The sequence below is a fragment of the Lates calcarifer genome, linkage group LG3 (assembly GCF_001640805.2).
Source record: "Lates calcarifer isolate ASB-BC8 linkage group LG3, TLL_Latcal_v3, whole genome shotgun sequence".
In the NCBI taxonomy this organism is placed as follows: Eukaryota; Metazoa; Chordata; class Actinopteri; family Centropomidae; genus Lates; species Lates calcarifer.
This window is the reverse complement of record NC_066835.1, coordinates 2,991,869-3,136,047: the sequence shown is the minus strand read 5'-3', so window position 1 is coordinate 3,136,047 and position 144,179 is coordinate 2,991,869. Positions and strand designations below refer to the sequence as shown.

The 144,179-nt window shown below is 40.2% G+C and overlaps 4 protein-coding genes across 9 annotated transcripts in view; 1 reads left to right on the top strand and 3 right to left on the bottom strand.

Moving 5' to 3' along the window:
• oprd1a (opioid receptor, delta 1a) overlaps nucleotides 1–11,002 on the top strand; it is a 16,331-nt gene extending 5,329 nt beyond the window's left edge. Inside the window, exons 2-3 of the mRNA XM_018701296.2 lie at nucleotides 4,612–4,967; nucleotides 6,408–11,002. Coding sequence (XP_018556812.1) covers nucleotides 4,612–4,967; nucleotides 6,408–6,937 — 886 coding nt within the window. The 3' untranslated portion in view covers nucleotides 6,938–11,002. The remainder of the gene's footprint in view (nucleotides 1–4,611; nucleotides 4,968–6,407) is intronic.
• Nucleotides 11,003–43,218: 32,216 nt separating this feature from the next.
• Nucleotides 43,219–73,889, bottom strand: phactr4a (phosphatase and actin regulator 4a). 6 transcript variants are annotated; one of them, XM_018701259.2, is made up of 16 exons: nucleotides 73,591–73,889; nucleotides 69,618–69,752; nucleotides 66,542–66,586; nucleotides 59,034–59,204; nucleotides 58,859–58,939; nucleotides 57,497–58,762; nucleotides 55,098–55,472; nucleotides 51,903–52,034; nucleotides 50,807–51,383; nucleotides 49,425–49,660; nucleotides 47,591–47,762; nucleotides 47,256–47,311; nucleotides 45,506–45,567; nucleotides 45,254–45,391; nucleotides 44,677–44,753; nucleotides 43,219–44,502 (listed from the first exon to the last, which is right to left on the bottom strand). In XM_018701259.2, exons 3-16 carry the CDS (start codon nucleotides 66,552–66,554, stop codon nucleotides 44,487–44,489), a joined length of 3,372 nt encoding a protein of 1,123 aa, XP_018556775.1. In that variant the 5' UTR covers nucleotides 66,555–66,586; nucleotides 69,618–69,752; nucleotides 73,591–73,889; the 3' UTR covers nucleotides 43,219–44,486. The 6 variants fall into 6 exon arrangements, with proteins under 6 accessions (XP_018556775.1, XP_018556777.1, XP_018556774.1 ...); XM_018701261.2 differs by having other exon boundaries at nucleotides 69,618–69,699; XM_018701258.2 differs by lacking the exon at nucleotides 69,618–69,752.
• A 19,452-nt stretch (nucleotides 73,890–93,341) lies between these two features.
• LOC108900259 (endothelin-2) lies at nucleotides 93,342–96,895 on the bottom strand. Its single transcript, XM_018701229.2, has 5 exons — nucleotides 96,687–96,895; nucleotides 95,873–96,026; nucleotides 95,614–95,727; nucleotides 94,880–94,963; nucleotides 93,342–94,764 (listed from the first exon to the last, which is right to left on the bottom strand). The coding sequence occupies exons 1-5, from the start codon at nucleotides 96,751–96,753 to the stop codon at nucleotides 94,665–94,667; spliced, it is 519 nt and encodes a 172-aa protein (XP_018556745.1). The 5' UTR covers nucleotides 96,754–96,895; the 3' UTR covers nucleotides 93,342–94,664.
• A 7,557-nt stretch (nucleotides 96,896–104,452) lies between these two features.
• Nucleotides 104,453–114,422, bottom strand: LOC127143749 (transcription factor HIVEP3). The gene is made up of 6 exons (XM_051078944.1): nucleotides 113,453–114,422; nucleotides 112,780–112,952; nucleotides 110,254–110,396; nucleotides 110,097–110,171; nucleotides 108,091–108,704; nucleotides 104,453–105,796 (listed from the first exon to the last, which is right to left on the bottom strand). The coding sequence occupies exons 1-6, from the start codon at nucleotides 114,278–114,280 to the stop codon at nucleotides 105,308–105,310; spliced, it is 2,322 nt and encodes a 773-aa protein (XP_050934901.1). The 5' UTR covers nucleotides 114,281–114,422; the 3' UTR covers nucleotides 104,453–105,307.
• Nucleotides 114,423–144,179: the final 29,757 nt, after the last annotated feature.

Below are 144,179 nucleotides of genomic sequence, written 5' to 3'. Positions count from 1 at the left end.
AAAATAATAAAATAAAATAATACTTACTTATGTTTACCCTCTTTGATGCACTCATTTTGTTTTTAAGATTCCCTTTTTGGCACATACTTATCAAAGTTGCTTGCTGACTGACAGAATCTTTGAAAACTATGAATTAGTTTTAGCCAGCTAAAGTCCATGTGAAGCAGTGATACTAATGGCATTCAGAGTTAGTCACACCACGGAAAAATATGCGACTAACCACTCAGCTACATTTGAATAATAGGTTAAAAAAAAAACAGCAAATATATAAAATTAGGTTTCGAAATCATGAAAAAATAAGGAACCCTCTCTGCTCTGAGACACAGGGGGCGTCTGCTGCAGACGCTGAAACCACGCCCACTCGGTGCAGCACAGTGACAGTTAGCATCCTTAGCACCCTGCTAGCATCCTGGTTCGATTCAGCCTTATTCATCCTATTATCAGTGAATTCCCATTGTCTCTGATGAAAATTTTTTAAACTAACCAGAGTGAAACAGTTCCTGCAGAGATGGGTGTTGGTGGTGTTCCTCAGCTCCAGCTCCTGTTAATGCCTTTGAAAATTTAAATAAGGCTGTTCTGTAAACTCTGGCATACTGTACCTTGGCTTACCTATTATTTACTGACATATAGCAATATGTTGACCCATCTGATACCTTCTTTTTGCTGTCTTTTGTCAGTTTCAGTACCCCATAGCTTTGCTATATAGTGCACCAGTACATTGTGCCGAGGTGGCAGCTTTTGATTTTTGATTTTGAATTGCAAGCTGAATGATAAACCAGTACCAATGGATTCTGATCAATGACACTCAACAGGCAGAAATCGTTCACACATTCTTACTCTACAGAGACCAGAGGTCAGGATGGTCAATACTTTCCTCCACCAGTGAAGGCTGTACATCACTGTTTGTTAAGAGATTAAGGCCAGGGAGCCCTTTGTCATTTGCTGGTTTTGGGCTTTTGAGGGCCACTCAAGGAGCGAGGAAGTGATCGTTTTGCTGCATAGTGGGATACACTGTGTCCGGGCCTGTCTTTTCAGCTTGGATTAGGCAGAAGGAATAGCAGTTTCTCACATTTCAGTTATGAAAGTGACTCTGACATAATCCTCTCCCCACGTCAAAAGCTAAGCTAAGCTTTAGGTTATGAATCAAAGACCTCAAACAGAGATTGAGATACAAAACTAAACAGAGCATTTTTGTTCACAGAATTAGACTATAAAAGAGGTCTGATTTTCCTCATAACATGGCTGTGATCCAGAACTCCATCCTGATCTTTTTCCTATCTCTGACTGATGCCATTTTACATACAAGCCTCTCTTTTCTCTAGCAAGGTGTTTTTTTAATGTGTTTTCCAAGGGTACAAAGCATCACATTAATATTATGCCTGCTACAGCCCTTATGTAACTATCAAAAGCTCACTGCTGTCATTTACTGTATGTGGAACCAACTACAGGCATCGGATTAGGATGATCAAACATTGAAGGGAATGTTCACAACCAGCCATCTGCTGATGACTTCGCTGTTTCACTGAAAAATGAAAAAAATAAATAAAAATAAAAACAAGGCTGAATTTCACAGAGATGAGGCGTCATGGAGCTATGTTGCAACTCCCCACTGACAGGACATTAGACCTACAAGCCTCCCCAGGGAGGCATGGGAAAACTGAAGGCAGAGGCATAACTCGCAAACATGAAACACACTGATATCATTCAGTGTGCTTTACACTTCCTGAGGATATCATTTATCTGATGGCCATAGGTACATTGTAAACATATTTTCATTTATTTTATTAAAATTTGGTGATCACATTCATTCACAAATAGGTCTGTACCTATAAGATTAAAAAAGAATGACTCTCCCTCAGCTGAGCAGAAGAGACACACACAGTACTGAGTATGTCAGAGACTAATGCTGGAGCTGACAGTGAATAATGGAATAACTGATGGGACTCTTTGACAGCAGATATTCTAATTACATTTTCTGATTCAGCGAAGCCTTCGCATCAAACTGATTTATTATATCAAACAAAATTTTTATCAGCCCACATGGTTTAGTCACTAATATATTATCAATGCACCAACTCTGGAAAGTGTCATCTGATTAGATTAACAATTCAAGTCTTGGGGATCTTAGATACTGACCTTATGTATAAACTAAACAGTTTCCGAACAGGAAAACAGAATGGAGGACTCAGTCGTATAAGCAGAGAGAGTCCTGAAAATCCACAATGTGTCTAAGCCTCACAAGGTCACACCATCAATCTATTGAAGTGAATGAGGCACTCAAACTGTTATGAATTGAATTTGGTGTGAAGGTTTTCCATAAAATGGTCATTTTGCAGCACCTCACAAAGTGTGTTTCCATCCACTTGTTTTTATGTGCATTTTCAAAATATCACAAGAGTTTTCAGGAGTGGCTGACATGGAAAGTTGGTGTAACAAAGTGCAATGGAAACTTATTTAGCCCACACCTACATGGAGCATGTGACTTAAATGTCACTGAAGAGACAGAAAAACAGAAACCATCGCCACTGAAACAATCAGATCAATGAAGAAATGAGAGGACTGTAATCTTCCTCAGATGAATACATGAAACAGAGCTGCCATATTTCCATCATGTAGTCATTGTTTAAGGTTTGACTGGTGTTTTAATTATACCACCTAATTGCTTCCTCTTCCTATTCAATGATTTAATAGCATCAGAACTGGAGAATTAGCACCACCAGCTGTTTATGCCCACAACTCCCATTCAGATAAACAGTGGTGCATGAAAATGCTGTATAATATAATTAGCATTTTCTTTTGCCGCATCTTCTGGAATTCAGAAAAAAAGCTAGCTAACAGGACACTGGCAGGAGACCGTGACAGCAGGGTTAAGCACAAATTACCGAAGAAAGCTGAGTCATTATCGAAGAGTGCTAATAGGGATATAAGGAACAGGTGTAGATTCTATCTGAAAACTGTCAGGGCGCAAAACAGAACATGGGTGACTTAATGGATACTTGGTTGAGTCCTGAACGGAATTCAACCATGAAGGTATGGTGGAGAAAATTACATTTCTGGCATATCCACAACTCCACTGCCCAAAGCCAAAAATGTGCTCATTACTGTGTCTTTGCCTGCCCTGAACAGCCCCTGCTCCTGAAATGAAGTCCAAATCCTGTGGTTTGAATTTTCACAAGATAAAAGAGAAATGGGCTTTTATCACTGCACAGGATGAACAGTGAAGGTGTGACGTGGTAAAACAAACTGGTTGGTCATCAGAGATGCATGTAAATGGATTTACCCATCTATGCTCAGTGTCAATAGAACATGCCTCTTCCTATTGATCATTCCTTGATGTAGTCATTTGTTGGATAATTTACTTTTACAACTGTCCCAGTTGGAGCAGATAGTTGGAGTTTAAGACATGGTGCTTATTTAACAGAAACCACACAAACCAGGTTTCCTTTATTGCGTACACATACTAAATCTTTAATCAGTTTAATGATTACTTGTGACTCAGTGGAGCCTGTGTTGTGCATGTGTGTTGGGTTTAGTTCCAACTGAAACCCTTTGCTGCAAAAATGCAACCCCCCCCACACACACACCTACACACACACACACACACACACATACACACATTACCTTCACAACCTATAACTTATTGCCTATACAGCCCCTGTGAAAAATGACTAGGAGAAAAATCAATACAAATATCCATTTAGACATTGGGGTGGGGTGTATTCTGATGGAACAAAACGATAAAGATTGACCCGCTAATATGAACTTGTTATTTTTTCTATTTTTCCCATTAAAATGTCAGATACATGTTGTCATTGTGCAATCTATTATCCATATTATACAGCAAATTCTTTCAGCATTATATATTCAATATATTCATTGTAATATGTATTATCTTAATGAAATTTTGTACCTCCTGGTCCCTATTGCTTTCCATTTATTCCTATGGGCGGTCTGCAGTGCATGTGAGTTGGATTGTATTTGGTTGTAATGATTTATCTCCTAGAAAACTAAGACGAGATTTACGTGTGCATACAGTATGAATATAGCTTGCAAGGTTTCTCATGAGAGATGCCTGTATGAAAATAAGCCTGTATAGCCCAGAGGAGAATTTTTGACCCCAATAAGCTGAAAATGTACTACATAAAATGAGCTGAATACCATAATTTTTTTCTGCCAATATGTCAGAGAAAAATATCTTCATCTCACACCCACAAAGAAAAAATGCATAGTCCCAGGCTAAAAGCAGAATCCAGCACATACAATATATATGAACCTCAATTCAATGGCAGTAGTTTTTTTTTTTTTCACAGCTCTCTGGTGCTTTCCTACCGCTTGATCAGAGGCCAAGAAGGCAATTGTAACCATTATCTCAAATCACTCATTTAAAAAAATATATCTAAGCTGTAAGGAATTAGCATTAATTGTTCACATCTCTTCACTGCACATCTATAGTATGAGGAAATTAACTTTTCATCTAAGCCATAAAACACTGCACAGTGAGTATCACTTTCTAATCCCCATATCCCATATCAGAGACTTCCATGCCCAGCTGCTCTCATTACTGCTGCTGCTTATTGCAAACCCTTTTCTCTGCTCTGTGATCGCAACCAGATACACCAAGATGAAGACGGCCACAAACATCTACATCTTCAACTTGGCTCTTGCCGATGCCTTGGCAACCAGCACTCTCCCTTTCCAGAGTGCCAAATACCTCATGAACACCTGGCCATTTGGGGAAGTCCTGTGCAAGCTTATTATTGCCATTGATTACTACAACATGTTCACAAGCATCTTCACCCTCACCATGATGAGCGTGGACCGCTACATTGCCGTGTGCCACCCGGTCAGAGCACTGGAGTTTCGGACGCCAGTCAAAGCTAAGCTGATCAACGTGCTCATCTGGGTGCTCTCCTCAGCGATTGGGGTGCCAATTATGATCATGGCTGTGACCAAAGTGGCAGATAATGGTGAGACTTTTCTTCCATTGTTTTGTTCATTTGGTGGTCATTTTTATTAAACAACTTAACATTTGGTACAACAGTTAAACGATCTTCCATACAAGGGTATGAGTTGAATCTGAATGGCTCACCCAAAGTGCTGGAGAACAAACATAATTAACACTGGAAAAGATCCTTAAGACGTTTATAAGAGCTTCCATGACACATAAAAGAAAAGCAAAAGTAATGGTTATTATGAATCCAGTTCTATCCATGACCGTCAAATGATCCACTGTGGATCCATGGGTTCATTGCAGACAAATCACACGATTTACATCTAGTGCCAGTGCTGGAAGCAGCGTGCCCTTTATGTAGCAAAGTGTGAAGTAACTACCAGTTCACACATATGAGCACTAGAGATCTGACAGGCTGTGATTTATAGTGAATGGAACCTCCAAATAACATCCAGGAACTCCTTACTATGCACGACCTGGAGAAGTTATGGTGCCAGAAATGTGGGAGGGACAACTTAGAGACAATCCATTCTTGTTTTGTTCCTGACAAGAAACAGGAGCATATTTCCTTTCTACTTCAACCTCACCATGTAAATGTACTTGAAAGGGATTACGACTTGATGAGGAAACCACTTTGTTGTGTACCAGTGTAGTTGCAGCAGGAGAAATAACTGTTCACTAGGAGCTGAGTATGCAAATCATGTGCTTAACAGTTACCATAACTGCAAGTTTGTTACTTTGAGATTGTCTATGTGAACAGGGGATAAGGATGAGTCAATTTGGTGGATGGACGTGTAGTACAGTCAACTGTCATCTCTAAATCAGAGTTTGCGCCCCACAGACTCGGAACAAGTGTTCATTTTCTTTTTAGACGTAAGCATGATCTCTTCCTAACCTTAACCAGTGGCTTAATTGTCCTCAAAGGGGTCAGGAGACGCCAATAAAAGTGCTTGTCAAAAAGGTCAGGCAGCTTAGGAAACCCCCTGCTCCCAAACCTTATTGACAATGGAGTTTGGGGACTTGATTAAGTTTCAGAAACCGACAACATGGCATTCACACCATCCCTACACAGCGATTGCTTGGGTGTGCCAAGATTGGAAAGTTAGTGGTGTTTGAATTAATCCCTTAAGCCCTTTTTTCATTCTTACACAACTATTTGCTCACTCTCACTCTTTGTTTGAACAGTTGAGTGCCATACTATGATGGATTCCAGGAGAGACTGAAAAGACATATTGTACAAACTAATTACTTTCTATAATTGCACAGCCTTAACCATGTACAATAGCCATAGTTTTGTTACATTAAGCGTACCATTTTGTAGAAATAAGTTATTTTGAAAATGCTGGCCTTGGAAATTGAAAAATATCAAGCCTATAAACCTGTATCTAAACCTTTCTTGGTACCAAAGCCCTATATTAGCTAATTCTGTCTAACACTACTTACCCTCTTTTTCCAGGTAAAACCATGTGTATGCTGAAGTTTCCTGACCCTGACTGGTACTGGGACACAGTGACGAAGATCTGTGTCTTCATCTTTGCTTTTGTGGTCCCTGTAATGGTCATCACCATATGCTATGGCCTGATGATCCTTCGTCTTAGGAGCGTTCGTCTGCTCTCAGGCTCCAAGGAGAAAGACCGCAACATGCGCCGCATCACCCGCATGGTACTGGTGGTGGTGGCTGCCTTCATCATCTGCTGGACCCCCATTCACATCTTCATCATTGTGAAGACCATGGTGGAGATTGATACCAGAAACCCCTTTGTGATAGCCAGCTGGCACCTGTGCATTGCCTTGGGCTACACCAACAGCAGCCTCAACCCTGTCCTCTATGCATTTTTGGATGAAAATTTTAAGCGATGCTTCAGAGATTTCTGCCTCCCCTGTCGGACCAACGTGGAGCAGAATAGTCTGACCAGAGGCCGCAACACCACCAGGGAGCCTGTGTCCGTCTGCGCTCCATCAGAAGCAGGGAAGAAGCCGGCATGACTAGGCATGGACTGGGTCCCCCACAGCTCTCGCTCGAGGAGGATCCAACAAGATCTGCAATCAGAGGTCACTCAGATCTCCACAACAGAGTTTTAAGGTATCTTTAAAAGAAAAGCTAGTCTAAATCTACAGTTATGCCACTTATTCTCTCCAGTTTGGCTGACATACTGGAAATTCAAAGGAATAGAAAATAAGTTTCACTCTGATCTTACTTCTTCTATTAAAGTTCTGATAACAAAGTGGAGTCTTTTTTCACATTGGAAATGTGATGCCTTACAAAGGCAATGACAATAGATGAAAGTGGCAGCCCAAAGAGTAAATTGATAAAACAAGGTTTACAAAACAGAAAATCCCCAGTTCGTGATTTGTCTGCCTAAAGGGTCAGAGTGCAAGAGTATAGGACTTTTTGATGATGCAAAAAGGACAAAGAAAACACCTGCAGGTTTCTGTCTTGTCAAGCAAAGAATGCTTCGTTCAGACACAGCCCATCAGAGAGCATTGTAATGAAACAGACGGTCTCTGTCAGGATGAATAACATGCAACGTCAAGTATGAAACAATGGCCTTTTCAAGTCAAACTTTTCTTTAAAAGAACACTTGCCCATACATTCAAGAAACAAATGAAATTTTGGTGATGGAGTATTTTTAAGGAGAAAATGCAGCATGCAGCTTGAAAACAATTTCATCTGTATGTTTAAAATCAGCACAAAGCAGATGAGCCTTACAGAGCAGAATCATACCATTGATACCCACCGACAGCTGGATGATGGATGATAGCATAGTTTGTTGCACAACAAGGTCACCCACTCTCTACATGGAGAGGTGGGGAAATCTTGTTTGGTATTCTGTGTGATTCAGCCAACTTTTTAAATTATTTATTTATTTATTCTTTACAGCAAAAAGACTCTTGCCTTTTGGTTTTTCTCTTCAGACTGATGTAAAGGTCTGCCACCAATAACTGTGTTAGAGAGACATCTGGGGCTGTGTGTTCCATGGATGACAGAAAAGGCATGAAATCATAATCAAGCCTACTTTATCGGGTTTTGTGCTCAGATGGAAACATCCACAATAGCATCAAACTACTGATGCTTGGATTTCTATGGACTTCTTTTCTGTTCACCTACTTGACTTTCATATAGGAGGTGTCAAGCTCACAGAGAGCCTCAGAGCAGAATCACTGCAGAATGATAAACCTGCCACTGAGGAGCCCTGTTGGCAGCCGCAACACTTCACTCACCTCATTGGTATTGTTTAAAACAAATATAAAGTCAAAGAACATGCCTCAGCGTGGACTGAGAGCAGCTCCGTCACAGTGTAGATAAAGATGCCTGTCCTGAAGTCAACAAACAAACTGCTTCAAGGAGATTATTGATCTGAATTTTAAGTGGGTAAAAAGTCTGTCATCTGTCACGTTGAATATCTGTAGCACATTTAAGACATACTGAGTGGTATTAGCAAGAGCGGTAAATTATTCTGGGTAATTTATTTACTCCAACAGATCTTGACACCAATCAAATTGAATACATCAATCAGTGGGTGCTGAGAAGTTAATGACCATTTCAACTTTGCATACCAGATGAGGTATGTGAGCAGAAATAATGCAGAGTTGAACTGACTTGTTCCAATGCGGAACTGTTTCAAGGTTAAATATGCGTCGACATGTAAACATGTCAAAATTTATCACAGTTCTGATTAATGTCTGAATGTAACATTGACATTCTAAGAAAGGTGGAACAGATAAACACATCCACGTGGAATATAAATCTAAGAAGAACAATAAAATGGGAAAAGTTAATGAATGTGAATTTGTAGATAATGTACGGCTTTTTATTTATTACATTTGGCTTCAGCCACAGTTACAATGACTATAAGGTGTACCTGTAATTTTGTGTGCTTTCTCTACACTGTTGATTTCAGTATTTCACCACAGTGCTTTTGGCTTATGTGGCTCAGATGAGACAGAAAGAAAAGGGAAAAAGAAATAAGGTGAGGAAAGACAACAGTAAAATGCTTGGAAATGGATTTCTGCTCTGTTTACAGATTCAGCAATTTGCTTGTGGGCTGACTGAGACCCACAGAGACAGGGACAGAGACAATAAATATTGACTTCTCTGTGTGCAGTAGGAAATTGAAATTTTTTGCAGTGTGACACACGCCTGAATATTTTCTTACAATGACAGTGGTGATTTAAAGTGTGCTGTACTGTACATACCCGCTCTCTACTTAGCTTTGACCAAGTGCTGTATCTGTCAGGTGTGCAGAATATCTCTCATTATTTTTGCACAATCAAATTATATAAGGGCAGAATGTATAGAATTAGTTTTTCAGAAAAAAAAAATCATAGGTTATTATAATTTGGGAAATCATCAAAAGGTAATTTCTTCAAATAAACTGATGGATTAAAAATAAGTAATAAACCATGTGCATTCATTTGATCAAAGTGTGTGGGTTGGTGTGTATGGATTTTTGTTTAATTATCACATGGGGGCGACTAATTAAAAATGTAATTTTCATCACACTGTAAAAGCAGAATTTGCTTTATTGTTGATACCTTTGTTGATTATTGAAAGTACTCACTGTTGATATGTTGTCATTCTTTAAGAAATTGTTTCAGTTGTTGGATACAATTAGTTTCATAAAACATGTTGTCGTTGCTGGAAATTTCTCTTCGTGGTTGAACTCAAAAGAAGCAATCAGTAATATTTTCCCAGGCTGCCAAACAAAGTGACAATAACAAAGCAGTAAGGGTACTCAAGTGTCTCTCATCAGTGATGGATATCTAATACTGGTTTAATGACTGCAGATATTTCAAGCAGTCTGTTCCACACATTCCAAGGAAGTTCAATAATAATAAACAATAATAATAAACCCCACCTCCTGGAGCCTTCATGCCCTCTGACCTTCGCTATCATGAAATACGGAGCAAACAGCAACCAAATAAGCTGTAATGTGAGCTGTAAGTGTTTCCCAAAGTATTCCCCTCAAAACACATATTCCCAGGCAGCTCTACATCACGGTTTCACACACTGGAACAAAATGACAAAATAAATGACATTCATGAAGCAGGCAGCACTCAATCAAAAACAGTTACTCAAATTCTCTTTGTAATTAACTGCAATAGTTACACTCTACAGCAAAGTCACCTCAGTCACAAAAATCTTCACCTGAGCTGTTTTCTATGCAGGTCTTAAAGGTCCTTTAACTAGCAACACAATATCTAAAAGAAAATATTTCACAAGTGAAGAAACCTGGAGGTATCTGATCACTAACCTTATTTTTTATATTTATAATTAAAAAGCATTAATTGCTACATCTACCACTCTATAAAGGGCACACTACTTTATGCAGTGGCACTGAGCGTTATTGTACATAAACTGTTCTGTAAATTGATGTTCAAAGGGATGTGGTGCTGAGATGTAAAGGCTTTGTTTTTGATTAAAAAAAAAGGTACCTTTTTCTCACATTCTTTGCCGTGATTCTCCATAGTACCAAACCATTTTAAGGCAGTGGTCATCTTCCATTGATTAATTGTATCTTATTCAGTGAATTTGGTTATTTAGTTACACTGTGTAAAACAGTGTAATAATAAGGTGTGTGGCAGAGATAGGAGGAAAGGAAAGAGCTGAGGCTGGTGTTCAGAATTCCTACTGATTACAATCAATGTTACTCAAGAGTTTATATTACTGATTGCTCCTTTAATCTGTCTCCTTTGTTCAGCTCTCATATGCTTGTTTTTGTAGCTTTGTAATTTACCTTGCATAAATATGGTCTTTTTGTCATTTGTTTCTATTTGATATACAGTTGCTTTACACTTTCATCTGAATACTAAAAAGCCTATGTGAATATAAATAACTACATTTGTGTAAGATGCTAATTTGTTGTATAACTACTGACTGCAGTACAGTGTGTAGGGCAAATGCGCTGTTAATACTTGACACTATACTCGTACTTTTGCAGTGTTAACACATTACTTCTTAGCTTCTTCTTGTGCGTCTGTTGTAGAAAACATTTCTGATGCAGATTGTTGGCAAAAATCAATAAAATAAATAAAGCTGAGAGAAAATTGCATGAGCTCTTTTGCTGAAAAGCCTGTGTTTTGGTTTCCTGGAAACAAGAATAAATGGAGTAGCATAATATTTTCTTGAAAATTATGGGGCTCATAATGGTATAATCCATCTTGCATGACCATGATTCAATTTTAAAGTGGAGAGTGCTTCAGAATAGTCCGTCATGACATTGGATTGCAAAGTGCATTTCCACTGGTGCTCAGATAAACACACAAGAGATGGCCCAAGGCTGCTCTGTGTCCCCGAGTGTGCTATCCACCACTATCAGAAAATTAAACATCCAACTCTGCATCTCCTCTGCAAATTCAGAGCCAGCATCTTGCAGTTGCCATGGAGACCAGCAGCACCACAGCCATAGAGTTCTCCGGAGAAAGAGCTTAAGAGTTTCGATTTAATTATGGAGGTTTCCTTCACAAGCAGCCACTTATCAATTATCCTGATTGCCCTATCCACAACAGCAGAGAAGCCTCCCTGCAGATTAACCAAGGGCTGGCCACTTTAACAACTGAGGGGAAGGCTCATATCCCTGATGTGATATTCAACAGTTGTTCAATTTATGTATCCTATATGAATATACTGTGGTGTTGTCCCCCTACAAATTACACTTCTACAGAGAAATGTGATGCTGCCTGAACTACATTTTTTTAATCAATTAGGAAACTTTTTAATGAGGGTATGGTTCAACATATGGTTTAGTTAAGATAGGGAAAGGTCCTTGTCTTTGTTGATAGTGAACAAGAGTAGGAGCATTACACTCATGGTAGTTCGCTGTGCACTGTACTTGTGAACGGCAGTGCTTTGAGCTAAATGCTAACAATTAGTGCTTAATTAGCACTGATCACAAAGTACAACTGAAGCTGATGAGAATGACATTAGGTTTGTATAAACCTATTGTTTTGGAAAACCTGAAATTTTAAGCTAATAATGGAGCCAGATGAAAAGTCAGAGGATCAGCACAGTTGTTACATTTCATCCTGAGAGGGACACGAATATCTGAACCACATTTAATAGCAATCCATCCAATGTCAAGACATTTCACGCAAAACCACAAATGTTAACCCTGTGGTCGTGCTAGAAGAAAGGTCAGGGGATTAACAAAGTCACCACCCTGTATTTGTTGAGATATTTCAGTCTGAACTAAAATCATGAACCATATGATTTTCCATCTCAGGAGCCACAGCACTAGGATTTATTTATGTGTAATTTGAACCAAAATTGTTCCCTAGATTAGATTAGATAGATACTTTATTAATGCGCACAGGAAATTCACAGTTCCAGGAGCATCAACGTAAGATAAAAATATATCAGTATTGCCCAAATGTAACTAAACATTCCAGTGCCCGGTCCTGTTCTTTGTGCACCCACCAATCACCCTTACTGTTTCCAATACAAAACCATAGCACTTTCAGCACTTCGAAAAATGTTGACACTGAACAAGCAGTATTTTCCCCTAAAAACACATCGACATGGGTTTTGTGACGATAACTCAGACATCATGACATTTGGCTTTAAATCTGTAAAAGTCTTGATTTTCAAATCACTGTCATATTAAATGCACTACTCTCCAGATTCCAAAGTGGACATTGAGTGCTTTTCTCTCATAACGTAGCTTGAGCTGAGCGAAATAACCATGAGGCAGCACATGCGGATGTTGTTATTTGAAAGTGGCCGATCAGTTCAAAAATGTGCAGAGAACACGCTAATGGAAATGGATGAAAAGAGGGTCCTTGAGTCTAAGTGCTTTTCAGAGACATTCATTAGCTGCAGGTATGCACCTGTGATCATCAGCGAAAATACTGCAGATCAGAACTTGTGAACAAGCAGTGAGTAACATGCGGTACGGATGTCGAGATTATAAAGAATGGCTGCAGAGGGAAGAAAGAGTGCAGTATTAGCAAAAAAAAAAAGTAGTGTTAGGGGATTAGAGAGGGCAAGAAGTGATGCATAATGTATATCCAGTGTCTGTGTGGAGAATAAGAATACAGTCAAAAATATACAAAGGGATTTAGGCAGGGTTTCCAGCAGTCCTCTCTTTTCTTGGCTACTTCCCATTGTATTTTAACTTATGCATATGCATTAATTAACATGATGTAACTGGATGTAGAAATTAACAAATACAACACAACAGCAGCAGTAAATAATCAGGACAGCAAGGAGATCTACACTGAGATAAATAAAAAGTATGGAGAATTGGTGGAGCTGGTGTATGCCCACCAAGGTTGGTGAAGGTTGGTGTTTGTATTTTCTGTTGTCCCCATCATACTGTTTATCACAACCATTGGCATGGCCCATTAATCTCAGCTGCACTCCCAAGGTTACTGGACTGCTCACATACTTTCGACTCCTCCTGCATCTGAACTAGCTGCCCTGACGATGGATTTGCTAAATCCCGGGGTTAGGGATTTGGTCTCACTTTACAATTCATGTTCTTCAGTTTTGACCACAAACTTTTATTCCACCAAGCCAGTATTTCTCAGTCCACAGAGTTGATTGAACAAGTTTATATTGCTGCTCCACAGAGCCTACTCGGTTAAACCAGCATAACAATCAGTACTTGTCTACAGTGAAATTGCAACAAAATAATCTATACTTAAACTTGGAACATTTAGTTCAGTCTTGGTCTCAACTTAGGTGTTAATTGTATGGGATCCTGGCTGAATTTGATTCAGTTCACTCTGGTGAGTGGCCATACTTCTGTGAGAGGCAGAGAAAGGAAAGTTTAATTAGCTGGAAACCACAGGATGCTTGTGCTCCACTGTTCCTCTGTATGATGTATTTTGATAAGTAAAATGACTTCACTGTGGATATGAAGGTAACTTGAATACCGTAATGAGAAGATATTATTTTTATTGATTTCTGTTATCACCTCTGTCACAAAGGAAGAGATGGAGATGAAGAACGGCAAGTAAGTTAGATAAGAACTTTAAGTCTCCTCAAATTGATTTTCAAATTTAAAGTTTATGTATTTTATGATTAAATGGAAAAACAGAGGTTCTTGAGAGACACATCAGAAATGCTCCTTTAGTGGTTTGGTGTATATTTTTGAATGACAAGTGAGGCAACACACAGACATCGAAACACTATCTCGAGCTGGCTGTTAACTAAATATTACAAGCTAAGGATAGACAGTGTTGTATTAGTGGTATAGAAAGCCAAGGTCATGATGTCTCGTCCAGGCAAGCTTCTGTTCCACTGGCTTCTATAACTCAACACAATCTCTCATTCAGTGTTTCTTTAATCAGGCTTTAATCAAAAAAAAAAAAATGAGGCATGTTCAAAGATAAATAAGCATCTACAACACATGCTTTCAGAAATTGAAACCTTTAGGATTTTGAGAGCAGAGAAAAAAACATCATGCTATTGTTGCTTAGTTTAGCCATGCAGTTTAATTTCCATAGGATTTAAACATTTATGGATTATGCAAAGATGTCCCAAACACTAAATGTATGTAAATCTATACAGGATTCATATCCAGTACAGATTCAGGTGCTTTGGGAAAATGCTGTCAAGTGCTTCTACATACTGTATCTAAACTTTAAAATTGCTGCACATCATTATCCATATTTTAGCTCTGTCATTGGCTCAGCTGAAGTTGTCATGACTACAGAAAGCTCTATTATTCCAAAACCAATGCGGACCGTTGCCATCTGAATGTGACTGCTGGACTGTAGATTGCTTTAATCCGGAGCTAACCTCCGTGAGGGACTGAAATCAGAAGCACATAGGCCTCATCGTTTACAGTAGACTGCATGTGGACATAATGACAGGGCTTTACCCCCACAGCTTACATTTAGCTGCCTACCTTATCAGACTCATACAGGGTTTTACTCCAGCCTGTGTGTGGCTGTTGGTGCTGATAGGCGGCTTTGATGGGTTTCCATGAGTAGCCCTATAGGTGCTGAGACAAAGACGAGCTGACCACTGGCCTACCAGTCAGCAATGCAGCCCTTCATTTAAAAGAGGCAAAACCACAACACTATGGCAGACAATGTGTGTTTTCCTCATATGTCTTCTTTCCACACCTCAGGTCGCCCTGGTCAACTGGTGAAAGTCAGCAGGGTGAGAGAGGAATTATTCATTGGAATGATCTATTTCCTCATCACACACATTTTCTATATTGTTGATTAATATTGAAGACATCAAAACTATGGAACACATATGGAATTACAGTATGTAGTAAACAAAAAAAGACAAGAAAAAGACAAAAAAAGACAAAAAAACAAACAAACCATGTTTTACATTTTAGATTCTTCAAAGTAACACCTTTGTTTGATGACAGCTTCGCACACTTCTGGCATTCTCTCAGTCAGATTCATGAGGTAGTCAGTTCTTTCATAGTTCTGATGTCTTCAGTATTAATCTACAGAGCAGAAAGTAATAAACTAAGAAAAACACTGAATGAGAAGGTGTGTTTTGACTGGTACAATGATCCATGGGGTCCTCTTGGGGTTTGATCTGGTACCAACCTGTTCCTCTGTTTGCTCTGCAGGTAGCTGATTAGTGTGATCTGGAACACCTGTGGTGCCCTGTGTGTTCTAGGTTACATAAGTCCTTACTGCAGACTAACTGTTCTTTCTCTCTCTCTCTGCTCTTTTCTACAGGCACAGGACACCGTGGTTTGGTTATGTTGTCTTAAATTATCTTTACATTTTATCTTGCACCTTACAACACCCACATTTGTCACTTGTATGTGCACATATCATGTATATGTCTATATCCACCCAAGTATTAGTTTCTATCATAGTTTGTTGTTCACAAATGCATTACATTAGCATTATAAGTAATAGGTAATGCAGGGTTGTTACTCAATGAAAACCAGTCCACAACTGTTTTAAAATTGCATACATCCAAAATAAAGCATTAAGAGTCTTGAAGTAATGAAGTTTCAAACATAAATGGCATTCACAACATGAATGCATTATACATATTAACCAGTGTGCCTATCAGCCTATCATGTGCTGATGATGCGTCATATCCACCCACAGCTAAAGATTAGATCTCAATAAGGAACAAACAGACAGATGAACATCAAACCCTATTTAAAATCATTTTTAGTTTCCTAAGGCCATACATAGGCCCACCTAATACATTCAGATAAATAGTGCTATATTTACATCATTACAACAAAGAGCATTGTAAATAACTTCATTTATTTTTGACTGATGTTCAGGTCTAGTAACCTTTTAAGACAAGATTAACTTAACAGAAAATGTAGTTTTAAGAAATTTAGTTTATATTTTGCTCACATACATGTTTCTAAATACAGTTCAGTTTTACCAAATCACTTCAAAGTATCTGACATAATATGACTCCGGTAGGGTCCCAATGGCCCCCACCAGAGAAAAAAAAATCCATAGAGATTTTTAACACTACCCCTGTCATATGATATTTGACAAAGAGGTAAAAAAAATAAGAGAGGAGTAAAATTTCCTTAGAATGATGATCTACAGGTCACCTTCTACCACTGAGCTTATATTCTCCAGCAATAGTCTTCTCATTTGTATTCACTTCTAGAAAATGGAAAATGAATGAATGTGAAAAGAGTATAGAAATGTGATAACAGCTCATATGAATATTGTAATCGGGTGTTATCATATAGAGAAAATGGGGAATAAAATAACACATCTGTGAAAGATAGAATACGTGCCCAACAGTCTATATTCTACAAATCAGGTTGCTATTTAATCTCTGGGCAGCCATCCACAGTGAATATAACACCATCCCATCAGAAACTACAAGCTCTTATTCACACATTTGGAAGTGACAACCATCAGCTAAAGGATGGTTTGGAAAGAAATCCATTTAGCTTGTCTGCAGCTTCCATCAGAGAACATGAAATAAACCCCCCTCTGGAACCAGTGGATTCACCCATCATGGCCTGACTCACCTCATCTCACAGCTCAAAGATTCACCCCAATGATCAGGACACTCTTACTAATGAGTCTGAGTATGTGGCACAGACTCAACATTCATATCACATGTGAAATCATTAGACACGAAATGAAAAGGGAATGTCGAGAGGTGAGCTGCATTTTGTCTCAAATGCCATTGTCCATTTGTGTCGCTGCAGCTGAATGTGTGGGGTGGGAGAGGGCACAGCTGCATTTCCACCAGAAAAGGTGTAGAAGGAGGTTAAAGAAAACACACTGAAAAGGAGTAAATGGTGTCTGTATCAGTGACATTTAGATCTTATATTCTTAGTACTGGTCCATTAAAAACCTCCATTAACCTTGTTAAGTTATAGTGTTTGGTTGTGTAGGTAATGAAGTGAAGCTGCTAATGCCAGCTATACAATGAATATAAAAACTGAAGGGTTGTCCAGCACAGTAAAAAGAGGTATAAACCTTTCAAAGCTTTACATCCTTCATTGTACATGTTCTGTTCATGCAGTGGGAACCGGATCATCAAAACTAGACAGTTAAAGACTGGAAAAACGCAGCCTGGTCTGATGGATCTCCAGAATTAGGTATCAACAGCATGAATTCATGGACCCAACCTGTCTTGTGTCAACAGTCTAGGAGGTGGTATGATGGTGTGAGAGATGCTTTCTAATCACAGCCTATCTGCATATTGTTGATGGCCATGTCCATCCCTTTATGGCCAAAATTGCTACTTCAGTTCAGGGTACTCGACTACTACTCCTCATTGAGGTGGAACACCTTTGGGATGTGGTAGAACAGGAGATTGGCAGCATGAATGTGCAGCTGACGAATCTGCAGATATTACATGACGTGGTACCATGGACCAGAATCTCAGAGGAATGTTTACAACACCTTGTGCAGTCCATACTACAAAGCATTGAAACTGTATCTATAGAGCATAGGGAGGCCTTACCCAGTATAATAATAAAGTGCTTATTGAGTGTAGCCTTGTTGATCAAGGTGGACCTAATTGTAATTTTTAGACTACTTCTGAGTAATTTCATCTATAAAAGTGTATCACATTTTATAAAATCTTCATATATAATTTAACAAATAACCAACCCACCTCCCATCACATAACATCACCACACCACTGGTTTACATTATCCATTAATAGGTGATTGAATGATACACTCAAAAGGTCTTCAGTGATCAGCTATTCGCTGCTTGAAGTGCCTGATCAAATCATGGCATAAATGTATATAAAGTGCATGAAGTCAGCAAAACGGACACACTCACACGCACACACACACACCCTTGTACAATTAGGTCCTGTCATTGACATAATGCATCTAGCTAACCCTTAACCTCCAAACAGCCATTTAAACATTTTGGATCCAGCATTTTGGTCCCCACAAAGCTGTTGGACCCTACAAGTATACTGCGAGTATAGTGCGCACACACACACACACACACTATAAAAAGCATCAACCAATTTGCAGCACTCACTGCTACATGTCACATAGCCGTATTTCATCTGGCACCCTTACAGCTTTTTTTCTGATGACACAGACTCTGATGACACAATGTCATGACAAAGACATTTCTTGCACATCCAGAGACTAAAGGTGGAAGCTTCACAGTAATGAAGCACACACAAAAATGTACCTTTGCTGTGTTGATTTACACATGCGTGCAGCTTTCTTTTATTGCTACAGTATATTTGAATTTTACCATCTGTGCACTTTCACATGATGTTGCATTAGCAGAGAGTGGGTAGAATGTATAATATATTTGGTGGATCATTGATTTCTTGACTGATATTTTAAAAATCTGCATTCAGAGTCAACCCTAACCTGTTAGTAATCATTAGAGGCCAGTGGATGTCACATATGTTGCTGCTCCTGCTAACTGCCAGTCATGTGTGCAGGGGCTCAGGGTGACTGCATTTTCCATTTCACATTCTTCTACAAGGGGACTTCGTGCTTCGCTTCTATTAATCCCTCTCCCAGTTAAAATTAAGTGTTGGAGCATTTTTTTTTATTCACCAAGGAGAAGATAGCATCAGACTTCATCTCCTCTCCTGCCCAAGACCCATCTGGGATAATTGCAATATGTGACTGTTTTAAACTTTTTAAAACCTGACATATAAAACTTTTTTCCCCATCATTTTTTAAAAGACTGTCATAAAAAGTGATGCACTCCTACCACATTTGTCTAATGTCTCTAAAAGTGTCACTATATCAACTATAGACTGCTCTAACCTCTGCAGCTTTAGGCCCTCAATTACTATAAAGTCATCCCTAAATTGCTATAATAATATTTTATTTATATATGTTGGCTCAGTATCACCTCACAGCCAGAGTTTTAAATTTGAGCCTGAGTCTTTTCTGTGTGCAGTTTTCATGCGCTCCCTTGAGCTCATTTAGGTTTTTTCTGGCTTTTCCAGTCACCTTCTATATGTCAAAACAGGAAAGCACAGTATCTTCCAACTTGATGCAACATGATTGGCTGAGATGTTCAGACTATCCATGTGCTTCCTTTATTCAAGGTCAAATTCAGGTTTGTCATTCCAGCTGTAACTGGTGAAATTAAAATTTCCTCTAAAAGCCAATAAAACATTTGAGAAAATAAGTTGAATTGAACCAAACATTTTTCGACTTTGTTTGTATTGAGAACTTTGAAGCTTCACAGACCTTGTTAGCGCTTAGTTATATATCTAAGCTTTGAAGCTATGACTGGACAATTGCTTTTCAGGGGAGGAATTTATTTTTATTCAAAAGGCCAAAGCAAACTTTCTATTTCTAAACGCTTCTGAAGGGTTTTCTCAGCTTGGTGTCAAAAGGTAGACAAACCGCATTTCTAGCACTTCATACTTGCATGCAGAGGGGAAAGCATATGGTGATGTGGCTACTGAAGTATCAGGTCAGGAATGTCATGTGGGGTGATAATTTCACCTTGGCCAGAGAAAACACTGCCTGTGATGTTGATGATGTTCTGTGTCCTGACAATATGCATCCGTTATTTCATCGTCTTTGATGCAGATGGCTCCTGTTTTATAGTGTGAGGGTAAAACACTCTGTGGCTGTGGCTCCAATTTTTCCTTTTGTTTCTCTGTTGTCTCGCTGTCTCCCCCTGCTTCTCCTCCCATGTCAGGGGCATGGCTTACTTCACCTGCCACCTGGTTCATCTCCACACCTGCCTACAATCTACTCATCAGCTCCCAGTACAAGAACCCTAGCTCCAGCATAGTGTTCCTGTATTTCCTATTGAGCGCCATGTCAACCTAATTTTCTCCTGTGTCTCAGAGCTCCTGTTCCAGTCACACTTTGAGTGTTCTTTGGCAATGAATTCACCAGCTGGTGGTGCTGTGTGGATTAGTGTTTGGAAAGTTTAGAGAAAATAAACTCTCAGCAGAAACTTAAAATGGTGGATAATGCAACTTTTCCCAGTAGATGGATGATAATGTCACCATCTTAACAGTAAAGCTTTTAGAAAAAATATTTTAATTAGCTAATTCACCCCTTGCCACCCTGCCTAAGGCACGGTCATCTGTGCCGGTGATTATGGGTCTTGGCAGTGATTAGGCTGATATGGCAGTATATCTCTGTTCCTGTTGTGGAATGTACTTAACAAAAGGCTTTTTATCCTTCTGTGGATTTGGTTGAGGTTATCCATTCTTTTTTTATGTTCTCATTTGGATTACTGTGACTCCTTTTACACAAGCCTTAGTCAAATCCCTTAATTCTTGTTCAGAACATGAGAATCGTGCAGAATGAACAAACCACTTCTTTACTCTGACTGCCAATTTTAAGAACTTATATGATGAATTATCTTTCATTTCAAAAGCTCCTCTGAAAGCTGACATCTGCTCATCTCATGTGTATTCATGCAGTACAAAGAGAGTGCACTGTAGAAGTAAAATACAGGTGGTCTAACACAGGGATGATGACAGGAGGTGAGGGGGGTGGGGTGGGGGCACCATCTTTACATGGAACCACTAATCAAAACACTGCTCTACACTGCCACTGGTGGTCAAAAATTATGTCTTCCACATACCGTTATTGCACAGTGCAGAGGTCTTTATTAGCAGTAGTGGAACAAAGTAGTGGCTGTACACGTTTACATCATCAGTGTCAGTGTATAGTGTAGATTTTAGTGTAGTCAGTGACACAAAAAAACTTCATGTTCGATATTAAGTCCCACTCTACAATACTCTGCCATAGTTAGAGCACCACCTACTGGCAACAGGAAATGTTATGTTTAATATCTTAATGTACTCCTCCCAGCAGGTCAACCAGATCCACCTCAAATGTGGTCACACAAGCATCAAGACCTTGGACATGCTTTGTTTTGAAGATTGTGAGTCTTCATTTGACAGCCTTGCTGTGGCGAAATTTGATGCCATTCAACATGAAGTAGTTGTAACTCACAATCCACCTTAAACTTCACGTTTGATAAAAGTTTTGGCCTGTACACATCTACATGACAATGGTGTCTGGTCTTCAGTTGATAAAGCTGCTGCATGTTTTAAGGCTGCATAGTGGACACAGGAGCTGATACAACATGTGCAATACATCATGTTTGCCATGTTGCCGGCTGTGACGATCGATGCATGAAGGTGCGACGGTCCAGTCAGTGCTGCTTGCATTTAATTTGAACATTAGAACTACACATCAGTCAGTATATATGGATTTATTTGCTTACATACTATCACATACGTATATACTGTATTAATACCTGTACATGTTGATATGCCAGCCTGAATTATCTAATGCAATTCATCACGATCACACATTCTTCCGTTAACATGTCTGAAATTGACAGTATAATACCACCTCATCTATCATGTGTTGTCAGACAGGGTTGAAGTACCATGGGAAAAATGTATAGTATGTAAACAGTGGATTAATCAGTCCATACAGTCAAATGAACTGTAACACAGCTATCCTGCAGGATGATGGAGCATAAAATGATGACAAACGCTGAAGCTACACACTCTGTCACTGATCCAAAATTCTAGTGATAGGAAATATTTTTTAGCCAACAAACCAGTCAGTGGAAGCTTCTGCAGTTGCTGTTGTTGAGGCACATTTTACTCCTCCATTGTGAGGAAAAATCTCACAACAGAGGAGAAAAAACAGAACCTGAGTGGGTGTAGTAACAACTTACACAACAACTTCAACTTTAATTCTCTTGTTCCAAAGGACAAATTTGTCTTGCTAGCTCTTGTCTATAAAATAAAACAGAAATCTTGAACAGTGAACACTGAACTTGAACAAAAGATGCACAAAAAATGATAAAGTAAAACGATTTGTTTTTCCCCAAACCACTATTGTATTGCCACCCTGTGATCATTAACCTTCAAAGACTGAGAAGACATTTTGAAGCTTGCTTGGGGTTTACTGCTCTCTGCCATCTCAGCTCATGGATAATAAAGTAATACTTTAGCCAAAAGGGAGAACACTTAAGTAATTATAGTACATAACTATAGTAGGATAAGCAACTAGCTCCCACCACTGCTAGCCTGGAACATCTGTCAATCAAGACTACAGACATAACCTCCTTCCTGAGAGTCTGAGTGCTGGTTAAAACATCAGTAAACGTTTTTTGTTTTGTTTTTTTTTCCCCCCCCCCACTACGCTGTACTAATGGAGTGAATTTGGGTTTGTTCAGATTTATACACCTGTTATTGCTTATTCACTGATTTCAGACAATTTTGGGACAAATATAGTTTGATAAAAAGTTTGCTGCAAAGCAAATGTTTACCCTTTAAGATTTAAATCAAACACACACAAACAGAATATTCCCCAACTAACACAAATTAGACCCCTGAAACACAATGTAAATAATACCATCGGGGCTGGACAAAATATATAATTACCTCACCAACATAGAAATTACCTCAGAAAATATACTTCCTCACTTATCTTCACACAACTTTGTCTCGAAATACCGAATTCCTAAAATGTCTGCAACATTACCCTTCTGTCATATCATTTAAGTACAGTACTCAATAAGCGGCACTGGTAACACTATTTACACTAACGTGGGCCCGCACACGCACACTCACGGTAAAAGAAAACCACGTTGCAGATCCGTACGCTGCTGGGATGCGGTGCGGCCGACAGGAATCCTCTCCTTCCACGAAGCAAAACAAACACGGCAGGTTCACAGTACAGCTGAACAATTCCGTCCTCCATGCGGAACAGGCAGGAAGTCCACCCACAGCTCAGCCGACGAAATCCTCTGCTCCACACCAAAACGCAGCCGGGCAAACTAACAGTTCATCTGGAGAAATCCTCGGCGGCGTTCCCGACGAAAGCCTGGCGAACGCGGCGCCGACTTCGTCGTCCTCCAACTTGGCCTCACATAAACACCCGCACCAACAGTTGCCCCAAAAAAACTCAGTCAGTGAGGAATCGTGTGGTAGAGTTTAACAACGTATCTTGTAGCTACTAAACATGCGCTCGGTTTGTAATTGTAATACTGCGCTCTTCTTTGCTGCGTTAGCTGCGGCCTAGTGCTGTGTCACTTCATGTCACCCCACTTCCGCCTTTTTCTCCTTCAACCAATCAACATAACAAAATTTACATGAATCTCGTAAAGGTACTTTCGTGACATTCACATATTTACCTTTTTTTTCTCTAAACTAATCTAAGTGTTACTAAAACAACTTTAGTTTCAGAATCAGAATCACACTTTATTGGCAAGTAAGTTTGCACACACAAGGAATCAAGGAATTTGTCTTGGTATATCGATGCTAAAGAACAGTGATAGGGAACAAAGACAGATATAGAGAAGTAAAAGTAAGGCTAAGGAGTAGAAAAAGCAAAAAGCAAGAACTATATTTACAAGGTACATAAATATACACAATTCAAATGTAAAAGTGTAGAATGCAAATGTTTGTGTTTGGGGGGGGGGGGCACACATGTTGAGAAGCCCAGTTGCAGAGGGGAAGAAAGACAGTTTAGTTAAAGGCTAGGCTGGCTAAAGCCCAGTAACACACTGAAAGATTGTTAAAATCTTAACCAATTCAGAAAACGTGAGACAATAAAGTCTGGACTCTTCAAAATTTGCACAGTCAAACATAACTAACAAACATGGCAGATGATGGAGTCCCAGGCACAAGAGGCAACGGTACAAGAGCACAAGGAAATACACAAGAGGATTACCTGTAGGGGCACAAACTACTGAGGAGCTGAGAGTCCAGAGACCACTGCGGAAGATGAACAATATGACCACAAGTGGAAGCCAGGGCCAGGGTTCTTGAAATGTGGCTTGATGAGATGATTACAAGCAGCTGTGGAGTTGAGCCATGAGCCAGGTGAGTCAAGCTGTGGCCATAACACACACCACTCACACACTCACACACACACACACACTGAGAGAGAGAAGAGAGGAGGAGACATGGGAAGAAAAAACAGTCACAGCTGAGCTGTGACAGCAGCTCCAGAAACCAACCAGTACTCCTACGCTGAAACACTACCTGGCATCACATTGGCCCTGTGTCAATTTCATTTGTTGGAATGTCATTCAACTGAGTTTATTTAGGAATATGCGATCATGTGAGCCCACATTAGATAAAGATCATCGCCTTAAGCTCCAGCAAATCACCACAACCCAGCTGATGCACATTAATGTGGGGCTGTCAGGGCCTGTGGAGGTCTGGGTCACATCCATCCTCCAGACTCGATGAGGGTACATTTCCATGCTGCTCATGGTACGACTACCCTCATCAAAAAGAACTATTTCATGATGAGATCTAATCACTAATGGCTTTACCTATCCAGCTTTTCCTATATTGTGTAGCTTATATGCAATATATATTAATTTCAGTAATAAGTCTCCATGGTCCTTTTCTAATCAGTCTGTCCTGATTGAAACATGATCATGTACTGTAAAACTGAAACCACTGATTGCCATTACTTTGTACTAATATATCATATATTCAAAGCCAGACAAGAAGAATTCATAAAAAAGGGATTGTTGCACCTGCAGCAGTCTCACCTATCAGGTTCATAAAAGAAGAACCATGACAACAAATACAAAAAGGTGAAAAGCTCTTGTACACAGTCTGCACTGCACACTGTCTCATGACTGAAAGGCTGGATTAAAGTTGCTGTTAAAGTTACTTTGGAGGTGCATATAGTCTGCAAAAGTTTTCTTTTTTTTTTTTTTTTAGTTCTCTCCTCATTTTTATTTGGAAAACCTTGGAAAATAAGAAGTAAGTTTTGGCAATTAAACTGAATGTCTGCAAGAAGTCTGGATCACAGTCAGTTTGAATAAACACCCATAAATCATTAATGAAATAAATCAATACATATAAACCTCAACAGTGCCATAGCTGCAGAATTTGCTGCCTACAGTACGTAGCCATAAAAGTTCTGATACAACCTATAAACCAAAATCTTAAAAAGGTACAAAAACATCATCAGTGAATTATATTTAAGTACCAAACTTTGATACTTAAGTATCAAAAGTACTAAATATGCTGAAAAATGATGGCACTCATGAGAACATTATATAAGCAGATAAACGAGGACTGACAGCTTTTCTGTGAGAGTCTGAGAGCTGTGGAGAGCACAGCGGTGCAGTGATTGATCATCAGCCATGATGGCACTCAGCTGTGAGGAGACGAGTAGTAACACCAATCTTGTGTCTAGTTGCATCAGTCTCCTGCCTCTCCTCTCCCACGCTGCCTAATAACAGTCGGTCTCTGTCTGGATTCTCCAACTACAACGGCTGCACACTTCAGACACAACCAGACAAAGAGGAATGGCCCACGGAAATAAATGTTATATTTATGAGTAACTGAATAAGAATTATTGGCTGCTTCAGGATTGCACTGGGGATGGGGATAGTATATTTTACACTACCTGGCATCTGCTGTCTTTGAATTTAGCTTAGAAGAAATCAAATAAAGGACGTTGGTAGTGAATAGATCTAAAAAGTTTTGGGCAGAGCAGCCAGATGTAAGTTTGAAATTCATAGGGAACACTTAGACAACATGCTGCCCACCAGTTCACTCCATCCTTACTCCATCCTTACTGTGTGGAGGTTGTGGTTTCTCCCCATGTCTGCTGTGGTGTCCTGTATAAGTGTAAATGTGAGTGTGAATGGTGGTCTCTCTCTATGTGTTAAGGTGTCAGTATGCTTCAGCTGAGGTGCTTTGGTGCCCCAGGTCCTGCAAAAGCACATGGATATGGTTATGAAAAAAAAAAACAAACTGTCTCTGTGCTTCAAGTCAGACTTTTTCAGTACCTAACCATAGCTGCCATCACGATGACGTGTAATTCCAAGGGAAATAATGTGAGGTTTGTCATTGCATGTATAATCTTTATATAACAAGGTTGCAAGGTAATTATCTTTACATTTTATTTATGTTTCATATGTTTCATCATCATGGCATAGCTCTGTTTCCCATGGTCAAGGACGTGGAAGAGGGAGAGCAGCTGGCAGACGAAGGGACAGAGGCAGAGGTCGGAGTGCAGCTGGTAGCAGCCTGAACCATGGCGACCTGCAGTGTGTGCAGATGCTACAGGCTCTAATACTTACAGCTGAGCAAGTAAGCTGCCTTGCTCACTTCATTTAGTTCACCTGTTCTCTACATAACTAAGACCTGTATTACATCAATAAGGTGCTATCATCTCTAGACTGACATTGGGACCACATGTAATGTGAAAACAACTGTAGCCAGTTATAATGAATTTCAGTGTTGGACCTCAACTCAACTCAACTCAACTCAACTCATCAACTCCTGCAGCACTATCTTACACAGTACCCAAGCATGATGTTCAACCTCCTGTCATCACTTTAGGACCCTACAGTGACACCACACCCTGTCCAGGGTCAGCCAGTCTGATGTGTCTGCCAGAGATGCAGGGAGATGCCCTCAGATATTGAGAGGAAGTGCTATAGCCAAGCTTTCAACACGTTAACTTTACATTCTGGAGGAAGGGGTTCCTTAAACTGGTATGAGTATGGAGCACTTGGGCCACAAAGTCGTGATACCAAACTTATCCTTGACCATTACCCAGATCACCAGGGCCAGTACACTGGCAGATGTAGGCAGTGGAACAATATTTTCATACTTATATTTGTATTTAATATTGTGCTTCATTTTTATTTACAGTATGGTTATTTGTGGAAAAAATACTTATTATAAATACTTGACATGAATTATGGTAGTAATTCTCCACTCTATAGGCTCAATAGAAAATGGCATGATAATGATGTTATGTGTTTATTACTTTCATTTGTTTACTGCAAGACTATTCATAGCACACAACAGAGCAGGATTTGACAATTACATCATGCTAGACTACAGTTTTAAAAAGTTAGTTTTGTGCTCTTAGACTGACACTGAAATAGGCCTGAAATGTGATCTTTTGATTTAGTCATGTGAATACCCAGTATGATTTGTGTGAGTGTGTTAAGAGACGATAAGGCAAATTAAATAATTGATGAAAATACAATGATGGCTTACTGGAGGGATTAATATACTGGCCTATACTGGTAAATATAATTATTTTATTTTCAAAATCTTGGGGGCAGTTTTTCTCCTCTACCACAGTTTTCAGGGGTTTTCTGTGATTTCTGATAAAATTTACTGTGTTTCCTCACAGGGGACTGCATCACCTGCTACTTCCATGCCATTCTAACAGTAAGCTGACATTAACAAAAACCAACAATAGAGTATACCAAACTCAATCTCCCGTTTGTACAGCGGCCCCATCTCTTACCCCAGCCAGGAAACAAGATGCTTTATCTATAACAGCACAGAACATCAGGTCAAAGACTCAGAAAGTCAGGTGTTGGAGATGCAGTAGCCTGGGCCACAAAGCAAGAGACTGCAAGATCTCTGCTCAGTGCAGCCTGTGCAGAGAAGGAGGGCATTCATATATTCAGTGCCCACACTTCTACAACAACAAGGCACAAGCCCAGAGGAAGTCCAGGGGTTGAGGGACAAGCAGCTTTGACGCAGCCTTGAAGAGGCACTTGGAGGAACCCGGCAGCAGTGCCAGCATCCACAAGCAGAGAACATCAGAGAGCCAGTGTCCACAGGCCAACAGCAGCAGCTGCAACAGTATCAAGTGGTGGACAGAGAGCTGGATGTCTAACTGGCTGCGGACGTCTGTCTGTCCTCCTCTTCCTCCTCTCATCCCTCAAAGGAGAAGAGGAGGGACTGCAGGGGGATCCAGATGAAGATGAGGAGTACAGTTCAGCAAGGGACAATGGATTTCCAGGCTTACAACAGTGAGGTGGACTCAAACAGAGGGGAGGACCTCCCTGGTCCAGCCAGAGATGAAGCTGGAGTGGGTGAGTGAGAAACACCAAAGAAAACTGTCACCTCTGACTTTTAGTGTTTCTGATGAGAAAAAGTCCAGGTCTAGACTACCTCATTGTGTTGTATTTATCTGTATTTTATTCTATTTTATTTCTATTTTATTTTGTATTTAGAATTTTGCCTATTTCTGTCTTTTTATCTCATGCTGTCAACCTTCAAGCTGCTAAATGGTCTTTTGTTGTTGTTTTTTTTTTTTCAAACACTGACTATAAAGATCTATTGTATTCTGTTCTATTGGTTGTGACAAGGCTGACAGTGTTGACTTTTTTTTTTTTTTTTTTTTTTTACAACAAAGCTGAAATTGTAAGTACAAAAAATATTATATTTGGTTGTTTATATGTAATTATAAAAATGAGAATTACCAATGAGTACACACATCCTCAGACTGCAGTGAAAGTTAGTTGTGGACTATCTGTCCCGTGTGGAGATTTTAATGATATCTGATCGAATCCCCTTACAGCCCCTCAAGTCTACCGGAGAAGGAAGAGCACATGCGTGAAGTGTTCAGGGTGTTACCACATACATGTCACAGAAGGTGTTATATCCCTGTGGATTATAGAACAAATGTACATGTGGGACACCATGACAGAGAGATTAAGGCACTTCTTTAATTATAATTTAAATAAAAAATTTGAGTCAGCTATGAAATGATAAATATAAAGCGCTAATGTTAAACTATGAGAATACTACAAGAAAATAAAAGATGAATAAAGTGTGGGTAACAACCTTGATAACAGGTGACCAGGGACGTGATGGTCACTCTGGCAGAGCTCCTATGTGAAGATAAGAGGCCACTGTGCTCTTGGGAACCCTCAATGCAGCAGAAAGTTTTGTACAATTCAATCAAGCTTATTAAAAAAGTGAAGATCACCATTGCAGCAGGGGTCTTTCCTCCAGAGCAGGAAGCTGTTAATCCTGCTAAGAGGAAGCGTGAGTCGGAATGGCTCACGTTCCTTAAGGAGACGCAGAAGAGAGAGGAGGAGAGGGAAGAGCGAGCAGGAGAAAAAGAGAGAGAGAGAGGGGCTCTTAGAGAGAAGAGAGAAGAGGGAGAGAGAAAGGAGAGAAGGCATGGGGGGGGGGTGAAGAGAATGGATAGACAGAGTGAGGGAGCAGCGAGTGGACAGAGAGAGGAAAAGAGGAGCCAGAGAGGACAGACTCATGAGCATGTTACAGGTGTTTTTACAAAAGAAATAAAAGAAAAACATGGTTAGAATAAAGAGCTAGGTATGTACACATTACATCATTAATTAGTGTCCCACATAAAACAAACTTCAAGGACTTCTTTTAATATTTATCAAAATCAGGCACATCCTGTCTCCTGAGGATGCAGAAAAACAACTCCATGCATTTGTTACCTCTAGACTGGACTATTGCAATTCATTATTACCAGGCTGCCCCAGCAACTCTCTAAAGACTCTCCAATTGATCTAAAACGCTGCAATGCGATTACTGGCAGGAGCCGGGAAAAGAGATATATGTTTGTGTTAGCTTCTCTCTGTAAAATTCAGAATATTGTTTAAATCCTCCCCTCACCAACAAAGGCCTTAATGATCAGGCACCATCATATTTGAAAGAACCGGGTCTTACTTGAACCATCCCCTAGTTATAATGCTATAGCCTCCTGCCCCCATGATCCTGCTCAACACACACAACTACTATGACTGTTGTTGTTGTTGTTGGGTCTCAATCTCTCTCTCTCTCTTGCCTAGTGTTTGCTCTCTGTCATCAAGTTCTTGCTCATGGTGTTGTGTTGCTGTAAATAGTTTTATAAAGAGTATGGTTTAGACCTGCTCTGTATGAAAAGTGCCCTGAGATAACCTCTATTGTGAACTGGCACCATATAAACATTTTTTACTTGACTAGTGTAGTCTGATGCCTGCATTGTGCGAACATTTCTCCCTCTACTCATCCTGAATCACTGGATCTGAAGGGAGCTATATACTACAGACCCCTTTGTCCTATTAGTGCTAGTGTTAGTAACACAATTATTAGAACATAGTGTAAATGCATATTAAGAGTTAGGTTGATAATATTTGAAAAAAAAAAATTGTTGATTTAAAAGGGTTCATGAAAAATTAAGAAGACAGTAGTCAGAGTCAGAAACAGGTTTATTGCCAAGTAGGTTTAATTTGTTTTGATCTGATGATACATAACAACAAACAGTGTGATGACAAAAATAAGTACTGCAAAATATGAGACACATAAGTGACAGTGACAATAGAAGATATGAAAAAGTACTATAAGAACAAGTTTGATATGTCTTTTTTACCACACAGCTGTAAAATCCATCCATTATCTATACCACTTATCTGTAAGGGTCACAGGGCATCAAGTGTGTTTGATACAGGAGGATGGAATAATTTATTAGAAATATATAAGAAAGGATACTAGTTGTATACTGCAGTGCAAACAGTCAGTTTGGAAATACTTATTTGTTCATTTAGTAGGTAGTACACAGTACATACTCATTGAGTATGTAGTAGGCAGTTTGTTTCTGAATCCTTATCACAAAGTCAGGACACCCACCACCTCCTTCTTAGAAGTGACTTCCTTTCTGACCTTCCTGTTGTGTATGTATCTGTAAACAAATAAAATCGTGTCTCAATGCATGAGAAGAAACTTATTATTAAAACTTCTGCAAGGTGTCAGCATATTACTCAATTTGCTGAAACAGCCTTGTTAATTTCAAGACTTAGAAACAAGCTCAGAGGCTGAGAAAAGATTATTGTAGTTTTAATGACTATGAGGGGGCAATGAACACAGGGCAGCGGGCCAGCGGGCAGGGGAGGGCGAGATGGTGGGAACTGGCTGTCAGTTTGGAGTGAATGGATTCCAGGGAGCAGCATGCAGGACTGGAGTGTGGGTGAATGGTGAAGCAGCGACACAGAGACTGGATACACACTGTGGCACAGGAGAGACAAGGTTAGTAAAGCACAAGAGGTTCTGCCAGGACACAAACAACATCTGCAAGCCACCTGAAGTGCTATGTTCCATCCTCCACCTACAGCCTCAGCTTCCACTCTGGGAGGTCCACAGGGTACATGTCCTGCAGGTTCCACAGCTTGGACTTGATTAGTACCTGAAACAGAAACAGTTTGATAATGTCATCTTAATGATAAAAAAGAAGTAAATAAAGGACCGGAGATATCTCATTATTCCACTTACATACAGTTTCTATCCTCTCTGCCAGTTTGTCCAAAGCTGAAGAGGAAAAAAAAAAAGGAATTAAGTTTGGGAAAAATAAAGACGTGATAGTCTTTAGTATATTGCAACTAGGTAAGCCTGGCATATGGTACGGTTTTTGTAGAGACTAGGCAGAAGGTGGAGCTGCATATGGTTGTCATCTTTTTGAAGTCTGCAGGAAGAGGCAAAGGCTGTAGTTGAAGCATGGGGATGAATCTAACTGTCAGAGGCAGATGGAGGATTGGGCTAAAGCTGTCTGCCATAATCTGCAGGTGGTTGGGGAAGTACTTCAGCCCAACCCCCTTTGTGGAGGATTCCAGGTTGCAGCTATCTGTATGCATCAAGATGTAGGCAGATGATATAACAGCTACACAGCTACACAGGTGGATGTGCAGCTGTGGGTGGAGGTCCAGGCCTTAGCTGTCTGCAGGTGGAGAAAGACGCAGGATACTGGCAGAGAGGTGCTGGAGGTGGAGGATTTCAGTTGCAACAATCCATAGGACTGAATAGATGGAGGTTGCAGTTGAAGTTTCTGGCAGAGGATATAGGTGGAGAGTTTGGCCTTAGCTGTCTTCCACAATTGTCAGCTGGATGAGGCTGCAGGTGTCTGGAGGAGGGATATAGCTGTCTGCCAGAAGTGGTGGTGGTGAAATCAGGTTTCAGTCATCTGCTAAAAACTACATGTGGAGGTCTCATTGCATGTTGCTGGCAGAGGGTGTTGGTGGAGAGCTGTTTGCCAGAACTATAGGTGGAGGAAGCTGCAGGTTTTTTTGCAAGGGCCATTGATGGTAGATTCCACATTGCAGCTGTCTGTAAGCATCTGCAGGTGGAGGCTCCAGAGGATGCGGCTGGAAGTTCAGGCTTCAGTTGTCTGCCTGAATCCCCAAGTGGAGGAAGCTGCAGGATGGTGGCAGAGGCTGGAGGTGGAGGAATGATTGTTACAGCTACCTCAAAGACTGTGTAGGTGGAGTGGTGGTTTCTGACAGAGATGTAGGTGGAGGTTTGGCCTTAGCTGTCTTCCACAATCTGCATGTGGAGGAGGCTGCTGGTTGCTGGAGGTAGAAGCTTGGGCTAAAGCTGTCTGCCAGAATTTGATGGTGGAGGTGGTGTTACAAGACTTTTGCAAAGACTGTAGGAGGTGGTGGTGGAATCAAGTTTCAGCCATCTGCTTAAAACTGCAGGTAGGAGGTGGAGATGAATGCTGCCTGCAGAGAATGCTGTGACATGTTGTCTGGGGGTGGAGGAAGGTGCAGATTCCTTTCAGAGGTTATAGCTGCCTGCTAAAATCTGAAGATGGAGGCAGAATTGCAAGTTTCTGGCAGAGGCCATAGATGGAGGAGTCAGGTTGCTGCAACATCTGCAGAAGGAAACAGCAGTGGATGTTGCTGGCAAGGGTAGATGTAGAAGGGTGGAAGCAGAGGTTGGCAAAGGTGGTCATAATTGGTTGTAGTAGAGCATGTGTTCTCTGATGTCTGCGGGTGGAGGCTAGAGCAGCAGGTGGCTGCTGTAGTAACAAGGCAGAGTTTAAATCCAACGGTGGCTGGTTGGTAGATGGTGGAGCCGAGGTGACAAAGCTCCGCAGATAACATCCTGGAAGAGGGAGGGTTAAAATACCCCCCACCCCCACCCCACCCAGCAATGCAGAGCTTTTTATTTTTGTGACACAGGGCTGTTTTCAATCAGAACACCTGGTAAAATTAGTAAAAGTAGAAGCATTAAAGCAGCATACATGCTTCTGCACATTTATACTCTGAATACAGTACTGTGAGGGCTTTCTTATTCAAGAGCTGAGTAAAATTACATTAATCACTGTGCAGCAAGGAACAGGCATTTTTCTGGGGAGCTTTTCTCAAAGGTAATTGGTAAATCTGCGAGCCTCTTTCTCTTAATGCCTGAGTGCTCATAAATGGTGATTTTTTTTTTTCCCCTCACCTGGTACAGTTTTACATAAAACACCCACATAATACACACTCGCTTTTTAACTAAAAACTACCGGGGAAGATAGAAAGCACACAACTCAGGACACATGAAGACAACTGCTGTGAGTTCAATTGAATTTAAATGTAATGTAACAAATATTATAGCTAACTTTTATACATTACTTGACTAAGTTCAAATGTTGCATTTCGTCACATCATATCATGTCATGTTGTTGTGAGAAGTGAGTGAGACTCACCTTAAGTCTTACATACAGGCTGAGGCAACCAAGATAACCAGTGGGTGCTCCATGGGTTCCCCTCCATCACACGGAAACATCAGTGCGCCTTCCTGATGGGAACAGCCCAAGCCCCTCCTGCCAGACTGACTGGCATTTTGCCCTGGTTTAGGTTACACCAAGCTCCCAAAGCCACCAACAAATACCTCCTCTATTCCTGGGTAGTGTTGCCTCATGGTATTCCCAAATTTCAGGTATTTGTTGGTCCCTCTGGCACGGTGTCCATTGGTGCTGGTGACTATGAGAGGTTGGTCTCTTTCTGATCTCTTTGGTTCAATTACAGTATTATCATGAAATACAGTGTGAACTGACAAACAGTCATGTCCAGACACTATGGGAAAATATGTTCCTGTATGAGATAAAAAAAAAAAACACTCTTCCACCACTGGAATTTTTAGATTGTATCTCTCACTTACACAAATAATGTAGGCACAAACTGAAATTGCTGTGTGCTATCAGTACGATTCCAGGTGAAGTGTGTGAGGCTGCTGAATGTTAACAGGCTCTTTGAAAATTACTTCATTGATAATTTGGCAAGCTGTTTTAAAGATGTGGGTGAAATTCAGAGTGAAAGTAATAACACAGCTAATGGTATAAAATATGAGATAAGCTACTGAGTGAAATATGTGCTTCAGGCATTTTATCTATATAGACTGGACTGGAGAAACAGGCAGCCATGGGTATGTATTATGGAGAGGACAGACACATTCACAGAAGCTTTAAAGCTTTCTGCTGAAGATGTGAAGCAGAATTCATAAGACGAAAGGAAACTAAGATCAACAGACTGTTAGATAAATACTTTCAGCTAAATGCTGATGCTTATAAAGTATTATGTTTTTATAAGTTTATAAGTTTGCTGGTATTAGAAAATTTGACCTGATTATGGTGCAGGTAAAGTCTGACTTATTTTACTGAAACAGTGAATATTTTCCTGCTGATGGTCCTTGATGATAAGGCAAGGGAATACTAAAATAATTGGGATTGATCCTCTGGGATAATTAATATCTGTCCTACATTTCAATCCATCCAACAGGTATTGATATATTTTGGACCTACCAACCACAGAGCCATACCACTCATAAAAAAAAGGTTTAAAAAAAAAACAACAACAAAAAAAAAACAACATTACCAATAAAAACTGTGTTATCATCCACCATCAAACACTGTGCATCGTCTGCTCTTAGAAGAAAATGTAAAACTGTGATATCTCCTTTTTCTGCTAAAATGATAAAAATTAAAATTATATCTGTCTTAGGCAAAAGGAGATAAGGAAGGGCTCACTGAAGCTCTGTAATGCTTAAAGCATTCCAAAGCATTCTTAAGAGACAATGCACTTAGATTTTTGAAAGGTCAGAAAAGGCCACCTAAAGGTGTCTGAAATCTGCCCGGGGCCAAAATCATAGACTGCAGAATTCATGATTCTCACCATCAGAGCTTGACTCTTAGGGATCACGATGTGAAAGCAAGAACAGTGGCTCACTCTAAACTAGCCATTGTAAAACAGCATGTAAGTGGAGCTAACATCTTTTTGCCTCAGGAAATAGTCCTGTTTTATCCTCAGAAACACACGATGATTCCTCTTTATCATGATTTTATCATTGTTTTTTATCAGCCCTGGACTCTTCTGTCATATCACAGTTTGGAAACCCGTGTAAAGCAGAGAGTCTGTACTCCTCACTGATAAAAAGGCATGTTACTGCAAGTCTGTCATTACAGCAAAATGAGCTGTGACCAGGTGATCAGGTTCACATCAGGGTTTAGCTTGCCTTGATGGGCTTGGAATTTAAGTATAACACAATTACTTAGCAAATAAATTAACAATACAATATCTAATGTAGATTAAGAGTTATTTTAATAGATGACTTACTAAGGACTGAGGTGTAATAAGATTTAACTCACACAATGTTAATAGTATATAAAATCAGTAATGTTTAAGCCAAGCCAATACTGCACAAATTGAACACCAGGTATAAAAACCATGGATGGGAACACACTTAATGTCACTGTTTGTTATCTTTTGCTCTGACACCATGCTGTGTTATATTCCACCATGTCACATCACGTTACATCACAGCCCCATATTGTATTACACTACTGTGGTATGTTTTGCTTCACTTATGTTGACTTATGTGACATAATGTTGCAGTATGTATTGCAGATACAAAACTGAAGTTCTCCTTTGGTGCACAGTGCAGTGTTATTTCAGCCTCCACCTCTCCAGAGGAAACATCCAATCTCAGTCACAGATAGTGAATCAACCATATTTATACATCTGTTTGCCCCTCAGTGACTTTAGCATATTTTTTGTTTGTTTCATGTGGGGCCCTTGCGGATTGAGAGCTCAGCAAAGCTTTGCTAATTAGCCTAGATTGCAAGGCATGCAGTGGCATTCCTCTAATTACACCACAGTTACCATCACGCCTGCTGGAGCGGAGCTCAGCTACTTGGTGCAGCTCTTGGGCATTTTAAAGTGGGGATGGGGGGACCCCATTAACAATGCTAAAATGCAGGTGGTTAAAACATACAGGGTCTCATGGGCAAAGATTTTTGAAAAGAAAGGTAATCAAAAAAAAAATGAGCGGAAAATTGGAGGCTGCGTAGTGGAAAAACTCGGCTAGAATGAGGCAGATGAAATGAATTGCTTTTTGCACTTCTGTGAAATGTATTCAATTTGTGCTGCAGGGCAACAAAGTGTTCCCTGCCTAATAGCAGAGCTGATAGGATGTCACTCTAGATCCATTTTGTTTGGCTGTAGCACACTCCTTATGGAGCAAGGGTCTATATAAATACACTTTCAGTGCTTCAGCCTACATTTCACTCATTCATTTCTGTCTTAGCCCATGCTATATTCCTTCTCTCTGACCCCCATTGCTTTTTCTTTCTCTGTGCAGCTTCCATTCCATTTATAAAACAGTCATTTTTCACAAGGGCTCTTAGTGCAAAGGGCTCTGATTCAGCCTGATGCAGAATGGACGCAAGGTTCCAGATGAAAGTTGTGGCAAATGGAAGCACGCATCATAGAGGGTATGGATTCAGACTGGCTGCATAGAAAATAAAAAGATCCACTGACAGGTCTGATTTACAGCCTTGGGTAATTTCATTTTTTATTTAAAGCAAAGGATATTTTTGCCAGAATCATTTTGACTAATCTGTAATGTGGCGTGTGGCTGTGAGCAGAATTAAGAGAAGAGATCAATGACTGAGATAGAAAAATGTTATTGAAGTGGGAAACCTCAATATTCATGACCCATTCTGCATGACATGACTCACTTATACACTGTGTAATTAATTCACCACATTTCAAACTGATACCGACGTGGGTCAACGAACCACTCAGTAACAACACTCATGTAATAATAATAATATTTTTTATTATTTATTTATATAGCACTTTGTAAAGTAAAAGGCAAACATAAATGCTAATGTATATAATGGGTTTTGCAGCTCTTTAAAACAAACCAGATTCAGCAGACCTGATAGAGAGGGGAAGGCTGCTCCAAAGTCCCAGAGCTATAGCCTCAAAAGCACAGTCACCTCTGGGTTTAAAATAGGAACAGAGAACAGGTAAAAGGCCTTGTTCAGGTGAGGCCTATCAAGCACACAGCAATGCAGGACTCAGAAACAATCACAGTTCAGGTTCTTTATTACGAGCAAAAGTCCGGTACGCTAGTAGGCAGTCCGATCAGGCAACAGGATCAAAAGGCAACAGGCAAAATCCAAAATCAGGTACTCAGGCAACGGTCAGAAACACAAAGAGTCAAAACTGGAAATAAGGCTGGAAAGCTGACATGAGGGACAAGACAATCTGGCAACTGACAACTGACAAGTGGAAGAGAGACTGACTAAATACACCTAGACGAGGAGATAACGAGACACAGGTGAAACACATTAGGGCGGGGACAGTAATCAAGACAAGGAAGTAAAGACAACTGGAATAACCAAGGAACAGGAAACAGGAAGACAAGACAAAATACCAAAATAAAACAGGAAAACATTCAAACCCTGACAAGGCCCACCGCTACAATAAGAGCTCAGCATCTTCACTATATAAACAGGAGCCAGGACAACATGGAGCCAATTCCAGCTGTCACTGGGCGAGAGGCAGGGTACACCTCGTACAGATCGCCGGTCCATCACAGGGCCAACACATACAGACAAACAACCATTCACATTCACACCTACGGCCAGTTTAGAGTCACCAATTAACGTAACGTTTGATCACATTTGAACACAACATGAGATGAAAGCAGATCTGAGAATTCATGTGAAAAATGTGTGCAAGGTCTACAGGGTCAGTAGATCACCTGATGATGAGGTCATAACGTATGATATATACTGTTACTAATCAGCCCTGCGATGGACTGGTGATCTGTTCAGGGTGTACCCCACCTTTCACCCAGTGTCACCTGCGATAGGCTCCAGCCCCCTGCAGCCCTTAACAGATAAGCGGTATAGTTAATGGATGGATGGATGTTACAAAGTCCAGGCCAGCATTATATGAAGTAGACTGCCCCACATGATGCCCCAAGTGATGCATCATGTTCTCATGATGCATCAATTATAAAACATACTAAAACATAACACTGTCAGATTACTTTTATTTATTTTTTATACTTTAAAAAATAAAGTTAAAAAAAAATAATACTTGTAAAAAAATGGCTGGTGGCATAGTTGTCTCCTCTGTTTTCACCATATAGAAATGAGTGTGAATTACCATTCAGGAAATGTAAAGAATATGCAATGTGCAAATTTGTGCTGCAAGTGCAATACACTCCATCACAGTACGTACTATTCTGAACTGAATTACATATTTAAAAAAAAAAAAAAAACATTTGTTCATCCTGAGAAAAGACTCTGGAAAATAGAATCTCTATAAACAGTACATATACAGCACAATGTATACCTGCACTCAGAGTAACCACCTGAGAGATAAGAGTACTTATCACACTGTAAGAGTGAGTGATGCTCAATGGGCTTTTAAATCTTTATAGTAGCTCTTCACACCAGTAGCTGTGGTGAGTGTGCGCTGTATGGGAGAATGGTAGTGTACACATCAGAATGCAATGCATCTGTACATTAAGTCTGGCTTGACGCGCCAGCAATGCTTTCACATTATCTTTTCACCACTATCACCAATATGACTATCAAGTCAGAGGGGGGTACACTTTACTGATATTGTCTCCTGGTTTCTGGGTAATAAAGTCATTTGACCTTTCAAATGAACAGATAACAGTCACATCAACCAACCACCGTGGTCTCTTTGTTTGGTCTTAAAGGCAGAAACCTCAGAACCTGATGGAGCTGTTGAGTCAGATCTTATTGGTAATAATCAACAACCCTGTCATACACCACAGATCAATTTGGGTAATTTGGGCTTTTGAACCTTGTTAACTGAAGATAATCAGTGCAGTTAGATCACAGAGGAAGCTGTGATGGTGCCATGAAGGATCCAGTGAAATTCTCTCATCCCACACAATGCAAATTACATTCCAGGCAGGACCACACAGCCTACCTGGGAAACACTGAACTCTCTGCCGGAGAGGACGTGTTTTAAATTGATGTGTTTGAAGTTCGCTCTCAGTGTTCCACTCCCTGTCTTACTCCATGTGCCTCCACCACAAAGCACCTCATCATCTGGCAGAACACATTCTCCTGATCCAAGGCCACGCAGCACCCTCTTCCACGAGCGCCAATCGTGGGCGACGAGGCATCCCCCAGCTCCCTGCTGCAGGGTCGGAGACTGGCAGCAGGCTTTGTTATATTCACAAAATGTAATTACAGTCTTACATCCACAACCCCACCCCCCACCCCAAGTCTTCCCCCTGAGGAGCCACTGTTTGGAGACTCCCAGGGTTCTCTAATGATTCAGTGATGCCCCTCCACCCCCTCTGCCCCTCTTTTACAATCCATCTCATGCTTCTTCAAAAACAGCTTTCCTTCAGGCTACTGTCTTTACAGCAATGCCCTCATTTGTGCTTTGTTAGCAGCATCAGAAGGTGGTCAGGGTGATTTGATCATTATTGTAATCCTTAAACTGGGACGTGACTATTACATGAAAGGTATTTAATTTGTCTCCTGTTTAAAATCCCAAATCTCACCATCATGACTGGATGGTAGAGGTGTTATTGTGATGTGATGCTGTGGTTAGATTATGATTTGTCACTAATAGAGGTTTGTTATCTAAATGTAACAGCCCGCCACAAAAACTCAATGCACTGATTAATCTCTAGGAAGACAAATTGGACATAAAATTTTCATTGCTCTAGTGCAGTCATAAATATTAAATGCTCATATCCAAGATGAAGTTCAGCTTTTTTTTCCCCCTACATGAACATAATAACTCAACAGTATACACAGTTGCTGTCAACATTTGGGATTCATTGCTAATTATACATTCACGCAGAGCTGGTTTCTGAGAACAGAAGCACTTGCTGATTTTGGTGCAGATAGAAGTAAAATTATTCTGCTTTTATTTTGGGGCAAATTACTTTGATATTTTGTGAAAATAATTTGCAAATTTTAAGGTTGACTTCTCTTCGTGATGTAAAATTAAGGAAATAAATCATATTCCTGTCAAAAGCAAGGTTACTGATTTATAAATTACTAAGACTTGTAATTTCCGTGTGTTTACGAGAAGGGAGAGAGTAAGCTTCTCCAACTGATTTTTGCTTTTATTTGTGGCTGCTTGTCTAGTTTTCCCACAGAGTCTGTTCCACAACAAGACAAACAAAAGAACATAAGAGTTTATCATCTGAGCTTAGAGTATTAGCATGTTAATGTTTGCTAATTAGCACTAAGCACGAAGTACAGCTGAGCTGATGGGAATCTAATTTGTTTTGCAGGTATTTGGTGATAAACCAAAGCATTGGACAAAAATATTTAGACCAAATGATGGTGCCTATGAAAAGTTGAGTTATTAGTATTCATCATCAGGTTAACCATATGCCTACAAAATACTGTGCCAATCTTCAGCAGATGTTGAGATATTTCACTCTGGAACTGTTTCTTTTGGGCCAATATATGCAGGGGTTCTTGCCTCAGTCTGGCCTGTAGTCAGACGCTACCTCCACACCTGGGCCCATTCTGGCTGTCATCCACCAGTGTCCTCTGACAGCTGGCATGCTTTTCTGAGTTTGTGCTAAAGCTGGCCCAGATGTAGTGTCTGACCGTCAATCATCAGAATTCACCATTTGCTATCTGGGGAAATAGTGGAGCGATCCTTACCAACCATCCACAGAGCCATGCTACAAGCATGGCTAACCATGCTCTGTGAGAGCTCTGGTCAGTTGAGCTTAATGCTAACATCAGAAAGCCAACATGCTGACAAAGGCAATGTTAAAGTAATGTTCTATACACTCTATATATTATTAGCATGCTAACATCTGCTAATTAGCACTAAGAACAAAGTGCAGTGTCAATGAGTAATCAACTGACGCTGGCAGGAATGTCATTCGTTTTGCAGGTATTTGGTCATAAAGCAAAGTGAACAGTCATAAGATTACCAGAGTCATTCAGATTCATCCTGTGGGGACCATGAATATCTGTACCAAAATGTAATGGTAATTCATCCAGTGGTTTGTCAAGACATTCCAGTCTGGACTAAAATGGTGCTGTGACCAACAAACTCACTGATGTTCCATCCCATGCTGCCAGCAGGGATAAAAACAAGATAAAGCAGTATACAAGAATACTGCTGTTCTCTGGCTGCATTTAGGCCATGGCCAAGATGTCAGCAGCTCTAATTAGTTCCACACATGTTCCTCTGTGCAAACACCTTGACGGTGTGATAACTAGTGAGCCAATTTAAAGATGAAGTCTTGAGACAATCTGTTGATAAGGACCCACATACAGAGAGTTAATGTAATTATAGGATTCATTTAAACCGGCCTGTGAATGGTCTGAGACACCTTATCAAACCCACAGGTTGACCTGGTATGGCTCGCTCTAAATCAGGACACATGGACACACCTAGTCACTGATTTTGAAGCACTTGAAACAATACTCACATGTCTGTATGTACATTGAGAAAGTGTTTTGTATTTGCTTGCTGTAATCATTTCTCTTAAAAGATCTCATATGGCCTCTATCCACAGTCCTCATTCTGTGCAAAAATACATCCCAGTTTATCTGAAGTTAAAATGAGGCCATGGCATTCTCAAATCCTGTAATCATGTTCCAAAATTGAGGACTGTGGATTTTGTCCCCCCTACACTTTATACCTCTGGCAGAACAATAAGGAATACATCTCTTCAATGACTAGAAAAAACAGGAGGAATGAACACAGAAGGCATAAACTATCCCAGTGTTCATATGACTTGAAAAGCTGTGCACCTGTCCTTTAAGTCCTCAAGTCTCATCAGTTCCTCTAAGCACTCAGTTCTAACAATTCTCTACTGTCATAGTGTCAAAAACCATTGTTGTACTTTTTTTTTCAAGGTATGCACACAGCAGGTAACAGGTCTTCTCCTGTTTTGTCATTGATACCGCAAATGAACACAGACAGAAGGATGAAGTTAGTTTACTGTCAGAGGGACATGATGGATTTCAGCAGGGTTCCTGTAGCTGCTGAAGATACGGTAACCTTGAATATGTGATTAATTAGTGTGCCACTTCATACGGCCTAACAACAGACAACTCTTATATATAGGGCTGTATGTATGTATCTAAATCTATATAATCACTGTATATATTTATCTATGAACTTCATACATAGTGCTTTAAGAAAAAAAATAAATCAATATTTGGTGTGTCTCAGCGTCCTCTGTCTCTTGATGGAATCCCAGACTGACTCCATGATGTTAAGATCAGGGCTCTGCTGTAGGACTCCTTGTTCTTCTTGTTTTGAAATATAGTTCTTTAGACTCTAGGCTGTATGTTTAAGGGTCATTGTCATGCTGCAGAACTAATGAGGCAGTGACCTGACAGCTTCCTTGATGGTACTGCATGATGGGTAACAATCTAAACATGTTATGTTTCCTCTTTAGTGTCAGTGTGTGTTACAGACTTTTGATATTTCTCTAAAAATATTCACCATTCATTACTGGTCATTATAAACCAATTACACACATTTTGTACCTGAGAACATGCTGCGGATACTAAAATAATTAAAGGTTTAGTCCTCTCATGACTTCACTTTGATCATTGTTTAACATTCAGTTACCATCTGTAGGCTGAGCAGAGGAGAGCTGCATGGCTGTTGACTGAGTCCATGTCGATTAACTGCTAATTAGCGTCGCAGGGGAGGATAAAGGAACTAACATGTTTGTTGAGAGAAATGTCAGTTGCACTTAACTGAAGCAAGCTACTCTTCAATTAAGGACAGTAAACCACACAGGTCCAGGTGTCTGTGAGGGAAAAAATGACTTTAATCATGAGTTTCTTTATCTTAGACCACATTATTGGATTTAGGCACTGAGATGGTGGTGACTGGTTTGTCAATTTATGGAACACTGCCCCCATCTGGTCATTTGAAAAGTCCATATGCTTAATGTATCATTCACTCCAAACCACCCTTACATATTCAGTCTCGCTCCCCAGCAGACAGAAGTATCAAAATAATGAATATTGAGCAGACTAGCTGTTAGAGACTGGAATAATCACACTATGTTGAAATGAAAATCACAGATTCTTTTAATTTCAGAGTGGATTGTTCCTTTATACAGTGTGGTTGCAAAAAGTTTAAAGATCTCTGTATCAAAAGAAAGGAAAAGAAAAAAGAAATTTTGTACCGTTACTACTCGGAAATAACATTTGAGAAATACTTTACAATTAAAACATGTCAGCATTACTGTAGATATACAATATAAAGTTAATCAAATCTACATATTGATCTATACAATTGCAGCCATCTATTGACCTGCATATATAAAGTACCATAAAACAGGCAGGAAAATAAAAATATGTACATTTTCCTGCTTGAATAATTCAATTCAATTATAAACAAAAAATTTGAGGTTCAAAACTTTAAATTTTCTATACACCCAATTAAGGAACATAAGGTGCCTTATTAGAAGATAATTTAGTGATATGTGCTCCATGAGTTTAATCATTTAAATGATCAAGACAATACAGTAAAATGCACACATTGGGAGAGTAGGTTGGAGTCAGTGCTCTGAGGGTCTACACACAGAGCTGAGCTGTTGATTCAGATGGAGCAAAGACTGAGGTTTAAATAAGAAACACGCTGCTGTACCAACATCTTTCACATGTTGTTTACATTTGTCTACATTTTAAATTACTTGTGTGTTAGATCACATGAGGAGTAAGGCTGGTGCTGAGTGGCACCTATGGACAGACACCTGTAGTACCAAATATGCACATATAAACAGTGTTTAGACAGACCAGGTTCATTCAGTGGTAACACCATCAGTGCTAACAGTAACTATATCTCTTTATGTGCACAGTCCTCCTGTTGTGCAAGGAAGGGAGAAATCATATCATGAAGGCAGGTAAAGGCATGGTGAGAATGGTTTCTCCTGAGGGAGACATGATAACCCTCCAGGAGTTACCCTTTCAGTTCAATCTGACTCTGTTTGAGTCCCCAGCAGTGGGATAGAGGAGCGACTCCTCACTCTTTTAGTGTTGGCACCGGGCGCCAAACAAACTCCTCCTGTCCTGAATTCCACAGTCTTAAGAACCAGAGTATGTTTGAGAACCAGCTGTGGTTGAACTGATTGTGGCTTCTTCCGCTTTGGTTCCAGTTTGTCAGTGAACAGTGGCATTTTCAGCTGGAGCAGGTTAGCAGGCAGTCAGTTAAAAAAAAAAAAAAAAAAAGAACGAACCAAGTGGACCACATGTTCAGTTCTTAGTGGGGAGAGGGCCTTGTGCTGTCTCTCTACTCCTGGTCTAAGTGCTTTACTGGTCAGCACGGACAGCTAAGGCCGATGGAACCTGGAGGATAGAGAGGGAAAGGGTCAGGGGGTCATTCTAGATGTTTCAGTGCTGCAAAAAACAGTAAATCTTCAAAAGAGAAAACTGAAATAATGAAATATTGATGAGTCTGAATAAACTTAGAAAAAAACAGTTGAGGTGAATTATTGATGTGGTGCTGTTCACAAGCCTGACCTGGTATAGATCCTGCTTTCTTCATGCACCTCCATCTCTGAACTCTTGAATTCATTGAGCTCCTTGCGGATGGCAGCCTGAGAGGAGACATGAAAGAAACAGCACTTCAGCGGGAATGGCTTTATCCGTTTATGGCGAGGCACAAAGGAAGAAAGGAAATGTGTGATCAAAGCTCTGTTTCCCAGATCATATTTCTCTGTTGGTATACCAGACAAACTCAAAATGGCGGCTTGTTTTACCTTCTAAAGCAAATTCAACACTACTTGAAAATATACATTTATTTCTGTCCCTGCATATTTTTCATGCTTCACTGGACCAGGTAATTCACTTGGTAAAACTCAACCCAGTCATTAAACAGCATCTGTATTGCATTCCTGGGATTCCTCCTTAATACTGAATCTGCTTGGAATGCAAATCCTCTCCGAGTTGACAAAAGTAAAAAAACATCGCTGTTAAAAATGCACAGGGCTTAGGCTCCCTCTTGCTAAGGAGCTCTAAGCTACAAGAGCCCAGTAAAGAGGGGTGTAGAGTGTGTGTGTGTGTCTTATGTTGTAGGTGAGGATGTGTTGAGTCTTACCTTGTCAGCAGGAGTGAGCTTAGTCCACGGTTTATCAGCTCGTCGGTCATAGTCGTGGGCGTGGGTGCACTCGACGTATTCATGGAAACGCAGGATCTTCCTCGCCTGGAGTTCGGCCACTGTGGGTCTCTGAGACAGCTGATGGCAGAAGGAACAGGAGTATTTAAGTCAGGTTTCTCGTTCATAATAGTAATGATGACAACCCAGATATATTGTCAAATGTATGATACAGTTACTGAGCTGCATCCTGACCTTTCTGGTGAGCCTCCGTTTGATCTCACATCTCTCTAACCGTCGATCGGCTTCGTTCTTGGCTGCAGGAGGAAAAGACATTCCATGAGCGAGGGGAAACACTGCGGCCAGTCAGTTACATTTCATCTGAGCTGCTGTCGGCACGCTGCGGTAACGGGAATCTTTAATCACTGCCCCGCTCGGCACAAGGCGCTGCATTGTTTTAGTGCAAGTGCAAAGCGCCGTCTTGGCCCAGTCATTTGAGGACAAGCGAGACACAGTGTGATGGTATGAATCCTGGATCAAAACGTGTTGACAGATTCTGAGAAGTATTATGTTCATACCTGGTTATGGGATCCAAGTTGACTGAGTTTTACTACACTCAGTCTGCTGGTACACTGCTAAAAATCTTCATGTCTTGTATGTATATTGTTGCTTTTTACAAAGTGGTCTGATTCATTTTCACAGGCTTTTTACAAATGAACTCAGAGGAGTAAACAAGAAGTTATCCTGCATCCACTGACAGCAGCTCATGCAGCACTAATGCTTCCCTAGTGAAAGTAAATAGCATTATTAATAGTATTAGATCATATGTTACAAAGACTGACAAAAAAAAGAATAGAGACAGGAAGTGGAAGCTTTTGTACAACAATAAAACTGTGGGATCACAATGTCACATACTTGGACTTAACAGGCTGCCAAACTACCTGAAGTACACAGACATAATATACGACAGGTTCAACAGCTTTTAGCTGTCACATCAAAGAAAATCCCTGCACTCACATGCTTGTGTGGATACCTGTTACCATAGTTACTAAATGATTTACTGAGTCGAATCGGTGGCGTCCTTACACAGCCATCGTGGCACTTGGCCAATCCTGACAGCTGCACTTTTCTCAGCACATATTGGTCATTAACTCATTAATCACACATATGATCACTGGCGGTGATACTTTATCTCAATCACTGTCATCAATGTCAGGGAGGTGTTCAATAGTTTAGTTTATAGCACCAATATAAAACACAGGGAAAGTGGTTGTAGCTAAATCTGGTACAATGCATCTTTGCCCTTGTATGAGGCTAATGCGCCTCAGGAAAAAAGGATAAACGACAAGATCATACACGCAGGGAAGTGATGAAAGGAGAGAACATGGCAAATGCATAATAAATAAAAAACAATAATACATCTCATCATACAAGAGTCATTAAAATGAGATTACAATGTGTATTTGACCATAATTTAACTGTTAGACTGGACTGAAAATCTGAAATCATACACAGTCTAATAGAATATTAGATGGCTATTTTCCCATGTGCACTTTACCATATCACATACATTTTACATGAAACATGAATTACATGTATGTCTCCTCTGAAGTAAGCATGAGGTACGCACGTTCTGACTGCACATTCTTCTTTATAAATACAATTTAATGTGTGGGTGTGTATGGTTTGTCATGTCCACACGGTTTATATATCTGATCCCTGAGTTTCTCTATTATTCTAAATCAGACACAATATCTTAATAACCTGACCTCAGCACCAACATTGTACAAACTGCTGTGTGTTCAGTGACTATCAATGTGCATGAGGCAACGAAGGGAAAAAAACCCACATATTAGCCAGTGGACGAATGACTAACAGAATATAGAGCTCAGCAAAGATGAGAAAAATGAAAAGTGTGCTTTTTGACCTTGTGGAGCTGAGGAATCGAACACTAATAAACCCACCTGGATAAAGACATGAATAATAGATAGAAGGAGAGTCTTACCTTGAAGAATGTTCCTCTGCTCCAGCTCTTCTGCTGTCGGTCTCTGACTCAGCCGCCTGTAGATGGACAACACTATTGATTAACCATTTTAAAGGCTGATATGGATCATTCTGAGAAAGACATGCTTTCTCTTGAGAAGTTCAGTTGACAAATTAAAGGTATGAGTGTGTTATCATTGGGGGGATGGAGAGCCTGTCAAACTGCATGAATTACAGTATAAATAATGGTTGTAATCAGTCTAGCTGTATGACAGCCATTATATCAGATGGATGATACTGACGTGCCACATACAGTATCATGTACACTGGTCAGCTGATAGATGGAAGTGCTTTTACCGTGTCAGTGTGGTGCTGATCTTGTTCCTCACTGCCACCCACTGCTCCCTGTTCTGCCAACTCATGTTGTCGTGGTTCTCCTGAGCGTCCCTCTCCTCTCTCTCTTGTCTCTCCTGTCTCTCCAACTTCAGGGCTAAAGTGTCCTTCCTCTTCACACGACTCGCCAGCCCACCTGTTACACACATAACACATATATTTACACATACAGGCTTGCTAGAGCATGGTGGACATGCTTTTAGTGTTGCTACATTAGAGGGAAAATCCATACTTTCTCTAATGTATTGCTATTAGTGTACTTGCTTATACTGTGTTAGTGTTTCTATGATGTTAAATCAGATCCAGTGTGCCGTTTTAAGTGTTCACTACTCTGTTGAGAGCTTCTTAACTTCAGCTGCCTGTGGTGCTGAAGATGACACTGAATACAGTGCAGCTTTAATAATCAGCTCATCTTCAATAATCACATTAAAATACATGAATCACAAACAACATAAAGGAATGTTTTATACTTGGACTTTCAGTATGAAAACATAGTACAGTATGTGCAGTGCAGTAAACAGTCCAGAACTGACCCTGTGTAATTTAACAAAAAACAATAAATGTTTATTGATTTAGCTGCTGCTGGAGGCAGACATTACTCTTCAGCTTATATTAAACCTAAAATCCAGCAGTGACAGTCATCCAAATTATGGACATCATCTACTATGAATGTCAAGTACGTCATAATTTCTGTATTAGACCAATAAGTATTTGGCAAGCAATATACCAGTGGTGGGAGAAGAATTCAGATCTTTAGATCTCAAAGCCCTGCTTAAGTAAACATATGGAAGTATTACCTGCAAAATCTACCTACAGTATAAAAGTAAAAGTACTCATTATGGGCTCTGTCAGTGTATATTTTATAAGTTACTCTACTGGATTTTTATTATTATTCATGCATAAACATGCAAACAGCATTTAAATTAAACTGTGGTAGAGCTAATTCATCTTACCATAAATTTAATCTCCTACAAGTGAGCAGCAGATTCTCATTAATCTACCATTACTTGTATCAGTGTCTTCAGTTACAGAGCTTTTGGGAAACACCTGCCTCAGAGAAATTTAATAAGCCTCAACTAATTATTATTCTTATGAAAATATATGAAATATATGCATCACAAATCCTCAGAGCCCAGTCCTCAAGAGTTTATTTGGCCTGACCAACAGTCCATAACCCAAAGTTACTTACATTTGTTTTTATAATGACTAAGTGAAGCAGTACTTAAAAACACTGCACTCCACACAGACCTGAGAAGATCTTCTTACAGAACATGAATGTGGAAAACAAAGAGACACTCCCAAGTATAAGAATATGCAATACAGTATATTCAAAGCTTTATTCTTTAATTAACTCTGAAAAAAGGGTCAAACCTGGAAGGTTCTTTTTGACAATAACCATGCATGTTAAATGTAATTTTTATACATTCTTTTTGTTTAGTATTCTCTTTTGTATCTTGCTCTACTTAATAGAGCCTGGACAGCCTTTTTATTCCCTGTGACCAATTTTGCCATCTTCAAGAGCACCATAAAGCCTCACCAGTCTGACTCAAATGAGCTTTGATGAAACACAGAGGATCTAAAGCTTGTAAAGTTGTAAAGTTTAAAGCTTACATTTTTAAGAGTAGGGATAAAATGTAATTTAGCTGGTTTCATGTGAAATAGACACTTATTTTCTCCACTTGTTTGAAGGCATTTCCTTATTGGTTGGTTAAGAGGTAGTTTTAACCACAGCAGCTATACCAACCGTCTCCTGTACTACCTTAATGTAGCAGTATAAGAAAACCGATACGATACGTACTTGGAGGGCCTTCCTCGTCATCGTCGTCATCATCGTCGTCTCTGTACAGGATGGGGCCATCAGAGTCAGACTCCTCCTCACTGTCCCCAGGGCCTCCGCCCTCATGGATGACGCTCACCCTGGGGTCTCCAACCAAACCCCTCCTGCTGCGTGGCTCCAGGTCAGGCTGGCGGGAAGGTCTCTGTGAGTGAAGCTTCCGCATCTCCTCCTCCATGTCAAAGTCATCGTCCTCTGGCCTGAACAGAAACACAGCAGCTGTTACAGTGCTGAAGAAGCTCAGAGCCTCAGATTCAGTTATTTTTCCATTATGTCTAAGGACAAGAACAAACTGTAACCACTTTGTGCCCTGATGTTCTTATCTGCTATGCAGCCAAGTACTATTAGGCACAGCTGATGGAAATTTTCAACTCTTCTATTCTCTCAGGGATTAAAGTTAAATAGTTTACTTAAGAGATTAACAGGGTACAGTTTTATAGACTCTGATGTGGCTGACTGAAGAATGCTGCTCTGCTGCTCGTAGCCTTGGAGCAACACTGTCTTTAAGTCAGCCACACAGGAGACAATGGACTGATGTTTTTTTTTTCCTTAAATATAAAAATGCATACTCTGGCCATTTAGTATTGCAATTCCATGATGGGAACTAGTGAGAGACAGATAAAAGAAAAGAATGGTCAAATTGTAGCAGCAGAGCCCTAAAATTTTACCAGTGACTTAAACACAGCAAGTCTAGTCTCTTAGATTCAGTTACAAATCTTACTACCAAAAGTAAACAGTCAAAAAGGTCTACACTCTGATTTACTCAAGAAACACATGCTCTAAAGCAGACGTGCAGGAGATTGCAAATTTAACAAATCATAACTTGAAGCTTTTCTACCTCCAGTAACAAGGGAGTGTACTGAATTACAATCGTGCTTTGTCCACTGCTAGAGCAGCATATTTCTCTTGCTGAGTCAGTGACAATAAACACAAGCCTAGATTCTTTTTGGCACTGTAGCCAGTCTTACTGAAAAGCAGCTGTCTCGTTACTGCTCACTCTTTACAGATTGTGATATCTTAGACCTTTTCTACAGTAATATAGAGGAGATTAGACAAAATCAGTTCCCCATCTTCAGGCTCTTCTGTAGAATCAGTTTAGACATATCGCTGTCTGGTGTTGGCCTCTAAACCTACTTAATGCTTCCTTTACCTGCTACCAGCTAAGCTGAAATATCTCTGGTCAGGTCTGGGACCTACAGTGCTGAATATTGTCAATTAATCACAATATTCACTTAAAACTGACAACCAAAAAAAGGCAAACTAAAGAGCTACTCCCAGTTATCAACTCTCAAAGCAGTGATGTTTTGTTAAGTAAGCATGTAATGCACAGTATATGGAACACTTACAGCCTGAGAGGTTCGATGGTGACCGGGAGAGAATGCCTTGAGTTACCCCCCGCCTCGACAAGGAAATCTGGAGGGGATTCAAACAGTAATGAGTGGGCCCTCTGGGAGCCGTCAGGGTTGGGCTGAGTTGGGCCGGGGCTGGCAAGAGCCCTCTGGATGAGGATGTGCAGGGGGATGGCTGGAGGCTGGCTGGGAGGCTCAGTGGTCGGGCTGGGAGGATCCGTTTGCACAGTGGGCACAGGTCCAGAGGAGGTGGCGCTGGGCGGCTGGAGCGACTGAACCCTGGGAGGAGATGGAGGTATGTGGGACGGCGGTGAAAGCAAAGGGTCAGCGGAGGTCTGAGGAGCCGTTGCATTTGTTTTGTCCTCACTGCTTTCTCCTCTGAGGACAGCAGGGGGCGCAGATACAGGGGCAGGAGCTGGGTCAGTGGCAGCAGACTCTGGGACCTGACTCGGAGGGGAAGGATCCACAGAGTGGCGCTTGGTTACGGGGGTCATTCTTTTTGGTGGGGTCGGTGGAGAGCGCTTAGCAGGTGCTGGCACTACGATGATACCGCTGCCAGGCTGAGAAAGCTCCGCTGTGAATAAACCAGCCAACAACAATAATCAGTACTTGTCACATAGAATGATGGTCACAAACATAACCTGTGATCAAAATGTGAAGATGACATTCACTCTGTAAAAGGGTGGAGTTAGTTTTGTTAACAAAAATAAGCACAAATGTGAATATGTCAACAAGACACAGAGAATAACATGGTCCTGTTGCTACTGAACTCAGTCAGTAAAAGGCAACACACACATTAACAGACAACCATATCAGCCAAACAGTCTTTAATGAACATCCACTGGGGTCAACAAACACATTCAATCATTCCAGCACACTAGATGTCCATCCAGTTTCCATGCAGTGTTTTCTTGGCAGAATTTAGAGTAAGTTAGTTGAGCTGAAAACATCTCCAATGGCTGCAATTCACATGCAATGAGGTACTGGTGTTAAAATGGAAGTGAGGTGTCCCATATGCTTTGAAGCTGGTGGATCTATACCACCACTCAGCAGGCTTTACAGATGGATTGAGATCCGGTGCCCTGCCGGGTACCTGAGCAGGTCCCTGCAGCCCTGTGCCGCAGGTACACAGGCAGAGAGAGGTAGAGGCCGAGCTCACTCTGACGTCTCCAGCTGGTCCAGTAACAAGGCTGCCTGGCCCTAGAGCCCCTGTTCAATGAGGAAGCTGGCAAAAATGAGTGGAGATGTCAGGGATGGAGCTGGGTTTATATTCCAAGCTGGGAGATAAATACAAGAGGGTGGTTTTGGATACTATCTGTCTTGGCTTTACACTGTCCAGAGGCAGAGTATACATCCATCCTTGGATGATAAACAACTGCTGTGAAGAAATAAGCTCTGAGCACAAGATAAGAAATACTTTTGTGAATTCCCTTGATTACACAAAGTCACACTGTAGTGCGGTACTTCCCACTGACACATAGTTTCATTAGAATCTTCAAAACTGATTACAGGGGAAGCCCACTTTAAGTTTTATTTAGCTGATTCCTCCCTATTAGGCTGATATTAGCTTATTGCAGATATACTATGGGATCCATATCAGGATTGTGTGTGTGCGCATACTAAAAAACTTACTATCAACCGATGTATCATCTGATATTTTAAATCTCAATCAGGCTATAATGTGTGTTTTGTATTTAGCAGAGCCTTAACAACCACTCATGAGAAAACATGTATATACATGCACAAAAAATTTCCACAGTCTAATACACTGCAACAGAGAGTCTCTGCTCACAGTTCATTACCAAAATAATTTAATAATGTAGTACATATAGACACTTCACCTAAGAAATGGTAGTGGAATTTGTTACTGCCACAGACAGTGTTCCGCATAGACAGTGGTACGATATGCTGTAAACAAGAGCAGCTGTGGCATGCTACGACAAAGGATATGAAACACCAAATGCCAGAGCCAAAGCCAAATGCTAAGGGAATCAGTTTCTATCTACCTTCCAGAGAAGTGCTGGTATTGCATAAATTGTGCAAAGACAAGCCAGTGCGTGTTCCCTCCCCACAGACTGGTGGCTGTACACACAAAGTGCACACTAGCAACCTGTTGGAAAACACCTACACAGCAACGAACCACACAATCACAGAGGTAATCACCTCATGCTTAGATTGCAGTCAATACCTAACAGCCTTGAAAATGTGCCATGTGGATGTTCTGTTTTTATTTCAGAAATATAAAGCTGGTGGAAAAGCAGCAGCACACTGACCACGTTTACTTGAACAGAAAATAAATTGTAGCAGTGTATAACTGTTACTGCACAGAATATTTTATCAGTAGCAGGAACATGAGGGTATTATTCTTCATTCTCAGTTAGTTATCAAACACACTGTGTAATGGTAATGCACTGTAACATCTAAAAAGCTATCTGAGCAGTGCAGGGAGTAAACTGACTGAACTGAATTTGTTGAAAAGCATCAACACAAAGCACGTATGAGATGCATCAGCACATCTGCATTTTGGTTTGTTTTTTAGACAAACTGTACTAAAATCTTGCTCCACCACCTACAGTATGTCTCACATCTTTAAGCCACACATCAACCACAGATGATTAAGTCTGTCAAAAAAACAAATCACTACGGCCACGTCACAATAAACAATAAGTAACATCGGCATCTTTTAATAGGTGTGGGCACTAACCTGCACACCCAACATACCATGTTAATCCCAGCCTTAACTGACACCTCACAACAGTAGTTGTTTGAATAAAAGAGCCTTTGATCTACAGGAATATTTCAGTCTGGAAAAATGACCTTCATGAAGTGAGGCTACAAATATGCTGCTGTCATGCACCTGCATCCTGTTGTACCAACTCAGTGTAAGTTTGATCTTGGCAGAGTAAACCCTGTGTGCTATGTTGTAACTCATTAGTTTTACACTTAATTAACAACTGGTCAGTTGCAAAGCCTTTGCTACAACTTAACAAAGTCAACTGTAATAAAAACATGTTTCATTCAGTCCAGCATTCATGAAAAAGGGATTAAAAAAACAGTTCATAACGACAGAGGAAGTCACTACCTCATGCTTTGTGGAACTGTTCTGTGATATAACTTTTATGGAAAAAATATCAAGTTATCAAGAATCAAATACACACATTATGTTTGAGTCTTATGTCAGTCCTTAGGTTGGCCCTTAGAGAATGGAGTTGTGCTATTATTTAAAAGATAATTAGATTCATTAATTGGAGCAACATCATATCAGATGTTGTACTTAAAAAGAAGCATATGTAACAAATGTATGTTATCTTTATAGTCAAGTCAGTTAGGTTTGTGTTGGCCTTTGGATTGCATAGATGTGGACAAATGGATTGTACTGTGGGTTACTGAATTGTAATCTGGGTACATTATAGAAAAACTGAGCAACATCTCCATAATGGCATAATTTAAAATAGAGAGAATGAAAAGAAATGTTATTCCTTATGTGCATTTGTTTGTTTTGAATCACTTCACACACATTTTATGCGATTGTAATTTGTTATCTTGGCGCTGTATTTAAATAACAGAAATAATAATTCAACAACAATTTATTGATTGCTTCTGGTTGTACTTTGATGTTTTTACTGATGTGAAGAGGACTGTATTAAATAAATGAATATGCTCATGAATGATAAAAAAAAATATCTAAGCTTCTCCTACAAACAGGTGGTGTTGTTGGCAGATATTCACAACATAAAGTCACACTCTGCCCTCTTCTATTCCAACCTGTACAGCACAATACTGAGCGTACATATCCATGTCCTCATAATTATAAAGAGATGTAGTATTACACAGGCAATGAGTTCCCTGTTAAAACATTGAAGAAAAACTTTTATCATTAGTCCCTCCAATCCTTCTCACAGTGACAACAGGTACTAGACGGTGTGAATTTTAAGTTCTATTTTGACAATGTTTTAACCAACTTGTGTGGTGCAACCTGTTTTCAATTATAGTCTAAGCTAAACATATAACAAAAGGCTGCTATCTCTCAAGTGTCAGAGTCAGAGCATGCAATACATTTACACAGCTTATGCAAAACACTATAACAGCATTTTTTGCTTGACAGCAGAATGGCAAGGGGTCTGTGGCTCTCTGTGGGGATGACTGTTGAAGTACAGTATTTGATATGCAATGTGGTTCAGCACAGTGTTTCCAGTCCTGTCCTATAGCCTGATTTACTAACAGTACAAAAAAAATAAAAAGGCTCATTTTATGAGTGCAATTAAACTGCAGATGCTAACAAACTCACCGAGCAGTGCAGGGTTGCTGTTGCGGTTGGTGGGCTTGGGTGGAGGGACAGGAGGCTGCTTGGCATGGGGAGGGACAGGTGGTGGCGTGTCAGAGTCGGCTGAGGAGGGAGCAGTGATGGAGGGTCGAGATGTGTCGTCAACTATTAAGGAGACAGTCCTTGGCGGCCTGGCCACAGCTATGGGAGCAGAGGACGAAGAGGAGGAGGAAGAAGAGGAGGAGGATGAAGATGAGGAGGGGGTTGGACTCCTGCCGGACTCATTGGAAAGAGCAGTGAGGAATTTTGGGGGAAGCAGAGCTTGTTTGGGTGGGGGAGGATCCTGCTGTGACTCTTGAGTTGGATGAGGGTCAGGGGCGAAGCGGACACCAGCAGACTCTACAGAGGGGCACACACACAAACATTAAAGAGAGGTCACAACAACGGTTCTACTGTTATTCTAAGGGTAACTACCTAGAAAGGACACTCGAAAGAGTCATCACATACAGGAAAACACTGAGGAAGAACTGACATGAATCTTAAAAAATAAGCAGATCTTTCAGAGTTCACCCGAGGGCAACTCTGATCAAGGCTCTGTAGTTATTAGAGGATGAGAAGCAACATGAATAACACGATCTTAACTTCACACACAGCTGACATGGAGGAAGATCAAAGAACCTCAGGGGGGTCCTAATGATTTGTTCTTCCCTCTTTTCTTGTTCACCTAAACCCATGTCTCAAAGCCTGATATTTACAGTTTCAGCTTCTTAACTCCTTCTTAACTCAGAGTTACAGTTCAATCATTTACCAAAATGCCTTTACAGCACCATTATGAGTGTTGGTATTTCATCATAGCAAAACACTCACTGTCTATTTACTCAAAAAATGTTTTGAATAAGAGACAGGATGTATGTGTGTCAGCTCACATGTCAGCCTAACACAACAAACATAAGAACAAACAGAGAAAGAACAAACTTAAATGCTTTACCTGCTGACACTAATGAATAATGAATGCTGTGTAATAAACGACATGAATCTCAACTCTGAGGCAAAGGACAGCAGTTTATTTTGGCTAATGCCATCATCATCAACAAGTATTGTGTATTTAAAAGTGGCCCAAGAAGGAGCTTTTGACAACAAATAATGCTGTGTTCTGAACTGAACTCAATTAATCTGTTGTCATTTCTGCTAGTCAAGTACAAATGTCACAACTTCTTTGTATAGTATATTTTACTGACTGACTCAAACTTGAAATGTTGCTTAATATTTTAACATTACCACACTTGATTATCATCACTACACACATCAAAATCAGAAAGACAGGCTAAGCAAGTACTTCAGCTCTGTCTCCCTGTTAGGAAAGCAGATTAGATTCACTCTGAGATTGTCAGCATCAGCACTATACTAAATGAGTCAAACATGAGAATGACACACTGCATATTTATTATAACCACAGTAAGCGTGCTTGCATTCCTTCATTTACTTTGTGAGACATGGAGACAGTGAGGAGGTTAACTCTGGAAATGACTTTGCTACCTAGATCATAAAGCTCCTGGAAGGAAAAAGATTACTGCTCAAATAACACATTTATACCTGAATTAATCCAGTTTGCATTATCTTACTGACTATGATAGAAAGCAGGATTGCTATGTTTGTTCTGAAAATGGATTTGCTATCTCACAAACTATAAATGTGCATTCAGAGGAGAAGAAACTCATAGAAACTTTATTTATTTTGTTTCAAGTTTTCAATACTATCCACAATCGGCACCAGCATCTAAAATATAGAGGAAAACATTATCATACTTTCTGTCTGCCCATGGTTTGTACTGAACTTCCATATCCTCGACATGCATTTACATTTTTGTGGACGTGCACCTGGGCTCTGCTGGTACTTCCAGTGTCTCCATACCATGATCTAGCAGTGTAAATTTGGCTTTGCTGCCTTGAGTCCAGTTTGCACTCCTGATAAATGTCTAATTTTACCAAACGGGAGGGCTTGTATGGTCACATTTTATTGAGAAAAATGACTTCAGATCTCCAATAAATAGGCTTGGAACTGTTGATAAACTTCAGACTTTTTCAGGAGAAACAGAAACACTGATTGTCCTGGGCAAATTTGTTATTCTCTACTAAGTTGGGTCTGCATGATGAGAACAGGAAAAAAACAAGGCCTGATCTGTGTGTCTAATCCAGTTCTCATCTGTGTACACTGCATCACTGTGTCAGAAGGTGTGCCAAGATATTGTGATAACTGTTCTTTATTTCCTTTGATAAACCTGTGATTCATATTCTGATGAACCATCAATTTTCTTACAAGTAATTTCTCAATTATCCCTGCAGCAGCATCACTGGCAGGTTCTAAAGTAGAAAAAACACAGCCAAGAGCACCTCGTATAATGAAACTTAAGGTGGAGATCTTACCTGAGCGCTCTCTGAACTCTGTAGCTGGGGTGTATCTGGGCAGTGTACTCCTCTGGTCAATCTCTGAGGCAGGGCGAGCTTTCCTGTTTTCCTCTGAGGAGCTCTTCTGCAGAGGAGGCCGTAAGTCCATCTCAGAGACAGGCCTGACTATCGGCTTTGAGTCATCTGGCTTTTCTCTCCTCTCCTTGTCCTCCCTCCTCTCCCGCTCATCTCGCCGCTCTCTTTCATTTCTTTTGGCCCAGTCATCCCATTTGTCCCTATCCTCTTTCCTCTCTCTGTCTTCTCGTCGGTCTCGGTCATCTCTTCTATTTCTATCATCTCTTTCTGCACGCATGTCTTTCCTATCTCTGTCCTCTCTGTCATCTCTTCTGTCATCTCTGTTCTCTCTCCTGTCCCTCTCAGCCCGCCGATCCCTGTCGTCTCTCCTGTCTCTGGGGTCCCTCCTGTCTCTGTCATCCAGATCCCTCCTTTCTCTCTCATCCCGATCTCTCCTTTGTCTCTCCTCACGATCTCTGCGCTCCCTCTCATCCCGATCTCTCCTTTCTCTCTCCTCACGATCTCTGCGCTCCCTCTCGTCCCGATCCCTCCTTTCCCTCTCTTCCCGATCCCTCCGTTCCCTGTCGTCCCGATCCCTCCGTTCTCTCTCATCCCGATCCCTCCGTTCCCTCTCGTCCCGATCCCTCCGTTCTCTCTCATCCCGATCCCTCTGTTCTCTCTCCTCACGATCTTTCCTTTCCCTATTGTCTGTCCTGTCATCTCTCCTCTCTCTGTCATCTCTGCATTCTCGCCTGTCTCTGGGGTCTCGATCTGCCCTCCGGTCAACTCCCCCATCCTTTTCCCTTTCCCTTTCCTCTCGCCAGTCCCTTCTGTCCATGTCTTCCCTGTCCTTCCTCCCTCTGTCTTCCCTGTCATCTTTTCCATCTCTCCTCTCCTCTCTCCTCTGGTATCTATCATCTTGAGGAGGCCCTCGGGGTAAAGATCCTCCTCTCTTGTCAACATCTGACGGCAGACGGCTTCGTCTGTCCACATCCACAGAAAGCCGCGCATGAGAGTCCACATCCAGAGGTGCTCGGTTGCTTCGGGAGGCATCAGACGGCACCCTGCTTCGCCGTTCATCTCCCTGAGGCAGCCTGGGGGGATTCACCTTCATGTCAGACTCCCCTCGAGACACTCGCACCCCAAGTTCTGACACCCTGTCCACATCCATTGGCACAGGGTGCCCATTTTTCACTGGTGGAGCTTTAGAGTGGTTCACATCATTGCTCTCTGTCAATGAAAGCACAATCAGAGAAATAAAGATTACAGATAGAGCCAATTCATAAATAGAATACTTTTTGACAAAAACAACTGAGCTCTGCATACCGTTCTCTGGGATGTCCTTTAGAACACCTCTTGCAATCAGCTCTTGGCGACTTTTTCTAACTGAAATCTTTCTTTCCAAAGCTGGAAAAAGTAAAAAAAAAAAATGCATATAGAAACCAAGCATAGAGTAAGGAATACAACAGGTGGAAATAATGACCCCTTGTACCCAGCATACCTATAGATGTTTCGGTGAACTTCTCACTTGGCTTCTTCTTTCTCCATTTCCAGGGTTTGAAGATCCTCCCCATTTTGGAGAACTTGCCTTTGCGTTTGGTTGGAGGTGTTCCCCCACCGGAGTTTCCTTCTTCACCCCCTGTCGTGCTGTGTTGCAGGTCGACCTCATCGTCTGCATGAACATGACATAGTGGCAAATGAGATAATTCATGAACATGGTTTTTGATTGGCAACAGTATTGCAAACAATCAAAAACTACAAACTAGTAGCTGTCTTCAGAATTGGGTCTTTGGGACATCAAGTCTTGGCACCCAAACCTAGTTTGACAGTAGCATAACAGCAACATTCATGCTGAATTTCCAGTCCTTGTAAAATATTACTTAGCAGAAAACTAAAAAATTTTTTTAAGCCTTATTTTGTCAAGCCATTTTTATCTCCATTTGTCCAGAAGGCCAACATAATCTCCAACAATGTGACACAAATAGTTCAACACACACTCTCCAACACATCAGATAAAAATGTTTAAAAAGCTGTGGTTGAACAACAACATTTCAATAATAGTGTCCTTCAGCATTTGTTGCACTGTTCAGTTCACATACTTGATACATCTAGTTTTATAGCACAGTACAGTTCATTGTGTTCATGTGAACACAACTGATAAATCCCTGCTACATTGTATTGACAACCTCACATATTCCTCAGGCTTATCACAGAGCTCTTGGCCAGTCTCTTTTACAAATTGGGCACAGTGGAATGTAATCAGCAGTAGCCTGTGACTATATCCAATAATACAGTTCAGGAATCTTCTGTTTCAGTGCAGGCATAGGGACAAAGTCTTACAATATATACAACAACACTCCATCTTTTCTGGCTGCAACAGTCAGCCTCCTGATCAGGTGAGGATGTACATGCGTAGGGCAGGATTTCAAACTCTAAGCTGCTGCTTAATCAATCTGTCATAATAAAATGGATCAAACCTCCAAACAAGGCTGGTCCAAATTCTACTCTTACCGTCTGCTTAGCTGTCTCAGCTGCCAGACAATGAAAAATGGGCACAGGCTCTACTGGTATTATTTACAGGGTGGTGTGAATTAATGTGATTTTTGCCATGGTAATGATAGGTACAGGATCTTGTAACATTCTTTGCATTTGCCATGTTTACCATCATTTATATAAAACTGAAGAAAAAAAAAAGACAAAACTGACAAATGTGACAGAAACCATGAGTCAAAATTCCCAAGTCTTATGCTACTGAAAATCTGAAGACAACAGTAACTGGGTGTGAAACCACTATTATAATTCTTCAGCGATGAGTTGTATGGCAGCAGTTACACAACATTGTGCAACATAGCAGCAAACATCGAGCCATGCAGAAGACCTGCGGTTTAAGTTCGGGCAGAAGGGAGGGGGACTTAACCACTGTTTCACAGTTAAATGTACAGGAAGGCAGGTGAGCTCATTTTCTCATTAGAGCAGGTACACTCAGCATTGTATGAAACAACGTGTCCATATGCTCATATTCAAGATCTTATGACAAGATTCAAGATCAATTCCCAACAAGGTGAAAAGATGGGAGCCATGCTTTCCTTTCACAAACACCAAAACAACACCTACTGAACAACATTTGACAGAACAGGGGTTTGTCACACAAGTGTTGCGCTGAGGGATTTAAAGTGGATTGTTTCCTTTTTCTTATCGCTGTGAAACGCATGTCCTGAGGATGAGTTTTTCAAGGTCACTGATGAATGTAGCTAAGATTAGAAGTCAGAGAGGAAAGCTCAGGAGCTCGGGCTCTTTGGGAAAAAACAAATCTTTTTGTATGAATGTGTTAATGATTAATGCATGATCTATTAATCACCTACTAGAATTTGATCATTCAGGAATATGAGAGCTGACAGATCTCCAGACACTAGCTCTGTCCAGGATTTTTTTCAGCAGCTGCCATCCAATTTCCATATAGTTGAGATAAATGTGCCATTTGTGCAGTGGACAACCACAATCAGTCCACATGCCAGACACAATATGAGTTTTCCATATGTCAGATAGGACAGAGTTCACTCAGATTGCAGTAAGCCTCTGTCCCGCAGCTCTTATCAAACCAGTCCAAATTTTAGGAACATGGAGTTACAATTCACACCTAAACACTAAGATTATGTTCTTAATGATAAAAAACAGAAAGATTTCAGTCTGTTGTCAGAAGAATGTGGCAGCCGATTTTGGTTTTCAAAAAGGGCTGTGATGTGTGATCCTTTGAGGGCTACGGCACTGCTCATTCTACATGTTCTTCATGTTTAGTCCAATCTAATCTAAATACTCAGCTAAAGGCCTGTTTCTGTCTACAGTGCACCACTGGTATCTTACTAGCTGGGCTGGGTATTCCCTACTTTTCCTGGCCATATTCGTATTTGTATTATGTATGTGTGTCATTTGATTACAAGAAATCATGAATTGCAAATTTTAAGATTTATAATCTAGCAAGTAATGCCAGCTATAACTTACACAACACTTTCACAACAAGAACAGAGCTGCATCATTTACTTAATTACAAGAAAAAAGATCATTTCACCTTGTGCCAAGTTTTCTTTTTATTGATCAACAAAATAATTGGCAGATTAACTGATAATGGAAATAACCGTTAACTGTGGCCCTGGTATTTATTTCGAAAGCCTTTGAAATAACCAGTTTCAAACTAACATCGGGCTGCATCAGTCTAAAGAGATTTTATCACTATCATATAACAAAGAAAAAACAACAAATCCTCATGTTTAAGAGGCTTGAAACTGAGAATGTTGGCTTCTATGCTTTAAAGTGACTGGAATTAATTAATCTATTATCAAAATAGTCTCTGATTATTTTTTGCTGATAAACTATTTTCATAATTTAATAGTCAGTGTAAACATGTTCAGTTTGACTCAGAATCACTAGAGATCACAACAAATGAATCAAATGGTGGATTATTTACAACTTTTACAAATGACTGCGATGCTACACTGTGTTATGTATCACATGACAGGACAGAAACATGTGTCCTCTTCAGCCTTGACCTTTAAAGTGACTCTTTGTCTTCATACTTGGTTTCATTTATCTCTACTAAGACCAGACAAAAACACTTTACAAAGGCAGGTCAGAATGGGCTTTATGTCTGTAAGCATATATCACATTATCGTGTCCACACAGTTTGTATGTTTGGCATACATGTATGTTGAGACAGTTGACTGTTCAGCCACACATATTAGCAGTTTTAATCTGCAACTATTTTGACCGCTGATTTCATGTTTTAATCATTTCGTTTAAAAAAGTGCCAAACATTTCCTGTTTTCCATTTTCTCAAATGAGATCATTTAGACTTTCACTAATTGAGCCAGAAAATAATCATTGGTTGCAGCCCAAGCACTAATAATCTGCTAAAACACACGTGTTTAAGTGATGGTTAATTGGCATAATGCGTCCATCCTGAGTTGACAACAATTGCATCAGATTAATACAAAAGTCTCTCCATAAAATGTTTACATTATTTGTCTACCACTGTGTGAGGTAAGGCAGGCTGCTGGAAGTATGTGTGAAATCCCTTGTTGAAATGCAGGCCTACAGAGGTCAGTGATCTCTATGCAATCCAGTGGCCCTCACAGCTATTCCTGACACATAACCCAGACACCAGTGGGTGTTAAACTAGGAGGGGTGAGGTGGCAGTGAACTGGGATAACACTGATGTGGCTTGGTTGGAACCAAATCAAAGTGTGGTGTGGTGAACTTGTGTTACAGTGGAGCATGACAATCTGAGATGGCTGATCGTCACAGAACAACTGCAGAATTAAGCCAACCCCTAACAGATGAGGTGAAAGACAGTCAAGAGGAAAAAAATCTTGCAATGTTCAGACTAACACTATCACAACAGCTGCAGGTCTGTATTTATAAACTGACTCCAAACAGGGAAGGTGAGACACTAGTACCAACACAGACTTCTGGAAATGTTCAGCCATTCAAACTCCAAGAACTAACAAAGGCATGAAAGTTGCACTAACCAGCCAGCACTAATGCAATGCCCTGCACTCCTCTGGTCAAGCTGCCCATATGACTCATGCCAATCACATGATATGTTGACACCAGCTACACAAAATAGCACACCAGGGGCAAAAATACATCTTGCATAGAGAGCAAATATTTAATAAGAAGGATGTCCTTATGTTACTTGTTCTATGTAGGAAAGAGTAAAATATACAGTAAAATATAAAGCAAATATTGATCCAACTAATTGCAAGTGAATGAGTCATTGGCTCAGTTTAACAAACAAAAAGCCATGACAAAATTAAAGTGGTACTATGCAACAAAGAGGTGACAGACAAGTCAGTGGCCTGCATTACACAGATGTTGGATTCCAATAGCTGCAAGCTGTATTATTAAGAGGAACTGCCTGTGTGCAAACAGAGAGGATCCGTCTTTTGACAGCAAAAACAGGTTCTGAATGTTTGAACTGTTATTAGCTTAACCAGAGAGTCAGCGACTTGGTTCACTGTACACGTGTAGACTACAATGTGACTCAAGAAGTCAAGTCATTTAAGTGAAAACACAGCTCCACACATGGAAAGCTGGTGTCAGTTGGTACCTTGTACCCTCAAATCTTGTTTTTCAGAAAGGCTTCCACAGGGCAATGGAGTGCTACATGCAGACAGAGAGAAGTTTGTGTGGTTTGTATATTTCACAATCACCACATTCCATCTGCATGCATTCTTCTACACCTGTCTGTGCCTGCCTCCTTCCAGTTTCTCTCTGGATTAAAAACACCTGCTCATATACACTATCTCTTTGTTGGCTTTCCATTCTACACAAATGCAAACATCCTCACCAAGTTGTTTCCACATCTTAAGTCAGTCATTTATGTTCATGGGAACCATTTAGTACTGAGCCTCTGGCCTCGAACTCACCCGTGTTGTGTTGGGCTGGTTGCTGGGCCACTGTCTCACTGCTAGCACTTTGTCCCATGCTACAGCTCCTGTCCCCACTGGCCTGCCGGGCCCTGCCTCTCCTGAGGCCCGCGGCAGGAGAGGAAAACCTAAAGCCACCCCGCTCTTCTCCAACCAGACATAGTGCTCTTGTAACTCAAGACTGTCTTGACTGCGTTTAGTCTCTCTTGTCGCTATAGTCTTGCCCTCCCCCTCCCTTCAGCCTGTGTTATTTGGTCTCTCCCTCTGTTCCTCCCTCCTCCTTTTGCTTTAAAACACAAGCACACTCACTCACTCAGCTCTTAGGTCCCTCCCTTCTTGGAGCTCTGACTTCATAAATAAGGTACGCTAATAAGGTAATCCAGCAGTCTTAGATGCCTTTCATTCCTGAGAGCAGATTTTTCAGGGGCAAAGTTCACAGTAGGCAAGCTTTGAGGAGTTGGCCAGTCCAGCCAGCAAGCCTTGAGGGATTTGCGATGCTGTGGGGCCCCCTGCTAGCACCATTTCACAGACTGACAAAACACTACTCCCTGAAGGGCAAGGGGCGGGCTCTGCAGGGTGAGGTAACTGGAGAAGTGGAAGGTGAGCTGGGCCAAGGTGGAGCTCAGTGCCAGAGAAGAGGAAGTGACACAGCGAAGGTGTCCAGTGACTCAAAGGGGATTGTCCTTTTAAACTATGAAACGCATGTGAAAACTGATAAGACCTGTATTACATATTAGCTACTGTTTTACAGTTATAACTGACACAATTCCTTGACCATACATCTCTTAGTTTGGGAGCAAATTTACAACCCTAACCCTAAAACTAAGTTAACAGTTATGTTTAGTTTTCCATAATTTTATCAAATTATCACATACTGAAGTGTCAAATGCACAACACCTGAGCAGGCACAAGGTCAAAACGTGTTTCTAGGCCTTAATCTCAGAAACATCCCTATGCTGAACAGAAACAAGGCAGCCAGGCAGTCTGCCTGTACATTTCTATTAGAGCACTGTGTGATTTGGTTACATTTAATCAGTGTCTGGGAGTTAGACAAGCTTATCCTTGCTTCTTCGAGATAAAATTAGAAAATGGTAGAAAGGATGTTAACCACCCTCTCCACTGCTAATCAGACAGAATTTGGTTTATACAAAATTTTTCTTATCTGCTCAAGGACAAAACAGTGCAGCGTAACAACATGTTTATAATGGAATTTCTCTACAGATGAGGGAATGGGGAGATAAAATCAATATCAAAATTAATAATTTTAGAAACTTAAACTTTAAAAGTAAATAAAGGGAAGTTTGGTAAGAAGAGAGAGGCCAATCTATCCCTGTGTTTTCAGACATTCAATACATCACAAGAAACTTACTTAATAATGTGCCACATAACTGTTGCTCCCTTTACAGTCCAATTAAAGCTACAGCACAGAGGAATAATTCTGACACAGGAATGTGTGGAATGCAAGACCATCAGCCGTCCTTTTTTTTACAAGGATGATAATTAGGACAATAACCCTTGAAATCAATGGTAAATGAACAGAGATGACAACAGCTAACATCCTCTAATTTATGACTCATCGCAGCATTTAAATCTTTTTTTCACTCTTTCCAAAGAGAAGCAGCAGATGGAGACAAACACATTTTTTCAGGCTTTTAAACAAGCCTGAGAACATGAGGATCAGCTGAATAAAAACAACAACTTGATGACTCAGAAAAACACAACTATACTATACAATATAACATAACACAAGCCCACACTTTATTATTATTATTTTGCCCTTTCAGATCAAAATACAAGGACATACGAAACATTCCAGCTGTGTAATAGCCATGCCTTCATGTTAGAAACACATCACTTTTAGGACAGAGACAAGGAGGAAGTCCAGTTTATTTTTACTGCTTGGCCAGAGGAACAGGCAGCGATGAGTAGATCAAGCTTCCTTAATCTGTTCCTGCCATGGCCCAGTTGTCTATAAAGTGCTCATGAAGCCATGCCTTGTTGGCCCTGACTAAAGCAATAACTGATCATTTGCTTACAATACTGCCATTTTAAACTGAACTTGAACTGAACCTTAAATATTCCAAATACAACATCCAACAACAGACAGAAAGCAGGTTTACTCACAAATATATTCAGACTGCACAGCCATCCCAGGTATTTCCCACAGATACAAATACACGACAACAGTTAAGCCTAGGAATACAATGATCCTCTGAGCAACTCGAGTGTATACGTGATACGCTGAGGTCGTCAAATGATCGAGGTCAGTGGTGAAATAGACACAAGGCCATGCGTGGCTGTGAGAGAAACCGGCAACTACAGGTGTGTCCTCTGGGTGAGGGCCAATCAGATAGCCACAGTGTCAACAGCACCATGCGTCACAGGGCCAACCCCTTAATGGACAGCTTCATACCAAAGCACAGTGTTTGTTGACTCACCACTTTCTGTCATCATGATACTACAGTTGCGATAACATTAGTCTCACTACAGTCAATTCAGGATTTTTTTATATTTTTGTGTTGTCTTTGTATGAAAGCTTGTTAACAAATGTTAAATTGCAGTATCAATAAAAAAGAGTTTTTATTACCAGGATTTTCCATCACAGTGTCCGAAGCTCAGCAGTCAGCAGCTCCTGAAACAGAGGAACATGTAGAATCATTATGAAATATATACATTTAAGAGAATGTCAATAATGTAGCACAATACAACACATCTGAGTGCATCTAATTACAAAAGTTCTTTAAGAAGAGACAAGGTAAACACTTGTTTTACTTCATTAAATCTTCCCATTTGTCATTTTGAAAATCATCTAGTCTAATTTACCGCTAATACAAAACATTTCAGTGAAATGAAACATAATTTCATCAAAGGGTTGGGTGCAGAATGCCAAAGCACCTGATACTGAAGTTAGACTTTACACAAACTAACAAGAGCTATTCAAATCACTTACGACCTAGTTTTCCATTATTACTCAGTAAATCAATGAATGACTTCAGGGTACTTCAATAGATTAGATGTTCTCTGCAGCTAATGGGGAGCAGACTGAGGCCGAACAAAAGCTTGGGCATGTTAGTGAAAACAAAATAGTGCATTAATTAGCTCACACAATAAATAAAAATCCATTCTGACTAAAAGCCAAAGCTATATGTCTATTTCGCGATGGCTTTTAAAGAGACATGAAAATGTCTGTCATGATTAATAAATTATCAGCCAACAGCAGTGTCCAAGAGAATGGGATTTTCCATTTACATTTTCCATGGGAACTGAGGAGCAAAAGGTAAAGAATGAAATGCACACTGACTTTTAAACAATTAAGCCTCTCAGTCTCTCAATCAGACTAGATGGTCTGGTAAATATGAGCATGCTGTGTGTGGTTTAGTTTTATAAAAGTAACTCAATGATGAGGCGAAATGGTTAACTGTACTTGAGCTATACCTGGAAGACTGAAAAACAAAACACTCAGTTTTACACCATAAAACATACATACAACCACAGAAAAACTTGGAAACATGCAGTTAGTAATAACTGATAATGTGTGATAGAATGAGACATCCAGTAAAGGAGTAAATTTTCTCATCAGACAGAAGAGCAGACATATCTGTTAATTTAATAGGGACTCTGGGCTTGTTTGGTGCCTTTCAAATTACACTCATATCAGTTTATTGTGTACACGTGGCTGTTGAATTGTACTGCAGAATATCAAGAGGTGTTGCTGTTGTTTAGCCTTTTCTCACCAATAAAAATTGTGCAGACAAAACAATAGAAATATCTGCATAACACAATACTGTTCAACAGCCACAGCCTCCACAGTGAGAATGCAGGTGAGTCAACACCTCTGTAAAACAGTTTCAGCACAAAGTGAAAATTATAACCTTCATGAGAAAGGATTCATTTTACATCTGTTGTATTAGAATGCATTCATTTTAGCTAGATGTACCGAATAAACCAGCAACTGAGTGTACATTTTAGGACTGTTTTCAGATTGTTTTGTGACTTGAGACAAATAAACGAACTATAGAAAATAATATTATACAGTGTAGATAATCAAAACAACCACATCTGTCCTCTGGTAATTCTGACCATCTGTGTTCTTTGTTCCACATGAACTGTGGACTCCTGAGTAGTAACATTTAAAAATTGTCAACAGCAACCAAGTGCTTTATTTGAAAGCATCAAACCATCATAGTTGTAATCATCCTGGATATTTCCAGAAGCAATACAGCTAAGTGGTGTCTGTGTAGGTATAACTGTCCATGTTAGAGCTACAGGAGACTTGATCTTGAATGATCATGGTTATGTTATACAGTACAATGTAATACAATACAATATTGGTATGTGTGTGATGTTCTGTGCAAAACACTTGAAATTAAAGGAAAATAAATTTAACAACTGCTACAATATACTTAAATTCAGCAACACTAAAATCAGACATTGCTTCTTGAAGTCCAAACACCAGGGTGGTTGGGGTGTTTCTATCATATGCAAATTAAACAGGAAGTCTGTGAAATAATGCAAACATTTTCAAGATGTCACATAACAACAGCATACAGCAGCAACAGAGTGTGTGAGTGTGTGTGTGTGTGTGTGTGTGTGTGTGTGTGCGCGCATGTGTGTGTGCGTGTGTGTGGCAGAGACTGATCTGCAAATTTTGTTATGCCAGCATCTGCCCAATGACAGTAAAATGTGTAGGTAATAAGGACTAGTGCTAGTTTACAGTTAATGTGGAAAGCTCATTTGTGGGGAGAACTCTGTTCTCATAAAGGAGGAATATATAAATCTGATCTAAGTTACCATGCAAACTTAACTGTGCCTGGTGTCTCAAGTCTTTGTTTCAAAGTCATAAACAAGAACCTCTTAAACCAAACTTGACTAATTCTGACCTCATTAACTCAGAGTTGGCTTTATGAAACAGCTCAATCCTGGTTCAATTTGTTGGGTTAATTTAAGACAAGCCTTTCGTTTATCAAGCCCACCTGGTTTCTTTGAGTCCATACTCAAACACACACTTGATATAAACCATTTTTTTTTAGTTTTTCAAAAATCAGTCAGGTTTCTCCTGTAGTAGCTATCATATTGTTCAGCAGTAGTCAATAAGGCATAACTGGGGGCAAGAAACTATTAAATTACTTTCTAGGAATTGATGGCAACACTATTTAGCTACAAATTCACAATTTTGAAAGTCCTGTTGCTTTAAGACACAGCAGCTAGGCGGGGGGGGGACTGAGCAGAGTGTCAACATCCGGATCATGAGGACAGATAAGCAGCTAAAATTGACAAACATACATACAATCTGTGTTCTCTCTCCCTGTGAGCTTCATAGTAGCTATTCAAATCATGGCCCTGCCTGTAATTGGTCAAAATCAGTAGGTAGCTGTATCATGACGCTGACAAGGGAGGATCCAAACAGCAGTATCAGGCTGCACTTTGGAATGTCAAAAGTCCCTTGACAACAAACTGGTAAAACCCAACCTGTGTGACTAAACAGGCTGCACAATGTGTACACTGCGGAATAAAAGAGAGAGTGTAGCCTAGCAGGCCAGTACTTGACCTTCTTATCAGATGGACTTCTACTCCTTATGGTGGTTTCATCAAGTTCTCTGTGGCTCTCTGTGAATTCAGCTTTCAAAAGTAATCATGATAAAAGGAAGGTCATCTTAACTTACTTCTACTGAAGATCACTGATCTTGGATCTTCAAAAATGCTGTCCCTGCAGTTTGGCTGTGACTTCTGGTTCCAGCAGGACAACTAAACAGCAAAGTGATAATGACACTCCTTTTGCCAAGACACAGTCATCACCACTGACAAAAATACCAACAAAATGTTATTCTACTAAATTGAGTCTATTACCTCACATGCAAACTACAGAACCAACTCTTTCTTCAACTTTTAAATCAGCTGGTACTAGCTTTTTTAAACAGTGACAAACCTTCTGCCCGGTCAGCTTTGGTTAAGTTGAACTGGTTCGACAAGTCTTGGCATATAATGTACACACAGCAAATGCTCAACAGCTACAGGCAGGATTACATGTCTATACTGTACACCACTTCAAATGATCCATTATCAAACAATGTCCAAAAGAATCTTCACGTGCAGGCTAGATGATTCAGAGGTGCCTACGAGACTTAAAAAGCTCCAAGATTGATAAAATGCAGTTAAATCCTTACAGTGACTTATATCAGGAAACTCCTGGCATAATAAAAAGGTTAGCTTACATTGCAGGTTAATTTACTGTGGTGGCACAGAGCTGCCAAGATGGCAAACTTTGCTATAGAGCAATGCCCAGAGAGAAAAAAGCAAAAAAAACATAAATAAACAACAAAAAAATTGCATTGCTCAACGCAGTCACTGCTATTTGTTGACAAAATAGTTATGCACAAAATATGTATAATATCTGAGCTAATTAACAATAATAGCCCTATTTGATTTAGGTTCTTTCTTTGCTATTAAAAAAATGCCTCAATCCATTTATTATTCATTGTTTCCAACCTGTCCATAAAGACAGAGAGGAGTTGATATGGACTTGAACTCACAAATAATTTACTAGATAAAGTTCAGCACCACTGCAACCCAATTCTGTTCTCAGATATCCTCCCGGTGCACTGGGCCCAGACAAGCTCCAGCTCTGAAGGGCAATGATTAGCTGGTGCAGGCTGGCAGCAAAGCAAACACAGAGGTGAGTTAATGTGCACCGCTTTATGAGCATACAAGCTGGGAAACTACAGCAGAGCCAGTCCCCATATTGTAATGCTGAAGCCCTGAGGACACCACATGAACATGTACAAACAGAAACAGGTTCACACCTAGTCCTGTCATTATCTTACAGAGCATGTAAAGGTTGAAGAATTAACAGCCTGGTCCGTAAGTTAGCTTATGTCCAGTTTTGAGTTAGTGCTTCTATTTCTTTGTGTAACTGACCATATGGAATTGACAGCAGTAGGCAAAATGGAAGCCAGATTTTCAGGTTTAGTAACAAGATCCAACTGTGGTATTTCAGCACTTTCACACGAGTGCAAGTGTACACCATGTTTGTATTTCTTATGGAGGTGAGGCTTCAAACCTGTTTACACAATAAGGTTGAGTAATGTATGAACTACTTAGAGCACACTATGGCTGACATTTCAGTGCAAATAATTCTGAAAAGATGTCAATATGTTACGATACGTCAAATGGTCATCATTATGGCAGAACGATCAAAAGAGAAGTAAATCGGATTATAAATGAACAAGAGGCAAACAATTATGTTTTGCATGTTTGCACAACTTGGGTGTTGCACAATTATAATAACAATCAGTGCAGATGGTGTGTTATTAATATTTTATGTGTCTGATTGCCATGTTTCCTCTTAAAAATCATTTTGAACTGTTTTCTGTCAATATCTTAGCACTGTCTTCAGACAGAAAAATCTCTCTCACAGATTCTTTGACAATAACATGATTTTCACTTTGACCACCTTTTTTCGTACTTTCCACAATAATTGATCTAGATTTTCAATTATGAGTGTGTATTGTATTGACTAATGCCTTGAAAATCAAATCACTAGTAACTAGGCCATGGTAACCAGACTGTAATTTGCTCTCATAAACCAAAGCACATTCTAGAAAGCCACAGAAAAGATTGTAAACCACCTGTGTCAACCAGCATCATGCTAACTGGATAGGCTTACTGCAAGGCTTGCTGCTTGTCATCAAAGTAAAACACAAAAAATGCATCTCACCTAAGACTGCAAGACCTAAAGGCTGTGTTTATTCACACAAATTTTATGCCTGTCTGAGACACTTTCCTTTGTAGTAATGTTAGTAATCCAAACTGTAAACCTTGTTAATGTACATTCTACTCAGTTCTGATGGAACTGATGGGCTGTTTTATGATAATAGCTCATACTGCCTCAGCAAAGCAATAACATCTCCTGAGACTGCTGTATAGTGAATGATATATTTTAAGAAATGTTAGAGGTTCTTCATACTCTCACTGACATTCTTAACAGATATTATTCCTTAAAAAAAAAATCAGCTGTGGTCTGTTTGCACTGCACGGTACTTCATAAATTTTACACAATGCTGTTTGTTCAGTGTAAGCTCCCAATTAGCTCATTAAGAACTCCCAGTTCATCGGATAAAAGGGGCAGAGCTCTGCAAAGCTGAGAGGAGTACAATCAGCCATTGTGCCAAGTTTCATTCTGCAGAGTTAGCAATCACTAAATAAAGAGCCATGCTGGAGTTTGTTTGGGAGTGAGCTACATGGATCTCAATGAGCCACTGTCAATGGCTAGCTGATAATGGCACAAACATTTGATTATATAAGACTAATACAGACCCACTAACGCTCAAGCAACTTCATATGAACATCTCTGTTTTCTATTTATTTCTATACTACAAACCATAGCCTGTTTGATCAAAATGCAGTCTTAGAGATATTTTATCACCATCTAAACTGAGATAAAATGTGCCTGACTTCCCAACAATATCCAATTTAAACATTTTAAACTTTTGACAAATACCAGTAACTATCAGCCAAATTGGAACGTAAACAATACCTCTTTGAGAACAAAATTACCCCCAGACAAATAGTTTGTTATCTGCCAGGGAAGGTACTACCGTAAACAAGATTACAAGCCATGGTGGGTGTCCATTTCCCACCATGTGAATCCTCTGAAAATCAATGCCAGTCTCCTGCAACATGCCCCATCACTGTCAATCCCTCAACCTCATTACATATTACTACAAACCTTTTTGTATTTAGATTAAGATGACCATCTCTTTCACTCAATAAGTGAGCTGTAATACTTGAGAGATGCAACAGTCCACGACGATCTGTATACAAAGCATAATAACACGAATGACCTGATTACAATGCTGCCTATCTAGAACAAATACAATAAGCTGCAGCTCCTTTTGTCTTCTCTCTTCTGACAGTCTGTGTTGTCCTATAGGGCGTATTACTGCATTCAGTCAGTACTAAAAGTACTGGGTGCTTGTTGGAACAAGCAGACGGGCCTGTGAATGGAATGCAGTGGAATGCTTCACCGAGAGGGAAGTAGCTTCAAATAATTAACACCTGAAGCCTCCCTTCAGTCATTGTAATATAATGATACAAAAGCCATGCAAAAAAAATGCAAATGTACTGAGTTAGAAGAATTATAAAAACAAAAACTGCATATAATTCTAAAAAGGTTTAAGGTTTTAACATTCTCGTTGTGGTTAGTGTCCTGAAAACCACAGATAATAAGTCATGAGGAGGGTTTATTTTAGCTCTTCTGCATCGTCCTATTGCTAACAAGACATGGACACTAACTAGCCAATATCAGGCAGGTACAGGCAGCGCATACCTGAGGCCAACTGTTGAAAGTTAGGCATACTGTAACAGAGTACCATTCTTTACACTGCTTTTCGGTCTCCTTGTACTCCCTTTTTAGTTTGACCGAACAAAAGTAGGTTTGTGAGCTAAAGATAGTAACGCATTACAAACAGTGCTGGCATAATGCTAATCCTTGGCTGTTGCTAGCTAAAGTAGAGTCAGCAACAGGTGGCTACTGTCCCTGTACTGTAGCATTAGCTTTGTCAGCTAACGCGAATTAGTGCACACTTGTCGTTCTAGCTCTAAAAGACCTACGTGTTATGGTGAACGAAGGCTACTCACCTTTTCTGGTAACCGTTTAACTTGTGTTGAAATGTATCCAAAAAGCAGGAGACCTGTTTTCCCTGTATCTTGTTGACCCTTGATTACTTTTGACACTTGTCGCTGCTGTCCATCACAGGGAGAAAGCAAGGCGGAACTAGCTTTTGAGCCTTTTGACCCAAAAAAAGTCATAAAAGTAACTTTCTGAGCCGGGCGAATTAAAAAAAGCGTACACGCACCTTCTGAACTTCACACGAAATGCCAAAAGACAAGTTAAACGTTGTATTTAAAACTTCTGTCTAAACATTTTACTGTCCAAAGGTGTTGCAGGTTAACTCACTGGGAAGATTAAATACTGTGGCGCATGCGCACTTGTTGGCAGGGTGGCTGCTCCCCCCACAAGTAAAAAATCTGAACACACACCACAGACAAACCTCAGGAACCACGTGACCATATGAGTTGTTTCGGTGGCACATTAGCAAAGCCATTTCTTGGTTAAGGTTGGGTAAATTTTGTGGTCATCGCATAGAACTGTATGGTTAATGTATTTTACAAGTTTTCGAGAGTAAAACACTTTGCTCAAAGATAAGGAAAGACTGTACCCATGGTTACGGTAAGTCCCTCCCACTCCCCCACCTGTTTTATCACTATTAGAAACTATTGCAGAAGTTTTGAGGAAAATGTATAGCCTTGAATAGAGGTTTTCAATGCCTATGTAAATATATATTTATAAAATTATAATAAATTATCTTTATAGATAGCAGCCATTTCAAATAAAGAAAAAAACAGTAAAGTAGGTTAAAATGAACAAAACTTAATAAAATATAGAAATTAATGGGATTAAATAAAAAAAAAAATACAAAACAGACTAAATATAGAACCATATAAACAATACTAGGCCTATGTGGTATACACTGTACAGTGACAATAATATACTATAATTCACTGTACATTGCCCATGGATGTTAAACAGGGTATATTTGTTGAACAACTTTTGAATACAGATAGATGATCATCCATTCACATATATTTGTTCATATCATTGTTCATATATCTCTGTTACATTAAATTTATTTCACTGTTTACTGCTCACTGTTTAAAACTCAGTAACTGTTGAGTTCCATTTTAAATGCATTTCACTGAAGCAAATCCTGACAGGATGTGGAAATTATTAAGGAAAATACCTGGACGTATATTATCAATATAACCATTCCTCTGTATGGATTTTAATTGAAAAGTGAAAAATATTATTGCTGCTATTGCTGCTGCTAAGATGTTTTTTTTTTTTTTTTACATTTTATACCAAATATATCCAGTGAAACATAAGCCAGGTAGATTTAAGACAGACTTTATATATTCTTATGATTTCTGTGCATTATAAACAGAGACAATTCATCATCTTTTCTTTGCATGGTACATGCACAAAAATACTTTAGATTGAGACTGGGCAAACAATGCATCTGCAGATTGAGATATTTTTCTTTTATAAATGCTGATATGTACAATATGAGTTGGACCCAATCTGCTCTCTTTGAAACATGTTAAATTCGTTGTCTACTGAAGGTACATAGTGCAAAAGTTTGAAGACTGTGATCTCTTCTGGTCATTTGCTGAACTACATGTCATGAGTGCAGTACATGTTTTTGTAGACTGTATGCCACAGATCAGTGGCATAGATGTGTCTGCCACCTACTGGGCTGGTAAACACCCTGTCGCTGAGAGCATATGCAAAGTAGTTTGATGACTCTGGAAACAAAGCCTCAATCCAAAAATTATTAAAATGTCCTTCATCTAATTACAGCCAAGTAATTACTTTTTTTTTCCATGATGTACCTGTATGTGCATGTTAAATTGACATCTCTTAATCAAATTTGAACAAACAGGAAAGAAAGACAGACAAAAACAGAGACATTCCCAATAATGTTTGCAGTAATCTAAGAACAAGGCATTGATGCCAGAACTGATAGTGGTGCAGTTCAATTCATGTAACTCTGATAAAAATTTATGTGCCCTTTGTTTGCCTTGTATTAGGAAATAAACACACCATACAGCACTGCCTGCTGTGAGAATAGCAGCCACAGCCATTCCCAGTCTAGAGTTGTTTTTTCTGCTGAGCAGCTCTCCACGTGAGGAACTGTCGGGTATGACGGAAAAGTCAGACAAAAGCAAGCCTTCTGGTGACCTTTAGGTGGACCCAGTCTAGTCTTACTGCCCCAGACAGGGCTACCCACCCTCCCACCACTGTATTTAATTATAGTGCTGTTTTATGATTGGATTCTTTAGTGTATTTGTTGGGGTCAGTGGTTAAGGCCTATGGAGGTTTACGGCACTGGGATGGAGCTTTTATTGTCAAAGTGCTGGAACAAAAAGATTCAAAGGAAAGAAAACATGATATAATTCTAGCTGAGCAACATGCAACATGTAGTAGTCAGTATTTATATATTGTTAGACCTGTATACCCTCATATCAACATAGACACATTACATCCAACATAACATAACATGGCTAGATCATTAGAAGCAAACAAGACAAGGAAAGGAATTCAGTTCAATGGCATCATTTTGTGGAAAACTCACTCCAACTGCAAATATAACTCATGTATTGTACACAGTGTTAATTAAATGTACACTTTCTATCAACTTTACACATTCACATGCTGGTCAAAAACACACACACACAGACCCCATTAAATCCCACATAAACTGCAACAGCACACATGTTGTCTACATGCTGAGATGTCTCTGTGGTGTGCTTTATCTTGGACAAACTAAAAGGGCTTTGAAGATTGGCATATCTGAACAAAAAACTGCAATACTCACACAAAGCATGGATTATGCTATTGCTTGGCGTTTTGCACAGGTTAGCTGTGGGCCAGCAGCATCATTAAAGTTTTGGGGAATAGAAAAAATGCAAATGGTGTGACATAGTCATCTCACTATTATACAGACAGGTACATATAATACATAATAATTTCATTCATACTGTTAACACAGTTGAGACTGCTGGTCTAGATGAAGAACTGACTTTATTATGTTTCCTTAATTACACTTAATGGATGCGGTGCAGTTGTATTTCATATAGACTACTCTATCTTTGTAACTATTGGATATATCTATGTTCTTTTGTTTCTTATATGGCAACTCTCAGCCTTAGATCCACTATCTAGTAGAGTTCAGTGTTCAACCAATTAACCAATGCCATTTGTAGACCTATTCTAGGTTGACTATATATTTGTATGTCTTATGGCTTTGTCCATTTTGATTCAGATAAAGACAGTGTTTTTCCCCCTTAGAACTTATCAACCATCAGCAACTTTTTAGAAACATTTTAAGTTGACTTCAACCCACCAAGCACGTAGCAAAGTGACTAATAGTACAATTTGTTTCTGTAACATCAACCGTGGCTGATAACACAAGCCTAATAATCAGACTGAATTGCCATTGTGTTTGCACCTCTTTATTTTTCATCACATCACAATCACTGGAAAAATAAAATTGAAAAAATCTGCAGAAAGGCTGTGAAAAAATATCTTCCCTGAAAAGACTTTAAATTAATAATTGAAGTATTATGATCATAGGCCCAGTACTCAACCCTTCTGGTTGACCTAACAGTAAAATCCCCAGTAGATATTGTAGTAAAAGAAACATGCTGTTCTTGAACATATTGTACATGTTCTCCTCTGTCTAGTGATTTTCCACATGGCAGATTCAGTTTCATCACGTATAAGTGGGTACATTTCCTCATCAAGGATTCATTTTCCAATCAGCATTGTGATCTTAAATGGAACTCCCTCATATTAAACTTAGAAACAGTGAACAAACAGAGGAAACCTGCTTCTCTGAACCCTGAAAAGGCTAACTATAAATATGCTAGATAGTCTGACTATTTCATGGTGAATAGAATCTGCACAATGCATGTGCTGTTTGATTAGCTTCACCCACATCTTCAAATCTATATTTAGTCAACTGGATTATATTTCAGTCTTTGTTGTGTCTCTTTTTTAGACATTCATTTCCTGTGACAAATTTTGGACAATCCAAACCATAAATTGTATGGATGAATAGAGGGGAAAGGCGTTGATTCATATCTCCTCAACTCACTCAACTACCTGTCAGATTTTGTCCCCATACAAAACTAAATTTTAATGTTCATGATCAAGTTTGTATGTTCTCTTCTACGTCTACATGCCTCTCTCTTTCTACAGTCAAAAAACAATATCAGTGAACTGAAGACTCGCTTCTCACACATGCACATGTGAATCTGCCTGAATGTGTCAGCCCTATCATAAGTATGTTTCCCTGCCTTTAGCCCCTGTGTATGCTGGGATATGTTCCTGTCTCCTCAGATCATATCAAAAGGTACATGCAGGTGTGGAAAAATAAATGTAGTAAATACATAGTCAGCAGTGGCAGTATTGCTTTGATGAACTGATTAAAGTCAGTCAACAAAACAGCAGTTTTGCCTGGTAGCTAGCACTAATACATTTTTTTTTTTTTTTTTACGCTAGGCTGTGTTATGTAACAAGCAAAAGTCTAACATACAAAACTGTATTTAATAAAAGTCCAAAGTACATTATTACATTGTTATGTATGTTATTGAATTATTATAAGGATACCGATGAATGAATATGTTGTAACTGGTAAAGATGGAGCAAATTTAAAATACTTCATATGCTGCTCAGCAATTTAATCTAAAACAGTGCTTTATATTTCACTATTTGATCAAATATTTTTGATGTAAAATCTTAAGCTCAATCTTAAAATGTATGGAGTAAATGTATAATATTCTTTTACAACATGTAATGGACTAGTTGTGCAAAGTAGCATAAAATTAAAATACTCACATAAGGTACAAGGTACAAGAAATATGCTTAAGTGCAGTAATAAAGTAAAAGCACCTGTAAAAATACATTTAATTTGCTTTTTCATGGGCTTGTTCATTGTCACGGGGTTCTTTCTTAAACCTCCCCAAAATCCAAAAATGGTGGAGGTAAGGGAAAGAAAAAAAGAAAAATCCCGGGAAAAACTCACAGGCGTAGTCAGAAGATAATATGGTGCTCTTATATGCTTTATTTTGCCGGGCCCCCCCCCCAAAGTGCAAGTAGTGATAATTTTTTTACAGTGCGAAAATTAGTACCAACCAAAGAAACAATGCAAAAAAAAAAAAAAAATCAAGAAAAAGTTAAGCTGAATAGAGTTCTACGGTAACTCAGTAAGCATGAGAGGAGGTTGTTACCTCCTCTGTAACCAAACCAGCACTCCCTTCCCTGGGCCACAGCAGCCCCTTATAAACCCATAGCCCCTCCTTCCAGGCTCCAGAATTAATAGGAAAACACATTTTTTCCTCTAACAATGCCTCTAAAGGCTCCACAACACAAATATAAATTAAACAAAAATTAACTGTGTTTTTATAAATGCAGTTCCTTTCATCCACAATGCAGGACTGGAAAATTTCAGAGAAAATAAACGAAGACCAGAAATACATATATCAGCTTGGTCACATGACCCCGAAACCCCGCGAGAACATGGCATATAATAGCGGCAAATGCTATGCCCCCGTTTTGCCGCCTCATGCTCCGCAACCGGAACGACTGATATGCCGCCGGTGAGTAACATGTGTAAATGTATGTTTGAAGAGACATAGAACTACCAAGTGTGCACCCCTGGTCGCTCTACTTCAACAAGAATGGGAACATGACTGACTGATTGGAAAGTTCGTTAACTAGGGAAAACGGGATGGATCAGAAGTTTTATGTGTGTGCGTGTATGTATGCCGGTACATGTGTGTGCGCTCCCCGCCGTCAGCGACGGAGCCGCTCCGTCACATTCATGCTCAGTTATACCATTTTCATAAATAATAATTAGATATTTTAGTGTAGTCTTGTTATTCCTGCTTTCACATGTTTAGTCAGGCAGTGAGTAAGTGATTAAAAAAAAACAAAAAACTCCCCCTACTGCCACAGTGAAGAACTGTCTGTAGATGGATTCAGATGTAAACATTTTCACCTGATGGACCTGTTATACAATGTTAACATGCAGAACAGTATGAAGTATATTAAATTTGGGAGTTAATTACAGCCAAAAGGTTTTGTTTGTTTGTTTTTCCTTTTGTTGTTTTTTTGTTATTTTTATATATGATAATATGTAATATATATCATAATTGTGTGATACGTGAATTACATTCCTGCATGCCACAGAAGACCTAGTTTGGACATGTTTTCTGTAGGAATTAGTTTCCACTTATAACCTTAATATAAACTTGGAAAAAGTGAAACAGCAAAAACACAAATGTGGGTTATATTTGGTTGCACGGGTGAAACCACTGACCTAATAATAGAGCCACCTACGTTTCCCTTGTGTCATTCTGCAGGAAAGAGACAGGAAAACAATAAGCTCATCACTGTGGACACAGAGGCTGATTATAAACCGCCCTATCACAGTTTCATTCAAACATTAGATAAGCCAATGCCAAGCTATCCTGAAAAACAGATTATTGTGACTCATGATTGTAACCCTTATTACTGACCTTTAACAACCTGCATGGCAACATCAGTCCATTACAGACTGCAGTGACAATGAACACCATTTCAATATCAATCAAGTTAATTACGAGCTGTGCTGTGCAACATTTAAACACCCTCTGAAATAAACTGGTATGTTGCAATGTTGTTATCCACTAGAGCAACTTGCAAATCTGTTGATTATTTCAGTGCAAATTAGGCCACTGTATACCACTATTGATGTTACTGCCTGAATGGGATGTTAGAATTCAGTACATCAGCAAGTGTTGTGACAAGTCAAGTGGAAACTAATAAGATTAGAAAGCCTTTAACACTCCCTAAAGGATAATTGGGTTGTTAATGCAGAAAAACAGACAAAATGATACATCAGAGCATAATGTACACATGAATGTATTGGAGGAATGCAATAACTACATTTACTCAAGTACTTAAGTACAAAATTGATGCACTTGTACTTTACTTTAAACCACTTTATATTTCTACTCGGCAACAATTCAGAGGAAAATATTCTAGTTTTTACTCCACTACATTATTTTGATGGGTAGTAACTAATGTGTGTTGATCCCCATATTTTAAGGATTTTTACATCATCCTTATGACTGTTTACCCCCCTGCACACAACACTTTTGCCTTCCAGTCTGATCAGACAACACATTGAATTAACTAGATAGTGTTGCTTCTTTGTCTGCATTGGATAGTTTTAGCTACTTTTGATACTTTAAGTTAATTTTTTCATAAATATGTTTATTTAAACCTGCATAAATTGATCTTTTGACCACTTGGTTGCAGCAGAAACAACTTGTGAATACATCTGTGGTCTCAAATATTAAGTTCTCATGGCAAACTTTTTTGCAAACAGATCCCTATTTAAATATCCAGCATATACTGAGCAATTAACATTGATTTGGAATCATGTTTCAGCAGTCAAGTCCAATATTCACTCTCCTCCTAGCTCTGTTTTTCATCTCCAGTAACTCCTGAGGGAAATATGTGGTTCTTTAGCAGCTACAGTAAATGCTCCACTGTGTTTACTATCTACTTAGCGACTAGCTAATTTTGTCTGCCTGCTGTATTTTGTTGGGCAAATATCAAACAGTAGATTTATCAGAACTTTTTTTTTCTCCGGAAACACTTGCAGGCCACATCTGGTATCTATGAGAGAGTTGAGACCATATATAAATCTATATCTATATCTATAGTCATTCGATCCATTGAAATAAAAATGTTGATTATAGCAGAAGAAAGTTACATTTTCAATGTGAGACTGGCTTCAATGGAGTATTTTGCAAGGATATGCATACTTCCAGCACCACTCCATGAATGTAACATACTGGAGGTTTTTGGGGCTTGTAATTCCAACCTTTCAAGGACATAGTAATTGTACCAGGATAACTTGTGAATGTCTGCATACAAATTAAAAGCATGAAATATTATACAGTCAATAATATAATATAAGCTATGCATTACAAATAAAGGCAGAGGAATGTGTGAAAACAAGTAGGTTACAGTTGTTATTCAGTACAAATCTGTGACAACTAATCTTTTAGCATCAGTTCAACAAAATGTCAGCCGACAAACAAAGTATTATGTCTGGTTTCATCACGTCATTTGCAACCCATGCTCATGTCCCCTTGTTGGTGGAATAAGCACATTAATTTGACTTTATCACAGAAGAAAAAAAAGTACACAGGTGTGGTGTCTGAGTTTGATCACCTGGTGTCTGAAGGACAAAACACTCCTTTCATACCACTGGAAATCATGTGGATACTATTGTTGGATAGGGATGCTGAAGTTGTCTTAGCATCCCTACACTGAACCTTTTTTATTCAGGCCATCTCTCTTTACATTCTTATCCAAGTCACTTTAAAAGAAACAGGCACCAGACATCCAGCTCAAAAAGAATTTGAGTTTGAAGGCTGATTTTAGAATCTTGAAGGGATTAAAGGAATGATAGGAATCACACATGATGCAGTCTCACCCCGACTGTGACTAATCCCCACAATCTTCCTGTGAGTTTTATCTTTTGTCTTGATTTTCGCTGTAAAACGATAGACCCAGATGTATTTTATTGTTGTTTGACAGGTTAATTTGGAAACAAAAGTAAAGTCTGATGGAGCACTCAAATGGGACCAGAGAGCATCAACATCAGAAGTTAAGTTCTTGAGAAGTCACTTACAATCAGTTGAAAATACACCACTTATGTTAAAAAAAAAACAAAAAACAGACCTATTAAAGCAATTATAAAAGTCTGAAACAGATTTTTCAGGTTTTTCCTTTTTATTACTCTCCCTTTTTATGACAGCTCAAAGAGTAGAGTCTTGACTGTGACTCAGTCAAAGTAAGGAGTATTTTTTTTAGAAAAAATTCCATAACATGTAAAAGGGTTTAGGAAAAATACAAAAGCCTTATCTGAGCAAATTTGACATAAAGGTCACCATTAGCAAACTCAATTTTCTGCCAGAACTCAGCAAAGTCCGTCTGTCGGGGATGACACATCGTCTGTTCATGGACTCACAGACACTGGAGGCGGCAAACTGATTGCAAAGAACAAACACAGTTTTATGACGGCTGGACAGGTGAAAGATTTATGCATTACAGCATCAGTCACTGGGAGCATTACAGTGTCACAGTGTCTAGTCATAACATTCAAGCAATAGTGTTGCTTTTTTGTGGACAAGCTCACCTCTTTATTGCATATTGGAGAGGACCAAGGACTTTCATATGATAAGCAGCCATAGCCTTAACCTTAAGCCAATTATTAGCACTAATTAAAATGAAACATCAGTGGCAGAAGAACCTGAATTGTGCTTTTCCCCTCTAAAGAAACCAGACTGCTTGTAACTTACAGCAGGTTGATAAAACTGACCAAAATATTTATTGATTCACTGACTGGTAATCTTTCCTCTCCTTGTCCCTGTCTAAGGAGGTCAGGGAGACATCTCGCACTATTACCATGAATACTATTAGTGCCAGACTGATTTATATCATCTTTAAAAGATGAAGAAGATTCATTTACTGTCATTTCTGGTTTTTCACCTCCATCCTTACATGGAGGGTGACATCTTTCAGCTGTAGACACTCACCCATTCAGAGAACCCTCACCTAATCAACAATATGTTTTACTTTTACTAGTATGACAAATTTAAAAAAAAAGAAAGAAAGAAAAAGTTCAGTGTAGTAACAGAACACAGAAGCACAAATCTGTTTCTGTACTATTCTCTATGGTGCTACTGTAGTATGTCATCTCGTCTGTAGTTTCATTATGTAGTAAACATACAAATCAAGTCAGCACTTGACATGTTTTCCAATGTCTTTCTCATTGTATCGGGTGCTGACAGGGATTTAAGTCAAGATGACCTAACTATGACATCTTTACAATATATAAGATCTGTCTCTGTAGTTATAGATCAATACCATGTGTACATGTGAGTTAAGCATGAAGCAAAAGCCAGGAAGCAGTTAGCTTACATCAGCAAGATCAGAAGCAGGGGGGCTAAAAGGTGCTAGAAAGCTCAGTGAAGCTGAGGGTAACTGGAGAGGTGGGTGATAATTCTCTGTGGGTTTGTCCGTACAAACAGCTCTTGTCACATACAAATAGTGATGTGAGTTCATTATTAATATAAAAATATGGATCATGCTTTTAAAAAGATGGTTTACCCTTTCAAGCACCAGATGCATGTATCACATAATCTCCTGGACCAGATTGGAAATGTGAAATGTGACTGTGTGGAGCTTCTCGCTGCTCACACAGATAAGGTGTTGGTTCTGTGCCATATTTATAGGGAAACCCTCAGCTCTTAGTTGTGCAGGTTCTGTAGATAGCCAAGAGGCTGACAGATCAAGTTGTCCAAGAAAAACACAATTTTGTCATTATCTGCATAGGTTATATTATTAAGGTCATTGTTGTCTCTGAAGCTGAGCCTATACAACCCTGCCAAGGCGAGATGGATTACCTCATTGTGATAATGAAACCTTTAAGGCATCCTCTGTAAATAAAATCCAGACAGCTAATAGGTTTAAAATTTATAGGTGCCACCTCCTCTCTTGTCATCAGGAATAACAGCCATCAACCTGGGCGTCTCCTCTTGATAAAGCTTGGAACGGGAGCATGTCCAGAGGAGCAGCAACGTCATGGAAACTTGATAAAAAAAAAAGGTTGTTCAAGGCAAGAGTTTTTGTTTTAAGGGGGGATTCCTGAGACTATAATTAGTTATCCAAAGCTCTGCAGAGTGTCAGATATATTTAGGCTAGAAATGAAACAAAGGTGTCTGAAGTTATGGAATTTGTGAGAGTGTAGATTGATAAGAAACAAGCTCTGTAATGTTTAGAAGGTAATAAACATTCTTAGCAGGGCATTAGCTCAGCTTTCCCTAACATCTACAATGATGACATGTTAGTGTCTAGGACCAAGATGGAATTTACCCATTGGAATTTACATTCCATTGTGAACAAGGTCATTGTAATGGTTTTACCCCCCATATTTTTGGATGAACAACATGTTGAAACAGGAAAGATCCAAGAAAGGCTGAGGAAAAAAGAAAGAACCCTGGTCACATTAAAAGAAGATTAGATAGTAATGGGCGAGACATTAGTTGCGCTCATGCTGAGGATCACAGTCATACACTACCTGAAGGCAGTGTTAATGTTTGAAGATTAGCTACTTAATTGCATTTACTGCAATTTGAGTAGGCAGCACAAATGAAGGGTATCATTGCAATGCAAATCAGTCCCATCCCCTGATCTTCCATGGGCCGCAGCATGTTTGCTTCAACACAAGGAGAGGGCCGGAGGCACAGGTAATGGTTTTGATTGGATGAGTTGAGATGTGGGTCAGGGTATCCTGTGTTCTGCAGAATAACATAGATGTGGTGCCTCCTGGTGACCCCTGGTTTAGGGAAAAACTGGTCCTGGCTAGAAGCGTATTTTTTTAACCTTTATTCATAAAGGCATGGACCTGATAATTTAATAACCTTTATTCCTAAATGTTAATAACTGAACATCCTGCTTCATTTATTAATGCAGGGCATACTTGGTGACAGCACTGCTCTGGCACCACTGGAATAGTGGAATTAAGGAAATACTAGATATTAGGAAGTCAGTAAGGATGCAGTTAGCCTAGCTTAGCAAAAAGACTGAAAGCAGAGGCAAACCAATATTTTAAAAACTGCCAACACCTCCAAGGTTCACTCATGTTGTATCTCTTTTTCTTCAACCTTAAAAACATTTTATATTTTCTGCTAGCTGGAGACAGAAATACTGATAACCTGCACCTCCAATAAAGTTAAACTAACTAACCTGTCACTACAAACATTTACAAACTGTTTCTCCTGCTTCCAGTATTTATGCTAAGCTAGGCTAACCACATCAGGATTCATACTTAACGCACGTCAGTGATTGGAATCTTCTTGTCTCACTATTGGGAAAAAAAGCAAAAATATTTAACTATTCAGTGTGGGTTGCTTCTATACTTTTTATACCTGTTTTTTCTACCATGTTTGATTTAGCAGCCATCAAGCTACAACAGACAACTGCACTGACTTTAGTGGAGACTGTGTCTCATGTCCTATATCATTGTCATGTTTTGTCTGGGCTCTTCTTCCACCTTCCAAGATAAGTATATGGAAATTACCTGAAGTTCCTGAAGTTTATTATGACTATTTTTGAGTGATGTTGATATAGTGATGATAGTGTTGCGATGTGATTTGTGGGATTTAAGTGCAGTTGTCCTCCTTTCAGCAGTGATTATTATTATAACAAACTGATTACCCATGAACTGTTTCATTCTATAAAGAAATATTGTAAATTGTAAAACATCTAACTTTTCTAGTGATCATTAATAAACAGAAAAATTGGGTAAAGGTTGGAATTTTCTGCGTGAGGCTGTAATGAACTTGTTTCACAGCAGACATTTTGACATGTCGTAGCAGGAAACACACAGGTGTAAGTTAACGATGACTGCATTCCATTCAGGTGAGCCAGTTCCAGTGAGCTGCTGGCTCACTGTGATGGTTTATTGAGACAGCTAATGGAGCCAAAGAGCCATATTTAATCTTATCAATTACATTTTTTTATACATGTATAGCAGTCATGATTAATTAAAATTCATGGAAATTAAAAATGAAAAAAAGATTTCTTTCTCACTATGTCCCACTCTAAAGGATAAGTCTGGTGAAAATCTTGATCTAAATCCCATGAAAAGACAAACATCATCGATGCGTTGTTCCAACAAGTATTGTGTATGTATCAAAGCCTGATATCCTCCTCTAGAGCTCCTGTGTTGTCCAAATGCTGTTGAAAACACACCAGTCAGCCACACTGTTGCACTGTTCTTTCATCACCATGAACATACATACTGTAATTTGTTTTGACTCAGTCCTGCATACACTGTCCTGCTGCCAGAAATAAACTGTACTGGTGAAACGCTGGTGAAAACACTGCCCAACAAATGTATATTTTACAACTGTTTGAGAAACGTTTGCTAAAAACGACATCACTGAGCCTTTCTGAATAATAAATCATTTGACTTAATAATAAGATGAATGATAACAATTATTAGAACCATCATCAGAGCTTCATTGTCATTAAAGATTTTGGCCTTTAGTAGAAAGCAGTGGTCTTGGGGCTGACTGTCACAGACAGAAAAGAGGCATAGTAATGTATTGTTTTCCATCTTTGATGAATAGAAAAATGGTGAATAACATTAGCATTATATTTTACATTCTGATTTTGGGAGACAGTGAACCATCATACTTTCTTATAGATTCAAATTGAGCAGGACCACAGCATCTGTGAGTAAACAATGTTATGTTGTTGCCGGATGTCACTCATTACTCTGTTCAAATGGTTATATGCCAGTGTACTCTGACACAAGCCCTCATTTTCATTGCAGCCAAACTGCACTGGTTTTATGAGATGTCATCTGTCCCACTTATTATCTTGCTGGTTTACAACATGTAGCATGGGGAGAGAGTGGCTGCATAACATCTTAGATGCAACAGTTAACCAGTGTTATAAATTAGTCAAACATTAATAATTACTTTAACTGACTAGTATTTCTGGGGCAGACTAGCAAGAGTAGCAATGTTGAATCTATTTTGGTACACTTTACCTTCATATCCTGGGCCAGTAATGAATCGGCAGTTCACCGTCTCTATAATTATCATATTAGTATATTTCTCTATCATGGGACTTGCATCTGTCAACGTCAGCCTGACATGCAGGATCACCTCTCAGACAGCATTCCTCACAGATGGTGGTGATAACATAGAAAATGTTACACTTAAGACGGTTACACCACTGATTCTGCAGGTATGATGTGAATCAATATGCCAAACAGTTTATCTGAAGTTAGAAGAATTCATCTATTACCGTCACATCTATTTTTGACAGTCACCTCTGTTTGACCTTCTGAGAAGGTGACATTCAGCATCAGATGACAAACATGATCTCTTCTGGTGAATGGTATGATTGTTAACCTCATTCACTGGGCAAACAATCACTGCTTTGTTAGATGAGGTGTGAGGTAAAGAGGCTCAAGTCTGCAGGAGTGTGAGTTTCTCCAGAAAATCAAACAAGCGTAAGGCACACAGCTTGATGCCCATTTCAGTATGATTAATGAACAGATAGACTGCATTACATAGATCCAGTGCTCACTTACTCCCTCTCTCTCCATGGCTGGAGGTGGTGGGAGGGTGTAAAAGATTTATGGCCCACATAATGGTTAAAGTAGGTGAGGAAGCACTTAATAAACAACTGAGTGGATACCCCATGTGGAGAAGAATGGAGGTAGAAATTCTTATTGCATGACCTGCATGTGCAGGTGGATATTTTAAACACTTACTTCCTTTTGTGGAGACAGTCTGTGTGGATGACATTAACTATGACATTACCAATACATGAATCAAACTACGGAATATTATGCATGATGATTTATAATAAAACATTAACCCACCTTCTACACATTGACTCGGGCATGCAGGCTTACAGCAGTATTAGTCCTGCATCCAAAGAGAACCTGGGTCTCTATTAGAAATACAATGTTGAATGTCACTGTAATGTGAAATGGAGCTCAGTTTTGGGGTAGCTAAAAGTGTGTATGTGTATGTCGCGACCCTGCGTGACTGTGCTGATTGTTCTTGGAATGAATGTCAGTGACCTCTGAGGCTGTCCAAAGAAAGCAGAGACTGTTTCACAGTTTCTTTGCTCACTGACTTTATCATAAAGGCTTAGGAAGCTGCAAATCAGAGCGAGCTGTCACAGCTTTCCAAAACTCACATACATTCAGTCATGCATGGAATGAGAATTCAGCCCAGGCCACTGATGGTTATTGCACTCAGTCAGCTCGGTGCGCTGTTATGTCACCAAATCTCTTCAATGCTGTGGTGAAACAGAGAGAAAAAGGAGTCAGGTCTGGATTTTATAAATGTGCAACCTTCACCTTCAAACAGCTGGACTGGAACACTGACCAAGAACTCCAGGATGCATCCAAAGCAACTGTAGCATCCTTGATTTAAATTCAGCTGTAACTTTTACACTCACTCTATCTCTCTCTCTGCTTCCTGTCACGTCCTGTATATAGTAAGAAAAGTGAAATAAAAGTTGTCTTTAAAAAATCTTTCAGCTTTGACTTTTACCTCCGTTTTACAGCACGTTATGTGGGAACAACAGTGTCTGCCAACACTTGCAAAAAAACATTTTGTGCAATTTTAGCATGCAAGTCCACCTGTGGCAAACTGAACTGATCAGACCAAGTTTAGAAAGACACACACTTGTGTTTGAGCTCTCACAGTTCACTCTGCATGTCAGTTAGACCTCAGCAAACAACTTCAGAGCTGATGATGTTGTTTAGAAATTGTGTTGTTGCTGTTAAATCTCTCAAACAGTGTAGGATCGTGACGTCATCAGCATAACTGACGTACCTGTGAAATCACATGGCACATCTGATGTTTATCCTCTGGGGTTTCCCTGACACCTGTGCCTGTTCCTGATGACAATTTTAAAAATGAAGTAAAACAAAAACAAAAGTTTTAGAGAACTACTGGTGAATCTCCTGGTTTCAGTCAAGATAAAATGTCCTAATGCCACCTTAACTGTGATCATTTTTCATTTGAATACGCTGAATTGTTTTTAGTTTCGCACAGCTAGAATTGCAGATAGCATTCATGTTAAATTCACGCAATCATCTACACAGTATCCATCCATCATGTCCTAGTGGACGTGCTTATTAACACTGTCCCTTTGCCCTCGTTCACCCTGATCTGCGACAGTTAATCACGTATTCACCTGCTCTATATTTACCTGCTGAGATAGCAGATGGACATCGTCAGGTGTATGAATGGCAAATTAAGATTTCAATCTGCCCTGCTGCACAGAGGACAGTAGCCATTTACAGAATTTCGCAGATTGTTTATACTGTTGCAACATGAGATGCAGATGCCTACATGCAGCTATCGCTGTATCTGGTGTACGTGTGCCTGCACACAGAGGATGTGATGGCGATCTAGGCCATAATGTGAAGAATGCCATCCAGTGCAGGCATGCTGGCAAGTTTGCATTATACAGTAAAGATGGGTGTTTACAACTGGAGAAGGAATGTCTGGTGGTGTCAGGCCATTATTGGAAGAAAAATTATACACAGGTCAAATCCCTCGAGGAAATATTGACCACATACTGTATGCTGTTTAACACTTTGGTCTTTGAATGATTACACCGCTCCTGCTTAATGAGTCTCACCTTTGAACTTAGTGAGGAAGGAATTCCTGCTATTCAAAACATCTATGCAAGTGTTTATTCACTGAGCGAGTTCTTTGAAATCATGACACTTGCTCTGAAATAAGTGGAAATTTACCTGTTTATGCAGTGAAGAACTTCTCCTTCTGTTCCTGAAGGAGCCTGCTTCCTTCCTGCTGGTCCTGGCTGCTTGGTTATGGCTAGACTTCATGTTTTGGTATGAGCAGGCATGTTTGGACCAGTGGTGCTGATAGGCCAGCCTGTCCCCGAGCTGCTCCGGTCCCCGCAAACAAAACCAGGAAGAGGAGGAATGTACCGACACCAGCTCTTACTGTAATCGCAGCCGCCGACTGGAACTGTACAACAGCAACAGCAAAAAAAACAGTTGATGTGGCAAGAATTTTTAACACACAGACAATGCCATAAAACATTTTAAACTTTTGCTTTCCTTTTTAAATTATAGAGGCGCAGTAAACCACAGTTCCGTCTCTGCCTCAGGAACTTACATTTCCCATCACACTAAATGTTATCTCTACCAGCAGCTGTTTCTTTCTTCACTTTCTTATGCAAGAAAAAGTGTCATATAAAGTTTGCCTTTATTATAATTCCTACATTTAGTTTAGTGATCCCTTAACTTTTAACCTTTTTTTTTAGTTAGCAAATGTTAGCGTGGCAACACACTAAACTAAAATGGTGAACTTGGTTAACATTATACCTGCTTAGCATCAGCATGTTAGCATTGTCATTATGCATTAGCAGCGTTAGCATTTAGCTAACGTACAGCCTCATGCAGCAGCTACTGTGGCTGTAAATTCTAGTCTTTTTCTTTTCAAGGATCAAATTCAAGGATGCTATTAATGATTAGGGAAGGTCTTGTAATTTTAGTAACCAGAACATGAGATCTAACATCCCCCTCCCCACACCAGTAATTTTTGTACAGACCCTAAGTCAATGAGACATGAGCTACATTGCCCACTAAATGTGTGTACACAAAAACAACAGGCAGAGAAACTTTCACAAACACATAATCATGATTTAATCAACCAGCATCTCGAGGAGAAAAACAATGAGGGTAATCACATCGAATAAGGACTGAAACAAAGCAAAACAATGCAACTAGTGTTATGACAACAGCGTGATTAAGGTTGCAATCTCAATCCTCCATCCAGCCCATATCAGTTCCCTGTGCGAGCAGCAGACATGCTCCTGTTTTTCCTTTGTTTCTTTTCCTCTCCCGGTTCTCTCCTGTACTAAAGGAATTCTGGAGGAATGCAGAAAAAGCATCCTGTTTTCATTCCACGCTCTTAGTCAGCTATTCACATTCTGTAGAGCTCGCTGGGGGGTCTGAGAGTTCATACTGACGTCAGGGTAAATAACTGGGACATCACTACATGAGCTAATGGAGACACAGGTGCATATTATTACTGTGTGGCCCCTGTTTGTTTTTCATCCCACAGTCCCTCCACTCCTTGTCAAACATAAATTCTTAGTTTCACTACACACGTCACAAAAACACAAACAATAAAACATCATATTAAGATGTGATTGACTTTGAATGATGCTAATACCTCATTTATTGCTATTATCTGTCATTCCTTAAACACTTGACCTGTAACCGAGGACATCCTGTAGATAATAGGAAGCCTTGTCTCCGACATCCTCTTTAATAAACATTTTCTGAGCTCACGTCCCTCTCGCAGAACAGCCTATCTTAAGTAAACATCAGCTTATGGAGGGACAAGGGGACAGACTACCACCATGAAGAGATAAGCAACACACATTACACTACAGACAAAGAAATCCTATGTGTACTAACCACATACTTCTTTGTATTTTTGCTCTCTCTGCACCTCTGCAGGTTCACCGTGTGTCTGTTCAGTAGTTAAATGTTAAAGCACAACTTCAAAGCAGACACACCTGCTTTTTTCTGCACAGTAAGGCTGAAGGGGCTTTAATGGGTTTATGGACACCAACATGCAGGAGGAAGCCACTGCCATTTAATCCTTGAACATACCTCAAACCCATAATCACAATTCTCAGAAATCCATTGTTCTGTGTGTGTTTATTACTGTAGCATTTCTTTGAGCCACTTGTCTTTATGTAAATTATTTAATCTGCCATCCTGTTATAGCTTAACTTTCTACTAAAACCTTGCACTTGGACTTCATATAGTTTCCTGAAAGTCCAAAAATCTGGTCCAGTTCATGTTACACAGACTGATAAGTTACTCACTGATTGGATGGTTTTAGCAGCAACTCATGCTGCATGTTAGTGAAAAAAGCTAAATGAGTTTTCACCTTTGGTCACTTGTGTGAATTTGACCACAGGACATGTTCAGTGATCCCAAAGAGACAATGTACCAACTGTTAGCTGTAAGCCAGACAGCAATGTCTCTGCGTGTGTGCGTCTACAGCTCAACTAAGCAGAAACCCCAGTTCTCTCTGTTCATGTTAAGATTTCATATCTGCCATTACAAAATATGATGTTTGGTCCGCATACAAAACAAACCTACCTGGTCTGGAGGTAGTGGTTTAGCAAACATCAGAGTTTGATTGACAGCTTTCACCCTAACCCACAACAAACCAAACTAAGTGGGCAAACTCACCAGACTGTGTTTAATCGAACCAAACAACTTAAGTGTGAAAAGCACCCTAAGCTCCTCTGATGTCCGTTCCCCATTAGCTTCCACAGTAGCGGTTGCTAATTCCTATTATGTATATACAGTATGAAGAAAAACATGAGTCGACAGAAAATGCGCAAGTTGTGTTGCGTGACTAAAATAACCACCTGTCCTGCAAAAGAGTTTTATTTAACACTTAGGTAGAATTCAGCTATGTGGTACAGTGCTTCAAAGGAAGAGTTTGACATTTTGGAATCACTTTCTTGCTGAGAGTTAACAGAGGATCAATACCACACTTTCAGATCTACCTTAAACATGAAGCTGGAGTTGTGACATACTTAAGCCAAGAAGCCAGTTTTACCGTTTCTGTGCTGTTTGTCTTTGCAAGGCAATTGCTTCATTTGATTACGCTAAAAGCTGATTTTCCACTTTTCAATCAAACAAACTAGATGAAAGAAGAAGGATGTATTGATATCAGTTATACACTGGAATCCTCTCCTGCAGGTCATGACAATATTAGACCCAGCTATATATTACACAAGTTTTGGAAAGCTAGTGAGAACATGAGACTTGAAAGTGAGCCTCTCCGCTCCTCCCTCCCCTCTCTCTCCATCCTGCTCTGTTACAATCCACCACAGCCCTTCACCTAGACCCTTATTGAAGCAGTAGCTTTAAGTCTAGTCTGTTTCCTCTTGTATTGTGCCCTCACTGACTTACACTTTATTCACATCTCAAGTGAGTGGTGTTACACCCAAAGGCTAAACTTTAATTTTTGAAGTCCTGTAAACATCTTGCAACATTTTATTCAAAGACAGCTCAAACAATTCCAGATGTGATTTAAAACTGAAGATTCAATAAGTGACACACCAATCAAATATCAAAAGTCAGATAATGAAGGCACCATTTTGACAAAGAAATTTTTTTTGCATTTTATTTTCCCATACACAGTTCATCATTCATACAAATATAAATACATCTCTGAATAAGTTAGATAATAAATACATTGAATCATTCAGCATTCAAAAGTAAACTTCTAAGCTGGCAAACTGTTCATAGTGTACAGCTTTGAGGACAAATATTTTTAATTACAATGAAGGTTTATATTTCCATGTGTCTGTTAGCTCCTGGTGCCTGCAGTCAAACAGGGCAGATGGAGTGAATGGATGTAGGACACATAAAAAGTGTAGGCCACAGATAGCTTTTGAAGTGCATAACAACAGTCAACATTTCCCTGTAGCTAATACAGAGAACTTGACATTTGTCAGGGGAGAATAACAATTGTTGCATTTTTTGGCAAGCTGCACATCATTGAAACCCTCTGGCTTATCTTCAATCAAAACATTAAACAGGAGCTATGCAATAAACACTTGAGCCAACACAATAGACCTACTGTAGTTGTTATGCTAGTAGAGGGTATACAACGTGTGTGTGTGTGTGTGTGTGTGTGTGTGTGTGTGTGTAGAGGAGCTGACAATAGACCTTGTATAAGGCTAATTGTTTGTTAGATAAATCCCAAAGAGATGACCTTCATTTCAGTGTGGAAATGTGTGCCAAGACTGTTCAAGCTGCCATTTTCAAGTAAGCTTCATACTTAAAAGGCTATTTGTTAATTTGCCATAAACATTAGGCAGGAGAGCAGATTCCAGCTCTGATACAGAGGAATATTAAAACAAACCAAAGGTCAGAAATGACAGAATAGGTTCAAGGAAGTTGATTGAACATGAACAATTTCCAGCTAAATACAGAGTTTGTATGACTCTTGGAGTATGTAATGATCCTATAGTCCTCAGTGTGGGTGAGTTGTAGATCTAAAATTGTCCTTATAGAGTAGTCAAACCAGCAGAGCTTTAGCCATGGAAACCCAATGACTGGTCACTGATTTGTCCTTGTAACCACTAGTCCTGAACTTTCCTTGACTTGTCCTTGACTTTGAAAGGTCCTTCCTTGCCATGTAGACTTTTATTAAGGAAAGTCCAAGGAGAGTTTAAGAAATGGCTCTCAACATCTCCACCCAACATTACCATTGCCTTAGGGCTTCTATCTTGAGGAGCTGCCAGTCTTCCAAAGCTCTGCTTTGTTAATCAGACGCTTGATCCACTGCTTCCTGTGCCTTCCATTTTTCCATCTCTGCGTCCCCAGAGTTGGTAAGACTCTTACTACAGGAGGAATCTGTCCATGAGACTGAATCCATGGTGATTGAACCGTTTCTGGTTTTCTTTCAGGCCTCTACCTCCTTGTTCTACTCTTGAGCCTGTTGACTCCAACCACGTTCTTGTTTGATGACACAGTGTCTTTTGCAATAGCCATGTTGGACTTAACCACAGATCTGTAGAAAAAACAAAAGAATACAGGTCAGAGGCGCTTCAGATGTCTTAGAAACAACCACCTAACACAGTACAATATGGATTTAAAGGCTGATCCTTAAATTCCTCCTCATTTACCTGAAAGATGCAAGCAGTTTCTTCCTGTTTGTGTTTTCAGATTTTCCCAGTGGGTTCACAATATCATTCCTTGGATCGTGAGAGCTGTAGATAGATACAACAACAGCATTAAAACAAGGATATAACCCTCAAAGTGCCTAGGGGAATTAAACCCCTACAAATGGGGGATTTCGTCTTGCATTAATACATTACTTGAAGTAAAATTAGTTCAGGGTCAACCGAGCAATTTCCTTGGAATTCAAACTAATATATTTTAGATGCCTTATGGGCAGAAATGCTGGGCGTGCCACACAAAAGGATAGGCTAGGATAACAGCTAGAGATGATGACTAATCCATTCTGGCAGTTTCATGATTGCAATAGCTCAAAGACGCAACAAACATTCACTTAAGCAAAAGCAGAAATCTAAACTTTCCGAAAATAGCAGCGCTGCTAATAAACCATTATGATTTCTTTCAAGGCCCTCAAGGGAATGCGGGCCATTCCTTCCACTGAGACTGCCACCCTCATACTGTTATACCATTATCACAGACTGAATCATTTTGCCTCCTCCCTGACTCATCTACATCAACATACTGTTCAAGCTTGTCACACTTAACTGACAGTGGAAGGAGACAAAAGGGCTACTTTGATACTATCTAACATCTAAAGGAGGATATGTGATGAGAAGGATTTGGCTTGCTATAGATCTTTGTAGGTGGAAGAAGGAAAAGTGAGGAGTGGATGAGTGCTCACCTTTCTTGACAGAAGCCGGAGCAAGTTTTATCAGCTGGGTTGAGGCATTTGCAGCGGTTGGCTGAACGGCGGCGGCGAGACGGGGGACTCCCCAGACCATACGGAAGGAGTTTACTGTAAGGGAAAATTAAACTTATTAGGACAATGTTGGTGAAAGGATGTACAAATCTGAGGATTAGTTTAGAAATCATCCCCAAATGGGTTTTAGGGTCAAAGGTTGGGGTTAGGTGTAGGGCTCTGAATTACTCAGCAGTCTCACCTTGGCGTGTTGACCCAGATAATATCCAGGTGGCAGAAGTAGATGCATTCTTTATCATCCCAATTGTTACAGGAGCAGCGTTTGGTCCTGACATGTCGTGAATGTGGAGCCTGAGCTGGCAGCTCTGCCTGGTCTGATAAGGGGAGTCCACAACCTAGAAAAACACAAAGGATCCAGAGATTAAAAAGCGCCCACTAATCCTTTGCAGTATGACTGTGCAGTTAGTGATTATCACATGTAAACACAAACATATCCACTTCATGGGCTAACACCCATCAGTGCGGTTAAACAAATGTGGTTGTGATTACGGTGGAACTTATTTATCATAGTCAAGGAACTTAATCCAAGTCAAACAATCCTGTGAGTTCACCAGAAGTGGTTGTATCAATAATGCTGTGATAATACTCTTCAATGAAAGGTGAGTTACTTATAAATGGAAAATATTCTCTGCAAGACTGAGCCTAGCTCTTGTAATGTACCTACTCTTTCTGTGCTGACTGTCAAAGGCTGCAGCAATAAATTTTGCAGTTACACCAGCATCCTAATGTTTTTGCTGAATTAATCTGTACTTATAAAATTTTGTAACACTGCTTATTGTACTGCAATTTCTAACAAAGACACAAATCTACTCCTAAACGCTTTATTTAAACCAGTCTAAGCCAAGAAATATCTTTCAATTTATTACATGAACAGCTAGAGGGAATATTTAATGAAAGCAAATCAAAAATCTTTAAGTGGATTTCACTCAAAAAAAAATTCTAAAGTTGCTTTAAAACACTCTAAAAACCTAAGAAACCAAAGAAAAGTGGCTCACCCTCTTGCAGAGCCATGCAGATGATGATCAAAGTCAAAGTCTTGCACCTGAAGGAATCCATCATCATCCTTGGTGTCTGAAGTTCTGATGTGTAAAAACAGCAGCAGTCAGTTCACACACTCCAAGAGGTGTCAAAAAGTCTTAAAGGTCTTGTGTGTAGAGCCTGGAGAGCAGCAACATGTGCTTTGTGTTTCACATCCCTGTATGGACGTCTACTTATACCCCCTGGTCCCTCCCTCCTCTGTGTATTCTTCTGTTTATACAGAACAGTGCTGTTACACAACACACACATACTCCACCTGCCCTGCTCGCATTCCATCACTGACCTTAACATAAAGTACTGGTAGCGCCTCCCACCGGCCAAGGAGGGCAGGGAGAGCATGTACAGAGGGTTCCAGTGATACAGAGTTTGAAGGTCATTGTTTTTGGATTGGATGAAACACATTATGTTGTAAGCTGGTTTTGAGTGTTTGTAAAGTGGAGTCTTAGCGATATTTTTTCATGATAATAATTTACAAATAAAGAGTGTTTTTACTCCATATTCTTTTCTCGTCAGAACACAGAACACAGAAGTATCTAAGCAGCACATGTTAACATAAACGTAAAAGACTATTTTCCTTAGAGTGAAAGAAAAAAAAACATAACACACTGACAGCAATTCAGAGGTGGTGTGTAGTGTACATTCATGCTGAAGATGAACTAAATAAAACAAACACCCAAGACAATTACCATAATTGAATTTGAGTGCAGTAACAACAGTGGTAAGGGCTATATGTTTTAAACACTGTTTATGTTTATGTCTTTGTCACCATTTCTAACTCTTCATATGAATTAACTGATGAATAATGAATGACTGATAGCACAGTTAAACAGTGTAAAAAGGTATTCATTATCAGTTTATAAGCATGTTCCTATTATAGACTTTTTTTTTGCATCAGACATTTTCATACCAAAACAGTACAGGTGTAGTTGATGACATTAAAAACAACTGCATTCCATTTAGGTGAGCAAGTTCCAGCATCCTGGTATTATTATACATGCTGACTCACTGTGATAACTTACTGAGACCCTTGATGGAAATGAGCCATTGTTAATAAAATTCTTGTTTCTCCTGTATGTCTCCTGCTATGTTACCATATCTGGCATCTGATGTTTAAAACTGTTTCTATACGTGTACAGGACTCCTGAAGACATGATGAGGTTTAAGATTCATTCCTGACTTTGAAAACAGTGGTTCAACAAAAAATTCTTAACATAAGGTCCAGTCAGTGGCTGTTATTAGCTCAGCTGTCATGGAGAGTGAGGAAATATTTCTAGATATCTAGATAAATACTTTATGTATAAACTGAATACATATAATCAATGGATATAACAAATACTTAAAATTACATATTCATTTAAATTATGACAACATGTCATATTATCACATTACCTCAATCATTATTTATCAAAACACAGCAGGAGATAAAGTTGTTGATTAATAAATCCTTCAAAATGTACTTGGATCTGCTTATAGCTCATCATTAACTAATTATGAATATACTGCATATAAGTGCAAAATGACTTAAAAATGATGGGCTGTAGTCTGTTATGAAGATATCAGGATTTCAGAATACTTTTATTGACCACACAGAAGTAACAGAAGGTTATGTGAGGCAATATATGTTTCTGTTTTTCTTTCCTTTTTTTTTTTTTTCCAGAGGCGTTGGGTGAACGGATGAGGCTGGAGGCGGCAGAGGAAGAGATCATAGAACCAGCATGTGCCACCCAGATGATACAAGGATGATGAAGTCAAGGAGAGCCATCAGCACAAACCCACCCCCCCCTGCACGAAGGTGAGGTCATGGCACTATCGCCTCACACACCCCTACACTGTCACACAAACAGTATCTCAGTGCGTGACATGCTTTGACCTTCGTAAAGTGATATGCAGCCGCCTGCCACATCAGCTCTCTGCTACCCACACACATGCCACTATGCATATAGTGCAAGTCCACACACACACTATCTCTTACCAGTGACAAAAACACACATCATGGATTTGACCACAGCCTGGATGCCCACAGACTGCAAACAGTTACAGTATGTCACAGAAACAGCCTAAGGTATTCCTTCCTATAATCAGAATGGATTATATAACATAAATCCACAGGCATGTAGAAGTAACAGAAACTAATACAGTATGTGCATCTGATAACAGGACACCACAGGGAAGAATGAATGGATTAGGATGAAGCTGGAATGAGACTTACAAAACTCAAAGACGCAGTCAAAGCAAAGGACAAATGTGATATTCACATATTATTTAAATATTCACAGAAACCATCCTGGGCTGACATGTTTTCATTCTGCTTACTTTAAAGGCTTCTTATGAGCTCGGTCAGTCTCGGTTCCTTTTTATGGAATCAACAACATTACTCACATTTTCATCTCAATATATGTTAATATATAATTTATATTATCATTCCTTATGTTATTATTTATTGTTAAAAGTACCTAAAATTAAGATTTTAATAAAATTTTAATTGGTCATTTTTTGGGTATATTAAAGACTGTATTGTATCTGAGTCTAACTGAAGTAGGAGCCAGACAAAGAAGTATCAGTTAAAAACAGGAAGGAGCACAATTGTTTACGTCATTGAAGAACTTTGACTAAAGAATGGAAAATCTTGCAAATGTCAAGGAATTTTAGATCAGAGCTCCAGCAGGAACCTAAAGGATAGAGGAAGACACCTAAAGAGACAGGAAAAAACACTGCTGAAACCTGCATATTTGTGTGTGTGTGTGTGTTAGTGTGTGTTCACAGTTTAAAGGGGTTAAGGGCTGGGGGAAATGCCAAAAGGATGTCACAATGCAGAAAGACTGGCATTTGACCAATAATTTGTTACAGTGAAGAAAAAAAAATTATCTAGAGCAAATATTTGTTCATTGGTGCAGACTGGAGGAATGGGTTCAATCTAAAGGTACCCCCCCCCCTCCTCCTCCTCATTTCCCCTTCCCTCTCTCTGTCCTTTTCCCCCTCTGCTCTCTCCAGACAAGGCAGTTGCAGTGTAAAAAAAATGTGCCCTTATCTATTTCCCACTTCCGGCTGCTGCTGAGGGCGACAGAGGAATGTGAGATGGCGCGATGACAAACAAATAGCGGAGCCATGATCGCAGAATCCGTAGAAAATGAGGTTGAACATATATGGGCTGTGACACAATAGCACACAAACAAGTCTCCACATTCAGGGACTAGCTGCTCGCTAACTTTAATAGTAACTGAACCAGCATTACTTTCAAGGCTAAGAGTTGGCATATCATCAGCTAACTACATTTTGTGGGCTTATAGTTTACATAAAAGAGATTAAATAAAATCCCCATTTATGTCGAGCAAATCAGTGTGGAGGTCTGTCCTGGATTATACCTGGATGCTAGCATCTGTCCTGCTACCGGATTTGGGAAAGTCCACACCTCAGTGAGCCAAACTTGTTACCCAAGGTGTTACTTGAGCATTACACCAGGTTTTTCTCCTGTTTTTGTTATCATTCTTACACTAGTTGAGCGTCAGCTGTGATATAATCTGACATCGGTCGCAGACTAGAAATGAAAAGGCTGTTTATGTGTGTCCTGGGACAGAGTGTTGCAAGAGAACATGTCACTGTTATCACTGTAAACTGTGGATGAGCCATGAACAAAAGATTTGACAGGTATAGTAACAGTAATTGATGCTATGTTCATGTCATATGGTTTAGAACCAAAACAAAGCTCATGCTCAGCCTCTGAGTTGTCTGAGTTGGATATATGAGGAATTTCTGAGAGCAACAGTTTCTCTCACTTAGGGGAAAAGATCTGGTGTCAACAATGCTGACCAAGATGGCTGCAGAGTTACATCTAAATAAATTTCAGTTCTAATCCAAGTCTTATTTAGGCTATTTAAATGTTGTATCTAGCTAGGTTTTCTTGACATGACTCAGTGAACTGTCAGTTAACGTCAGCTCACTTTCTATATGAGCTCAGCTGGACTCAATCGTCTTAGCTCTATTTTCAATCATTACCACCGTCAGGAATGTGACTGCATGTACCACCGTGCCATTCTTTTTCCTTCTAGGGACAAAAAAATGCATAGGGGACAGGAAGTAAATTTGACAGTAGTCAGTGGAGTTTATGTAAGAGAAGAGAACTGTGACTCACCCTCACACAGACACGACCCTGATGTGAGCGAGGTGAAGAATATGTATGAGTAGTTGGATGTTTTGATAGCAGCATCACCACCAGCACATCACATACACAGGCTGAAACTATATAACTAACTCTACTGAGACTGACTCTCAGTCTGTGTACTTGACATGAGTGATGGGGGTGTCTGCTACACCTGTCTGCAGCCACCAGTCATTAGGGTCCATACCAGTTAGACCAGTTAAAACAGGAACATAGCTGATGGAAGCTCTGAGTCATGTTCCTTCAAACATATATGTTTTATTGCACCATTCATGTTCAGTAAAACCTGAGCATAGAGATTCATTCTTGACCTTGACCAAGGTCACATGATTTGCTGAGTAGGACCACGCGGTATGGCCAGAAGCCCTGGAAATAACACGAAGCACCTATCTCTCATTAAAACAACAAGTTTAAAACCAATAACTTTAGATTACCAGGAAGTGCATCTTACGTCTCTCAGCAGGACTGACTGGATCCACAAATAAATAAATTGCTCAAATAAATGATTATCTGTATACAAGAAGAAAACAGTACATTTTACTTCAAAATGATTCATATGCGTAGTCTGTTCATTTATTTCCATATTTGCAGACCACCTGTTTGGAGCTGTCACACTAACAGACGTCTATGACTCATGAGCCATAAGCTCTTAAACAAATGAATGAAATTGTCCATGTACTGTCAAAGAATAGTGAGACATGCCCATCACTGCTTCTTAGAGATCAAGGTGAAGTCTTCATACGTCTTGTTTTGTCTAAAATCCAGAAATATTAATTTGGTTTTGATTAAAACATGGACGAGGAGTAAATCCTCACATCTGGGCGAAGAGTTTGGTATTTTTCATTAAAAGTGACAGAAACAATAAATCTGTTCAAATCAAATGAAAATAGCTGCTGATCAGACAATAGATTCATCTACTGATCATTTCAGCTCTATATAGAAAAACATCCAAATGATAAGTCTCTCTGAGAAGATACTGTCTGTATATACGGCCATGAACTTCAGCTTGACTCACATCATGTTCAAATAGAAACAAGAGGCGTAATGTCATCATTGTAAAAATAGTACAGAGAAAACAAAATGAAAATGATGCATCATTTAGTCATATTTTGGGGGTTGTTATATTTTTAGTCTGGGAGAAACTAAATAAGAAAACTGAGGGGAAAAAATCAGCCTCTTGAATTTGTCTCACTTGATAAAATGCTGACAGAACCTCAGTTTAAAAGTGATGATGTCTATGAGAATTTCAAGGATCTTCTCTGTAGAAAATATCATCTTGAGCCTATGTACTTACAGATCATTGTCTTCATTATCAATATGACAATGACAGGGCCACATACAATATTCTATATATATATATATATATAATATTCTGGTATTTCATTTGTTGCTGCCATGGAATGGAGGTCAAGGATATTTGTTGCAGCCTCTCAAATGTTATGGGTACTGCTGAGTCACTTTGCTCTGTCAGAAGCCCCCTGCTGCTTCGTGATTGTTTCATATTGTTCTCAGAGAAAGAAACCCCCCTACCTTTCCCATCATGAGTCCCCTTTTCTACAGAACCTTATCACTCTCCTCCTCTGGAAAATATGTTATCTGGTTAATAATTTGTTTTAATTATATTATCACACAATTACAAAGGAATTTTTTAGCCACTTTTTATTTCTGTTACTATGGAACCCCTGACATTTAACATGAATCACAGCTGTGGATATCAACCTCATTCTTTTTTCTTTCCACACCTTTGTTGTCTGTGGTTTCTATTACTCAAAATATAACTATAAAAATACACAATAAACTCCCTCCTTCTCCCTACACCCACTCTATGTGATTTATTCCAGCAGTGTGTGTGTTGTTTCCTGAATAAATTAGTACAGAAGAAGGTTTCAGTACGAAGTCCAGTACCTTCAATGTATGACGTCATTATTTTCAGTCAGGCAGCCTGAGACTGTACGGACATTTAAGTTGCTTTCTCCTGCCACCCAGTGGTTACATGGGCCATCTTCAGCGCTGGGGAACAAAGAGGAGCTGCCATCATGGCAGCACAGAGGACAATAGGATGATCAAATGCCAGTTATCACATGTACAAAATACATGACAATAAATATAACAAAATAAAAGAAATGGGTTTTAAATAAAAAAGACTGTTTTCAGGATTGGAAACAATATCTCCATATTAAACATGAGCTTACCACAGCCACAGGGTGGTGCTACATCCATCAACATAGAGGGTTTTCTAAATTATTTGCTCTACCTGGAATTGAATTGAATTCTAAGTTTTAGCAATTTATCTAGACGTCTGACCAGGGCAGGGCTTCAAATATCATATGCAGAGCCAGAACACAATGAAATTATTGATTCCCATTGGAAATTTGTTCATTGCAGCAGTCAAAGGGAATGATGCATTACTGTAAAGATTACAAACACTAAGCAAACACTAACACAACTTTAGAATATAAAGAGCAGCAACAGAAATAGCTGAAAGTAATTCTAGAGCTACAGCACTTACCGGGTAATTAAAATCCGAGGTCAGATCTCTCTCAGTCTTATCTTGTCAAATATGTCAAATATATGAATTTAAATATAATGAAATTAAAATGAAGCTAATATAAAACTGACAGTTGTAGCCTCAAGAAACATTTTCACCATGGGTTGTCTCCTAAATATCATCTAAATAAAATGAGAGGGACAGACAAGGCACAGCCAGTCTGAGGTTATAAAATCAGTAATGCCACCATATGGAAGTTATTATGTTACCAGAACTTTAGTTTCCACAAAATGCTGATAATATTATATTCTGCCTATAAAATAAATCACCTGACCAGGATCCTGTTGTTTGAAGGTATGTTGCATCTTACAGCTACATGAATACCTCAATTAATTCTCTGTACTTATTATACAAAGATCACATGCAGAACCTGAACCCTGGTTGAGTTCATCTCTTGTGTCAGACTCATGTCAATCAGTCTAAACTCACCACTGGTTCACAGCAGGCTTTAAACGGTGGTTGTGTTAGCTCTTGCTTTACTCTTTCATGTGATATGTGTAGTATATGGGGCTCTGTGGAAGTGAACAGCAGTTCTGTTGTTAACATGTTGGTTCTCATCACTGTTAATAGATGTGATCAGTGACAGATGTCTTGGGTCTGTATTTCAACATTATGAAATAAACCTGAATTCACTCCGCATTCTGAATTATTTTAATCCTGATTCAGTTTTTTAGGCTAATTCAAGACAGACTTTTCATTGCAGTGTTAGTTACCATGGCAAGTGATCTCAGCGCTAACTTGAGCTATTTTTGCGAGACTGAGTAGCCAGGGTCAAGTCCAAAGGTAGCTGTCTAGTCTAGCCCTCTAATCCTGCTTTGTGAGACACGGACATAATGTCTTGAAAGACACACTGCTGTTGAATTTAAGTGTCATTTCTCAGTGCTTTGAACAAATCCCATTCACCTCCATTCTATTTTGTTGGACATTCAAATCTCACAATTTCCATACTGTAATGTCTCAGTTTGAAATGTGGCTGCACCTTGTGTAAAATGCATCAGTCAAAAACCACACACGCTCCACAGTTTTAATATAAATCTGTAAAAATGAGAAGTTTAATGGTAAACATGAAAATGACAGTGATTGTATCATTTATAAAAGCAACAACACAAAAATACATGTATCTGTTTATGAAAAAAACTGCACCGTAGCTACCATGTACGTGAAACAGGTTTCCTCTGGATATCAAATCATTTGTCAGTGCACTCCAAATGTCTTGATCTGAAACTTCTTTTCTTAATGATCTTAGAAAAGGAGGTGATCGTAACCCTGCTTCTTCAAACACAAACAAAGACGACAACAACAACAACCAAAAAAACCTGACAAATAATAAGAAGAATAATCACAGCCTTTAAGAATGACATTTCAAACCACAATCTTGACGTAAAATTGCACTTCAAAATACTGGTTGGGGTGAATAAATATTTGTAGTACCTTTCTATATCCATTTTGGTAATACAGTACATTAACACAGCAATAGTATATTAGAGCTGTCAAAGGGGTTAATAGGGAAAATGACTAAAACTTTGTCTATTTTCATTCCAGCTGCTTTTGCATATAGTACAGAATTTGCATAATAGCACATAAATAAATTAACACCGATGACATCAAACAAGAGGGTAAAAAAAGATTTACAAAACATACTGCATATCTAACATAGTGTCTATATATATTATTCATATAATTACATAATAGCGTCATTCAAAAGCGGTGCTCAAGTGCTCTTGCCTCATGTCCTCGAAGTCTAAACCAGAATGTGGTGTCGGATTTTCACACGCAGACTCTGGTTTTCAGTCTTTTGCACTATCCCTTCAGACTCTCCCTCATATCAGAGCTGTGTGTGGGAGGGAGGAGTCTTTTTTTGGCCTTGGGTGGTCTCAGGGTAAACACACCTCTCCGTAACATGTGTGTCTGTGCTCTCCTCTGGGTGCGTCGCCTCTGTCCTGGGACTCGAATGTTGCTGGAATGCTGAAGCATCCCCGACTCTTTCTGTGAGACAGAGAGTCGGGGGACGTCTCCCCTGATGTCTCGGGGCCCGTCGGGCTGGCTCGGCTGCTGGGCGACATCTCTTTGAGAGTATCTTGCCGCTGCAGCAGGGAGAACCTCCCCTTCAAAGCGTTGCTCGGTCTCCAGGATGTCCCTGCACCCGTGGGGTTAGCTGTGGCTGTTGTAGGGCTGCACACCAGGCTGTAGAGAGGGAGGGGGGACCTGGGCTGAATCATGTGAATCCCCCCAATGGGAATAAGAAGGCTCGGGGCCCTGCTTGGCTGCTGGGAGTGCAGAGGGAGGTGACTCAGGAGGTTGTGGGCTCCCCGAAGCCGCGTGGGATGTGGAGTGATATGGGTCAGACCAACCTCATCCACAGACTGCAACACAATACAAAATGAAATGTGAATGGTTCTTCTGGGGAAGTCAAGTCACTACACCAGAAACTTAAGCAGGATACAGCAGAGACAGGATGCTAGAGAAGCAGATTTAAATGATTAACAACTGTTAATGTTGTACATCAATAGCAATGACTCAACTATTACTTGGCCTCAGTGCTGAGAAAACATCTTATAAAAGCTGTGCTCTGGAGCAGTGCTATGAGTTACTGACCAGCAGCAAAAGACATTTTTATCTCTGAAGGTTAAAACGCCTCAGTCTAATGCAATAAAGCACATATTGGATATTACATCAATGATTTTTAGCATGTTTGTGCATTGATTGGAGGTCCAGGCACTGCATTTATCCCTGAACTGAGTGAGACTGTGCAAATTTTGCTACATTACCGCCTTGCTGCAGTAATGTACAGGTGTACTCCAGGTCCCTGTGACAGCAGTGATGCTGAGTGAAACAACCACAGAGCACAGTGATACACTGCTTTGTGGACTCTTTACAGACATTATTATGAGTCAAACTGCCTGAGAGCAAGTGGAAAGATACCACAGAAGGAAACAACAAACATGTTTCCTGGTGAGGTAACGTGGTTGAATCCAAATGTCTGGACTTTCCCGCACTCGCAGACTTTGGTGAAGTAATGGGCACATTCCTGGGAAGTCCGCGAGTGCAGAGGGCTGTCCAGATTCAAAATTTAGTCCACATGGGGCCTCAAGTGCACTTTCAGTGGACTTCCTAGAGAATCTAATAATGATTATCAGATTTTTCTTGGAAGTCTACATGTGTAAGTTAGCAAGGCTCATTTTTATCCAGCTTGGGGGAAAAAATGGGACCACACATGATGTGAAGATCCTCACCTGAGGATACGATAAAGTTTTAGTCGTAAAGTCAGTTGTACCTATCTAGAGTTAACTAACATTAGCTAACATGACCAGTGCCAGTATGGTACTTGGTCATACCAGACCAAGTAAATTTGTAGCAGCAAAACAATCAAGTGCTCATTTAGTTAACTCGAGTTTAAATTCTGAAAAGAAAGACTGCGTTGTTTCTTCACAAAGTCTCACTTTACAGGTCGTTAATATTTGAAAGTAATGAATCAATAAGTTCCTGATCTATACTGAATTTTTGAAGCTGATACCAATATAAATATTTGTTATTATATTTAATAATAAATATTTATCAAATATTTAATAATATTAAAAAAATCTGATAATAATGTTTTAACATAAATAAAATTTAACATTTTTTGATTTTAAAAAATCCATTATATTTGTTTATCAAAGATATGTACAGAGTGGGAAATTTTACAGTTGAAATTACAGTATTAATAATACTAATAAAAAAATAATATTAATAATCAAATCTCAATTATCAAAAATATAGGAAGAGGGACAAAAAGAGAGTCAAGTGTTGTACTTTTCTCATTAACAGCAGTGGGTTTACAGAAGGTCATACATGTACCCATCAAATATTTAGGCATTTAAAAATGACTTCCCTCACCAAATACACCCAGTTTACAGATGTAGCTAATGTGAACAGAATGTCTATGTGTGAAGATGTGAAAAACAGTCCTGTGGAGAATGTGAATTAGTATCTACACCTATGAGACCTATATTAGTGTGAAGAGGAAGTGGTGAGGTTACACCATAACATAACCACAAGTTTGGAGTAGACGTGTTTTTTTATTTTATTTTATTATGGGGAACTGAGATATTCACCCATGTTGTTTTCGTCGTCGACATGTGGTTCCAATCTTTGGTATTTAACGATCGGCCTGCTTCTCATTTTATCAGCGGCTGCCCAGGGAAAACATGTTGTGTCTATTTGGGAGCTCTCCTGCATTATTTTAAGGCTGGGAGCTGCAGGCTCGGTTTGAGTGATATAAAACAAGAGAGTTGCCTTTCCTTCCTTTTCCAATAAATGTGCGACTTTAAAATAACCTCATATGTACCAGCCTATCTATATTTGTTCTAGATGTTGACTTACTGGGATTTAACTGAGCCACACAAGATTAGCTTTGTACGCCAAAAGCTGATTTATTTAAAACTGTAGGCTAAACTAACAGAGATGGATCAAGTCACAGGTGAGTGAAGACTGTGGTTTGAACAAAATCCACGTTTTGACCAGCGTTAATTATACACACAACATAAACACAGCAAAATCCAGACTATAATACAAATAAATAAAAAAACAATGGCTGTCATTTGTAGAGTATTAATCAAAATGCTGTAAACAGATGTTATGTCACCATGTGTTTCAAGCACAGGCTAAAGTGACTCACCAGTCTTGCTGTAGACTGTCGGTCCCTTGGGTGAAGACAGGTTTGACACTGAGCAGAGGTGTCTGCGAGGGAGCCCAGAGGCCCAGAGAAATCAAATCCATGGGACTGGACTATTATAGGAGAGAGACCTCTAACAGGGGAGACTGGTCTCAGTGGGGAGGTGGGGACATGACAACTAGATGTGGAGAGGGAGGAAGGAGGAGCAGGGGACTGGGTAAGTCTGGGCGATGGGCTACGAGGTGGAGACGGCTCCCTCCGCGGAGTCAGGGACTGAGCGCTCGGAGATTGGGAGCCTCTGGAGGATGCCGAAGCGTCGAGGCGTCTGCGGGCAAACAGGGCCCTCCTGGTCCTGGCTGAGTTCTTCTGGGTCGAATCGTTGGGGGTGACTGCGAGGGACCGGCTGGGTTCAGGCTCCATCGGCTGGCCTCCTGAATGAGGTTTCTCACTGTCACAGGAGGCGGTGTGAGAGCTGTCAGCTGAGATGGACCTGTTGTCTTCATGTCTATCGTTCTTGTCCTTTGTGTTGTTGTCTTCATCATGTCCACCTTTCCCTAGGTCAGAGAACTGGTGATCCCTCTGTTTATCTGGGTGAACTGATGGGTCTTCACAGACTCCTAGGACAGGAAAAATCCACTTTAACACATTTGCTTTTCTCACTCTACCAACCAAACTTCATTTTTTAGCCAGAACAACTTAATATGAACTCTACTGGTCTGATATTGGCCAGTCATCTACAGCACATACAAGTGAAACACCTTCCTTATTTGGTCTGTTTTTGTTAATACCCTGTCAGTCATAAATTCTGACTGAAATGTCATGTTGTGTTATTAAAATCGCACCAATGTGTGCTAACGTCCAGGAAATAAAATCAAACTGTACAGGCATGAGTGAGCTTTGCTGTGGCCTCATACTACCAGCTGAGTACATTTTTTCCCTGGGTGTAACACATGTGAGCCTCTCCCATGTTTCGCATGTCAAACCCTCTCCTACAAGTCCTCCATCCTACAACTCATACGCCCACGATCTTGATATGCTGCTGACCAATGTTTACATTTCTCTTCAAACAAATGTGAAACATTGAAGTTCAAACAGCGTGACAAATTATGTATGTCGACAGAATTAGTGCACTGTTCACTATTCAAAGTCTCCAAACAAGAAAATCCATGCAGTTCAGCTTACAGCGGTGGGTTTGATTATGAGAGGTCACCAATAAGTAACCATTTATCTTTAACCAATAAATGAAAGCCTAAGTTTATAAACCCTATACTGCCTCCCTATGTTTTTGCTTGTTCCCTTTCTGGTTTTATCTCTTAACTCCTGGCAGTAGAAAGTCTCAGTCCTGATCGTTCTTACTGTATGCTGCAGTAACTGTTTCTTCTGGTGAAACTCTGATGCTTTACCAATCACTGTGATGATGCAGGTTATTAACATTATTTGCTCTCTTCGCAAATTGTGACTAAACAAACACTTTTCACAAAATATGAAACACACAATATACTTTATCACTAATGTAAGTTTGAATAATCAGCTTGTTTTCCAACGAAAAGCCCCTGTCATAGACTGTGAATAATAGTGTAACTAAAATAAAAAGTATCTCCTGTCTATGTGTTGGATGAATATATACTCTGCTAACATGTATTTTCATATTGTTATAAACATGCAATAAAAAACAAATCCCAACACATTAGAACAGTAATATGACTAGCTGATCCCAGAGCTGTGCAGGAGAACTGAACTAATTAGCTATTAGTGGTCAACAATTTTGATGTTGTAGAGGGAAGCCTCATTTTCCTCCAGCTCCATCCTTCATGATTTATGTTATATTGTGAAATTGCTTAGATGTTTGATTAGATGTAGGCACAAGACATTAATCTTCAGTCAGCTGAACTTAGATATTCAATGGCAGAAAAGTTCTGGTCAATCCAAACATTAGCAGTGGGACTGGGTTAGTAGAAAATGAAACAACTTCTGTAGCACAAGTCACAAAGATAAACAATAGAGCATACCTTCATCTGTGTCATCTGGGTAACAACAGGTTTCTTTTCCATGGGGCTTAGATCTCAGGTGTTCAGTGAGGCTCCCTATAAAAAAGGAGACACTGAGATATTGATGGAACAGAAGCATCACAGTACTATTTTGGTATTTTTCATTGACTATCCTTACCCGTAGCTTTGAAAGTGATGTTACATGGAGGGGATTCTGTGGAGCAGTCGGTGCACTTTTGCAGCACACTGGTGTTGTTATGGTGGAATCCACAATCCTCACATTGGCACTTCCCTCCACCTCCACCATACTTCTCATTTGATCTATAGGTGTAGAGAGAGAGAGAGAAGTTTCAGTTTGGTCCTCAGAGTGTTTCCCTGTCAGCTGTCTACTGATGCTGCTCCTCTTAGGATGATGGTGACAATCAATATGAGAGTAACTGGAGCTGACAGACAGGCAACAGGCCCTTTAGCACCTGTAAGCAGCTTTTTAGTGCCTGTATTTATCCAGGGAAAGTACGCTATCTGTTTGGCCTTTACTACACAGTGAGCTCACACTGTGGCAGCTGGGCCTGGGGTCCAACCCTGCATGTACACTGAGGGGCTCTCAGCGAGGCACCCACTTCAGCTTCAACAGAGCTGCTTTCATAAGCCAAAACCAGACCCCCCCCGCCCCCCACCCCCACTGCCTTATAACCCCATCACAGCTCACACCACCACTGAGTCCAAACAAGGGGGAGCCTACGATGTGGCCCAAGGTCCGGGGTTTGCTGCAGCTAGCCAATAAAAACAGCTCAGAGAGGGAGGGAAACCCTGGCCCAGACCAGCTGCTGCTCCAAATAAGCATGAAAAAACACTGAAAATGAAAACACATTCCTACGACAAACAATCATTCTGATTATAATCGGCTGTTTTTTCTGCTATTTTCACTACAGGCTTCACGGCTGGATAAACTCTGCAGGTATCATAAACGGTGGCTTTTACAGTCTCAAAAAACTTTCAAGTTAATGAAAGAGAAACACTTTGCCACCATGTCTGTACACTACACTCCTACAGTATAAAGCAGCTATATTCACAGGCTGTTCTTGCAAGACCCATTCACACCAAAATTCTAGTCTATGTGCCCTTTCCTCCCCCATGCCAGCAATAAAAAAATGCCAATGTTCAACTACCTCTCTGCCTCACTTTTGTCTTTTTGTGGCTCAGACAGACTGAACAGACGGAGAAGGAGAAAGCGAGCAGGCGTGAGGATGACTCACTCTTTTAGGAAGGCTGTGATGAGCGTCAACATGAGTCACAACAGGGATTTGTTCACAGACACACTCCTAAACCAAAAAGAGACACACAGATGGCACCTCTCTGCACCCTCCTGCATTGCCTCACTGCAGTGTTTATTTCTGATGGTTATCAAAAGTACTGAGCATGTCTGGTTTAACTTCACTAAAAATTAATTTGAGAAGAAGACATGTCTGTGCTACAATTAAAACAAATAAATAACAGAACTGTGTCCAGATTCAAACCTTGCATGTTTGCATGCTATATTTTAGAGATTCTGTAAAATGTGAGTATGAATCTTTTTAACATAAAGTTAATTGACTTCTTTCTAAATTCTGACTGTTGTCTTACGATTTTATTCAAATAACAGCGGGGGATGATGTACAATTGAAATAGACACCTGCCAACCAATCAGAAAAGGATATTTTCTATGGCATGACATTAAAAAAAAACACTTTATTACATATACACTATATTTTAGTCAAACAGTGTTCATCTAGTTAAATTTTCATTAATAATAAACAGTGGGATCTAGGAGTTTGAGTTTACCACCTAGAGCCACCTACAGTGGCCTGATGAGCCTAATGGCAAAATAATACTTGAAAGCCTGAGCTTAAACCAGGGCAACAAAATCCAATATCATATATAGCTCTGCCACAAATGTTAACATGACAACTCGAGATGCAACAATTTGTTGATTAATCTCTTAGTCAATCAACAGAAGTGACCAATTATTTTAATAAGTCATAATCATTGTTCAGAAAATGTTTCAAACAGAAATGCCAAACATTTGATAACTCCATATTCTATAATGTGAGAGTTTTCTGCTTTTCCTTGTGTTACTCTGTAGTAAATGTAATATTTTTGGATTCTGGACAAAACAAGACATTTGTTGTCACTCGTGGGAACTTGTGATGGATAGTTTTTAATGTTTTCTGCTTCACATTAATAACATTTCTAGACACCAGTACTTTTCTTTTAATGTAATTATTCTGTTTTTCTGCCCACTACAATTCCATATGGCAGGCTTCCTATATAGCTAATACTATATGTACATGTCCATGTGTAGATGGTCTACTCATTTCACTGGTGTAAGTGTGAGAGAATGAAACAAGCTGTCGCTCCACGTGAATGGCTGTGATGGTTTGTATAAATGAATCTCTGCAGGAGCAGAGGAAGCTAGGTAGTTTCCTGGCTTCAGCCCCTCAACAGACGGGCTCTGTTGGTGCAGACAGCCAACCCTTGGCCTCTCCAACATGGTGGACAGACAACAGTTTCCAAAACATACCACACTATGTGACGCAAGCCTTTAACACTGTAAGTAATGATGGATATCAATATAAATATAGGCAATACTGTATGTCACCAACAAAATTAATGTTAAGTTAATTTCCTCTTATATAGCGCTAACCTGTCAGAAGGTCACACTCACCCCTGATCAGAAATCCAAACTTCAGGAGGTTGTTTATTTCTGGAGTTTGACTGGACTTCCTCCTCCTTCTGTTCCTCCTTCACTTCTTCTCTATTTGATCTGTTGTCATCTGCTGACGGCTGTCCGTTCCTCGTTCCCTCACGGTCTCTGCAGTATGACTGGCTGTTGTAGACCTACACTCGAAAAAGACATGGGCAAATTCACCAATTCTGCTCCAGCATGCCCAGGGAGACAAAAATTGGGAATTCTCATTCAACATTGTATTTAATAGCATTTGTAAAAGCACATTTAAAAAAAATGTGTCATGACTGATTGATTTTATCACACCCATCAGCAAATGTATTTCTGTCAAACAAACAAACACAAACAAAAAGTTGTTGGTGAATTGTTAGGGATTAAGGCTACCTTAAAAATTACAAAGACACAATTGTACAATGCTAACCTAACCCTTTACACTTAGTTCAACAGAGGAAAACGTATAGACGCTATGCTAACCTTAACTTTGTTAAACACAATAACAGATTACTTAACTTTGTTAAACACAATAACAGTGGGGGTCATACATGTCATGTATCCTCTCCCAGTCTTCATGTCCTACATTTTTATCAGTCTAATAATTAATTATGATACAGATTAACAGACAATTGTAATCAGTGATTAGTGCTGTAATTACCTCAGTGGAGCATGGTCTTTTGTTGTCCTCCTGCTCCATTGTATCAGTTGTCCTGACTGACATGGGGGATATAGTGTAGATGGAGGGACTGAGCCTCTGCTTACAGTGCAGAAGAGAGAGAGCTGTCTTGCTGGAGAGGCCAGGTGGGTTGGGGTCATAGCTGCTAGTGGACCACGATGAATACACTGAGGGCTTCTGTTCATCCAGAGTAGAAGGGTTTGGTTTAATGTAGTTCAAATAGCACCAGCTATTACAGGTGCTGGACAGCAGACTGGGGAATGAAGGTCCAACGTGTGTGATGGGAGCACAAACATCTGCAAGATTCTCCCGTTTGAGTTCCTGATTGGATGGGTCTACTGATGCCTTGTCAAAACATCCCACTTCCCTCTCTACCTCCTCTTTTACTCGCTTCTGCTGCTGTTGTGACTCAGGGGGGAGTTCTATGCTGTTTGAAGGGGAAAGCATGCGTTTGTTGCCCCCTGAGCCTGATAACCTTAGGCTATCATCAGACCATGACTCAAAGTCTGGACTTATGTTCCTGTGGTTTCTGTATTCAGGTGTTGAGATACCCACATTGTGTGAAACTGCATCAACCGCCTCCTGGGGCCTAGGGGAAGTGGACTGAGACAATGTGGTGTATATGGCACATGCTGGGGTGAGGGTGTCTGTTTGGAGACGCACTGCTACTGACGGAGATGTGACCGGCCTCAGTAACTCCAGACTGGAAGTGATATGGGGGGCAGACTGTTGGATGTGAGAGTGACTTACTTGAATGTCTGAATAATCATCATGTCGTAAGGGAATCTCTAGCTTCAGCCCTGTAGACATGGGAAGGTAGCGAGCTCTGGCTGCCCCTGATGGTCCATGTGTAGCATAGGGACTGTGGTGCTTGAGGAGGGGGCTGTCCTGTATGGATGCGTGAGGCCTCCTCCTTTACAGGATCTACAGCTGGACCATGACTAAGTGCGAGTTCTGTGCTGCCTGTTAACTGAATATTTTGACTAAGTTTCCACTGAGAGAATATCTCTTTGCATTGTGATCTAACTGGATTACGCAGGATGGTGTCACCTGATAAAGGAGAAGTAGAGGACCTATTGCAGCAAACAGACGTTGGACTTGCTTGAGAAGATGTGGTAGTTGTGACATGTTCAGGAGTATGGCTCGGAATGGTACACTGGTCCTCCTCCTCCTCATCTGGATCTCTAATAGCAGTATGTCTCATAAGGAGACATTTTCTTCGTTCCCTCCAGCCAATTGCAGAGCGCTCAGGGGACAGACAACTGTAGTCAAAAGACTTACTGCGGGTCTCAGCCATTAGGACACTTGGTTGTGGGTCATGAGGTGCCTGCTCAGATGCGGAGCGCCTCATCTCTCTGTGCTGGTGCACTCCAGGCACCGTTAGCATGTGAGGAGCTCTTGATCTCCTCAATGGTGATGATGTTGCTATCTCCATGTCTGGTCTATTTGATTCCTCAAAGGATGTGGAGCGACTGGATGCATAAGATGCACTACTGTCCTGACTAGGGCTACGGGGCAGAGATATAGAGTCAAAACTGGATTCCCCTGAGGACTGGGCAGCCTCAGCTAGACGTAAGCGCTTCTTCTTTGGAGGAAGCTTTTCAATAGGGAGCTGCGCCAGAGAGGAGCTTCTCTGTGGCCACTGAAATTCATCAGGTTTCTCTGAATGCTTCGCTATGGAGATTGGCTCTATTGAAGACTCTGTGCTCATGTTGGAATCTTCTGTCACCAGTATTTCTGGAACTTGCACATTGTGTTGGCGGACCAGTTTTCGAGTTGCTAGTTTTGTTGATTGTTGTTGGGGTTGTTTCTGAGGCACCAGTTGATATTCTTCATGAGGCGGAGAGTTTTTTGTTGCCTCAGTGCCTTGATTCTCATTGCACAAGGATTCTTGTTTTTCAAAGGAACTAGTATGTTGAATTACTGAACAGGTTTGCAGTGTAGGTCTTCTGGGGACCTCATAAGCCGCATTGCTTTCATCTTTACACTGCCCTGACAAGAGGGCAGGAGAGGGTAATGAAGGAGAAGAGGGGTCATCAAATTCAAAACTCTCCTCCTTCCTCCTCTTGCGCACCGCTGAAGCTCCTGCTCTGACTGCATGGTTAATTAGCTGTGAGAACTCCATTTGACTAATTACCACCTCATTTCTGGGATGATGTGCTACACACAGGCTTTGCCTGTGTTTCTTATAACCTTCCCAATCTTTGCATCCAGTGCCACAGGCCTCACACTCATATGGCTGTGGTTGACTTTGCTTGTGGTCAGGCACTGTGGTCATGCTGTCAGGGTAAAATGAATGAGAACCCTCATGTTCCTCTTTTGTAAGTTCAGCACCAAGTGGGATTTCAATAGCTGGCTGCCGTCTTAGCATCCCATAACGACGGGATGCCTGTGTTTCAGAAGGCTGTCGTTCATCAAAGGACTGACTTAGGCGGAATTTACTGGGGCCACCACTGGAGGCGTCAAATGAACTAGCTGCAGATGGCATTGAGTGACTTCTCACCAGAGGGGCGGTGGATGTTTGGCCAGCTGGCTTCTCCACACTTAGGGACTGATGATGAAATTTTTCACATGGAACTCCCATGGTGATGGAGCCACTGTTTTTATAGCCCAGATCTCCAGCTTTAGGGCTATGAATGAGTGATTCTTTCACAGATGAACTCTTCTGAGACTCTGAACTATTCTTTCTGGAGAGTGAGAATCTCCTTGGTTTTACACTGTCAATTTTACTAGTGTCCACCACTGCCTCATTGATGGTAATGAGCTTGGTAATATGGTCAATGACCTGCTTCTTGGGCACTGTGAATGGGATACTTTTGTCCTTCTGACCAGAGGGCTGCTGGTTATGATGACGAGACATCCTCTGTAGGTGTCCAAGACGTCCATATTTGCCGAGGATGATCTCTGCATAGCTTTTGGCACTTGTGTTTGGGGGACTGTCCTGTGACTGCTCAGTACTTTCAGAGCGAGAGAAATAGCCAGATTCTGTACTGCCTTTACTACCTAAAATTAAAGATGAGGTCTTTTCATCAGATGAATCTTGAGGACCATGTTTTCCTCTGCTTAGACGCAGGGCCAATCTTTTTTTTACTGCATAGGAGTCATCATTTCCTGCAGTGCAGTCTTTGGCCCTGTCTGTTTCATGACTCTTGATTGAGGCTACGCTGCTTTGTCTTTCTGTACGAGAAGAGGCTGATGATAGCTGTCTTGTTTCATCTTCTGATTCAGTGACTTGCTCCTCTAAAGATCTTGGCTCCCCAAGTGCCAGACCTGCCTTTACCCTGTGGGTATGCGATTTACGGTGTTTGTACAGGTTACTCTTGGTCTTAAAAGAGAAGCCACATGGGGCACAGGGATAGGGCCTTTCACCTGTGTGAGAGCGAATATGTTTCTGTAGGACACTAGGTTTTGCACATGCACGGCCACAGTAAGTGCAGACATATTTTCCTGGTCTCTGAGGCTTACGCTCTCGTTTCTGTTTTGGCGTACCCTCTTGGGTTTCTGGTTTAGAATGGGTTGGGCCACCTGCTGAAGAAGGAGGGACTCCTGATGGCAAACTAGAAACTGTAGTTGGTTTTGTTGCAGCTGTTTCTTCATGTTTGTTTTCCAGCACTGTATCTGAGTCAGTGCTTTGCCGCTGGTGCCTGAGACGCTTACGTTCAGGATTCTGTCTTCTGGACTGCTTGGGTTGCTGTAGAGTGCCATGGGGCTTCGGGGAGGCAGTTTGCTGTTGCTGACAGGGCTGGGAGGGAGACTTAGGCTGCAGGCCTCTGTGAGGAGACTCCTGTTGACAATGTTCTTGACCTCCGGACTGCTCCCCAGTCGTCAGGCGACTATGCAAGGTCTCCATAAAATGGAAAGACAGCCTCAGGTAGACACGTGGGATGCGTCTGCCTGTACCAGGCTATAGAGTTCAAGCCAAATCATTAACTGGGCAATCAGTTTAATGTGGGTGAATTCTATCAGATTATATCCACTTTAGATGATGGTCAGGCCTCATAATTTTCACTTTGTGTTACTTAAACTTTATTGCTTGACAGCAGAATGATACCATCAAATGTAGAACAGCTGCAACAAAGAATGCTGCTGTGATATGTCATGTACTGTGGAGGAGGTCCTTTGCCCTGCTGACCTAAAGTATGTCATCATGAAGCACTCAGCCAGCCCTGCTGCCACACACTGTGATGATCAGTTGACTCAGTTGAAAATAAGATTCTTCTCTCTTCTCAACATGAAGATCTGTGAAGACAAACACCTCATTACACAGAATAGTGCGTATAATTCAGTTTTGAGACAGATAAACCTCTGACCCCACTCTTACTAAATATGGATATTTATGTTTCATGTCTTACATAATCACTGTATGTGTCATAACGTTCAGCTTTCACCTCCTCCCCCCTGGCTGCTGAGTACTTTTAAATTAGAATGGTTTATGTAATATTTTTTATATAAGAATATATAAGCATGCAGCAAGTAAAAATGATGATTCTGCTAAAGTTTCTTGAGAGAGGAAATATGTCCAATGTCTGTCTGTGACAGGAACATTTCAATAACAGCATCACTTGAAACTGTCATGGTCTTCAATGTTTTCTCATCAACCATGCATTACTTATTTCAATGCTGTGGACCATAATGTCTTTCTGTTGGATAGCATCATGTTACATATCACACCCACTCTCATAAAATGAGTCACATCTTTTTGCTGCCAGACAGACCCAAAAAAATGATGCCCAATGAAGAGTATGTCCTTTTCAGATGGAAATACAAGATCTTCCTGGTTGAGGAGGGAGTTACATCATTCCCAGCAGTAAATGAAAATTACTTCAGTAATACCTCCTTACTCATATTAAAATTAGTTGTCAAGAAGAAGCACCTTTTTCTTTTTAGGGCTTGATGAAATTGCTTCGCTTGAAGTTTTCTTTGCATAATTAATTACACTGGGATTAAATAAGGGACTGTGGCATGTGAACCTGGCAGTGTCTAAACATGCTCTAATTAATGCTGCATATTTGACATGTTGTGTTGTCCAAAATCAGACCATGCTTCCTTCAAAATAATGATCATCAGATCATGCAATACTACAGCATTAGAGCAGATGTGAAAGGCTCTACCTGCTTCATTACTTTATAGTGTATGGATCATTTTCACAGATTAGCTGTGATTTTGGATACTTAAAAAGACCAAGCCAAATGAAGGCGAGAGATGGCTGTTAGCTGTGAGTGCATACACAAGGTGACTCAGTAGAGATACTGAAGAAAACTCCCAGTGTTTTTTTGTGCCAGCATACTGAAACAGTAAACAAGGCATCCCACGCACTGACCAGCTGGTTTCTACACCCACACTCTGGTGGAAGACGGCAAAGATGCTGGATTATATCCAAATTACTGATAACAGGTTGATAACCATCTTTGGTTTAACTTGTGGGAACAGTACAAATGCCAGTATTTGATGAATATTAAACCAGTGCTATTCTTTACAACAAAAAGCAGGCATAACATATAGGTATATGATTTATGTAGCTTACAGAAGACCATTCAGATGTCACAGCCCTAAATATCTAGCAGTGAGACTAGTAAATGCTAAATGTAGGTCAGACAGGTAGTGTAAATGGACTAAGCTTTTGCGGAAGAGTCAAAGACTCAGTCATCTCATTGAAAATAACGCCTTAAAGCTCAGACTGTGAGATATTCAGAGCACCCACATCCTCTGCATGAGGCTAACAATGACTGGAGTGAAATACATTTTAGATGGAGCACTTCAAGTACAGAAATGGTAGCTAAAAGCAAGTGGCATTTTTAAAATCATGCAATGCATCTGCTCATTTACATTTGCATATGTGACACTTGTTCCAGAGTGAACTAAAGACTGTTCATTTGCACCTCTCTTAGTGCAAATGAACCTAGCAGGCAGGTTTTTTTTCCCCGCAGCCCTTTTCTCTACATGGATCCTGATTTCCCCCTGTCTTTGGCTCTCAGCCTCTGTGATTCTCCCCGAGTGAACCGTTGCAAGGCTTTGCTAGAAAACACACATCTAGGTGTAATGTTCTCAGTGTTAGACAGATGTTAGAGCAAATTACTACATAGCTAGAAAGACCTGAATATAAACATCTTTCTACAGCAATGATTAATCACAAATCAGTACATCTCCTCTTGAAATGAAATTCCACCAATTTTACAAATCAAAGCGTGTTTACAGGCGTTGGGGACTGCAACCACGTTATGTGAAAAAAGTTGTATAAAGCCTATTGTGGCTCTAGAGGGATCTGTGTGAAATCTGATAAATGTCACTCGAGTTTGTGTCAGTTGGGGCTGAAGACTGCAAGTTTAAAAATGAAGAACACTGGGGTGTGTGAAGTTAATCTCTGTTGCTCACCTCATCTGTGCTTGATGCCAGCAGTTTGAGGCTAAGTTAGCTATTACTAGCATAAATTGTGGGTAATGTCGGTTCCAGATCACTTGCACGCAGACCTTTATCTTAGCAGACATTTTGACATCTCGTATACAAATTTATGGCTTGTTCGATTTAAGTGTTCCAGTAAGTCCCACCAGTGAGTCACACAGCACAATAGCAGGTTCATGGGATTGGCACACTTTAATGGAATACAGCCATCATTTGTTCAGCTAATTATACCTGCCACGAACATTAGCCTATAGCCAGCCAATAGAGAGACTGGGTCTCATCAGGCATTAGGCAGCAATACAAGTGATGTGTGCAATATGAATATATATTATGTTGTATTGTATCTGTAAACTGGTGACTAAAATCTGTAAACGGGCTACTGTAGTATGGAGTTACACAATATAAAAGTAAATATATGCAGTGTGGCCATACAGTTACAGTTACAGCCTACAACATACACCTCAAGTTAAGTTTAATACAACTCTCTTATATAAATTTCTGACATGCTGCATCCATTCACACAGCACATAGAAAGAGAATATTGTATAAATGGCTTTTTAAAAATCTTGTCAATTTCCTCTTCTCACACTAATGGGCACCCAGCGGTGGTTCCTATGGTAACGGCCCTAAACCATGTGGTAGCAGATGGAAGGAGAGCTGGAGGGCTAAATTTATCTTCCAGCATCCTCACCGACTACAGAGAGAGGGAGAGAGAGGGAGGCAAGTGAAGGTGCCTCCCTCCTAGAAGCTAAGGCTTTTTGTAGAGAGGATGGTACACATCTCAAAAGAAAATCAATACTTTGGGAGTCTTGAATTTGTACTACACAGATACTACTCCATTCTTTCGGGGGTAACCAGAAAGGAAAATGCATATGGAGATGACAAAGAACTGGATCAGTCTCCATCAAAAAACCAAGCTACGTTATTCTCTACAATTCAACCACAAACACAATTTTAAGCCCCTTTTTGTTGTTTTTTTTCCAATGAACTTGACCTAAAAAAGCTACATTTTATAAAATTGTGCAGTATTCAAAACTCATTTCATTTCTCCAACTGAAATAATGGCGTTTAAAGCATGTTGAGGTATAAAGTAGAAACTTTGTCAAAAAAAAAACAAACACCCTAAATCATCATCTTGCGGACTCATCTGACCTGAGCTACACTGAGAATGCCCTCATCTGTTGTTGTGTTTCCACCACTATGTCAGCTGAGTGTAAGCAATGCTGTGAAGTCAGAAAGCGCAGCTTCATCAGCAGCCTGATAGCGGCGCTCTCTAGGGACAGAGCAGGAGAGCCCTCTGGGATTCAGCGCATGCACAGCCACCCCTCTGTGTGTGTGTGTGTGTGTGTGTGTGTGTGTTTGAGAGAGAGCCTTGGGAGCACTCCCCAGTCCACAAGAGAACATGCCAGGCAAAGGGAGGTTGGATGCACAACACAGGGAGCTCATTCACTCCTAGTCTGAGCTGTGAGCTTTAATACATACACAGCCCACGGACCATTCACTATATGCACTCTCTCTCCTTCATTCACACACAGACACACACACATGCACAAACACCCTCACTGCAGAAGCTGCACTGTCTGCATATGTTTAAAACAGCTAAAATATTCAGCTCATTTCAACTGTCTCTGTTGCTCAGAGTCTGATTCCACAAATGAATCTTGTTTTTCCCACTATTCCCTGGCTCATTGAGATTGCAGCCTTTTGCAATAACAAAGACCCCCCCCACACCCCCCCACACCCCCACACACACACACACACATCATGTCACTAACAGCAGCTCACACACATCAAAATCACTGCAGATGACAAAAAGATATCAATGGCTTTTCTTTTTTTTTTTTTACCTGGTAGCAGGTGGTGTTGTCCTCCGATTGTGAATGACTAGAAAGAGGGAGAGCAGGGACAGCCAGAGAGAGGTGAAGGGAAGGAGAGAGAGAGAGAGAGAAAGGATGAATGAGAGTGACGGTGAAGAGAGAGGGATAATCGAGTCTCCGCTCTACGTGCACTGGGCTGACAAACAGGTAGCTGAGTATATTATGCGTATGAATGAGGAGGAGGGGACACGCTCTCCCTGTCTATCTCCACCTCTTTCAACCCCCCACCCCCCACCCCAAGTGTCTCTCTTTCAGGTCAAAGTGAAGTAGCAGCTCCTTATTTGGAAGTTGACGTAAGCTTGTGTTTCTTTTGGCAGCGGTCTCGAGCTGCACAGCTGGCAAAGCTGTGTGAGGTAGAGGGGCAGGGTGAGTGGTCGGTGTTTTAATTTGACTGGGAGAGGGGGTATAGAAGGGGTTACTTCATATTTTTAAAACACAATTTATCCATTCAGGTCTCATTTTCCAGCATAGGTGGAGAGCTATTGCTGCTGCATTCTGAGAAAACCCTGGAAAATCTGAAAACATATAAGGACCCACATGGAAAAAAAAGAGGGAGAGAGAGAAAGAGAGAGAGGCACAGGCACTCGGTTTTTAAGAGCAGCTCTGGAGAATGTCCACACACCACAGTGCAAGTGTTCATGGTCTTGCCAGGGGTCCGGCTGAAACGAGTCCAGGCAATTCTGACATCACTCTCTGCTCTTTTATGCCATGGGTTTTCCCCCCCTCCGCCAACTGACTTTTTTCAGTAGGCTGAAAGCCTGCAGACATGTGGAGCATTGAGGGAATACCAGCCGGTGGGATGAAGGCAGGCGGTCAGCCGCTCATCTGGCCGGGCGTGAAAGGGGGAAGCTGAGAGGGGAATGGAAGCGAGCCCAGGGTGTCCATCCTGTACCAGGCAACACAGAGTCCTTGTGACTGGGGCTTCAAATTTGAAAATGGTTTGTGAAAGCCAGCTCTGATCCTGACATTTTTGGACTGAGGCTGCTGATAGACAGTTTTATCCTAAATAAAGCAACAGCTTTTGCAACAGCATTAGACAATTATCTGTCCAGTCACCACTAAAGAAGCTCCTGCAAGAGTGAGCTGCCATCATCATTTAGTATATACAGTAATATCACCTGCAATTGGGGCTGCACGATTAATCGTATTATTCAGTGCTCTACGCAATCTCATTTCTAAATGCCAACGATTCTGCTGCATTTTCACCTGGGACACCAGCTTCAACAACACAAACGCTCTTTTCTCTCAGCAAATGACAATGTGTGGTTACACCATGTGATTTAGAGCAGCAAGTGAGTGATAGTGTGAGGCCAGAAGGTGAGTTAAGATAAATAAAAACCAGAACCACCCTATTGTGCTCATGCCGAAAAAAGATTAGCTAGTTCATTCTACCATTTTCTCTCTCTCCCTCTCAGATCAACCGGATATTTTGCAACTTTGGAATATTGCAGCAGCAGCAGTAATTTTCCAGCTGAGGGCCGCCGCAACAAAATGTATACAGTGGAAACACTGCAGACATAAATTTAGCGTCTTGGTCATAGCTCTGCTATCTCTCTTGTCGGCCTGCTAACACTGTCAGCTGGTCTGAACTTGTCATAACACCGGTAGGTTCCGCTTTAGCTGTGTCTGTTCTCGTGACAGGCATGCAGCTCTCCAGCTAGAACTCACCTGACACCAGAGCAAGTCACAATGCCTGCATCGTGCTGTAGCTCTGCCTCTGTTTTCATTAAGAATCTCCACAGTTAGTTTTGTGGTTTGGTCACTTCAGATCAGATATGGTTGTAAAGTTTACAGCCTATTGCTCTGTTGCTCCTGCTGTGCTCTGTGTGTGAACTGTGAGACAGTAAAAAAAAAAAAAAAAGTGTAACGAACTTGTCCACTGACATTCTGTGAGTAGAACCAGGGTCTTCCTGACTGATGCATCAAATGCCTTGGAATCTTACATAGTTTATCACCACACCTGCCAAGCTCCCATAGGCACAAGGAAATTACAGACATGATCACCTACCACTTAGCCAAAGATATAGCCTGTTCTATATCAGGCACCATTATATTTTCTGTTTTGCTTCCTTGTATATCAGGTAAAAGAGTGCAAAAAACATATTGAAAAAAAATCGTGAGAGAGAACCATGATCTCAATTCTAAGCCAAACAATTGTGATTCTAATTTTTTCCAGAATCCTGTAGCCCTCTCTGCAGTTTTACAAACACCCAATACTAGTGTGTTTCCAACCGCCTGCGTTTATGTGTAAACAGTGAGTAAATCTTGACGTGCATGAAACATGACATCCATTGAAGCTTCCACTCCACTGAAAAATGGCGGCAAACAAAAACATCAGATGAGGAGAATGTAACCTAGCTCAAATGAATACATGAAACAAACATAAATACTATTTTAGCCCAGAATCACCATATCTCTGGGCTTTTAAGATACATTCCTGTGAATCATAGTTGGACTGTCCAATAGGACAAATCCTGCTGGGCAGCCACACTGGTGGACCGGTGAACCTTAAAATACTCCATCATATTTTACTCCGTCATGTCAGTCTCTCTACCCGCCCTCTGTGTGCCAGTTATTCACTTTTGTGCTGCAGGGCCAGAAGAAATTGGAATGTCTTCATATTACCTTTCTAGCACTAGCAGCTAATATTAAACTAGCTACTTTTAGCAACCAGGCCAAACATTAATTACACAATTAAAAAAAACAGTGTTGGAGTTTTAAGCACTCATTTATCAGATGTTTTTGCATTTCTTATGGTTTATCACTTAAACATAATTAACTAAGCAATAAGTACCCCACTGATAATCATATCTACGCTTCCTGTGTGCTTACATCTGCAAGCTAGCTGTGGGTGCTAATGGCTGACATGATAAACCCATGAGAAAAAAATGTGTGTGGTGAGAAGGTATGAGGTTAACTCAAAGCAGCTCATTGTACATTAACTATGTCAACAATATATTATGGAAAACTCACCCTGGATAATGCTATAAATGATCTAGACACCCCGTTCTCATGGGCAGCCATTGAACTGTTGGGCATCACAGCTTTGGTTTGGTATGGTTTCAGACCATTTTGTTTGGTAGGGTTGTTTGGACTATAATATATCATAACAAGTGAAAAATTAAAATGACAGTGATGTCTTCAAATGTCTTGTTTCTTCCAAAATCAGCAAACCCCCACAAATATTTGGCATTTTTCCTTTAACAGCTAATCAATTATATTATCCAAATCATTTTGAATTTCTTATTTTTCTGTTGATTGACTGGCTGATTAATCCACTAATTGTCACGGCTCTTGTATGGCCCCTCTCAAGTTTAATTTACTATGCTTTATCATACAAAATGCTACACCTGTAACCTACTAACCTGCTAATCTGTGTACAGACCAGCATGCATAGTTTGTCCTTCATGTAGACTGCATAACAAATGTTGGCCATTAGCAGGAGCTTGTTGCTGTCACCCTGGTGAACCCACTGATGCATTGTGAACTGTGGCACAGTTCTGTGCCACTGATTCGGACATGGTCTAAACTCAGTTCTTGGTTGCCAAGGTCTCGATTTAAATGTACAATAGTTTGTCAAAATATACAATAAGACATTTAATATCAGACCAAAAATAAACATGGTTAATATCTGTGATCAGGACCAAAATCACATCGAGGTAGAGTGGGTACTGAAAAAATCACTGCCCAATGTTGAATTTGGGACTCAATGCACTTCTGTCTACATATATTGTCAGTAGGCTAATAGATGCATCACTATGCATGTACGGTCTTAGCAATATGGTGACAATGTGGTGTAAGCACTGCAGGACAATAAATTATTGTGAGCTGCTGGTCATTTACTGCAAATATTTGGGTATGGTTAACATCAAACTGAACTTGCACGAGGCAAAATTGAGAATATTTTTGTCATTTTACATTTTTACAAAAAAAAAATCTCAAAAAACACCTTGCCAATGATGAAAAAAATGCTGTTTACTGAGGCCTAAATCTGCTGAAAATAAAGGTGGTTATTGCTTTCAAATATTTTGGTTTGTTGTCGTATGTGAGTGCAACATGAAGACTAATATTGGCTTAGTAAATCAGTCTTACTCCACTTGTCAGCCTTTCTGTAGGTGACAGAGCTGCCAGTGTTGAGCTCTTTCACAGGGGAGGGCTGCCTCTGTGCAGCTGGGGCTTGTCTGGATGGCCTTGTCACACTGTGAACATCATGCTACCAAACACATTTCTTTAACAGGAGTATTTCTCTTTGTTAGGAATGTAGAACGAGAGAGGGATGAAAACAAAAAGATAATACTGTCCTCTTTTTTTTAAAGCCAGTGCTGTGAATTCATTTTGCACCTCAAGCTACACAATACATTAACATTTAACAGTGGATGAGTAGAAATTATGGGCTATTTTTAAAGATGCAGAAGTAGAGGGTAAATCTTTCAGTTTAGCCACCTTTTTTGCAGAATAGCATTTACCCTGCTTCTAAAGCAGACAGACTGTGGCGGAGAACAAAGAGTCTTTTAAGGGAAAAGGCACAGGCTACTGCTATGCTGAAAATTGTGAGTGTTTTGTTAGTATTGTTGTTTTTTCACTTATTGTATAATAATCACCGACAGAACATCCTACCAAACCCATCTTTTCATTTACCATTGTTATTGTGTGAACTACTGCAAAATTGCAACATGACAAAGGATTGTGTGTATATAAAAATCCCTATTTATGGAACGTCACACTTTAAACAGGTCAACCATTTTACCTTTCTCAACACTGCTTGTCTTTTTATTTCATCCATCTCATCAATCGGCTGATCTCTAACAGAGTGCAGGATTCACATAAAAGCCTCAGGGCAAATCAGGCTGCTAAGGCTTCTGGCTAAATGAAGAGACAGTGAATACATGCTAGTGTAGTGGTTGTTCTACTGCTCATACATAGCTGCTGTTTGCCCAAAGACTATCACTATCACTTGGCGGTGTACACTTGGTGGTTGTGTTGTAGAGCTCACCCACACTTGTGAGTAAAAGTCTGAGTATCTCCCCTTTGACCATTATTTCTTAATAAAATGTGGGGGGTTGGAGAGGGTTTTGTTTGGAAAAGGGTGATGTCAAGTATTTCCATGGTGCAGTTAGTACTTAGCAGCATTTGAATAAAAATACAATGACAGTTGTGGGGTTTTTCCTGAGGTAGTAATGAGGTCTGATTAAACTACCGCCACATAGCACTCATGTACTCAACCACCAGACACAGAGCAACATTTAGAGTCTTGTTTCTGTCCACTACATGAATCACCAAACTTCTGGCTTTATTTTGGTCTCCACCAACTCCAGAGAATATTATCTGGCTCTTAGCTGAATGTTCTACTGTATTTACCAGCAAGTTTCCATCTTTGTCTGTCTGTCTGTAAAACCAAAACCAACCAGCTGAAAGATGCTAAAAATGCCCATAATGACAGGAAACTGCAGAGCTGGGTGATGGTTCTCTGTGGGTTTATCAGTACCAGTTTCCCATAGGTTGACTGCTTTCCATAGGTGCATCTGTAAAAGCAGGAGAGCTGCTGGTCCTCTGACCAGGGCTAGCTTCTCTGCCATCAGCAGTGGAGCTCCTAGCATCCTCACTACTGTCTCCAGATTGCGTGTTTGAAAAATGCTGATATTTTGGCCTGACTTTCAGACTTTTGGGGTCGACGTCTGTCCATCTTTGGTTTTAGAGGGATTTATAACACTTGTTGGAAAGCTTTTATTGCACTTAATGTAACGAGTTGTCAACCTGTCCCAAAAAGCAGAGGAGAGGAGAGGAGAGAAGGATGACTGTAAATAACAGCGAAACGCAGTAGACTGTCACACTGAGCTGAAAAGAAACTCATGCACCTAAATCAGCTAAATGGCAGATATTTTAATAATTATAAAAGTTATTACAGAGTTATTATATAAGTTTAATTACAAAAGAGTGAAGTTAAGGTGAAGCCCCACAATACTGCAATGAAATCGTCTCTCTGTCTGGACCTCTGGCTGACCTGTTGTAGTCAGGGACAAACCTCCACCAGTCAATATCTGATTTTACCTAAAAGGCCAATAACAGCAAATACATTCGGTCTGACCCTGGCTGGTTTGGGGTGGAGTGTCAGCAGCAGCATCCAAGCTTAGGACTGTGCTGGCTCCATCCTGCAGTGCCACAGAGGGAGTTTCTGGGCACTGTGCCATCTGTCAGAGGAGAGAAAACACAGGCAGTGTCCTCCGCAGCATCCCAACAGTCCAGAGATTCACATATGGCCCTTGAACGCCTCAGAGACAGCAGAATATGTCACAGTCGCTGCTCGCGACAGTACAGGGTGGTCTTCATCAAGTCAGCCTGTAGTACTTAGTGACCTCTGAAATTGATTATCAGTGTTTAAAATGTAGGACTGCATGTTTCATGTGAAACATTCCTGTGGGAGTGCAGACTGTAAGTTCTGAGTATAGAGTGCAAAGAAAAGTACAGTGTGTGTACCTGACTATAAAAATAAAAGTGTCTGGATCTAAAAGGTTGATGTGTACCTTTTTGCACACCTGTGCATATGTGTGTAAACCCCAACATATAACCATAACCACAGATGCCCTTACCTCCCTCCAGAGGGCCAGCCACAGACAGACCAGAGATCCCCACCATACCACCACCGACCAGAACGGAACAGATGTCCCTCTCAACCCAGCCCGATGGCCACAGAAAACAGCAGTGTGACCAACACATAGTAGGCTATGCTGCCACAATCCATGGAGGGAAATAGCCATCTAAAAACTGTCTGAACAAAATAAGGCTCTACTTGCTGGATGACCTGACTTCCCAACAGTAGACCATGTTGACAGATGTTGTGCAGAGCTCAGCTGTGGTGGGTGGTGCTGGTTCAAAACCCACTACCAAATGTTCCAATAACATACTAATTCCATGTATGTACAATTGTACCTTTATGGGCCAAAGAGGCCTGTGCATGTACTCAGGGTACAATAACTAAGACTTTTACTATGCACCACAGCTCTGTGAGCATAATACACCTTCCCTTCAAATTCTACACCATGATATATAATTTAACTATATGGTAGTACTTTGCATGGTATTAAATCGCCTATTTTGCTGGATGTCTAGCTTTTATTTGGCAGTTTACTGCTCACTGTGCCAAGGTGTGATTGTTTCTATTTTTGGTCCTCTTTTAAGGCTAATTTAACCAAAAACATCAAATTTAATGACAGAAGATTCAATTGATCCAGAGTGTGCCGCTGTAACAATGACACAGGGAAACAGCTAGCCTGCCCAAAGGAAACAGCTATCGCTTGCCAATAGTAAACAATAGCTATAATCCCTCAGTTATACTTTTAAACACACAACATCAGTATCTTAATCACCATAATTGAGATTTTCATTTAGAGCTGAGCAGCAGCTTGTTCTTTCTTGCTTGTGATTTCATAACATTAGCTTACATTAGCTCAGCAGCTAAAACAGAGACTGAGAATTGTCCACAGGATGAACTTAGATGGTATCTGCTACATTCAAATGTAAATGTCAGTAATTGTTTTAATTATTAACAGCCTGGTTACATGTCCAGGAACATGTTGGCAAATATCAAAGCAAAATACAGATCCATCAAAACTGCAAATTCTGGATTATTATTTCTTGTTTTGGTGTATCTGGAAGTTACTTTACTGTAGTATTTTTATCATATAATCTGAGTGCTAGTGACACACATCAGCAAAACCACCATTCTCACAGATTGTAGACAAAGCAACATCAAAAAACTGCCAACTAATCAGGTGTCTGATGGTGACTCTGAGTTCTGAGACTCAATAATACATTAGTCAGTTTATTTCTATTGCTGCTTTTAAGAATAGTAATGCCACTGTCTATATTTTATTTACAACCCCATACCTTAGTATCGTAAATAAATTTGTCCTTATCCTTGTCAAAAAGCACAGGAAGCTGATGTGCATTGACAGATGTGCAGCATGGACCACCAAAGCGTTCACCAATCCCTTAACAGTTTCAGTCAATCATACTGCGCATACTGATCTGCACGGGTGGTCCACCACCAAAGCTCTATTTTGAGCCAGGAAAAACCTTGCTTACAGGCCGCTGGAAGCTGTGCCAGACACTGGCTGATGTTACTGCAGTTCTTTGGTCAGCAGCGCAGGCTGATAAAAGTCAATACTTCATGGCCTTAAATTACAGAAACAGCAGAGGATAGGATTCAAACAATTAGCCAGATACTGTACAAGTGATCAAATAGTGACACAGTTCACAATAATAATGCTGATCATTGTGGTATCGCTGTTAAAGCCACAGAACTTGTGTCTGACAGCATTCATGCATACACTTAAGATTTCTTCACTGCTCCTCAAACTTAACTATCCCCGATGAAAATCCTACAGTCCCATATTGATATTTACAGTCAGAGACTCACTGACAACAGGTTCATTTACAGAAAAGTGGGGAAGATCATATATTTAGAGCAGCAGCAAACCAAATCAGGAACAAGGAAAGAGGCACAAAGAACCATAGAATGGGAGTCATTGTGCAAAGAGAAAACAAGTTGAAAACTTTGAGAGGAAATGCTAAATATAGGAAAAATGACCAGCCGCTTGCTATATCTGTCCCCACATCTAAGTTAGGCTGTTTCTGTGAGTGTTGTGGTTTCAGGGTGTGAGTATGGGTTTCGGTAAGGCCGCGGGCTGAAACTGTGACTCTGTTTGCATACACTCATCACCATTATGATGACAAAGTCAAACTGCTAAAGGCTACACCTGCAGTCAAATGAATAGCCTATATCACTACAGCCGGTGTGAATCAATATTTCTGGACTTGAACAATTAATTCTTTGAGACGGAAAGCAAATAAGAAAGATTCATACTACCTAACATATGGAGTGGCAAAAACTAGCAAACAGAATTCATGTTTGAGGTGTTTGCTCTGACATGGGATTCATTCAAAAGCAATATCAATTCTGTAGCAGGAAATCCCCACCAACGCTCTCTCCAAAGCTTTTTTACTCTCTGCAGCCTCAGACTTTATACCTGGTAACATCAGAGGAGTTCCGCCTCTTGAGTTTCTGGCTCTGTTATGTCAAACACAAACACAAAATGTCATATTCATAGTTGTATTTCAATGCAACTCTGATATTAAAAACTCTCACAGAAGTGGTCCTAGGCACGGTATAACATTGTGAAAGATGCAATACCTGTGACTACAAACCATTTTTCTTTAAACTAATACTAATATCATATCTTCAGTTTTGGTTCTGATACTTCATACTAAGTCCACTTGTCTGCTTTTTCCAAAGCTTTTGACGGAATCACGCACTTTTTATCAGTGGATGGGATTGTCATGGAGATGAATCTGTTGACTCAGCAGCTGTTAGGGCTGTCATTTTCCCAAAAAGTCACATTTGAACTGATATGAACAAACACCTAAGTCCCCATACCCATACAGTGAAAAGTAGACAAGGCTGTGCAGCTGATGTTGTTATACTCATTTCTGGAGCCCCCATTGCTGTTTGGGTTGCAACTAACAGCTGATTCCTCAGATTCATTGCTGTTGTAAAATCAGAAATCAGCCTAATGTTTGTTGATAATTTTAATACATGGAGTAGAACCCAAACAAGAACCCAGTGTTGTGACTATCTGATCATCATGACTTTGGTCATTAGTGTATTTATTTACTAGCCTTAGTTTACTGGTAGGTCTGTATGGCATGCAATTGGTCAAGCTCATAGTGGGTTTTAAGAGCACTCACTGCTCGACCATGGGGCAATCTGTTTTAGATTGGACATTTTTAATTGGAATCTGTAATTACAGTTATGATTTCATACATTTTTCACTCTTTTAGGACTTCTGGAAAAAGCTAGTAAGTGTACCTTAAGTTGGGATTGTTTTGTCAAACTATTTCCCAGGTCAAGAATGACCTTACATGCCTAACTTGAACATGGATGGGAAAGGTAGCCTATCAAAAGATGAATCTCCACAGCAAATGAACAAACTCCATCTGATGATGACAGCTGTATCATATAGTTGGGACTGTTTTCTCAAACTAAAAAGTCAAACCTAGACTGACCTAGATTGCTGTCTTATAAGAAAAGCTGCCATAGAAGTCCTTTACCCATTTCTACTGTCTAAAAATGATGTATTTTTTTTTTTTTTGGATCCATACTTTGGTCTGTACCAAAAGTATTGAGCTTCCATACCCAGCCTTAGCAATACTTCAGCTCTACGATTCACAATAGGCCGCTAATGAAAGTGCTTTGGCTTGGTAAGAAGAGACAGTAGCTGAGGTTGAGATGTCATAAAGATGTTTCAAACCAAATCATTACCAATATCAGAGCAGTGAGAGTGCATGGTGCGTCAGTGCATGAAAAGAGCCAGGGAGAAAAGCTGGATCGGGAAGCTAATGGAAACCAGTGAATAGCTGATAACAACCACATGCAAAGTCTTCACAGGAGCCTGAATGCGTGCAGCGGGCAGTAACTCTGCATGATGTGATATAACTCAGATGGATCAATACTAACACTGTTGGGCCTGATGCATCTGGCTGAGCTGTGTGCTGGGTTAAGCAGGATACAGAGTACAAAAGTACATCCTAGCCTGCTTTTATTTCAAGCAAAAAAAAAAAAAAAGAAGTCACTGACCTTTTGTGCATCCACTTCATTAAGACACAGTTCATTTCTGAGGCTGGCATGCCAATTTTTACAGAAAACACAGCTCAGATAAAACCCATCCATTTTTTTTCCCCTTGCGCTCGACTGTAAATGCAAACCAATCTGCTTGGATCTGAAGGTGATGTAATGCAGGGAGAGAGCAGCCATATGTTCTCTTATTTCACCAACAGTGAATCAACAGACAGGGATGAGGCAGGCTGCCAAAGAGCCTGCCTGTCCAGGAATCTATATCTTCCACATAGAGAAACAAGGACAAGCTAGTGTTACTTTAGGCAGCAGTAATATTTTGACATACACTCACAATGCAAAGCAATAATTGAGACATGGCTGCCAATGATACTGAGCTCTATCCTGAAGGTACCAGCTGAGTCAGCAGTAGCTCTGTGTGAAACCAGGCTATCTACCAGGGCTGCAGTCTTTATCACAGGACGATCATGGACAAAAGACCCACTGTGGGACAAATCCAGGAAAGTAGACACAACTGCTGTTTCATAATACAAAAGCCTGCGGTCTAGTACCATACACACGTCCTCTCTCTACTCAGATAAAATCGACCTTGATCAACAATGACAGTGTCAACAAGAGCGAGCAGAAGAGAGGAGGCGACACAGTGTGGAGTGGATGTCACTCTGGTCAGTTTCCTTTCTCTTTAAAAGACTTTCTCCTCAGAATTTGCATACTAAAGCAGCTGTAATCAATTATTTTATATTAACAATTAATCAAATGACTGCGTAATGTGAATGAGCTACAGAGAATTATTACTGACTCTGCCATTCCTCTTAGCATTTTAAGATAAGATAATCCTTTATTAGTCCCACAATGGGGAAATTTACATCTTTCAGCTCATTGTTTCGGTCAGTTTACTGTTTTGGTTCACTTTCACCATTCTCATCAACCTAGTTTCCAGCAGAAGGCAACTGTTTTCAGCGAAAAAGCCAGAGACAGATACTTTTCTCTAGAGTTAGTGGAGACCAAACCTGAGCTAAATGAATGCTTATATTGCTTCATGTCTGTTGGATGTGTAAAAAGGCAAATTAATTAAAAATTTATTCAATGTATCAATTATTATTAATTCTTTCATTATTTTTTTTATAAAAAATCATACACTACCTAAATACCAGCCACACTTACACTCCTAATTTCACACTGAACAAGTCTTACATGACAATTTGTGACCAAGAAATAGGCCAGAAATGATTGAAACCTAGTTTGAGCCTTTTTCACACCAGACATTTTTACTTGTTACAGAAGGAAAAACATGCAAATTACATTAATGGCCCCATTCCATTAAGTGCTCTGGTGAGCTGGCATACACAATATCAAGGCCCTGTGATTGCCGTTAGTAACACTGATGTGTTTCCTAAAATGACATGTCAAAATGTTTGACCTGGGAAAGGCCTGATGGATGTTAATCTTTATGAACCAAATAATATCATATACAATCAAATACAATTAGCAGGGACACGGTTGGCAGACAGAATGTGGGTACATTCTGTGGCTTATCTGTGTATGTGTGAGTGTGTGTGTATGCAGGTGATTTGTGAATGAGAACTGCAGCTGACAGGCCTTCTGCCTGACAGGCTGCTCTCTCCACGGGGGTCACAGAAACCAGAGGCCCTTCCATCTCGCAGAGCAACCCAAGCTGAGTGCATACGCTCGCCTCCAGGGTCACTGACGGCATCCAACCCCTTCCAGCAGAGGGCTGCAGCTCGGCCAAGGGCCTAACAACTCACAGTGAGTCCGCACATGCTCTGATTCCCATGCACCTCTACATACACACACACACACACACTGCATGTAAACACGACACTTAATACCCGAGGATACAGCATTCACAAAACACACGTGCAAGCTTTTCTGCCAACACGTTTTCCTGTGTACAAGCGTGCAAGCACATGGGCAAGCAAATGCGTAGGTAAGGATGTAAACACGCGCACGCACACACACACACACACACACACACACACACACACACACACACACACACAAGCAAGTGTATCCTTTCATTAACAAGGATGAGAGTCAATTTCCGCTCCCACCGTCTTAGGCCAGTTGCCGGCAGGGAGGAAATCTGTTCGCTTACAGCAGTTTTGACATTTAAGCTTGTGCCTCTGAGGCTGGGGGAAGTCCTGCTGATTGATGACCAGGGCCACCCTAGGGTCCCCTATTGCATGACTAGCTGGAATGTTGTCAACCTTATCTAAGTGTGTATGTATGTGTGTGTGTGTATGTGTGTGCTACCCATCCTAACATGTGAGTGCTGGTTACATGACACATCTTAAATCATAAACACAAGGTTTTGCACAAGGAATTTGTGATTTATTGCTGCTGTAGTCGCTTACAGTTTTTAAAAAATGGTATTTTCCATGTTCAAGGCAAGGACATGGAGTCTGATGATATATTGCACTGGGAAGAGATCTGTTCCAATAAGAGTAATGCAAGTTCAGCATTATATACTGCAACCACTGTAAGAAATGGTGAATGGTCATTTCCTACTTCCTATTTAAACTGTAGTGGATGAGAATGAGCATAAATATTGTGTTATCCTGAACTGGCTACTTTGACTCTGCTGTTTCAAATGAATTAACTAATACTGTGTATCAAACAACTGTATTTTTTGGTACCAATAGAAAATAGCTGAAATTATTTGTTTAGCTGATAAGTCCATAAACAGAAAATCCACTGGCAACAAATCTGTTGATGAGTTAACTGTTTAAATCATCTTATAAAGCCAAAGTCACAAAAAATTCACTTCTCCAGCTTATCAAATGTGAATATTTTCTGATTTTCGTCATTCTCTATGACACTAAACTGAAAGAATTTGAGTTTGTTCTGCTGGTCAGACAAAACAAGACAGTCAGATATGTCAGTTTAGGCTCTGGTATTAAGTGCTAGAGTTGAAAGCAACTAGACTTCTTTTAGATTTCTCAAAAACATTTCACCTAGCATCTGAAAGCCTTCCTTAGTTCTAAAGACTGGTTGGGGTACAGGTATTTAAACTCTTGGAGGTGGTCCTGAGAGTTGTTGACCAACCCTGTTGTAATGTGAGTTGTTATGGTAACATGAGCCCAGATGTGGCTTGTTGGTGCTTTGTTGCCCCACCCTGACATCATGTGTGTTGACTCTAAGAGGTTAAAAACCTGGGACTCCCCAGCCAGCCTCTAGAACAGAAGAAGCCTTTTGGATGAGAGGTGAATCATCTTCAAGAAACCTAAAAGAAGTCCAGCTGCCTTCAACTCTAGCACTTAAGACCAACATGACCTGGATGACTGAGAACTTGTACAGACATTTAGGCTCTGGGCTATAGCCTATTTTTTATTTATTTATTTATTTATTTTACAATTTTCTGACAGCAAACTATCAACTGATCAAGGGAAAAATTAACCATCAGATTGATCAACAGTGAAAACAATCCTTAGCAGCAGCCTTTCCATGGAGTATGAAACACTATGAGTACTAAAAGTTGGAGCTTTCTGGGATGACTTTACTTGGCTTCACTGGGATAACTTCTCACCTCTGCACAGTTGACTAATCGCTGTCTGTCTGTGCAGGTGTGCCTGTGACAAAAATTGTCTGACACATCCCCACAATTTAACCAGAAGTCAGAAAGATGTGGGCAAAGGGCTAACAGACACTGTTTCAACCATCCAACAAGCACTTTCTTTGAAGCATACTAACCACTTAAGACAGTACTAAAAAGTATTATTTTTGGTACTGTACAGTATGTAAGCAATGTACTGACAAATGTTAAATATACCCAGCCCTAACATTGGACATGATTAATATATGAAAAAACTGCTGCCCATTTTTCCAATGTATTTTTTTTTTCATCAATATGTTTCAGTTATCTTCAAAGGGACCAGCTTGGCAAAGCTATGAAGCACGATTCCACATTTTCTTTCAGGTAAATACATTTTCACTCATCTGGAGGACTGTTCATTTTATGTCTCAGGATGTATGTTTGTTTGGCATTCTCTCCCTTTGCTAAGTGCCTGGATGAACGATATGGGCATTGGTGAAGCTCAAGAGATACAAGTGCCCTCACATTTCACCTGCTGCCAAGGACACTGTAATGACTGACACCTGAGGGATGAGGCACCCGCTGGTGACTCCATAAGAACGAGCTGTATGAATATCAATGTTGTCCTTTTGGGCTCTACTACCCTTGACTGAACAGAGGGACCTTTGACAGGGCCTCAGCTAAAAAACGAGAGACGATGCCATTTCATAATGCAAAAGCACGCTGTGGGACTTCAGGACATGCTCTGAGACTCTGCGTGCCGCATAAATGTTTACCATACCACCACTGTATGTGCTATAAGCCGGGCAGGGTTAACTCTGAGACTGGTTGCCTTTTGAGACGTGCTAGTCATGTCCAGTGTCAAGAAACCACACACACCATTCTGGCTCCAGTGGCAAACACAGTGAAAGCCATTTGGGCTCCAGGCCTATCTGTGCCACAATAAGGCCATTATGCTCCCACTTTAGCACCCATGAAACATTAAGCTTGTTAGGGGTAACTCTAACCAACAGGGATCTATAACAAACTAACAGGAATTACAGTGCTGATAATGGTGCTGATGTTGGTTTTGTTTATGCTAGATACAGAGCGTGGTAAGTTGTTATGAATAAAAGATCTGTCAGTATGCATTACAGGGGTTGCTAACAATATATTTTTAAAACAATTTTTAGCTTGATACTTTTCATCGCTTACCAATATAAAACAGTAATGAACTGACCTATATGCAGTTCACAAGAGCTTTTCTAATAGCCGTTTTAAACACTTGGCTCCTTGCCTTTTGTGAGAACCACACTCTGGGATGTTCAGAAGACAGCAGAGCACTTGCCTGACACATTATCTTGAGAAGTGTGAAATAGTGATCCAACAATATGTGGTATACTACAGGTATCAGGGTACATATAAGAGATTATATGTACAGTTGTGTAACCAAGGTCACAGCTGTTTACTCTGATTATACACACCCTGTAAATGACTGTCGAAAGACAGTGTACACATTGTGTAGTGTAGTGTCACAGTGTACAGTGACATATGTTCACTGCCTATTGTTCAGCTGAACATCATTTCGAAATCTTTGTCTGAACCCTGCCTGACCCACCGGATCCTGTCAGGCTCCGGTCCAGTATCCACACTCTATATCAGTGTAACCATGATATCATTGTGGTTATCTCTTTGGAAAGCTCCTCCAGGGCCACAGAAGACACTGTTTCCACACACTGAATATTACTCACCATGACCAGTGAACTGCTCTTGTGTAAAATCCGTGCACTGTCCTTTAAATATGTGTATTTGTGGTACAACCGACAGATTTATGACACAAGGGATACATTCTGTTTCAAAAATGTTGTGTAGCACTTATAAAAGGTACATGAGGTCAATGTTGCCCAGACTTGCAATCCTACAGCAACCAATGACAGGCACTGCCTCCTGTTCATCATCCGTGTGAGTGATTGATGCGGGTACACAGCATCACATCTGACTGCTGGAACATACAGTAGTGAACTGTTATGTCCCCTGTGTGTCCGTCCTGAGGTGAAGGACGACACCGGGGGGAAGAAAAATGATAAACAACCACAGTTGCAGCCACTGGATTTTCCACAGGGCCTCTGAGGAAAAGAAAATCCCTGTCAAGGACGCAGTGTGACAAAGGAATGACAAAAATCTGACCCCTTCACTACTGAGTGAGACAGCAGGACAACATGACACACAAAGAGGCAGCCTCGGGTTCAAGTAAAAGGATGACAGCACATCACATACTGCAACTGTTAAGACTTTACTGTAAAACAGTAATGACAGAGAAATCACTTTGTCCAGGCCTGAGTCATTATCTGCCTCCATTTGTATCTGTGATATGTTACTACATCCTATCACCATGTTTCACTTCATATAAAGAGACGCTGAACATACATGCCCATAGCATGTGACACAATGTTCACCAGCTGTGTATGGCTTGTGTTACGCTAAAACCTGAGCCTGAAATGATGGATCAGATCACATATCATGTTCATCCATCCATTAGTCAGTCGACAGAAAAATTAATCACCAAAATTTTGATTATCACTGAATTATTTGAATGATTTATCAAGTAAAAATTTGAAATACTCACTGCTTCCAGCTTCTTTAAATGTAAGGACCTGCTGTTTTTCTTTGTTTTATCTCAAATTAAACTGTGTACATTAAGGTATTGTGCTGTTAATAGGAAAAAACAAGCCATTCTGAAGACCACACCATGGGCTCTCGGAATTTGTGATGGGCATTTTTTCACACATTTTATATATATACATATACATATACATATACATATATATGATGAATAGATTAATCACTGATTAAAATAATCACTTCAGATCTCCCAGTCTCCCATGATAATGGCTAATTTATCATATGGATCAAATACTCAGAAAGTCAGAAGTCATTGCTCCACTTTGTGCTCAGTAATGCTGTGTGTAGTGTGCCATATTCTAAAACGTATGATAAACCAGTCACACTCACACTGAGGAAATGTAAAAATGCTCTGTTGTATCAAGTGTTTTGCAGCAGAGCAATGTTGCCAGCCACAGCTGTCCTCAGATGCCCTCTAATCCAGCGGGCATCATTGCAATGAGGAGTGTTTTAGCGCTGCAGAGTTGATCTGTACAGTCGCTCATTTTCTTGCTCTCTGTAGGCACATCCTCACGCATATTGTTTTTGATTTTTATTTCAAACGGGGATGGAAATAGACGAAAAAAACACCAGTCTTCCCGAAATCCTCTGTAGCATGGGACGTTAAAGCTTATCCACTTGGCCACTACACTGACATCCGAATCAACCCACCAATTTAAGCTCAGTTGTGGTTATGTAATATTATCGGCGATTTGGTCCTGCGGCCACAAATAAATAAATAAATAAATAAATAAAAAATCCGCCCCGAACGAGCCTGTTTCTCACGCATGATGTCATGTTGGATTCCTTGCAAGCAGGTTACGCAGAAATGTCCGAGCAGCAGGAAGGCGTTATGCAGGCGGCGTTGGGGCCGATAGGTTTCGCTTTCTGTTGCATGCGGGGAACTGCAACGCCGAATTCCGTTGAATTGAATCAATTTTTTTTAGCCTAAATATGCTTTTCAAGCTAATGCATGTATTAAAAAACATGAACAATAGTATTTTCTGAATACTGAAGATCTAGGTGTATGTTCGGCATTCATAAATTGAGTAAATGTAGACCTCTGGCACCGGTTTTCACATGATCTTCCACCAAACTAGAGATGGACACGAGACTGGACTAAATAAAAAAATGGAAAAAATAAGTGCTGGTTGGTGGATGGTGTATTTGCCAAAAAAAAAAAAAAAAAAAAATCATTTATAAAGTCCTGTTCTTAACGGGCATGCGCGCTTGAAGGCGAATTAATAAATATTAAAGTGCCAGATTTTTTTGAATGGAGGGTGTCTTTTCTACAAACGGGTCGCATTACGCTGATGTAGCCCAATACAGCATCACAACAACCACAACCCATAACCACAAATGACACGCACCTGTGTAAAAAAAAAAAAAAAAAAAAAAAAAAAACCTTATTTGGAGATTTTAAAATTGGGGTGACTGGATAATAAGACGTTACAGCTGCTGTTATCCCGGACACAAAACACCTGCACCCCTGTGTTTTCAAGCCACACACCAACAGTACTGGGCAATGTCGATTAACAAAGCACCCGTGTACAGTAGAAGCAGACTACTACAGTTTTTCAACATAATGCTACAGACCGAACTACACAGTTGTTCTACTATAAGCATTGTCAAGCTAAAGGGAATAATAAAGCCTCCAAACCCACTGTTTTCAAAATAAAACTGCATCACAAAAAGCACGCAATTCTATTACTGCCAGTGTTTCAGCCATAGTTCCGCTTTGTTACCAGTACGGTATTTTAACACCACATCAGCAGCTCCACACGCCCAATTACTTCGTTTATTTAGCCACTAGACAAAAATCAAGACCTTTATTTTGAAGCCGAATACACTTCCTGTGGCGTTATGTCCAATTCTGGCTCACTTGCCGCAGCTCACCACCACCACCTCCCTCTCACAGACAATGAATGAAGCCAGTTTGGGGAATGGACAAGCCCAGGACCAGTTCAGGTGCCTCAACACTCGTCTAACATGTTATCCAAAACACATTACACACACAGGACAACATTCTCTCTCAGATCTGGTCACGCAGTTCACCTTAACGTTAGCTACGTGTTATCTTACCAATCTGATCAAATAGCGACAAGAAAACACACAAAATAATAATAGCCGTCCTGCCATCCCATGTAAAATGTTACAGTGAAACGCAGCTACAGAATACACGATATTATGACCAACAACGCCTCACTGACACCATGTATGAGCGTACATTACCTGCAGGATGCTCAACTTCACTTCTCTGCGGTGCGGCCACAGCTTCACAAGCTTCGTCAAGTCAGCCGATGTTCTGTAAGAAGAGACAGGACATTTTCAAATGTGGTTTTCAAAATAAAAGCGGAAAAGTACAAGCCTTAGGGTGTTGACAAAATTGTAGTGGAGCTCAAAAACTGAAGTAATATGTGTTTTTCCTGTCTTTGAGTCACGATGAAAACCTATAGCTTTATTTGCTATTATTAGAACAGCCACATTCAACTACTTTCGGTCAGAATTTTAGTCTGTGCGTCGTATCTTGCTAGCTAAAGATTACATTTTGACCGGAAACGCTATATTTCATTATAGCTACCTTGATAATGTCATCTTCACCAACACCTATACAGCATATAAGTTAACAGTAATTACGCTAATTTATCATACCACCTCCAGCTGCTGATATCTGGCTTCCAAACACGCCAATACTGGTCTACTGCTGTAGCTTTCTGTTTCATCAGCCTGTTACAGATAAGTAACTCGGTGGTCCAGTCCAGATGCTCTGGTGGTGGTGAGGGGGAATGAATCTTCCTGAAAGTTGATGCCGCAATTTGCCACCGCGCTATCCGTCACCATTGTCAATAACCGGTAAACAGAAAACGTAGCATTTCCGGACACAACTTTTTAAACAAAAACCAATGAACGTAGTTGCGTAGCCTTCAATTATGCAGCTAAAACAACAACGTACTTTACTGCGTATGTAAATGAAACTACAAACTATGTGGGACATCATGAATTCAAAATGCGAGATGCAATGACAGAAGGCTTAAGTGTCAGAGAATGGCTTTAATTAATTATCATTACACTTTAGGTGTTATATAATGTCACGAATCATGCAAATGAATAGAGCCGTTGTTTTATTCACTGTCACATTTGTGCGAAATTATTTTGAAGGTAGAAATGCCCAAATTCCGGTTTGTGCGTGTCTTTTTCAGCTTGACTGCTGTCAGCATCCCGCCACAGCTGGAGCGCGAGACAAACACGCTGGTGCCTCAAACCCACGCGCACTACCGCGAGACCCCGCCCCCTTACAGTGACATTAGAAATAAAAATAGGTTAAATGTAAAACCTGAAGATGTATACATTAATGTAAGACTATAGTCGGTAATGAAGTATGTTCTCCAGTCATTCATACATTTTACTGACATTTGTGTTACTACCACTAGGTTCTCTATTGTTTTTCACACATAACTTTGACGTTGTCAGGCTATTGATTACTTACTATAAAATTAAGATATTAGTCATTTGAGTTTTAAGAGACTTGAATGGTCTAATGAAACATAATATGAAGAAGATGCAGCACAAGTAGAAAAAAAACTCTTCTGTTTTTTATCAGCTGAACATGATCTCATTCTTAATGTAGTCTCAGAATCAGGAGAGCTGTACTCATCAATTATTCAACAAATATTTGATTGTATAATTTCTTTTATTGATTTGAATATTGAAATTTCAAACGTGAAACATTCCCTCTAGTACCTAATCACACTGTCGTCATATTCCAGGAAAATGGGATGTGTCCTGACATTATTTTGTCCTCACACACTTAAACCTGTGATAACAAGTGTGACATGAACAGTGTCTAATGAAGACTATTGGGGCCACCCATTAAAAACCATGATGTGTTAGGGCTCCATTTAGCTTGTTTTTCCACCTGGGTTGCCAGGTGCCTTGAACCCTCCGAGGAGGAGGGGTGTGGTTGGTGTTGATGATGAGGGGGGTGATAGTGAAGATCCCCCAGGGCAGGGCCCAGAATACCAAACCAAAACAGGCAGAGGAGCGCGGTGAGCCCCTGATAACTGGCTTATGCAACTGATCAGAGACTCATTCAGGATTATATAACAGTGTTAGGTCAGCCCGCTGCTCACAGCTGGGCCGGGGGACTACCACTGTCAGTCACCCATAACAATGCAGGTCAAATCACAACTCTAGGCAGGACTATACTGTTAGTAGATGGTCTGAGTGTGTGGAGATAGTGTCAAGGTTCATCTAATCTGCATCTAATGTCATTAGCCACTAAAAAGCTATGTGTTACATGGGCAAGCTAAATTTGCTGAGATAAACTGGACCAACAGCAGATTACTGACATAACCGGTCTCTGTGCTGAATTAGCCTGCTTGATGTTCTGTATGTCAACAAGCCTGTCAGTGTAGAGGGAACACTGGGCTCTAATATGTCTTTTTTGGTTCATAAGTACTTTCTGTTATGATAAAAATACAAGATGAAATTGGACTCTGAATAAGGTCATTTTATTCATTATCCAACCCAACTATTACTTACATCATAAATACCTTAGCTTGTCATGAAATCTTTTCAAGTCCCTGGAATCCTGGCTTAACATTTTTTGTATTTCTTTATAGCATCATGGATTTCTGACTAAATAAGCAGCAATCAAGAGGAAGCTGCACAAAATCTGCTGACTTTCCTCAAGTGATGTCACTTGAGTCGGAATGGATTGGGGCTGAAAACAACAACTTTGAAAATGAAAAACCTGAGGGTGTGGTGCCAGAAAGCAAGTGAGCTTACCAGACCTTTGAAAGCAGGATTCATCTCTGCTTGAGGCTGGAGGCTCATGGCTATATTAGCTGCTACTAGCATCATACGACCGAATCTCCAATCTAAATGAGTCTGACAGTGTTAAAGAATGCTAAAAACTCTTAAGCAATAAGTATTTCTTTGACTGATGAAAAAAAAAGCATAGCTACTGATCAGTCAGGCAAACTAACCTTTCCTAAACAGAAAACAGAACAAGAACATGAATTCAGACTGAATAATAAGGTGAAATGACCCAGCAATTCAGACTGATTATCAAGCTAACTGTAAAGGATAATTCTGGAAAGTTAACCCCTAATGATGTAATTAGTTATTTTCCCTTTGGCTTGGATATATTTGCATTTTTTAAGCAGGATCTAGTGAAAAGATACCGTTTGCTGCATTGTGGGAAATGTAGGAAATGTAATGGTGTTTAGGAGCTTGACCTGTACAACTGGACTAATACCAAGGACATAGTCTCTGCTGATTTGATTGTCATTTCTATTTTAATGTATCCATCTCCCAAATGTATGGAGGTACAATCCTGCATAGCTGGACTATTTCTTTAATCCATTACCATGATTTGTGTGTGATGTATTCAAAGCACTGAAAATAAATTTCACTCATCAGGCCCTGACATAAATAACTGCAAAACATCTCTGATGCATGTATTGACAGATTATCTGTGTTTCTAAAAGGACTAATGTCTTGGTTTGTGCTGTAAACTGGTTTTATCTGCAATATGAACATCACTAAGTAAGTAAGAGAAGGACAAACAAGCACAGGAAGTCAGTGGGGTATCCCATGTGTAAGAAG

What these genes read in the sequence shown, in the direction of transcription:
- phactr4a (XM_018701256.2), bottom strand. Translation starts at nt 64,012, where the DNA reads ATGGGACAAAGTGCTAGCAGTGAGACAGTGGCCCAGCAACCAGCCCAA. An exon ending in ACCAGCCCAACACAACACGG is followed by an intron (nt 59,205 to 63,954) that starts GTGAGTTCGAGG and finishes ATGTTCATGCAG; the next exon opens with ACGATGAGGTCGACCTGCAA. An exon ending in TGACGAGGAAGGCCCTCCAA is followed by an intron (nt 47,763 to 49,424) that starts GTACGTATCGTA and finishes TGTGTGTAACAG; the next exon opens with GTGGGCTGGCGAGTCGTGTG.
- LOC108900259 (XM_018701229.2), bottom strand. Translation starts at nt 96,753, where the DNA reads ATGATGATGGATTCCTTCAGGTGCAAGACTTTGACTTTGATCATCATC. An exon ending in ATCTGGGTCAACACGCCAAG is followed by an intron (nt 95,728 to 95,872) that starts GTGAGACTGCTG and finishes TTTCCCTTACAG; the next exon opens with TAAACTCCTTCCGTATGGTC. An exon ending in AAACTGCTTGCATCTTTCAG is followed by an intron (nt 94,765 to 94,879) that starts GTAAATGAGGAG and finishes TTTTTTCTACAG; the next exon opens with ATCTGTGGTTAAGTCCAACA.
- LOC127143749 (XM_051078944.1), bottom strand. Translation starts at nt 114,280, where the DNA reads ATGTCTACAGGGCTGAAGCTAGAGATTCCCTTACGACATGATGATTAT. An exon ending in CCCAGATGACACAGATGAAG is followed by an intron (nt 108,705 to 110,096) that starts GTATGCTCTATT and finishes TTCCTGTCCTAG; the next exon opens with GAGTCTGTGAAGACCCATCA. An exon ending in GACAGTCTACAGCAAGACTG is followed by an intron (nt 105,797 to 108,090) that starts GTGAGTCACTTT and finishes ATTGTGTTGCAG; the next exon opens with TCTGTGGATGAGGTTGGTCT.